Source organism: Andrena cerasifolii, chromosome 13 (assembly GCF_050908995.1).
Source record: "Andrena cerasifolii isolate SP2316 chromosome 13, iyAndCera1_principal, whole genome shotgun sequence".
NCBI classification, from domain to species: domain Eukaryota; kingdom Metazoa; phylum Arthropoda; class Insecta; order Hymenoptera; family Andrenidae; genus Andrena; species Andrena cerasifolii.
The window spans coordinates 4,672,416-4,793,321 of record NC_135130.1 but is presented as its reverse complement, the minus strand read 5'-3'; the positions used below and the strand labels follow the sequence as shown (position 1 = coordinate 4,793,321).

The window sequence follows — 120,906 nt, the reverse complement described above, 5'->3', positions numbered from 1 at the left end:
GCTCTTCAGGGTGAAAACAGCAGTGCAAAAGTTGTGATAAGATGCAACAAATTTAGCACGCGATAGGGGACAATAAAACTAACATTTTTCCTCGAATAAATTTTTCTGATAGGACCTTGTATAACGAAGTTATAGCGCTTTGAATTTTCGCGCCTGGCAGTAGGCAATTTTGTGACAGGCGCTCGCCGCTGAAAGTTCAAAGGCCTGTAACTTTCTTACGCGACGTCGCACGAGAAAATGTTATTAAGAGAAAGTGTTTGCCTTTTTGTCCTCTACAACATACTAAATTTGTGGCGAGCTAGAGCAACTTTTGCAATATATCGACACAGCGCTACCAAACTTCAGTCTTTAGAGAACAACGTGGAAAACGGTTTTCCTTATGCCATATAACAATACTTCTATTGAGTTCCTCTACAATCCTGCAAAGTTTGACAAATTTCGGGACTTCCAAGTTCCCTTGTAAGTACCACGCGAGAGATTCGTCCTTAGTATTTTTGCCCTTTTTTTTTACGTCAGTAGGTAAAGCTGGAGAACCTGCGCCGATATGAGATTACAAAATCCAAGCACAATAATTTATGGAAGCTCGTATAACAGAGGCAAGGTAACTGGTCTAGCTTTACAATATGCAAGCAAGGCCGCGCTTATCCCGTCCGTAAATGGATCTTTTCTTTTTAGGATCACGGTGTTTAAATAACGCCGTTACTCTTTTCTCGGTGCCTCGATAAGGGCCGTTTATGTATCGAGGTGTTCCAGAAATTTATGGAAAGTCGCCTGGCAAACTTTATTCCTCGCGCTGCAAATCGAGTACACAGAGGCAGCGTAATACTCGCCTTCGGGAGATGAAAGTCTCGCGTGATTTCTCTGCCTCTCCAGCGAATCGAACGTCCTCCGAGTAATAAGGGAACGCGTCCCGAATTCATCGTAAGTCGAAGCTCTTTAGAGGAAAAGTGGAAGTAGAAGCACGAGTGGAAGATTTGAGAACGATACGAGGATTTTTAGAATATATGCGAAATGGGAGCAAATCCTTTTCTCGTATTTATGTGAAACAAGTGGAGACGAAATGGGGCAGTTTGTTGAAGAATACAGATTCGAGTAACGCCAGAAGGATGGATGCAATTTTGTGTACATAAATTGAAGCGTAAATAAAATGAGAATTGTACTTCATATTTTCACAAAGTCTAGGCTCGTTTGTGTTTTAAAAATAATTCACTCTGCTAGTGTTTTAAAAGAAATTCAGTGTCACTGGAAATTGTGTCACTGTTTCACCGATCATGTTAAGAAAGGAAACACGCGTACGTACTCACTGTTATGGTTTGATTGGAAAACATGGCATGTATTTGTATTATTCTTTATTATTTATTTATTTATTATTTATTTTCCGTGGCTCCTGAACATGTAGGAATTAAGAAACCCTAATTCCTACAGTAATGTAATATTATTTCATAATTAATATTTCCTCTAGAGGTATTTTTCAAAGGTCTTTAAAGAGTAATTAAAATCCCTTCAGCTTCACAATCCAGGGCATGTATTTGCCCTTATTTCTGTAATTTTTTTGTCACAAAAAATCGCTTTTATCCATAAATATTTTTTTCCAACACAAATTTCAACATATCAAAATTTACATTTCTAGAAAAAGACTATTAGATCATGATTGTGCAGTATTACGAATGCGCAATTATCACACGAAAGTTAAAAGATTAAAAATACGAAAATGTTAACTCAAAAATGACGCTGAGGGGTGAACCCAACCCCATGTGGCCAATTTGTGATTATAAGAAAGTGTGACCATGTCTTAACCCCTTCGCTGAGTATTTAAATTTTCGGTCGATTCTAGAAAAGTGTAAATTTTACATGAATAAAAATAGTCGAACACCGCAGCGAAAGGGTTAACAGAAACTTGAGAAATTTCTCGAAATCTGCTATGGATACGAAGTGTGTTACAAAATAATTATTTCTACCTGACAATTTTCAATTTTCTATATATAATAATAATAATAATTTTCATTAATGTTGCTAACTAAATTTTGGCTTTTAATTACATTAAAATTTAAGCTTAAAAATAAATAAAATTCACGCTACTGTTCAGATACTGGGACATGGCCGGGCGCTGGTATATACATTTATCTTACTCTCCTACTACCCATAGTCCCTTTAACATTGCGCCTCTATACATATACACCATCACTCACGAGTAAACTAGAAAGAATTACCGAAAGTTGTGCAGAGAAACAGTAACTACTCACATTAGGAATGGATTATAGCGTAGTGCATAAAGAACTTTCCCTTTCGAGCCGACAAGCGATGACCATAAGTACAAATACACCGGAAAGTAGTGGTTCGAGCATACCCCCAAACAGTTCCCAACATTCCCAAAGCAGCTCCCATAAATAACTCACCGCACGGCCGAAACCAATAAAAATCCATCGCAAGGGCGAACCCTCGTCCATAAAAAGCTGTCCACGAGTAATCCAGCGTGGCAAGTAGCAACCCCAAATAGGCGTCTAATGTCAGAGTCACCTGAAAAGGACTTTCCCTTCTACCTAAAATCGATATCGAGCTCTACCCACGATCTTCCAAACGACTTAACCGACAGGAATCGAGTGTACTCCCAGCTGCTCCTCAGAGGTGTCTGGAGGTTAATGTTGTGCCATTCCTCGCAGTCCTTTTACCAGAAGACACTGTAGCCTTCTCTACTTCGTGGCCAATACCTTTAGAATTAATACTCCCATTCTTAAAGCAACACGATCTTAACTGTCTGTCGCATTTAAAACCATGTTCACCGAGCTGTTGATTAGAGCTGTAAATATTCGAATATTTGAATATTCGAATAATTAAGAGTATTCGAATAATTATGAGTATTCGAATATTTGAATATTCGAATAATTAGGAGTATTCGAATATTTGAATATTCGAATAATTAGGAGCATTCGAATATTTGGATATTCGAATAATTAGGAGCATTCGAATATTTGGATATTCGGATGATTAGGGGCATTCGAATATTTGAGTATTCGAATAATTATGAGTATTCGAATATTTGAATATTCGAATAATTAGGAGCATTCGAATATTTGGATATTTGGATGATTAGGGGTATTCGAATATTTGAATATTCGAATGATTAGGAGTATTCGAATATTTGAATATTCGAATAATTAGGAGTATTCGAATATTTGAATATTCGAATAATTAGAAGTATTCGAATTTTCTGATATTCGAATACTTAGATTATTAGAATTTTCTGATATTCGAATACTTAGATTATTCGAATTTTCTGATATTCGAATACTTAGATTATTCGAATTTTCTGATATTCGAATACTTAGATTATTCGAATTTTCTGATATTCGAATACTTAGATTATTCGAATATTCGTTATACCCCTACCTTTGATCCTAGCACGCTTCCCCGAGGACCTCTTGCGACCCAAGTCCCTACCACGGAACCACTCTCAATCTAACCAGCGTTTAACAGAGTTGAGAAGCGAATTGAATAGAATAACATTTTACCAAAAAAATTAATAACAGGTGCACTGTTTAATGTTTAATTTTTTTTATTTCTTTTTTTTACGGTTATATGTCTTGTTTTTCTTGTACGTACACTACTGTACTCTTTATTGTATAAATTGGGCTTGCCCCGTAACAAATAATAATAATAATAGCAATAATAACAGAAAAGTATTATTTTATCCTGTATTACTTAAACAACTCGATCATCCGAAAATCTGATCACGTGGGCGGACTCCTCATAAAAAGACACAGAACTTAGCCATTCAAACTGTTTTCCGCCGTACAGGTCGAAAAGGCCGCTGCTCAACAGTGTCCCAGGCATCTCGAAACGGGACACCGGCAGGATCGATCGCATAATCTCCGAGGAGGCTCGTCGAACGGTCGAAAAACAGGCGGAAGAAGCCGCATCGCGTGGGAACAAAATCGGCCGTGAGCCCCAGCACCAACGTCTTCTGGGGGTGGGCGGCCGGGGGCGGCGTGCGCGCAGGGGACGCGAAGGTGCAGACGCCCCAAGTGCTGCCGTTAGGGTGGCGGTGGGTGGCGGAAAGCGGGAAAGCAGCCAGTGTCCACAGTTCGCTGCGGTCTCGCAAGCCGTCAAAACGGCGGATCGTCGCGTCGCGTCCACTCGACCCACCATCGGGATGTAAACAAGAAAACCGTTAAGCCATCACCGAACACCACCTCGCAACCGTCTCTAGCGCGCAACCCTTCTAACGCTCCAGCAATTAGGCCCCGAACCGATCGCAACGTCGCACGACTCCTAGTCGCTGGCGACACGTGTTACGTGGCCCCCGTGATAGGCAACCCATGAGCAACCGTGAAATCACTGGTTGCCGGTCCGCCGACTAGACAGAGGCTCGTTCAACAGATTGGGTGGGGGGCCGAGATCCGTTCTGATTGTTCAAAGACGACCTAGCCTTGGTTTCCTGACAGTGTTTCGTCTGTTAGCTCTGGATACCCTGACGAGGGTGGTGGTTGGGGTGCGAGAGAGTTTGAGCACCGTTGGACACTCCGCGGCGTGATGGACCTTAATTGCTGTCGCTGCGCCGCCACGTTGCGGATGCTGTAGTGGTGCACGCTGAGTCCTGAGCTACGTTTGGTGCTGTGCATGTGAGGGTCTCCGGGTAGAGACACTAACGCCTCCCGATACCGGGAGGCGGAGGCAGTGTGGGTGTCGTCGGGTATTCTGCGGTGTGATACGCTCTAACTGCGGCCCCAGTGTCGAACGAAGATGGGAAGCAGATTGAATGAACGTTAGCAGGTGTCGGATATCAGGCGGTGAATTTTTATAGCCCACAGAGTTCAGTGTCTAGCACCCGCATAGACTCTGTCGGATGATGGCTTTGCTTGCACTTAGTCAATTGCAGCACTGCTGCCAGCGACTGTCAAGTGCACTTTCGCGAGACTTCAAGCAACGTTAAGTGCTCCGCCACCCATTCTTACCAGCGATGGACTTGAATCCCAGTCCCGAAAGGAATGGGAAATGATATGCACTGTGGCGAAGCTCTGAATGCTATCTCGACAGCTCCCTGAATTAATCTCGCGGAACTAAAGGCGTAGGGTTTTTCCTGGCATCATTCTCAACAAGCGCGCTAAGTGAGATTCGATGTTTTTTTGGCGACGAAGGAACAAGGGAGCAGGACGAAAGCGCGGAGGAATGACTGCGGATGAATGAGACGGGATCGTACAGTTTAACGAGCCCCGGCTTTATCAGCTCCCAGGGGCTGGGACGATTAATTGCTCAGGAGGAAAGCTGAGCGGTTTGAAGCAGCTCCGTGGGAAAATGTCGTCGAAGGGCTACGTGGCCCGGCTGCCAGTTGCAATGAATTATTTCGTCGTGTCGTCGATGCGGCCGAGGATTGGGCCGGGACAAAGTGTCGCTTCCGCGGGGAGGTTCGTCTGAAATTTGTTATCCGTTTGTTCAGGGGAAGCTAGTGCAAGCCAAGCGATATCTTGGGACAATGAGGCGAATCGACGGAATCGCGGTGTGGGAATTCGATTGTAAACAGTGCTGGGCCGCGAGAGTTTCGTGCGGTATACGATAATGCGGCGGTGCAACCAATGCGCGCCGGGAACCGTCGCACCTGTGGAACCTTGAGGTAAATTCTTCAACCCCGTACGCTTCAAACGTCACTCCACTCGCGTTGGTTACTGCATCCCCGTTAAACGTAGTTAACTGGTGTACTCGCACGCGGTACTTCCTTGTATGGGACACTTTGCACGAGGCTCGCGAAGGGAGCGTCTCCTTGTCGTCACTGAAGCTTCATTCCTCATGCGACTCGTGGAGACCATCTGTTCTCTTGTTCGCGACACGGCGAGTGCTGTAGCAGGACGTTTATAGCCCTTGAGAAATTCTGATCGTGACTTGTTAAGGATGTGTTTCGGTGATTATTAGAGTGGTGTAAGTCAAAACTTTAAACAATTGAGATTTCTCTTTTTTTATGGTATACTTGTAAAATATCACCGCGCTTCGCTTCGGGCCTAAGAGGTATTAAGGACTCCGTGAAAACACGTTTCACTCATTTTCACCAACCCCTTAGGGGTTGATTAGGGCAAAATCTTGAAATTGGTTTTTAGACATTTATGGGGGTAACCTTTCGAGATAAAAACCAAGTTGATATCTAATCGGGCCTAAGAGGTTTTGAGCAATGCGTGGAAATACATTTCACCCCTTTTCACTGTCTTAGGGTTGGTTAGGGAAAAATCATGAATTTGGTTTGTAGGCATTTGTTTGGGTAATCTTTGTGAGTAAGAACCAAGTTGGTATCTAATCGGGCCTAAGAGATGTTAGGGAGTCCGGGGAAATACATTTCACCCCTTTTCACTGTCGTAGGGTTGGTTAGGGAAAAATCCTGAATTTAGTTTTTAGGCATTTGTTTGGGTAATCTTTGTGAGTAAGAACCAACTTGGTATCTAATCGGGCCTAAGAGATGTTAGGGAGTCCGGAGAAATACATTTCACCCCTTTTCACTGTCTTAGGGTTGTTTAGGGAAAAATCATGAATTTGGTTTTTAGGCATTTGTTTGGGTAACCTTTCGAGATAAAAACCAAGTTGATATCTAATCGGGCCTAAGAGATGTTAGGGAGTCCGGGGAAATACATTTCACCCCTTTTCACTGTCTTAGGGTTGGTTAGGGAAAAATCCTGAATTTGGTTTTTAAGCATTTGTTTGGGTAATCTTTGTGAGTAAGAAACAAGTTGGTATCTAATCGGGCCTAAGAGATGTTAGGGAGTCCGGGAAAATATATTTCACCCCTTTTCACTGTCTTAGGGTTGGTTAGGGAAAAATCCTGAATTTGGTTTTTAGGCATTTGTTTGGGTGATATTTGTGATTAAGAAACAAGTTGGTATCTAATCGGGCCTAAGAGATGTTTGGGAGTCCGGGGAAATACATTTCACTCCTTTTCACCCCCCTTGGGGATGGAATTTCCAAAAATCGTTCCTTAGTGAGTGCCTAAGTCATTCCTAGGTTAAACGGTTTGAGCTGGGCGTTAATGAGTCAGTCAGTCAGTCAGGACTTCTTCTTTTATATATATATAGGTTAATTTATATTTCAATATTATGAAAGAATTGTTGCAAAATAGCGGGGAAGTAAGCAATGACATGATAGTGTCACTTTCATAATGAGCTGCGACAGTTTCACGTTCATTTCGATAGTTGTGTAAGTCATTTGTTCTCTATAAGTAATTTGTGAGAAAAGAAACAATTACATATTTTTGTATTACGAAGAAAAAAAGAAAGAAAACGCGAAACATACTTAATTATGCTGAAAATATAAGAAAAATTAGGAGAAGTAGTGGTAAAGTTTACGTTATCAAAAATGGTAAACTTAACACTGGCAAATATTTGTAAACAAAAATTGCTTCTGTTCGAAAAATGTTTGGATTTATGTATTAAATTGTGAAGACCGATCTTTTGAAATTTCAGAGACATTTAATGGTTTAAAAAAACAAATTTTGGTAGAAGTTACTCCTAAAATTTTACAATGATATATAAGTTTCACATTAGATGACAAAATATGTTGTGAAACATTTTGGAAAAATATTAATTAATTCGCCCAAACGCTGCGGTCTAAATATCTCGAAACAAAAAACACGAAACCTAAATCCTCAAGCTCCTCGAGTTCCAGTCGCTTCCACGAGCCATATTTGCAAGTGACTTCGTGAAGGTACAAGTTGCAAGTACTTTTATTGCTTATATTTAATACCGCACCACTTTTACTTTAACCGCTGCCACGCTGATTTGTTTTTCGGGATTTCCCCTCGTTTCCGCACGAAATTTCTGCCCATTCTTCTTCACGACGAAATCCACGTCGCAAAGAGAGTCTCAAGGACCGAACAAAGGCGGGGAATTGTAGCTCCGAGGAGAAGAATCGAGGATATGCTCGAAGTATGAGGCCCAGCTGCGCCCGGATCTCGTGGAAATAGTATGAGTTCTTGCTCGAATGCCATTCGTTGTTGACAAATTGCGGGAGGAAGCGAACACGTACGGGGGCAGACGAATGCCCTGGCATCGATATTTTTAGTCGGCGAGTCTCAATTTACGGCAGGTGCGAGAGGAAAGGTCCTAGTGAACTCTGCCAGTAGTATAGCTCGGCGATATATCAGCCAGTGCGATTTTCCAAGTATGTTACACAGGCGTATTTCTCGCAGCGCAAATTCTCAGTAGATAGGAATAAATTATAGAACGCAAGTTTCGGAAGAAAATTGCCCTGGGACATTGTGCAAAATTCTTGATAAATATGTTTTTATCCAAAAGAACATACACATCTATTTTAAGGAGTTTATAGCGTCCTCCTTTTCCTTTCGATTTACCTAGCTAATTGTTTGAAAGATTCTACACTATTTTTCCTACATAAATGTGTCTATGAATCCACAATTTTATATAATAATTTAAAGTATTATTAAATTATTAAAAGTATTAAAAAATTTCCTCCAAAGAATCTGTATTAAAATTGTTTTTTTGTCGACTCACTATCAGGTGTTTTCAAACGGTTCAATTTCTCCTTTATTTTTTAACTAAGCCACCAACTTGTTGATCGTCAATTTTGCTAATAACTTCCCCCGGCGCGCAGGAGCTCAATGGCGATTTTCAGTCACTGCCCCTCCACTTCGCTAATTTCTTTCATACATTTTAAGTAACACAAAGCTCCCCGAGGCCATTATCGTCCTCCCGTATCCTCTCGTAATCCGCTACATAAAACAACATGCACTCTGGGTCCAGGAAAACCTGCCGGTCCCTCTACGCGAATTCTCTAATTACTGCACCAGGTGCGGCTGCATCTGCGCCCCTTCCAACGCACCCCCGTGGAAAATGAATGGGGGAGGGGGAGGTTCTTAGTGAAAATTTACTTTGTCGCAGAGCTTGCGCGCAACATTCTTCCCTTTCACAAGCTCGCGGGTATACCCAACGGCATGCAATGGTTTAATTGTCCGTGGACCCCCGTGCCCCCTTCTGAGATAATACTTTTTTTCAACGAACCTGAATTCATCCCCGTCGACGTTAATTCGCTGGAAAAAAAATCTAAATTCTATCTCGTTGACGAGTGATTGAGTCCAGGTACAGGGTCCTTGGGCTCCCTCCTTCCCCAGAAGGTCCTTCAGCTTCTCGCGAACCGATCCGTGCTAATTAAGGCACGAACCTCTGTTATCGAATTATCGTCGACGTTCCTTGATTGTCCTCCACGGTTCTTGGCAAACGTGTCACGTTTGTCCCTTGAATTTCTTGCTTGGAATGGTTTCGAGGGTTGGAATAGGGGGGTTGCTTTTCAGGGTTTCATACACTTTCTGGATGATGTTCAGGGTTTAGTGGAGTTGATTTTTAGGAGATAGAAGGGTTAGTTGGGAATTACTGATTGTAGAATTAAGGGTTGTTAAGGGGACATTCTGGTCTAACAAGTCGATTTTTTTTATTTCATTTTTCGAATGTTCAACCTTTTAGGAATATGTGTTTAAAAGGATTTTTTTTTAAATTCGTAAAATTCCCGAAGTTATAGGCATTTGAGTAGCGGCAAATGCATGGGTCACTTGGCACTCACGTTAAACTTTAAACGCGTTTTTCTCGAAACAGTGTTCTCAAAACGGTGGGACCTGTATTTTCAAAAGTTATTATCCGATTCGACTAAAACTTTTTTTATTTTGAAGAATATACTTCTGGCTAGGGCAGATACCAGAAAAAATACAAAAATTTGAAAATTTATAATTTTCTAGGGTGTTGGAAGGATGGAAACTATAGGGAAAAAGTGATTTCAAACTTCAAGTGTCGTTATTTTCTAAAAAAAATATAATTTTTGTATTTTTTTCTGGTTTCTCCCCTAGTCAGAAGTATATTCTTCAAAATAAAAAAAGTTTCAGTCGAATCGAATAATAACTTTTGGAGATACAAGTCCCACCGAGTTGAATCAATTTTTTGACGCCTTGACTTTAACGACTCCCCAGTGCCGTCTGCAATTATTAATTATAAAACAAAAAATATATTTCTGTAGCGTAAGATATCGGTAATACAATACAAGAAGTCTCATTAAATTATATGTTGTAGTTTTCCTTTAATTAATTCCTAAATATCACCTATTTTTTTGGGCTCTAGACCGGAAGGTCCCCTTAATTTTGATTGAGGAGTATTATATTTGGGTTACTGTCCCTCATTTTCTCCTTGCTTGGATAGTGCTTAGACGTTTAGTTCTGAGCCTCTGTTTAGTTTTGTTTAATACTCACGTGTAACAGTGATGGAGCTTCCCCTGTGAATTATTAAATCCAATTCGGGCATTAAATATTAGTAGGATAGAATATTCGATCTTTAAATCTTCCTAAGCAGTCGCAACTTCAAATAAATACATTCTAATAAACTCGTAATTACTCATGGAAAACAGGGTTCGAACGAAGCTGTCGACTTTTACAAATAAAAGTTGCTTACTGAACTATTAACTCTTAAATTATTTATTTTCTGTTTTAAGTTAACTTTGTACGTGAACACTTTAACTCTATTGTAAGAGTTCAGTTTTAACAGTTACTTTTTATTCGATTAACAAAACTTCATATATTTTTAAGGTAAAATATCGAGGTTAGAATTATTTTTTTAATTAGCATTATTTAAGGAATTCAGAATAAATATAGAAGGGAAAGCAAGTTGTGATTTTTACATCATTTTATTTTACAAAACGGGAAACATCTTTCCCACAACTTTAACTATTTCAAAGCAGAATAAATGTCTCCGTTTAACTGAAGTTTATTTCAACTTCCAAGAAACTAAAAGTTCCCTTTATTCAATATTGTATGAAATAAAAGTTTCATCGTATAACTGTTCTCTTGTAACAAAAAAGATGATTCCAAAAGAATACTGTTTTTTCATTACTAATTAAAAGTTTAAACAGTTTCATTTGATCTTTGAAAAAAAAAACAACAGAAAATGGCAACCTTTTCCTCCCCCCAGAATTTCAACACTACCCTCCAACAAAACATACTTTATTCAACTGACAGGTAAATTCGCTTCTTTCAAAATTCTAACAAACCCGTCCCTCCCAATCGCAAATTTCGAGCCTTGTTAGCTGAAGTGCGAAACGTCACATCTTCTAACGTCCTCGAAATTCCGCAGAATTTTCGCGCAGAGGCAGAGCACCGTCAAAGCGATTATTACTGCCGCGTGTCTTTTGGAAATAGAATGTGATTTGACAGGAAACGTTTTCACGCGCAACGTCGTCTAAACGAGACGGCATTTCCATTTCACGCTGCTCGTCCTCGCGGAAAATGAAAACGTCGCCCGAAACACACCGGAAACCCGCGGTACGCGGCAAGTTCCTCGCTCATCCTACACTGATTAACGGCGGCGATTTAATTTTCCCGCGGTAATTGGCCCGGTTAATGAGATCCCCGGCTGAAATAGAATTTACGAATAAATTCTCCACCCCGATTATCCTGCCGTTCCGGGATAATAGTGTCGCAAATGGCTGACAGATTGATGTCAAAGCATTCATTAGGTGATTCACTCCTAAGCTCGCATTATTCTAGGAAGTGTTAAATAAAAATCAATTACCCCGTTGAGTCGTGAATTCCAAGCGAAGTTCCACCTCGCTTCACGAAATTCCCTTCGCCATCATTGACTCATAATGAATTTTTCTTCATTTGTTTCTTACAACGAGACAAGGATCGATATGAATAATCTTTTTAGGGAATTAGGGTTTTTGTAAGGCGTTGAAAATATTTTTATTGCAAATTCAATGCGGTGAATATAAAAATTTATTTAAAGAATAAAATCCAGTTTTATTTTCTTTTTACAAAGCTGTTGAATTACTTCAGTCGTGATTACATTAATCTCCTTTTTCCTTTTCCTTTGGGGGGTGGCATTTTTCAAAAGAGGAAATAATTGTAAGTGACTGCTGGTACCTTTTGCAAAGGTGTGCGCTTGTATAGAGTTCACAGAAGAATTTCGATCTGTCACAAAGAAATTGTGATTCCTGTTTGTAACCAATTTAATTAACAACGCTTGGATCAACGATACTCACTTATATCTCGTGGAAATATGGTCCCCGTTAATTAACTTGCGACCCCATTTCATTCGGAATGTAATTTTCACCGCGGCCGAGGTAGAATTTTCACTGTACGATGGAAAAGTGACACACCCGTATAAACAGCGAAAAATCGAATCAGCCTGCCGCGCTCCTTTATTTTTAAAATTGTACCCGTGTTTGTCAACAAAAAAGAGTAGATAGTATTTCGCAAATTTTTTTCCAATATAATTCGCACTGAATTCCTAAATCCACAAACGCATGATTTACCCTTCAAAATTAATTTGTAAACCTCAATCTTCTGTCTTCCCCAATTTCAGACCCACATAGTGTTCAACTATTCTTCAAGATTCGATAAAAATAGCTGTCGATGTCACTGTAAAAGTTCGAGGATAGGTGAATCTTAGAATTCTAAAATTCGTATAAACGTCAGAATTCACCAATCAGCCTTGCAAAAGCCCGAAGTTAAAATATGTTATAAAACACTAGCATCCACGTCTCGGCTTCGCCCGAAACATTAGCGTGACTGATTCATAGTCTGTAATCTGCAATCTGTAAACTCAAGAGCCCTCGGCTACTTATTCCCGCCGCGGTGCTGTTTTACAAGCGAGAAACGCTCGCCCGGTCGCCGCCTGGCGGTGGCGTCCCGAACTACTATTATTTAAAAATCAGTATTTAAAAAAAATAAAAACGTTAGAACCTTCCTCTCGCCAAGACAAACAAAGTGATGTAACACACTTGTGCGTACACTTCATATTTACTGAGAAACAACATTTCAAAGTATGCAAATTCAATTTTATATAATAGTATAGACTTCGGGCTTTCAGCGCCCCACAACGGTAAATACTAGCATAAATTGAATCCAAGATTCACCGGTCCTCGAACTTAAACAGTAGCACCGCTAAAAGTATCAAAACTGCAGAACCCATCTCGAATTTCCCCGACAACTGTTCCAACAATCCCCGAAGCGTATCTCACCGATCTGAAATCTCTGTTGTTCCGCAATTCCAGGCTGCCACGATGTTCAGCACGCAAAGGACCTCGCGCGGCTCGTTTGCCCATCACCGTGCACACAATCCAAATCGACCTGGACGGCAAGGATAGTCCTCGAGAGTCTCGCCTCATCCCCCGACTTTCCATCCATCAACGTCCGCAGTCGTGTTGCCGGATTCTCCTATGAATCCTGCCAGGTATCCTCCACTCGTGCCCTCCAACCAAAGTCTCCGTGCTGCTTTGTCAGTCAACAAAGCGTCCGTCGACACCTAGGCCACGTATCCCTCAAGACTCTCCCTCCTGGAACCACCTCGCCGTTCCACATCCGTTCTTCGATGGCCTGTCAGGATATTCCCATGAAGCGTGTCGGCGACGATGACGAGGAGGACGCGGAAGGCAACGACGGAGGCCACTGTGGATCGCGGTAACGAAACAAAGCAGGGAACGTGGTCGAGCCTAGCAGGAACGGGCCCCCGGCGCCTGGTGTCCGCAAAATGGCGTTGAACGGGACGATGGACTGGGACCTGGCCAATGGAACGGACCCGACCGACCTGTCCAACGTCCTCTCCGACACTGGCCAAGGGAACTTTAGCGACGGCGTGTACAGCCGCGAGGACAGCCACGAGCTGGAGCACGTGCTCCTGCTGACGATGAAGGCGACCGTCATGGGCTTCATCATCCTCAGCGCCCTGTTCGGCAACCTCCTGGTGATCGTGTCCGTGATGAGGCACCGGAAGCTGCGCGTCATCACCAATTACTTCGTGGTCTCCCTGGCCCTCGCCGACATGCTGGTGGCGATCTTCGCGATGACGTTCAACGCCTCGGTCGAGCTGTCTGGCAGATGGCTGTTCGGCTACTTCATGTGCGACGTGTGGAACTCGCTGGACGTGTTCTTCAGCACCGTCTCTATCCTCCATCTGTGCTGCATCAGCGTGGACCGTTACTACGCCATAGTGCAGCCGCTCGACTATCCCCTGATAATGACCAATCTGCGGCTGAGCACGATGCTGAGCGTGGTGTGGTTCTCGCCCACGGTCATGAGCTTCCTGCCGATATTCGCCGGATGGTACACCACCGAGGAGCACCTGGAGTTCCGCAGGAACTACCCGAGCGTGTGTGTGTTCCAAGTGAACAAACTGTACGCGGTGGTCAGCTCTAGTGTCAGTTTCTGGGTGCCGGGTATCATCATGATCGCGATGTACTACAAGATCTATCAGGAGGCGGATCGACAGGAGCGCATGCTGTACAGGTGAGTGGATGGATTATTTTCTTTGGCGCGGCGATCGCTAGGAGGAGATTAGCGGGTGTAATGGTGGCTGGAAGAAAGCTTCGTGTATGAGGAGCCAGGAATTTGTCGTATGTTAGCTATTGAGAAGATGTTTCGAAAATTGAACATCTTTGTGCATCAGGATCTATATTCTTGTGTTTATTTGGACTGATAACAGATTTGGGTAAAGTTTATTTGAAATACGGAATGAAGGGCTTTGGAAGGAGAGAAAAGGAGGGTTGCGTTTCGTCCTGCGCCTGCTAGTGGACTCATCGGTAAGGGTTACCTAGCAGGCTCTGTTCTTTTTTTTTAACAAACGTTTATTGTGCCAAAAGAAGAAAGGGTAATAAATAATAACAGGAGTACAATAAACATAACGAATTAAAAGTTTCTAGAGGCGCAGTCTTCGGGGGTTAGACTAAAGGCTCCAGCACTGGAGCACGCATAGTCTTATCGTTAGTCTGCTATTTAGGTTGCACTTAATGCTGTATTATCATACTTAGACTAAACTTATGGTACTTAAAAGTTAGATAGTTTGGTTTGGAACTGTTACAACAATCTTTAGTGTTTATTAGTTCAGAAGTAAAGCTGATAGTAGAAAGAGGGGAAGAATTAGGAGGAGGAAAATTATGTCTAGTCAGTTAATATCCTATAACTTAAGATTATATACATTTGTTTCTCTTAATGATAACTAATTACAGTATAATTATGATATGGTGTAATAATAAGGGAACATTGAGTAAGTCCTAAGGTTTAGGTATTTCCTAGTATACTAGATTATTTGCGGGGAGGCACGTTAATTTAGAATAACTTTGCTCTTATGTTAAATTTTTAATGGAGCCGCCAGTATTTCTCAGTGTTGTTCCGGTATTTGTCTTTGTGGTCGTAAATTGTTAACTTGTATTTGAAACGCATCGCGGGATCATTTGAATCAATGTCAGCATAATATGGTATAGTTTTGTATAAATTGTTTTTATTTTGTATGAGTCTAAATAGATGAAGGATTCTGGTGGCGTGTATCCGGTTTATTTAGATTTATCGTAGTATTGAGGGTTTGGGTAGATGGAACTGTAAATTAAACTGTTTGTTTGGAAGTTATGAATTCCTAGCAGGCTCTGTTTTAGATGCGGGGATGTTAGAAGGTAGGATGAAACTGGTATATATGGGAATCGGTAGTTGAGGGAGAACTAGCGAGAGAGCGGAACGGTCGAGTGGCCATCTGGTGGCAGAGTCGGGAGGTATCGCTGCAAGGCAATATTTGAAATACTGAAATGAAAGATAATATTTGAAATAATGAATTGTTTTGTGTCAAAAGCGAATCGATCGTCTCAAAATGATTTTTTCTTTCAGATAACTGTTTTAAACTATTCTGGTTTCAAACAGTCGCGAGATTATTTCAGGAGTCAGTTATTCGAAGCGAAAAGAGAATTATTTGGCTAGTAACCAAATAACGAAATAATTCAGTGTAACCTTGCTGGAGTGACTCACGAGTATTTTAAAGTCGCTTCGCGTTTTTTTCGACAGTATGATTTCGAAAATATTTTATTCGGGTGCTAGCCAAGCGTGACTGATAAATATTTATGGCGCGAGTTTCTATTGAAATGCGTATGAGATCCTCGAATGAAGTCTCTCAGATTTGTCTTGGACCGAAGTTGCATTCCATTTGCAGTCGACGACGGGCAGTGATATATGGATTCCCGTCTCCTTCAGCCTTCAGTTTCTCCAATTTAAATCTACACGCTCTCGTATATACGCTGTGATTCAGATCGAGGCAAATACAAAATACGGTGAGGGGAAGTCATTCGAATCTGTCGTGGGAAAGGACATTATTTATCGTGGCATTGCGATTTTGGATCTCCCTTCGATTCCTCGTCTATAAACCAATGTATTTCTGATACTGTGCGGGGCGTCGGGAAAAATGAGAGTTGAGTTTTTAAGAATATTAAATTCAGGTTGATTAACTATGTTGGAGTTAGAACCGATTTCATATTTGCGGGATCATAGTACTTTGCTTTCTTTTGTACAGGGTGTATAAAAAGTAATGGCCACTGCTTTGAGGGGTGAATCTACACCTCATTGTGTAGTGATATATATAAGTGGAAGAAATGCACTTGACGAGGTGAAGTAATCTATATATATATGCATTTCTTCCACTTTCACAAATTATCCACACACTTCTGCCAAAGGATTCTGCAGTATTTTAGAAGCTTCTATTGGATCTTGTCAGCTATTTTGAATTTATCTAAGCAAAACAGTAATGCTCCCCATAATACTGCAAAATTATAACACAATAGGGATTATCTACAATCTACCCTGTAAGTCCACTCTGTTGGATATAAACCTTAAAATGAAGGGTAAGGGGAAAAACAGGGAATGTCCATTTTTAGTGATTCTGCGATACGTAACATATTTTATTGGTGGAAACTTGGACCCCAGAACTGTCGAATCACAAAGTGTCATAAAGTAGAAATTCCCACATACATAAGGCAACGTTAAAAATTTGGTGTACTGGTAAAAACAGGGAATGTCCACCCTCCACTGAAACAAAGCAAGGAATGTCCCCAGCCTTCCTACTTGCACTATGTAGCAAATTTCTGATTAGTGTAAGCTTGGACTACGTCAAGAGTCCTAGGACACCACTGTATACACATCCTGGTTTCGTTAATAATAGAAGTGGTCATTTATTTTGATACAGTATTCTGCAGTGTTCCATTTGAAAGATATTAAAACAATTATCTTTTTATTCAGTCCTTTACTCATGCCTAATTAGAGTATAAATTGTTCATGCCATGAACGATACTGTTATGTTCATTGAACCTTGTTTCTTTACTGATGGACGAAATTATTAAAACTTGATTTTATCAATGAAGCTGTTTTGTGACATTCCTTGTTTTTCCCCTTATCCTTCAAATACAAATTCTTTCCTAAGGAACTATCTTATTTCTGCCACCATTCACATCTTAAATTTCCTTCCCACCACTACAATACGTGCCACTATTATTATATATAGTATATTTACTGTACTAATATTCGCACAGTTTGAATGAAATCACCCAAATCTCGTCAGTTCACCTAACTCCACATGCTCTAACCTCCTGAATCCTATTTCCCAGCAGCCTATGCGCACCAAATTTTCTATCCAAGGAAACTGCTTCAACCATGCCACCGAATTCGCCCCGTTACATTTCACCAATTACCCACTAATTACTCTGTATTCCCACCCTACCGTCGTCGTCGCATTAATTATTTAGCTGCGTGATTACACGCGACGGTTCGCCGCGTATCGGGATTCCGAGGGATTTCGAGTATCTCTCAACGATCGTTTCGAGTTTTGCACGAAGTTCCCACGCCCCCCCCCCCTGTCGCCCTTTCCTTGGTCCGTCCTGAGACGTCGATGGCGAAATAGAATTCTTTCCCGCGCGGTGGACGGGGGTTGATTTTCCGCGGGGCGCTCGACCGAGACGATCGTTTCCTCGGCGCTTTGGCTGGCGACATCGGAAACGTCGGAATGCAGATCCCTTTTCTGGTCGAACGGGGGTCAACGGAAATTGAAGACGCCGCGGACGCACGGAAATCGTCGACAGCTCGTCGAACGCCCCCTGCTCGCTTTTGACGATCATGCTTCCTTCAATTACCACGTACAGTAATGTCCAAAAGTATTTCGTCACTTGTTACTGTTGGACGTTTCGTAACAGAGAAAATTGAATAAAATATCATTGTTGCTTTTAATGTGATTGAACTAGTCAGATTCTAATAAATTATATTCAATTTTTCCCTCCGAAATTGTTTAATGATATATATATACATATAATATAATATATATTATATTATATTCTATTCTATTCTATTCTATTCTATTCTATTCTATTCTATTATATTATATTATATTATATTATATTATATTATATTATATTATATTATATTATATTATATTATATTATATTATATTATATTATATTATATTATATTATATTATATTATATTATATTATATTATATTATATTATATTATATTATATTATATTATATTATATTATATTATATTATATTATATTATATTATATTATATTAATATTAATATTAATATTATATTATATATTACATATATATATATCAATATCATTAAACAATTTCGGAGGGAAAAATTGAATATAATTTATTAGAATCTGACTAGTTCAATCACATTAAAAGCAACAATGATATTTTATTCCATTTTCTCTGTTACGGAACGTCCAACAGTAACAAGTTTTGAAATACTTTTGGACATTAATATAATGAGATTTCGAAGAAATTTTCAGCATGTATACAACTCACTTAAATTTACAAAAGAGATTTTCAAATTTTCATTACAGGCTGAGATAAAAAAGTTGAAAAAGCGACCTTCACTATTTTCTTCGCTATTCCGACCAATTGCACTTTACAAACTAATTCTTCTGGCTTCACAAAAAAAAATCAAGTCGTTTGGACCAATTTGAAAAAAGTTAGTCTGTTTTAAAGGGTGTCCTAATACTTTTGTCCGGCACTGTATGGGAAAAGACTGAGGAATCTACTTATGCGTTTTATGCAAAAAGGGCCTGAGTGTCTTGAGGCCGTTTTTGCATCCAACTGTACAATTATTATAAACTGCCTCTTACTTGCGGAAAGTATCCCAGGTGTTCGCCTCCGATTGCTTTGAATTTTAGATATGTTTTAGAGGATCGAAAAATAAGAAAAGGTGTCTTTTTATTTTCGCATGTTTGCATGTTCAGGGGGTGAAACCACCCCTCAAATTTCATAAGAATAGATGGTGCCCGCCTCCGATTGCTGTGGTTTTTGGCCAAAACAATCAGAGACGAACAGCTGAAAAATCTTACAATTCTGAGGGGTGGTTTCACCCTCCAAACATGCAAAACAGGCAAAAATAAAAAAACACGTAAATCTAATTTTTCGGTTCTCTGAAACATATCCAAAAATCAAGGCAATCGGAAGCGGACACTTGGGATACCCTCCTTGTTAGTTATATGCTTCGTTGTAACTAAAGGGTACTCCCGTTAAATAAATAAACAAACAAATAATCTACCCAAATAAACGGTTGCGTCTTATTGTTAAAAACTAAAACAATCGAATCGCATTTCGAAAACCCATTTCAAGGTAACGAAAAAGAATGAAAGGGTTGTTATGGGCTAAGAAATATCCACATTGCACCACAGACTTCTAGAAAATCGTTCATTTTCTTTTATCAAACGCACCTAGGTATAACAACTGATAAAATATTTTAATACAGACCAATAAATGCTTCAATGCTCCCTGAAATTGATTATAACTATTCCACCACCTTCGGTAAATCCAATTAAATAGAGAACCAGGAACAATTTTACTCTGAAACATCCAAGTCACTCGTGATTCCTAACTAACACTGACTTCAATTTCGCAGAAGCACGGGACTCTAAGCCCAATATAAAAAATCCCAAAAACCCTCCCCACCCTAACAACTACATAGAACAATCACTTCGCCAATCTCTTAACTGCACTCAGCTGGCATCACGTCGGCCATTTCGTGCTTCCATTTAACCGACCTCCGTGGCGCAAAAACGAAAGGAAATCATATATATCCTCGAGTTTCCCCGATCCACATCCCACCATTTCTCGGTATAATTAAAATCGATTCTCGCAGGATTCCTCGCAAACACTTTCCCGGGAAATCGTTAAACCACTTCCTTCGCTGGAAATTGAACACGCGCATCGATCAAACGGAAGCGGAGGAAGATTGGCTCGACAAATTGCCAGTTAATCGGTGATTTGTCAACATCCCTGATAACGTGGCTTTTAGAGCAGCATTCAGAGTTTTAAAGGAACACCCTCGACAGCTGTCACGACGAGAAAGTGAAAGATTTCCTCGAGATCGGTGGCTCGTATCCTTTTCGCTGGTTGCTACGTTCAATGGAGCAATAACCATCGCGAGTATGGACCACAGAAAGAGAATTTGTCGACATAGAATTCGGGGTTTATTTGAGAAGACCGCCCTTATCTTCTCGGCCACTTCCTTTTGGCTTGAAATTGTCAAGTTCGACCGCAAATGTTCTCTATTACTCCCATATCGTGGATACTACGTTTATCAGTCTCGTTTCTTCCCCTTTGGGAATACCCACAGGATATATATTCCTGCGCGAGACCGAGCAGTCCCCATCAGCTCCCTCTTGGATCGATTCATGATCACGAGCCACCCATTCACCCCTTCCCAGAAGGCATCCCTGCCTCTCCATTTGCTATCCCAAACTTCATCGTCTCATCTTGCCTAGGGAGGGTGGGGGTGCGTTCCTACCCTCTCGGCGATTACCTCGAGGGGCAGCGCATAACTCTGGGAAATGATTCCTGCAGAAAATCTCCAAGATCGAAGTCTTACTGCACTGCAATTATGCGCTGTTGCCGTTATTCGTGTAGTTTCTTTTTAACATTTATCGGTGGTCAAATGCAGCCCAAGGGTGGATGGATTCCCCATAGAAAAGCAAGTAAAAGTTTTCGAGATAATTTATCAATTAGATTTCCAGATAATTTATCAATTAGTTTTCCAGATAATTTATCAATTAGTTTTCCAGATAATTTATCAATTAGTTTTCCAGATAATTTATCAATTAGTTTTCGAGATAATTGGTAAATTATCTCGAAAACTTTTACTTGCTTTCTATATATATCAAATAGGGCTTTCAGCGTGATCTTCCCTGGCTGACCAATTTGCGAGTTTTCTACTTAATTTCTAGATCCCTATTCCTAAATTCACCGAGTTTACCTTAATGTCTATTTTCTTTGCTCTATTACAACTTATAATTACTTAAGGTAGTTCCTAACCAACTATGTCAGTCAAATTAGAGTTGGGAAATAAATGATAAATATAAAGTAGGATGATATACTATAGAAAATTATTTCACTACGCTGACCAATTTAATATTCTATTTTCGTATTACAATTACTTATATTAACATTGAACTTTTCAAAATATGTATAAATGATGTAAAAAATTATTATTTAATAATAAAAATTATTATTTAATAATAATTTTATTTATTAATTATAAATTATTATTTAATAATAATAATTTTTTACAAAGTTCAATGTTAATATAAGTAATTGTAATACGAAAATAGAATATTAAATTGGTCAGCGTAGTGAATTGCAGCAGCAGATCTGACAACGTCTCATTCATTGGGAGCGTTTTTTATAACCAAAATGTCAGAAAGGTTTCGTTACAAAGGTAAATTTATTAAAAAAATAATATTGGAAAAAAAAATTCGACAAACTTGAGAAAATTGTTTAACAACAATAAATAAATTTAATAATTATGTTAATTAATATTTTATCTACAAATTTCGGATAACTAATATGACTTACAATATAATTAGCCTTCATATGAATTTGAATCGTCGTTCGCTATTTAAATATCTAAGCATATCGATAGTGCGACGTTGCCACGTTGACTACTGTGCGCAGTTTCTGAAAAATTTGCACGTAGACCTATTTTTTATGGGCATTTACGAAGAAACTAGTCAGTTTTGCAGAAATTAATAAATTCATTTCCTGACATTTCGATGCACGTTGCTGCCAATTTTGGTACACTTTTTGAATATAGTTCTCCTGTTTCAGAAAAAAAAACTGAAACTATAACCCACTTTTTTCGACTCTGCCACATGCCACAGTGTTAAAATGCATTAATTTTAATTAACAATTTCTCGATAACTATGTGGTAAATCGATTTTAAATTTTGTACAAGGGTTTCTTGCATTCCAAATTAGTTTTGCTTTTTGTTCTTGAATTCAGTAGATTATTCAGGAGCTACCTTAAATATTGGAGGACCGTCGCTGGGTCAGTTTAGACCCCAACGCACCCTTCTTTCTCTCCCTATCACTTAACATCATGATTCATTTGTGACAGCAACTAGTACTTCAATTTCTAAACATCGTTTCCCGTACGTAAATTACAAATATCGAGAACATGGGTCGAAATAGGCCCAGGCACGGCTGTTCGAGGGTTAAATAGAGGAAGGAAGAGACTCGTTGAAAATTCAGGGAAGCATTTTACCCTCGGCTCTTCGAAATTGATGGGGGATCGCGTGTTTTGTAGTGTTTTGCGGTTCGACGAGTCAAGTATTCTAATTTAAAGCGAGAGGGGGTAGGTAAAGTGAACGCGGAACGTAGCGAATGAGAGCGCTTTATTGAACTAATTTTGCAGAATTAAGAGGATCGTCCCTACTTCGGCAAACTTGGCGTTACGTAACTTGGTAGCGCATCGACGAGCGAAGTTTTTTTTTTATCTCTCTTCATCTTTTTTTAAGGTGACGCTGCGGTTTCGTAAAGTTCATCACCGGAGGGTTTCAGGGAACGAAATCTTCCTGTGGCTTCGGTCGGAATTAGGCTTTTAATTGAAAGTATCCGTGGCTCGAGGGAATTTTAACCCTCAAATGGTAATAATGGTAAAATGGTTTATTTCGACGTACGAAAACAACTGATTCTATATCCACATTCTTTACAAAGAATATTCCATTTGTCCCACTTGTATTAATATACGTAAAACTCGAAAGTTTTACGCAAAAAAAAAAATGAAAGTTCATTGTGCAAATGGGAATAATAATTGGCGTGGGTCAGAGTCTACCTCACCATTTAGGTAACAAAGTCTCCACGTCGTTCCACCTCGTAGTCGTTCCTGCCTAAAATGAAGCATTTCTGTTTCAATTAATTGCAAAGAAACAAATTGAAACTGAGACTTGTTCTTTGGCTTGAAGTTTATTAACATCATAAGCTTTAAAAAACATGTTTGTTTAGTTAAAAATATGACTTTTTAAAAATATTCTTTTGTTTTGCAGTGATAACGCAAAAACGGAGGTTCCAATCGATTCAAATCAAATTCGAACATGTTCACAAAATATGTAGTTTCGGACCGGACCTAAATTGAAGTTAATGAAAATTCTTATTCTTTATGAAAATAATCTAAAACCCCATTAATGAGGGCTTACTCTCCCCCAAGCCTCAAAAGATAAGGTCTTAGTTTCTGTTCATAAAAAATAAGAATATTCATTAACTTCTATTTTAGGTCCGGTCCGCAACTACGCATTTTTTTTAACATGCTCCAATTTGATTTGAATCGATTGGAACCTCCGTTTTTGAGTTATCACAGCAAAACAAAAGAAACTTTTTTTAAAAAGCCTCTTTAATGATCCATCTGTAGCGTCATGTATAATGCATATTTTTGACTAAACAAACATGTTTTTTAAAGCATATGATGTTAATAAACTTCATGCCAAAGAACAAGTCTCAGTTTCAATATGCTACTTTGCAATTAATTAAGGGGTTATACCTAGTCAGGAGGCTGCAAAGAGGCGAATGTTTGTGAATTTTTTTTGAAAAAGTGGAAGCATATATTTTTACAGAACATTTTGCACTTAAAAGAGCAACATGTAAAGAACATTTGGTAATTTTTTTTGTAGAAAAATATTTACGTTTATAATAAAAATACAACGACATCCAAGAAGCCTTTTTAAAAACGATGAAGAAGATATCTCAAAAACTACTGCACCAATCTTTCTGAAATTTTGTGGGCTTATTTTTTATATAAAAAGCTACTGAATGACGGGGGGATTTTTTTTTCCATTGTACAGTTTCGATTTTATCAAACCAAAACGGCCATTATTGATAATTATGAAGCCATTTTTCGTTGATATAATCGAAACTATACAATAGAAAAAAAAATCCCCCCGTCATTCAGTAGCTTTTTATATAAAAAATAAGCCCACAAAATTTCAGAAAGATTGCTGCAGTAGTTTTTGAGATATCTTCTTCACCGTTTTTAAAAAGGCTTCTTGGATGTCGTTCTATTTTTATTATATACGTAAATATTTTTCTACAAAAAAAATTACCAAATGTTCTTTAAATGTTGCTCTTTTAGTTGCAAAAATTTCTGTAAAAATATAAGCTTCCGCTTTTTCAAAAAAAATTCGCCTCTTTTCGGTCTCCTGACTAGATATAACCCCTTAAGGGTTGATCGCAGTGGCGCATCCAGAGGGCGGGCCAAGTGGCTATAACACCCCCAAAGAAGAGGGTTTGTAAGAAGAAAAGGAACCTGAATTTTATTCTTTAAATAACTTTTTATAATCACCTAATGAATTTTATTAAATTTGCATTAAAAATAATTTTACCCGTTTCAACTCGGCTCCCCCCAATATTGAATCCTGAGTGCGCCACTGGGTCAACTTGATAGGGTTTGTTCCGTGCCACAGGGTGTCCCAAAATTATAGTAACCAAAAGAAATCTAAAACCCACTTACCGTTTGGCAATCTGAAGCTTCAATTTGGAAACTTCGAGGCCCGGCGCGCGCTATTTAAATGCTAACTAGTAGCAGTTATTTCGAATATTTCTCAACATCCCACATGAAATTTAATAAAGCACCCTTTGTTAACGGATAATAATGAAACGATCCTTAAAGCACTATCACCTCGCTCAACAATTACGCGTCGCGAGAAGCGTGCTTCGAGTGTTCCTTCCGTTGTCACGGCCCGAATAATACTGATTGCTCGAAGCTTACTCGCCAGGGGTGTCCTTGTTTACGCCCGAATTCGGAATACACGAAAACTGTCTACCAGGTAGTTACGAAAGGTGGGAGAGCGGTGGTGGAGTCACAGATCCAAGGATTCATGATGGGGGTGGAGGCAAAAAAAATGTCACACCGGTTCGCTTCATTAGCAAACCTGCCTGGTACTCACTTTTTAATGGACACTGTCCATTACACAGTTCAGTCACGACAGTGACATAAAAAAAAATGAACACGCAAAAGTTTCTCCTACCCCCCACATTTTTTAATTAACTCACTCCACATTTTCCCTGCATTTTGGATTTCGAGGCAACATTTAAATTGTGCTAGCTGTGCGTAGGATTCTAAAGTTTCAATCGTACGAATTTCAAAAACGAAGTCTCTCTAATTTTCCAACAACCATCTGACATGCCAAAAATCATATTTTTCACATTTTTTTTTGATAAGCTGGATGGTCTTTCATAGTGTGGAAATTACTCTCGAGCCAGTCGCCGGAGATCGAAGTGCTCGAGAGTGAATCGAGGAAAGTCCGCCCGCGAAGGAAAAGCCTGGAAATTCGCTTTATTTTCTATTTCATTTTTCCTGCCGTATGCGAGTGGTTGTCTGTATTTCAAGATCCTCTGAGCGTTTTCCCGCGTTCCGGCATACTCTCAAGGAGAAGATTACTCGAGGGCATTCGAGATCTGACTCCTAGTAGATCCTGTTGTATATTTCCGCAAAAATGCGCTACTTATTGTCCTTACGCTACCTCTGAGGCACCGTGTCTACCCTTCGGTGTATCGCGCATAGCTTTTTCAACGTTACAATGTGCGTTCTATGCCTGTATATACGGGGCAAATATTTGCAAACGGAAATAAATGTGGGATCCACGGATAAGGAGATACACCTTGCTGAAAAATTCACATCTTCTTGGTTTCGCCTGTGAGAACACTGTCAGTGCGTTCTTCCGCATTCCCCGAGTATTTCTCTGCCACGACTTCATTGTTTCTTTCGTCCACGATATGCGACATGATTTAAAATTGCAAGGAGCGAATGTAAAGCACTGGAAGCTTCTTCATACCCCTGCGTGATTTCTGTCAATATACCCTTCGTTCTTGTTGCTCTTGTTACTTTCTGGGTCTGTTATTTTGCTACCCTGATCCCCGAAACGCTAAACTGAAGCGGTATTGGGATTTCCTTACGATCTCTATGGAAGATTTGTTTCGTATGGCAATATTATTTTAGAACGCAGTGCCTCTGACTTGGCAGCAATATGAAGCACGTGCTTTAAGGGGTTATACCTAGTCAGGCGAAAGGAGGCGAATATTTGTGAATTTTTTTTGAAGAAGCGGAAGTGTGTATTTTCACAAAACTTTTTGCGCTTAAAAGAGCAACATTTAAAGAACATTTGGTAATTTTTTCGTGGAAAAATATTTAAGTTTACAGTTAAATAACAAGCGACATCCAAGAAGCATTTTTAAAAATTTGGTTCAGCGGTGAGCACTGCCGTTCGGAACCAGATTATTTAAAATAAAAAATCAAAAGAAATTTCGTTAGTATATTAATGTATCCTCGGGTTGACGGAAAGAATTTTGCGAGATATTAATTTAAAAGGAAATGACGGCTATTTAAATTTGAAATTCGTTTTGGGAGAAACGGGGAATGTTGACGGAGAGAATTTTCCAAAATATTAATTTAAAACAGAATGGCCGCTATTTAAAGTTGAAATCCTGATTTTTTCGCGTGATTTTTGCACGAAAAAAAATCAGGATTTCAAATTTAAATAGCCCCCATTCTGTTTTAAATTAATATTTTGGAAAATTCTCTCCGTCAACGTTCTCCGTTTTTCCCAAAACACAAAATATTTTCCTTTTTTGATTCCTCATTTCACGAACTCAATCTGTCCCTCGGTGTCAAATTGACACAGCGGTAAAAGATCGATGAAATGACAAGGTAAACAGTTATTCTTCAATATTTTTTTATTCAAATTGGTCCAAACGCACCTTTATGTGGACATTTTTACTTTATAACTCTTTGTGATTCGACAGTTTTGTAGTCCCAGTTTCCACCAACAAACTGCGTTAAAAAATGGACACTCCCTATTTCATCCCCTTGGCCTGAATTGAAATTTAAACCCACGAATTACAAGACCCTCGACGTCCACAAAGTTTCATGGGGTACCCCCAAACCATCGTGTACTACTACTTTAAATTTCCGTCACCCTAGGGTCCGAAGGGTTAAATTACTTCCCCGAAGCTTTTGACGACTCGGAAGCCGAGAATTTGTCCCGTTTTCACGGCGAACGGGGACCAAGCAAACGGAGCAGGGCTAGGCACGTGTGTTGGGTCGAGCTCGGTGATGCAAAATAGAGGGTAGAGTCGGCTGGAAGGTCGCTTTGGAAGCGTGAAACCGGGATTCATCGAAAAATCTCTGCGTTAAATATAGCCCTATTCCCCGTGTAGGTTAACGCCAGCTTCAACGAATCGACTGCTGTAAGAGCTAAGTGGCCAAAGGGACATTACACGTCCACCTGATCACGATTCCTGCAGCGTGTCGGTTAAATTCGACGCTGGCTTCTCGAGTTACATATCGATCGCAAAACGCTTGCCTCCTTCCCTTACCAAAACCCTGGACACGGTGAACTGCTCTCAAAATCGAGTACCGTAAAGGTACGTAATATGGAGCAGCGTAAAGTTTCGATAAAGAAATGACGAACTCTACAGAGAATCGTGTGTATTAGTTCTCTAGAAACAATAGACGATCGTACTGACAATTGAACATCAGTCGGGCATCCAATCGATATGGCAATGACACCAATGGATTCCTTATGTTTTTCCCATGAAAACCATACCAAGTGTCATGTAAATCGGAATATTTGAAACGAAGGTAGCTTTACATTAAGGCAAATCAGTTTTTGGTTGGGGCCATTTTCATCGGGAAGACACGAGGAATCGATTGGCGCCACTTTCGCAAAAATCTGACGAGTACTGCAGAACCTGAGATTCGTCACTTCTTACAGGGAGAGTTCTTAGGTGTCCGCCTCCAATTGCTTTGGTTTTTGGCTATGTTTTGGAGGATCGGAAAATAAGAAATACGTGTCTTTTTATTTTGGTCGGTTTGCATGATTAGGGGGTGAAACCACCCCTTAAATTTCATAATAAGAGGTGGTGCCTGCCTCCGATTACTTTGGTTTTTTTATATGTTTTAGAGTACCGAAAAATAAGAAATACGTGTCTTTTTATTTGAGCCGGTTTGCATGTTTAGGGGGTGAAATCACCCCTCAAATTTCATAAGAATAGGTGGTGCCTGCCTCGGATTGCTTTGGTTTTCGGACGTTTTGGAGGATCAAAAAATAAGAAATACGTGTCTTTTTATTTTGGCTCGTTTGTACGTTTAGAGGGTGAAACCACCCCTTAAATTTCATAAGAATAGATGGTGCCTACCTCCGATTGCTTTGATTTTTGAATATGTTTTAGAGCACCAAAAAATAAGAAATAAGTGTCTTTTTATTGTAGCCGGTTTGCATATTTAGGGGTTGAAACCACCCCTCAAAGTTCATAAGGGGCACAAAATTGTGTTTAATAAAACTTTATATAAATTTAATTTGCGTCATAACTTGTATGGATGATGTTCTTTTCGTGAGTTACCGTTATCGGGGGTAAACTACCCGTAATCGTTTAACTGCGCATTTGAGAGCTATGAAACGTGTAAAAAAATCATAAAATTCGTAAAAAAAACCCTAGACATAATTTATTTTAGGATGACACATCAGTGCTTTTATGACCTCCAATCGCTACTGGCAATGAGAAGTGAACCACCCCTTGGGTAGTTTACCCCCTAATAACGGTGACTGGCGACAAGATCATCATCCATACAGCAAATTATGACGCAAATGAAATTTATATCAGGTTTTATTCAACACAACTTTGTACCCCTTATGAACTATGTTTCACCCCCTCCCCCCAACGTGTAAATGGGCCAAAATAGGAAGACAGGCACTTCTTATTTTTGGTCCTCTAAAACATATCCAAAAACCGAAGCAATCGGGGACGGCCACCTGAAAATCATATAACTTCGAGGAGTGGTTTAACCCCCTAAATATGAAAACGGGCCAAAATAGGAAGACAGGCACTTCTTATTTTTGGTCCTCTAAAACATATCCAAAAACCGAAGCAATCGGGGACGGCCACCTGAAACTCTTATAACTTCGAGGGGTGGTTTAACCCCCTAAATATGAAAACGGGCCAAAATAAAAAGACACGTTATTCTTATTTTTCGGTCCTCTAAAACATATTCAAAAACCGAAGCAATCGGGGACGCCCACCTGAAAATCATATAACTTCGAGGGGTGGTTTAACCCCCTAAATATGAAAACCGGCCAAAATAGGAAGACAGGCACTTCTTATTTTTGGTCCTCTAAAACATATCCAAAAACCGAAGCAATCGGGGACGGCCACCTGAAAATCATATAACTTCGAGGGGTGGTTTAACCCCCCAAATATGAAAACGGGCCAAAATAAAAAGACACGTTATTCTTATTTTTCGGTCCTCTAAAACATATTCAAAAACCGAAGCAATCGGGGACGCCCACCTGAAAATCATATAACTTCGAGGGGTGGTTTAACCCCCTAAATATGAAAACCGGCCAAAATAGGAAGACAGGCACTTCTTATTTTTGGTCCTCTAAAACATATCCAAAAACCGAAGCAATCGGGGACGGCCACCTGAAAATCATATAACTTCGAGGGGTGGTTTAACCCCCCAAATATGAAAACGGGCCAAAATAAAAAGACACGTTATTCTTATTTTTCGGTGCTCTAAAACATATCCAAAAACTAAAGCAATCGGAGGCGGACACCTGGGAACCCCTCCTTGTTAGTGCGCAACATGCTTGTTAGGGCCCCATCTGGTCTCGAAGGCCCCGAAACTCAGCGAGGCGCGTTACTGCCGGCGGCACCGCCTTTGAGAACTCTACCGAAAGGATCGGCCTGTACCTACTAATTCACAAGACATCGGAATCCTCGTTCGCAGAATTTCTGCAAAAATATTTCTGAAAAGAATTACACCCCCGTTGCCGGTGGAAGTTGGTACGTGGAACACGGGTTTCGCATTAACAATATCGTAGCCCAGGGGGACAGAAATCTCCCCGATTTCTAAGTTCAGTTTTTAAGAAGTTCCAGCAGCCTCGGTCCCAGGGGTAGCGAAAGAAACAGTCAGAAGCGGCGGAACAGAGGCGAGCGCTTTGAAAACCAGTCGACGCCACTGCCGCACGGCAGACTCACCATTCGTCTTCCGTTTGCCGCGGCTACAGCCAGAAATCCTTGGATCCCCTTTCCAGAGAGCAGGTACGAGCTCCTAAGGATAGGAGAGATCGTTCTTTCCACGCGTCTTCTCTTCATTTCCCTCCGTTCCTCGATTTATCGCTCCTCGTCTGCCCTTATCTCCCCGCCCATCTCCTCCGCCGACGATTTCTCTCAATTTTCCTCTGGCCCTGCCATGGAAACGACACCAAAGGGCACCTCTCGTCCCACGGGGCTCCCATAGACAGGCTCCTATGGCTCGTGGTTACGGTTAATAGCGCACCGCGCCACATTTCTGTTTACCCTTGCGCCCTTCCGCCTCGCTCCGGCGTGGGCGCTTCGTTTCATTTATTTATCCTCGGCCACGAAGCTCCGAGACACGGTGCAATTGCTCGTCGATGCCCAGGAGAAGCGGGGATCTTAATAGATTTGAATAATTGCGGGGGCTATCGGATCGAACGTGATTAATCAAGCTGTATGACGACACTGGTGTTCTTGTTTATGTGCTTCTCATGCTTGTGAACAAGCCGATGGTTTAATTATCGGCAAAGGGATCTTGAGCTCGAATTCCAACTCGGATGAATAAAGTGTCTCGGGATCTTCGAGCTCTGCCCTTTGGGAGTAGGGAATTAGCAGCGGGAGCTTGCGAACTTTGTGATTTAGGAATCGACGGGTTCAACTTGCGGAGCGAGGACTGTAGCACTTCGAAAGTAGGGGGCCCAAATTTGTGGAGGCAAGGAAATTGCTTTTTTTTGGGATCAGAAGATCTGTGACTTTAGAAAAGTGGAAAGGTTACTTGGCAAAACTTGTCGCAAAGTCCAGCTATATTTAAAATACTGTTTTAATTTAAGGGGGTAGTGGACTATTTCAGCTTCGCAAAATTGATTTATTTTTAACTGATTCTGAATGTCTTGTCCTTTATGAACATTTTAAACAAAAATTCGCGAAGAAATTCAAATAATTGTAGAAGTTCTAGCACCGAACGTAATTAGGGGACTTAACTCCGTTTTTCTCGAAACATCATTTTCAGACACGGTGTACGTCATAACTCTTGAAGCAATGAATATTTTCTCTTGCAATTTTTACTGGACGTGTAGAATGCCTTCCTCTACAGAGTGGAACTCTCGCATCAACATTGGATGCTTGTTAAACATTTTATAACTGATTAAAGGCGATTTTTTTTCGTAAAATAAGGGGGGAAATTGGTTCGTGTGTAACTTCCACAATTTTTGTCCGAATTCATCCGCGAAGTTCCACTCTGTAGATTTTGGTGTGTCGAGTACTCATGCCAAAGCATTTTGCTCTTAGATGATTGGCTCACCTGAATCGATGTACACCACCTGCAGCAGCGCGCCGCACAGGGCTAGGTTCAACAAATAATAACTTCCACAATTTTATACATTCCGACGATTTTTTGTTTGATAATTACTCGCAAACGTTCCCGCAATAGATTGTGAAAAGCACGACTATAACGATTATTTGGTATCGAAGTAATTTAGCGTCAAAGTCACTAACGATTTCACGTATCCAATAGTCCATTGCCCCCCTAAGGGTGATTTAGAATTGTCGAAGATAGAAGGATTTTATTTAATGTTCGAATATTTTACAAGTATTCGAATGCTACGAATGAACTTCGAATATTTGAGTATTCGAATACTGATGTATTCGAATGCTACGAATGAACTTCGAATATTTGAGTATTCGAATACTGATGTATTCGAATATTTGAATATTCGAATATTTGAGTATTCGAATATTTGAGTATTCGAATATTTGAGTATTCGAATACTGATGTATTCGAATATTTGAGTATTCGAATATTTGAGTATTCGAATACTGATGTATTCGAATGTTTGAGTATTCGAATATTTGAGTATTCGAATACTGATGTATTCGAATATTTGAGTATTCGAATACTGATGTATTCGAATAGTATGGTGTGAAGTGGGTCAAAATTAGCTTGCAAGATTTTTCAAATTCAATTACTGTTTAATAATTCAAGTAATCAAAATATTTTTAATAAACCACTAAATCACAATTTCAATATTCAACTACTATACTACCACTATAGTATAGTCCACTATCTTTGATTGGTATTCATGAGAATAAGCAACGTAACAACAATGCAGAGTCACAATGGGAGAAACCTCGTTTTTTACACGCGTCATTGAACGATTCTCTGAAACTTTTTATCGTAGCCTTTCAATTTAAAATATAATATAACTGTTTTGCTTAAAAAGTTTTTAAATTATTGTTTTTATTTATCTTATCGAGCACAGGGAAGTGCCTGTGTCTACGTATGCCCCATATTAGGAGTTTTCATTTTTATTCCTGAATACGGTGAAAATATTCGTTCCTAGTTACGCTGCAAAGGCCTTTGTATTCGTTATCACCCGTGGAATACTAGGCACACTCCGTCAAAGCAACGCTTCTTCTCCACCCCTCTGAGATATGTAGAATTATTGATATTCACCGGGAGGAATATCATAAAAATACAAAGAAGCATTAGGATGTACTGCAATATTTAGATTTTCTGGTACTTTGATAAATACATTAATAGAATTCAAGGGCAACTTTTGCTGGTTTTTGCAGATCATTGAGGAATTGAGTTTTTTCTATTTATTTTTGTGTAAGTAAAAATACAGGAACCAGTAAAATTTGTCCTTAAATTCTATTAATATTTGTCAAAGTACCAGAAAAACTAAATATTGCAGCACTGCCTAATGCCTCCCACTATATTCATTCCACATACATTAGATTATGCAGTTTTTTATTTTTTTTTCTGAAATACTAATCTGTTTCTTTGTAAATTTTCCATTAAACTAATTGCTAATAACCTGGAAATATTAACTTTTATCAAGAGCACCTGAATTTTTCCTTACACGCACAATATAAAAAATAATCACAAATAACTATAATAAAATAATTATTAAAAATAATAAAACAGTAAATACTATTCAAGTATATATACAGGTACAAATACGTACCCTTATAAACACTACTACTTATCGTCTGAAAATATATATATTTCCAATTAGTGTTCTCTTTTTATTGTTAACTTAAATCAATAATATTATAAACAATTTCTTCTAACTCACTCGAAGTTGTTAAAGCTGGAGTTCTCCTCCTGCGAGGTCCTCGATTGGTAGCTTTCACTATTGTTCCAGGGTATATCGAGTCACTCCCCTTGAAACACCTAGCCAGGCAAGTGGAGCAGACCAATATTAGGTCGGACATGTCAAGCAACTGGGACAGACAGAACGCGTTGCCTATTAAGAATGTATACCCCTTACGTTTCGATATCCCCGCAACACGGAGCCCCTCATTTTAAAGGATTTTAGTCAGACAACCGCAATGGAACCAGTGCTCGATTGAGCAAGTAGAATAATCCAGTGCCTGGCCGGGCAGCTGGAACGAGGCAACGCTTGCACAGTCATATCGGATCAGCCCAAGAGAGCCGAGCGGGGACTGTGTTGGCAGAAGTTTGAAGCCTCGTTTTTCGTTCCAATATCCCCCCTGCAGTACACGGAACCGTCGCATTGATAGTACCTAGCCAGGCAAGTGGAACAGAATAACGCTTGGCTGGCTACGTAGAATGGGATGGTGCTCCACCATGCAAGTGAAATGGGATGAAGTGCCCCTGGTCGGCAGAAATTCTAAGCAGAACATCCATCGTTCACTCCAGAATCGATTCAATTACGATAGCACGCCTTGACGAGCCCCCCCAATCGTTCCGCCGTGTTCGCAGCTGAGACTCGTTTCTTCCTTTGACCCCCTCCGACTCCAGCAATCGCGGGCTCCTCCGCCAGCCGACCCAGGCCAATTTGAATAAGTCAGTTGCCTGTTCTGGGCGCCGGTCACGTAGAAATAGCGGAGGCCACGTCACGCCCGGAATTCCCACGCAACGGAGCATCCCACTTGCATTGTGCGCGATTATAGCGCGCACAGTTAAACAGTTTTAAACACGAGCAGGCGGACCATGGTGCCGGAGCCCACCGGTCGCCATCAAAAGCTCCATTAGCTGCCTCTGGTCAGTTTGATTACCGACCTTAACGCCGCGCTCCCCCGCTGCGAAGCGTGAATCGCCTCCCCCCTCCCCGTCCCTCGCTTCCGTCGTAGCTCCCCCTTCGATAAAACATCCCCTCCGTGATTGTTTCTGCGTGCAGCCGCGGGGGATGTGCCGCGAGAGGTCGTAGCATTGATCCAAGGGCTGGTGAAAGTTCGTGGAGGAAACGATTATCACGAACCCTTTGCAGCGGCGTACCCCGAGGAGGAATCTTTTTCCAACCCCTATGATTTATCCGCTCCCCGGCCAGGAGTTATTCAAGGTCCTCGTGGTAAGTGGAGCGCCGCGTACATCCTGACCTCTCGAAATTTAATTTCCAGCGAAACTTCGGGGTCCGTGTTTCCGAGAGGGCAGCACGCATTAACATTCGTGAAAAAAAAAGTTGGCGCGCTCCGGGTCGGGGGAAGTTTCGATGGGCACTCCACGTGTCCCCGTTGGATAATGTTATTGTTCGGGTTTTGGATTCTAGCTGGGAAAGTGAAATTGGAGTCTGCGCAGGGGCAGCGAGAAAGTGGAAGATGAGGTTAAGTGGTATAAGGGAGTAGGGGAATAGGTCGGTGTATGGTCAGACGCAGTTTTGAAGCTTGGGAACCTTTTACGTGTGGGGTGTGTACGAAATATTTTCTTGTGGAAGTTGCTCGAATGGGTGAGAAGTTTCAGATGGGCACAGATTTAGTGGCTATTTTATTCGAAATTTTCAGGTTCTGACTCGATGCTTCACAACACGAATTTTAATAAAAAAGTATCGCTTCGCATAGAAATACTATAGAATTTAACCCCCCCCCCCCTACAATCATTAATGCTACTTTCTATTAAATCCTTCCAGAGGGGGAATTAAAATAGAGTAATTAATCTTTTGAAGTGTGAATGATTGAAATCAATTTTCACGCGACGTGGACAAGCAAGAGGCAATAAAATCGTATGGATACAGATTTCAAAGCTTCGCGAAATGCTATACTATTTGTTTGAGATGCATGGAAGAATTTTCTGCTAGTAAACATAGGTACTTTGATCACAAAAATGCATAGAATACATATATATATAGGTACCTAGTGTGTTGTTTTTTTTTTATTTCAATGGAAGAAACACAGTGTTTCGAAATTCCAGACCGTATGTGGCCCTCAGTGGCACTCCACGCTGGCTTCCGTGGAACTTTTCATATGAGAAAACAGGGAAGCGGTGCAAGACAGGGCAGACAATAGCCCCTGCGGCGCTGCGAATGGTGCGCTTGCTTTTGAACACACTAGCGCCGGGATCGAATGGCATTGTAGTGCCCAGTGTGATATCCCGTGGAATATCATACATTTCCAGCGGAGGACATTTACAAAATAATCCGTCGGGGACCACCAATAGATTCAGTACGAATTTTTGGAAACAGCTACACTCGGTGGAGAATTAAACAAGCGCGCGTAAGCACGAAACAAAATAGAAGAACGAGAGGAAACTCTTCTAAAAAATAAGTGAAAATTGTGGGAAAAAATAACAGAAGAGTTGTAGAATAAAACAAGTGGAATTTGTCATAAAATTTGGGGTGAAATTCTTGGACAGAATAAGTGGGGGCAGAGTTGAGCATTAATCGAATAAAGATTTATTCGAATTAATTTTATTCGCATGATCTCGAATAAGATTTGAAAATAAAACGAAGTTATTCGAGAATAACGAATCATTTTTTATTTAAATAAATTTCGAAGCAGCGAATAAGGGTTTCGCATGACGCGTACCAGGAAAAAATTCCTTATCAAATAACAATTTTATTTCGAATAAAAAATTATTCGTTACTTTCGAATAATTTCGTCTTGTTTGCAATACTTATTCGAAGATTATTCGAATAAAAATTTATTGAAAATTATTCGAAGATTATTCGAATAAAAATTTATTAAAAATTATTCGAAAATTATTCGAATAAAAATTTATTGAAACTTATTCGAATAAAAATTTATTGAAAATTATTCGAAAATTATTCGAATAAAAATTTATTGAAAATTATTCGAAAATTATTCAAATAAAAATTTATTGAAAATTATTCGAAGAATATTGGAATAAAAATTTATTGAAAATTATTCGAAGATTATTCGAATAAAAATTTATTGAAAATTATTCGAAGATTATTCGAATAAAAATTTATTGAAAATTATTCGGAGATTATTCGAATAAAAATTTATTGAAAATTATTCGAAGATTATTCGAATAAAAATTTATTGAAAATTATGCGAATAAAAATTTATTCGAAATTATTCGAATAATTATTATTATTATTATTATTATTATTATTATTATCATTATTATTATTATAAACGGGAAAACCCTTTAGAATACAAATATAATAATAATGCCCAACTCTGAGTGGGAGTTCCTTGAAAAAGTCAGAGAAGACAATGAGAAATATTTTTGGCAATGTAAGCCAGTATTTAAAGTATAAAAGAAACGTCACGGTGATAGTTTCTCTGTGATAATCCCCAGTTGTAATAGAGGAGTATACTGTTAAAAATAGGCGAAAGTACAAAGAATAATCGAATGAATGGCTGTAGAAAGATCCCCAGAGGAAGTAAGGGGAATTGACAAAGATTTCGACGGCAGATGCCGCCACTGTGCCTGACAAAATGGTTCTTGGATGCGAATTCCGCCGCGCTGCCAAGCGTAACCGTTTTCGGCGGGTTCTGCATTCGTAATTCATGGGTGAATGCTTAATTCACCGACTAAAGGAGTATTCAATTTCCTCCAGGACCGATGCCATTTCCCGTCATAACGCTGCAAATAATAGCGGCGATACTGCTTGCCCATCTGGCATTCAATTCGCAGGGAATAAAATTGCGGGAAACGGGGGGGGGGGGGGGTTGGAGAATTTTGCAAATTATGTAAAACTTTAGCATCGACCTCGGGAGGGATGGCTGCGAAGTGGGTAATCAGTTCACGAGGAAAGTCCTTGGAGATCTATTAAAAAAGAGGGGTGCCAGCACCACTGGAGCGAAATCGAATTCCTCTATAGTCATCTGGCCTGTTCCAGCGCATGACACATAGAAAACGTTTGAAATGGAAATTGGAAGGAAGTTCGCCCCGGGCGACTTCTCAGAGCGTAGAATCTATCGTCGTGCCTGCCGCGCAATAAACTTTTCTACTTTGCACAGTTTCCGGGACTCCGAAGTCTGCGAACAATGCAAAGTCAAAATCAAAATACTGACACTAGTTCCGAAGGGTGCTTTCTAATTTATCCATGGCTCCCCATAATACCTTTTATCCATTTCAATGAACAATTAAGGAGTTAAGCCACCTTGGAAGCCCGAAAATCATATGTAAATTTCAAAATTTTTTGGGGCGAAATTAGAAAATAAATGAAGAAACTTTTTCAAAGCATTTATTCTACATACCCTATGATTTATAAAAAAATTGTAACTATTTTTTTAAACAAAGTTTTGGGAGAGGAACTCTCCACGGCTAGCAGTGGCAGAAAAGTTTTGATTTTTGAAGTAATATTGATTTTTATGAATAGTGGATATTTGAAGAGAATATCAGTTCTGGGCGAAAAAATTGTCTAAAAATGCCTGTAAAATACTGTTAAAATTTCAAGCGAATCGAATAGAAATTTTTCAAGTTATGCTGCTAACCAATTTCAGAAAACTGATTCCGAGGAGCTTCGTGGGAAAACCCCTTCCCATTTTTAACATTTCTGTACAATATTTATACAATACATTCATTAACACATGCCCCAAGCATAAAAAGTATACTTAGAAATTATTTTCAACCTCACAGTACCATAAAAAAAATCGTTTAATTCGGTGATGTTTTGAGCGTCCCAGGGTGGCGCAACCCCTTAAGCAAACTTTGCGCACGTAATTTATAAATCACACAAGAATATGGAATTATCTTCGCACACCTATTTATTCATATTTCACTTGACTGCTCGAAAATTCTGAAAGGGGTGTAAAAAATTACTGTAGAAAGTATGAAACAGAGGAATCAGAATAATGCAATTAATGCGCAGAGCTGGGATTCAGTTTCTTCCGGACTCGCCTGAAACCGATCGATTCGCGGGAGCAAGGCAAACTTCCTTTCCGACTTCAAAGGGAAATTCGAGGCGCGCCAGCTATGGGAATGGGGCTGGAAAATTGCTGTTTCCTCGACAGTGAGCGAAAACGCGCTTCGAGTTAACGCCTCCCCATTGTTTTCCCACCAATTTTCCGAGCATTCCCGGCGAACGCACGGAAGAAAATATTCGAAAGAGAAACACTAGTGATGGCGGAAAAATCGAGTCGACGCGCGGAAAATTGCTGTCATATATTTGGGGATTCTTAAAACGATGGATCCCATAACCGCTGGGTCACGTGACGTCGCACAGTGGTTCGAGCATACTACATGCTAGCTGGACAAAATTATTTTTTCGCGGTATTGGGTTTATATGGGGTTGAAATTGTTAGAAACAAACCTGATTCGTACCACAGTTTATTATTTCGCTAAAAATATCAATAAAATAAAAATACGACTAATTCAATAAAGGAACAAGAACAAAACGACAGTATTGTACTTTAACTATAATTATCAATTGCAACATTATGTTTATTCCTGTAATTTCTGAGTTTTCTGTGGAGTTTTAAAAAAATTTCGAGCCACAGTTGACTCACCTAATATAAAATGGCTATTAAAACAGTGTTTTACTATATGTTCCACGTTGTTCCACGCAACAAGGGTTGAATGTACGGAAAGTATAGACTTTCTATTTTTTTTTAATCACACGATCGATCTGCAAAAATTTGCAGAACTATATTTTGTGAATTTTTTTCGAGTGCGACGCTCGGCAGAAGAGATAGCACTGTTGTTATATTTCAGACTCTGTAATGTAATGTAATTAACAAGAAATTAATAGTTATAAGGCACACTTATGGTTATAGTTAATCTATAATACGTATAGAGTCTGAAATATAACAACTGTGCTATCCCTCCTGCCGAGCGTCGTACTCGAAAACAATTCACAAAATATAGTTTTGCAAATTTCTGCAGATCGATCGTGTGATTAAAAAAAACTAGAAAGTCTCTACTTTCCGTACAATCAACCCTTGTAGCGTGGAACGACGTGGAATATATAGTAAAATACTGTTTTAATAGCCATTTTATTTTAAGTGAGTCAACTGTGGCTCGAAATTTTTTTTAAAATTCCATAGAAAACTTAGAAATTACAGGAATAATCATAATGTTATAACTAATAACATTAGTTAAAGCACAATATCCACTGTCGTTTTGTTCTTTTTCCTTTATTGATTTAGTCATATTTTTATTTTATTGATATTTTTGGTGAAATAATAAACTGTGGTACAATTTGAACCCCATATAAACCCAATACCGCGAGAAAATAATTTTGTCCAGCTAGTCACAGCTCGAACCACTGTGCGTCGTAGCAAACATGTCCACGAAGTGTTGGAGAATTTTTATTTTATGTCAGGGAGGCCAAAATCGAATGATCTCCCTGTACAGCTGCACGCGTTCCTGGACGAGCACGCGACAATTACTTACTACAATTTTATTCCACGTTTAGATATTCCTTCTGGAGCGCATCGCACAAACGTTTCAGAATTCCAAGGGGGTGGTCAGAATCGGGTCGTTCATCCATATGAAACCAACGAAGCTGGGGTTGGTACGCTCTATACCGCGGGCCAGAAGCGAGAGGATCCTCTCCGGGAGGATTTCCTTTCCGTCCACCAAAGAAGAACTGTAAATATACACGATGCAACGGCGCTCGTATTCAACGAAGCGCTTTAGCTTCCACGAGCTTACCAGCGACTCATTCTGGCGTTTCTGCGAGGATTTACGGGGATTTAGATGCTCGCCAGTCGCGCAGCTTCCGGTTGACGTCGCAGGGATATCTACGCCGCGGTTTCGCGAACCCTCTGCGAGAGACTCGCCGCGACGTTTCTGTGTCCAAGGGCACTTTGGCCCTTTCTACGTAACCAGCTGCTCGTAAGTTACACAGTTCGAGAAAATTTCACACTTCTTCGGACCTGTAACATTCGACAGCCGTTTCTGATAGGTTATCGTGCGCTGAAAACGAATCCGCGAACCGTTTGTTGCCATCGCCCTCAGTTTTTGAGAAATTCGATTTTGAAAAAAAAAAACTAATTAAATTTTCAACTTTGAACATCTTTTGTGTTGAAACAGTAATAGTTAGTGGATGTATAAGTTATTGGTGCATTATGAACATGTAAATATGTTTAAATAATGATCAAAGGGAAAAGAACACCCGAAATGCAGCCATTTTTACAGATATTTTTCTATTTATTTCCGAAACTAAGCGTCCAGGAGAAAATCTGACTACTCCACGCGATGCAGCGGACAATTTTCCTTCGGAAAGCATCAACAGAAGTGGTAAATCGCGTTTGGTTTTCAATACAGAAGCGAAATAGTTTGGCAAAACGTGCGGCGCCGACAGTGGTAGTCACGCGCGTTACGCGATTCTGTGGCACTGAGCGGCAGTGGATCGCGCGCCGCCGTTGACTACCACTGTCGGCGCCGCACGTTTTGCTAGACTGTTTCGCTTCTGTATTGAAAACAAAATGTGACTTACCACTTCTGTTGATGCTTTCCGAAGGGAAAATGTCTGCTGCATCGCGTGGAGTAGTCGGATTATCTCCTAGACCCTTAGTTTTGGAAATAAAATTAAAAATGTCTGTAAAAATTTAAAAATTCTGTTTAATTTTTTGCTGTATAGCTTAATAAAGTGTACAGCTTTTGTTTAGCTTAATAAATTCCAAAAATATTTTTCCATTATATGATGTATTTATTCAGAATTTTTTATAAAAATAACTTAATTTTTCGACCGATCAGAGTAGAATGACCCCTTAAAACAATGTCGTGATCGTCAGCTACACTGCCCGAAATTACCATAAAGATTTTATAAAGTCATTTTGTTGTCAATGCCGAACCGCATTTTTTATGTTATTCGAAGAAATGGCAATTACACTAATTATTAATATAGAAAAAAAGAAAAAACCATTGTTAATTTTGATATTATTTATTTAAAAAGCAAGTGGCTTTATAGAAATTTCGCACTTTGTTCCTTGTTAAATTCTATTCTTACATTTTTTTTAAAATAAATGTTACTTCTATTATTACAACCGATCTATATGCTGTTTTTAACTCTCCCAAAATGGAATGATACACAAAGTTATCAATAGTATGGAATAAGTGTAAGATTTTATCAATAAACATGGTGGCTTTATGGTAATTTCGGGCAGTGTATCTGGTATATAAACTAGCGTAAATACAGTAGACCTGAAGTGTTCGACGAAGTCGTTTCACGGGTCACTGTTGAACAAAAGCGAATAGTAACTACTGAAGAATTAGCCCAGAAATTGAATTCGGCTCATTCTACGATCCATAGTCACCTAAAACCTATTAGAAAGCTTTGCAACTGCGGGAAATGTGGCGAAAAAGACCGCTTTACTTATGGGACGACATAGCATTTACTAGTACCACTTGCGGAGATAAAGTGGGGTTCATAAGGAGCTCGAGATGTAGCGCGTAAGCTAGGATTCGCCATTGTGAAGCTAAAATTTGCTCCTAACCCAGACTTATAAAGGATAATGTGTGTGTAATCTGGTTTTGGTAGCGTCGATGTGAGTGGTCTCGTAATCGAAGGGGTGGATGAATGGGGTTGAAATGGAATGTTGATTATAGAAAAACAGAATATAGCGTCAAAAGTTTACACAGAACGTATATAATATAGGACGATAGCATTCAAGACTGATGTAACAATGTGACGTCACTAAAACGGAATACTACTAGTTTGGCGCAGTAGAACAGGACAGTAATAGGTCAGACATAGCTAAAACTCAGCCAGCAGAGTGGAGTAAGATCAACATCGATAAATGACAGCAGAGTGACTGATTTATAGTAGTAATTGGAACCGTCCCAGTTGGCGTAGACTTACTGTTAGCCAGGAGAAGTAGAATAGATCAACGTTTGGTCAGACAACTAGGAGAACTAAAGAATTAGCTTCACAGGTCGAATAAGATGAACAGTGACGAATGAAAAACGTATAAGTAGCACTTGGCAAGTACAACCAAAAGGGATGTCGGGGTTAAATATACAGGGTGAGCTGTAAATACTGATGCAATCGTGATTGGGTGGAGGTGATTACTTATGATGAAATAAATGGAAGACGTAGGATGGAGCTACATTCGATTAAGCATCTCGGTGGACCCAGCAGCGAATATTTCAACCGAAGAGAAATCGAAGTTCTTGAAACCCTTCGCTCTTCACGGACTATTAACGCGTTTCGAGAACAGCAACGCTGACAGGGGACGAGATCCACCTCCCACGCGCGCAAAAGCCTGGAAAATAGATGCTGCGACGAGGGAACGCGAGCACTGCTCCCTGGTTAAGGTATAAATCCAGCGTGCTTAGCCGAAGCCCGCTCCACGGTATCCAAGAGCATTCTGTTGCAGGGAACGCCAGGGAAAATGTGTCCTTAAATATGGATAAGATCCCGCTACCCAGCAGCCAGACAGTTTGAGGAATGAAAAGAGACTGCTGGTATCGGTTCGTGGTTTCACTCACGATAAGTGCTTTTCCATTGTGTTCCATCGATCCCTCAACCGAGATGTACATAACTTCCTTCTTTCGCGGGACCACCTGCGACCCCTTTCGACTTACCGTGGTCATCGTTGCTCGATGCATCCGGCACGTCTTTTTATTCTTCATCGTGATCCCTCTTAACCCTTTACTGCCTCCATAACGAACCCGTCCGGTGCTCCGTTCAATTTTTTAGGAGACAATTTCGCGATGCTTCCTTGGGTAAATATATTTCAAGTAATAGGAGCAGGTGACTTGCGGCCAAAAATAGAGATAAATATCTTCTGAAGCAGAGTGCACTGAAACACAGTGGATGAAATATTTCTTGCTCTTCTGCCCTACTTGCAGAGACACGTTAAAATCGATGAGTTACGCTTCAAGCGGTCCCTTCATAAGTCACTCACAGGTGTGTACACATAAGTGCCGTGGAGTGATTCATTGTGAAAACGGCTACAGTGCTTCTATTTGTTTACAATTAGCTTAGGGGTTGCGTAGGTTTAGCTGTGGCGAAAACGAATGATTTTAGGAATTTTTTGGGGGGTTTTATTCAAACAAAATACTTATTACACTTGGTTTATTAGTCCACACAGTGTACGAAGAAATTTATTTACATTAATTTTTGTATTACATTATTTATGATTTTTTTAGATTTTTTAGACCACTGCAGAGAAATGGTCAGAATGATGTCTCCTTTAAACATTGATGCATCTGAAAAATGAAATAATATTCTTGTAAAATACTGTTGCCATTATATGAGCTGACGAGCCATTTTTTTATATTTTGTTTAATTAATTTTTATGCACAATTACAGAGCAAAATTTTGCATGAAAAATTATTATTTTTTTAAATTAAAAACATTGGCCCCTCGGCCCATAATAGCAACATTATTTTACAAGAATATCACTTTATTTTTCAGATCCGTCGATGTTTAAAGGAGATATTACGCTGGCCATTTCTTCTGCAGTGGTCTGAGTCTAAAGAACCTCGCAAAATTTTTGTAAATAATTTTTTTCGGGCACTTTATGGACTAATAAATCATGTGTAATAAGTATTTTGTTTTACTTTTTATTAATAAAACCCCAGACAAAATTCTAAACTTATGCAACCCCTTAAAAGAGAATTCTCGTGTAACAGCCCCCGAAATTTATAATTTTTTTTTAAAAAGCTATTGTTAATATCGCATTAAACTCTTTTGTGATATAAGGCGACATCTTTAAACATGCAGGAAATATTTTTTTTATGTCGCTCCTTCTTATTGTTTATTAATTATTGTGGAATCTTTTCGACGATGTTGGCGTCTCGGATAACTCAAAAACTAATCGACTGATCAATTTCAAGTAAAGCCCATTTTATTCGTTACACATTTCTCCAGGTACTGGACCAAAAATTTAATTATAGTTTTTATTTATAATACTTTCTTCGGCGATATAAATAATAAAAATGAAAAATTTGTCTCAGGAAAAAGTTACTTTTTCTTTCAAACGCTATAACTTTTCCATTTTTCATTTTTTTTCTTTAAAATGGACCAATACCAGCGTAAACTATCTAGCTCTAAGAAACTTCTATTTTTGTTGCAATCAGATGACTGTGATAGGTGCTACACATCCCGCCAACAGAAGTTACATCATCGAAGGGGTGGAAAAGATTCCACAGTAATTAATAAAATAATAAGAAGCACAGACATAAAAAAAAAATATTTTCTGTAAGTTTAAAGATGCCTCCTTATATCCCAAAAAGTTTAATTCAATACGAGCCACAGTTTTTTCAAAAAAAATTCTTAAATATCAGTTACTTTTGGGGCTGTTAAACGCGACTCCCCCATTAAGCGTTTTTAAAACACAATTGTAGTCCAGTTCCTGCAATATCGATACGAAAAGCTTCCCTAACCATCCGTCGTCCAGTTTTTGCAAAATTGCACTGCCAAGAACACAGTTACCCACATGATCTAAACTCCAGGATGCAACAGCTCCTCGTGAGCAGATCTGATCCCCTGTACACGCTACAGTATTCTCGGGATCACATCGCCGTGTACTATCGAACGTGACACGACCTAGCAGGTGGTAAAGGGGGCGCTTAATCGAATCAGCCAGGACGTCGGAGTCAGGTACCCCTTCCTGTTAGGGATCCGACTTTTCTGACAATGCCATGTTGAATAACGAATTCACGAGCAGCAGTCCTGCTCGCGTTTATTATTCAACGGTTGCCATGCTCGATTAATTTCCCGTTGACCTAAAATTGGCCGGGGCCAGCTCGCTCGAATGGAATTTAAAATGGCACCCTGGAATGGCGCTGAGTCTCGCTACTCCGCTCCGAACTCGTCCATCAATGATGATCGATGCTGCTCGACCTAAGGTCACCGATGAAGCACAACGTTAAACGAATACAGAGTGCCATCAGACGAAGGCGCGCATACTTGGAGCCTTAGAGAAAATCCAGGTTTCGGTTGAAATATTTAATCCAGTGCTTCGAATCTCCAATTTTGTGGTCGGTGATTATTCTCGAGCTTCCTTCATCTTTGCACGGCCACAGAGCCTTGGTTGTGTGTAAAGATTTCATGCAATAGAAGGCTATTTTATTTATTTATTTTCTCATGAACAGGTGAGGCCCATTTTATGACAGAAGAAGGTGAAAAAGAAGCAGAGTAGAAAAACAGAGTTACCACAAAACAAAAGTAAAATTTTAAAGATCTATAAGCATTATTAAAACTTTCAACAATTTTATTACTCCGTCTAGTGCTTTAAAATACGACATTTGTTAAAGATGTACAGCTGAACTTATAACGAATTTTTATCAATGTTTCTTCTTTTTCAGTTGCACACATTTGTATTCACATTTTTTTTTTTTAAAGAAATTTAGCTTAATTGCTTACATTGTTGGTGATAGGTGACAAGTTGGGTACTATTGATCGTTAAAGGGAAGTAGTCACTTTGATCCCGTGTCTGGTTAGGCGATTTCGGAATGACATTTTCGTTTTCAAGAGTTCCCAGAGGAACGCTGACCTCGTTGGCGCTTCCTCCGGAGGAAAGGAGGTGTTTGGGAAACAAGTGTAGCCAACAGTTCCTGTTATTAGGACGCAGAACTTCCAGGGCTCCATAAACCGGCTGTTCCGTCTTTCGAAAATTTCATCCCGCGCTGGTGCCGCGGTCACATGGAACCGGTGACATAAAAGAGCACTTCGGTTCAATTTCTCGGTCGCTTGGACCAGGGGTTCGAGGCCTGGCGGGAACTGCTGAGCCGTGAATTTTAAAGCGCCCTCAGAGACTCAAAAACCTACGGACAAACGCCTGACACGTTCGAAACTTGTCTAAGGAAAAAATTTTCTGAATGGTGGCAGCTCGCCTTTCGCGTATTACGTTCATACTGTTTTAAGACTAGTTTCAAGACTTGACTTGCTAGTTCCCGTAAGAAATCGCTGAAAAGTTCAATTTCTTATTGCGTTCTGATGCTTTCCAATTTTTTAACAGCTTTTGAAAGGAGTTTATATAAATTAAAGCTGCAATAATAAAAGTTGGTTCCTGCGATTTAAGATGTACGGTTGGAGAAGGTTTCTGGAGATACTTTGGACGTAATTGTGGGATTAAAGACTGTCACGTGTGGTGTGTGGAATGAATGCAGGATCATTAAATTCGTCTGAATGGTTGCGAAAGATCAAAGGGGATCTCTGTACGCGCGTAAAGGGTGGAGAAACCTTGGGGCAGATTACGCGATGGCGATCAAAGCGTAGGCTTTTATTTTTCCATTAGTCTGGCGGCAATGGTATTATGTGCTCTAAAGTTTCCCTTCTTCTCCGCGTGTACATCTAAACGACACGATCTAACGGGCCCCTGCTTTCAAGCCTAATTCCTTTATTAAAAGCCCGATGCAACTTGCTGCAGCCGTTCAATAATATCCCGTGACACCGAACGCCATCGCTCTTTGGTGTTGTCACGAGAGAAATTCGGGTTCCTTTGAAATTGACGTGAGGCCTGTCACTAGGAGTGGATGGGGTTAAAAAGGCTCACCGATAATTATGGTACTGCTTCTCAGAGTAGCAGGTAATACAGCAATTACGGGGCCAAACAAAAGTGTACAGAATGGGTTTCGAATTCCAAGCACACGAATTTTAAGCACCCGTATTCCAAATCCTCGAATTCCAAGCCTTAGAATTCCAAGCACTTGAATTTCAAGCTCCCGAATTCCAAGCACACGAATTTTAAGCACCAGAATTCCAAATCCTCGAAATCCAAGCCTTAGAATTCTATGCCCTCGAATTCTAAGCTCTTGAATTCGAAGCTCTCGAATTCCAAGCACCCGAATTCCAAACTTCCGAATTTTAAACATCTGAATTCCAAATCTTCGAAATTCAAGCCTTAGAATTCTATGCCCTCGAATTCCAAGCACTAGAATTCTATGCCCTCGAATTCCAAGCACTCGAAATCTAAGTATCTGAATTCCAAACACCAGAATTCTAAGCTTCCGAATTTTAAGCACCCGAATTCCAAATCCTCGAAATCCAAGCCTTAGAATCCTATGCCCTCGAATTCTAAGCTCTTGAATTCCAAGCTCCCGAATTCCAAGCACACGAGTTCCAAGCACCCGAATTCCAAACTTGCGAATTTTAAGCATCCGAATTTCAAATCCTCGAAATCCAAGCCTTAGAATTCTATGCCCTCGAATTCCAAGCACTCGAACTCTATGCCCTCGAATTCCAAGCACTCGAATTCTATGCCCTCGAATTCCAAGCACTCGAATTCTATGCCCTCGAATTCCAAGCACTCGAATTCTATGCCCTCGAATTCCAAGCACTCGAATTCTATGCCCTCGAATTCCAAGCACTCGAATTCTAAGTATCTGAATTCCAATCACCCGAATTTTAAGCACCCGAATTTCAAATCCTCGAAATCTAAGCCGTAGAATTCTATGCCCTCGAATTCTAACCTCTTGAATTCCAAGCTCCCGAATTCCAAGCACACTAGTTCCAAGCACCCGGATTCCAAGCTTCCAAATTCCAAACTTCAGAATTTTAAGCATCCGAATTCCAAATCCTCGAAATCCAAGCTTTAGAATTCTATGCCCTCGAATTCCAAGCACTCGAATTCCAAGCTCCCGAATTCCCAGCACTTGAATCCCCAGCTCTCGAATTTCAAACTCCCGAATTCCAGGCCCTAATGTTTCAAGTATTCCGAATACTTGTACCTACAATACTTTAGCCCTATTTATTTATATTCATTTAAAATCTTAGTATAATACTTAATCCACTAGTACTCAAAACCCATTAAAACGTGTTACCTACTATCGAATACGAAGAAACGTGTATATCACTATAACTAAAGTTCAAAATCAAGGCGATCCCTTTACATCCCAAAGATCGTATTTCAATGAAAACAGTAATATTTGGAAACCAGAATCGAAATTCCACGATAAATAAACAACCGTCTAAGAGAATGACCACTGCATCGGTCGGCCCGAAGCGGATTTCCATGTCAATGGTAACGTGAGTCTCAGTCACGTTCGGTATAAAAATAACTCAGACTCATACCCCGCGGAAGCCTGACAACAGACGAAATACATGACATCGTGCCAGTAGAAAAACGCTTAACGAGGTTTACCATCCGCCGAGATTATAACGAAACCTTAGGAAAACTTTCACTCGATCCCGCGTCGAGGGTGCCAACCCCTTTGTTTTTATCACATACCGCACAACAAGCAATGTGCACACGCTAATCCCTTCATTAATGTGCAACCTGAAACTGAAATCACGAATTAAAAATATAAATATCAGATTGAAGTTGCAATCTTACCCTGCAACCCTTCAAGTTGACATCAATATAAAAAGCTGTTACATAAAATTCTAGCATCCTCTAATACTCTAATGCCCATATTATCAGTATTCCATGAATCCATCCACATCAAAACATGCTACTGAATATATATTCGAAATTGGGAAGGGCTCGTCTGACATATCACTTACTTCTACCATTTCCTCAATAAAGAACAGACTCCCATGCCCCTAAAACGAAATTACTTCCGTTTTCCTTTATCGAAAAATATCTCGACGTAAAGTAGAGGGTACTAAACCACCACCACTGACCATGACTTTCAAATTATTTCTGTGCCATCGATTTTTTTGCTCGTCCGAAGTTTGAGGAGGAAGAAAGGTCGTAGTATGTTCCAGCATACTAAGCTCTGGTTTCGACGCGATGTTCACGATATCGTTTCGTGGAACAGCGCAACAGTTTGCCACCGATTTGCATAATGGCGAACGAATCCTTGCTGGCCCTTTGCCAAAAATTCAAACGACATTAGCGAGCAACCCACCGTGCACAGTGGGATTCATTGCAAGGGCTGCTGGATCATCTCTGCAGAACGAATTCTGCACTAAACCGTTCGGTAAACATTTGTTTCAGCGGTTGAACATTTACTTTCCAGAAGAAATGCCTGGGACTGTTAATTTCATATGAATTGCACGATTACAACCTTCCGCAGAAAGTTTGTAATCGAATGTAGCGCTGTTGTACATTGTCGAGAATGTTTCAGCGTGAGTGCAGAAATTACCTCGATTTTCTTTCTATCGAGCATTAAAAGTTAAATTAACAAGCTGAGAGAACACCTCCGTGTATTTCTCCGGCTAACAAACAGGGGCCATTTCGCGTGTTTTGTGGAAGGACATTGTTTAAAGTGATTAAAGAAATTTCGATAAAGAAAGTTTAGAATACTGAACCAGTGGCTACGGGAACTTGTCCTTTTACAGTGGTCTGCACTTTTATTTGCGTCTTTAGAGAAACTGCTAACACCTTGGAACTCCAAGCTGTAGAATCCCAGGCTCCTGAATTCAAAGCACCCGAATTTCAAGCTCCCGAATTACAAGCACCCGAATTCAAAGTAACCCAATCCCAAGCCCTCGAATTTCAAATCCTTGAAATCCAAGCCTTAGAATTCCATGCTCTCGAATTCCAAGCTCCCGAATTCCAAGCACTCGAATTCCAAGCTCCCGAATTCCAAGCACTCGAATTTCAAGCTCCCGAATTACAAGCACCCGAATTCAAAGTCATTCAATCCCAAGCCCTTGAGTTTCAAATCCTCGAAATCCAAGCCTTAGAATTCTATGCACTCGAATTCCAAGCTCTTGAATTCCAATCTCCCGAATTACAAGCACCCGAATTCAAAGTAACCCAATCCCAAGCCCTCGAATTTCAAATCCTCGAAATCCAAGCCTTAGAATTCCATGCTCTCGAATTCCAAGCTCCCGAATTCCAAGCACTCGAATTTCAAGCTCCCGAATTCAAAGCACCCGAATTTCAAGCTCCCGAATTACAAGCACCCGAATTTTAAGCAACAGAATTCCAAATCCTCGAATTTCAAATCCTTGAAATCCAAGCCTTAGAATTCCATGCTCTCGAATTCCAAGCTCCCGAATTCCAAGCACTCGAATTCCATGCTCCCGAATTCCAAGCACTCGAATTTCAAGCTCCCGAATTACAAGCACCCGAATTCAAAGTCATTCAATCCCAAGCCCTTGAGTTTCAAATCCTCGAAATCCAAGCCTTAGAATTCCATGCACTCGAATTCCAAGCACTTCAATTCCAAGCTCTCGAATTCCAATCTCCCGAATTACAAGCACCCGAATTCAAAGTAACCCAATTACAAGCCCTCGAATTTCAAATCCTCGAAATCTAAGCCTTAGAATTCCAAACTCTGGAAATCCAAACCTTAGAATTCTAGGTCCTCGAATTCCGAGCACTCGAATTCCAAACTCCCGAATTCCAAGCACCTGAATTCTAAATACTCGAAATCCAAACCTTCGAATTTTAGTTGCGCCTTTAGAAAAAGCGCAGCCTTCTTCTTACACATTTTTCAGGAAAAACAATTTGGATGGTTATGATAAATTATACGCGCAACAAAAATTTGCTCAACGAAGACGGATCTCTTGTTTGAGCTATATGTAATCTTTAAAAATTGATCGTGAGAACTGTAGTGGTTGGTCTCTCATAATTTTTTATTTTTCCAAGTCAAACTGCGTGTTAATCGGATATGTGTGTTGCACAAATAGAATCCATCAAATGAAATAAAACAGATTGCCTTTCATTTTTATCAGCGACGCGGTAAATAGGGAAACATGTTTCCCCAGCGTGCACGTTTTACAAAACGCTGCTTCGAAGGCTGGGGAAATATTCGAATGCAACATCCAGGAACAAAGCGTCAGCTTGTTAAAAATTATGAAATGGAAAGATTCGTTTTACAGCGTTACAGAGGCAACAGTATTCGAAACTTCTCCTAGCAAAGAGTGAAATAAAATTTCAAGCTGCGTTGCCCGCTGCTACTTTACGACGACCCGCGAAATTTCATATAAAAATTCTTCACGTTATCAAATTTAAAGCATCACAAAACTCTGGGGACAATTTACTTCGAATCACTACAGACATCTCTGGGCCTGTAAGTATGTAAGTGAGCTCTGCATGCAAGAACTCATCGAGCATGTAATAATGATATCCTTATTAAAATTCTACGAGCTCTGCACTTGCCAACTAGTATTTCTCAGCACACAGGAAACTCCACACGCCTTTACACGTCGAAAATGATACGAGGCTATATTAAGAATTCTAAAAGTTCCTGCAGCATTTCCAGGCTCGTCGAAAGTTTACATCACCATCAACTTCTGCTCCAAACAATTTCCAAAATGATCCATCTCTGCCAAGTTACAGAGAAACACGCACAGACCTGTCTGACCATATACAGGCCACCTCTACTTGCCACCCTACACCTCGCTCCTCAGCCAAGCCCAAACAGCACAGAACAACCCTACCACCTTATATTACCCTGCACACGTCGTCCAACACTTGTGCTACACCAAAAACTCGAGATGAATCCGCCCTGCGGGGCTCGAATTAAATTAAACCGGCTTCAGAACCTCGCGTCGTCAAATCCGATTTACGCGGCGTCGCAATGAAATTTTATCGCGCGTTTAAAACGCCGGCGATAGGGTGTCATGGTCGCAGCCGTCTCCATTTATAAAATTAATTGCGCCGACGTTCGCGATAGCCCACAAATGTTCCGCAACAATTCATGCAGACCCTCGGCCCCCCCTAGATTAATCTGTCATACGCTGCCAGGTGAAAGGCAGCTGTTTATCTGGCTTACCTGGCCCCTGCCGCCACTTCCACCTTCCCATATTTGTTTATTGATTAAAGCTTAACGCGACGTTATAGCACAGCCTCCATTAGCCCTACTTTCCTGTCATGTGATTGCACGTAATGGCGCGTTTACATGGCACGGTCGAGCAGTTATCGTCCTGCTGGATCTCCGTGCTCCCGAGCCTCACGCTCAATTCCACCAATTAAGTGAAAATTTACGCCCCTCCCCGCCCGCTCAGAAAGTGGACCGAGTTCCGCCCGGTAAAAGGCGAGATTGAGGAACGACGGGGAGACCGCCATTTTCTTCGCAGGGGCGGTTTGCCCGCGAGGGAACGTGTCCTTGGGAAAGTTCCCTCGCGTTACTGTTCCTTTTTCGCTACCCCATTGTTTCAACGATACTTCTACCGCGCATATTTTCGCTGCGGTTTAGGAGGAACTGGATCGCTTTTCATCCACGATAACCTGAGACGGAGAAGCGCTGAAATAAACACATACGCAAGAATTTTGACAGCTTGACAGCCTCCTATTTTTGCACGTTCCTTCTAAATATCCTTTTTTAACCCTTCGTGGGTAGGGGAGACCGGGGCTAAAAGTTCCGGGGGTAAGTTGTTCCGACGGCTCTATCTTTGAAATAAAAAGAGCGTTGTACATTAAATTATTTTTTCCGTGTGAGCTGATCACGCCACTCTGTCCCCCACTTTAATAGCGTCCGCGACAGCGAATTGTGTGGTTGTAAGCAAGGGCCTATTAGTCGCGTACCAGATAAGTAAAAATTTTTCTATCATTACTTTTTGGTCTATTTCAATTATTTAACGTAGATATTATAGATTGAATCGTTCTTATGGATCAAATGACATTTAAGAACATGGTGTAATAGTGTTTATCGTTTGAATACATGTATAAGCAGAATAATCTTTGAAATTGCTACATGTGTCGGTAGGGGCTAGTTGTTACCGTGACTTGGGGCACGTTGGTACCGTAAAAACTTGCCCCGCCGCATATAGGTCTGTGAAGATAGCACCCCCAAATTCGATTTTTTAAAAAAACTCAACGGCATTCGTTTGTTCATCGTATGCCCATGTTTGCCCATAAAAAAATTTCGTTTGCCCACCCTTCAAAAGAAAATTATGGCAAAAATAAATTTTCATCAGCACCCCCATGAAAACATTTTAATGATTTGTCGGTGGGAAATGATTGTCCTTCGTTTGCCCACGTTTGTCCATAAAAAATTTTTTTTTGCCCACCCTCCAAAAAAAGTTATGAACAAAATAAAAAATTTGTCTTCATCACCCACGATGAATGCATTTCAATTTTTTAAAAGAAGGATACGAATATACCCGACCTGGCCACGTTTGCCCACTCTCAGATTTCATTTGCCCACCCTCCAGAATTTAAATAAAAAATAAAAACCTCGAAAAGAAGGGTACAGGTGAAGCGATCGCGTTAGAGTTCGATTTTTCTAGAAAATATTATCAAAATCGTTCTTTCAACGATGCAGTCCGTTAGTTTAGATGTAGAAGAGATTTGCCCATGCATTAATTTCGTATGCCCACCCTCCAGAATCGAATTATTAATAAAGATAGCCAAGAAGTGCGTCGTTGGAAAGAATTCGAGAGTGTCGCAGACATCTGTTTACGTTTCGGCAGTGGCACTCGGCGCTGCGCCCCTTTAGTTAGGGTAGCAGCGCTGCGTGTCGTCATCGAACGTGCCGAAACGTAAACAGATGTCTGCGACACTCTCGAATTGTTTCCAACGACGCACGAAAGTCAGTCGGTCTACAGAGTTCGGGCGCAACTCTTGCGAGTTCGTGCGTTCATTTACGGTTTGTGAAGTAACTGTGACATTATATTATTTTCCGTTGTGCGATATCATTGCGGTAATTAGTGAAAAATGACTAGAAAACCACTCTGGTGTTATTCTGCACATGCTGCAGATGTGTGAAAAGTGTGAAGTATTCGATGAACGATACAAATTGAAGTGGATAACATGTCACCAAACACCTTTAACCTTTACGGTAAGAACAATCCATTTTGATAATTCATTCGGAAAAAAAACGAACGGAAATGTATTCGGTTTAACGGGTACCGCACTTCTTGGCTATCTTTATTAATAATTCGATTCTGGAGGGTGGGCATACGAAATTAATGCATGGGCAAATCTCTTCTACATCTAAACTAACGGACTGCATCGTTGAAAGAACGATTTCGATAATATTTTCCAGAAAAATCGAACTTTAACGCGATCGCTTTAACGGGTCCCGCACTTCTTGGCTATCTTCATTAATAATTCGATTCTGAAGGGTGGGCATACGAAATTAATGGATGGGCAAATCTCTTCTACATCTAAACTAACGAACTGGACCGTTGAAAGAACGATTTTGATAATATTTTCGAGAATAATCGAACTTTAACGCGATCGCTTCATCTATACCCATTTTTTCGCGGTTTTTATTTTTTATTTAAATTCTGGAGGGTGGGCAAATGAAATCTGAGAGTGAGCAAACGTGGTCAGGTCGGGTACATTCGTATCCTTCTATTAAAAAATTGAAATGCATTCATGATGGGTGATGAAGACAATTTTTTTATTTTGTTCATAACTCTTTTTTGGAGGGTGGTCAAACGAAAATTTTTGATGGGCAAACGTGGGCAAACAGACCTGCCGCAAATGTATAAATTGTTTCCGCTGTGCTTTAAGATGCGAACATATGAATGAAAGGCGGAAAGGGACACGACTTCGGTCGAAGATATGCGTAAAGATAAATAAAAACTGTCGCTTTTGGTTTTCTTTTAAAGATAATACATTTTTGTTGGTCCGAACCTTCATAAATAACCATTATTAATAAAATTCTGCTTCATTTCATTAGAAAATGAAATATTTCATTAAAAGGCAACTCTTATATCATAGTAACAACTTACCCCAATGCGATAACAACTTGCCCCATATAGGGGTAAGAAGTTCCGCTTCGATCAGCCACAAATAAATTACTTTCTATGGGAAACCTATTACAATATATTAAACACAAGCTTAAAATCGGAAGATATAATAAATTTAACAAGAAATTAGTCAATAGTGAAGAGAATAACTACATTATTTTCCAGTCATTTTTTATGTTTTATCGAAATCGGAACTTTTAGCCCCGGCCTCCCCTACACGGGGTGTATCGCATCCGCAGGAGGTTTTTTGTCTTTGCCAATATTTCTGTACATTTTTAGACCTTAGTATTGACATTTACAAATTTGGTGAACTTTGACAAAAAAATCGCTTTTTGTCCGCAACTATTTTTTCAACTACAAATTTCATCATATCAAAATTTATATTTCTAGAAAAAGACTGTTACAGCACAAAAATTTAAAGATTCAAAAATACGAAAATGTAACTGAAAAATGTACGATGGGGTGCAGTGAACCCCCTGTGACTAATTTGTGATTATTAGATAGTCTGACCACGAAGGGTTAAATGTCACTCTTATCCTTCTTTGAAACTAAATTTCTTCTACGTCTATTATTCTATGATTGTACTTCTGTAATTTACTTTTCCTTCATCCCCCATTTTCTTTCCATACCCTTTCTCCCAGAATCGTTCCCTTGAAATTTTAACGATCCTGCAGATTATTCTGATCATCCTTTCGAATTATAGAATCAGCTCTACATCTCCTTCCCTTTGGTGGTTGACTTAAAAAATCTGAAAATCGACTTGGATGATTAAGAATGCGAAAAGAATGCGATAATTGGAATTTTTTAAGAGAAACCCTCAAATTATATTAATTCAAATTGGTATGCCTATATTTCTACATATTTAGACAGCTTTAAAAAAAATACAATTAAAAAACACTACCTAAAACTGTAAACGCAATTTTCTCAAAACCATGTTTTTCGAATTGGTTAGCATGATTTATATCTCAAAAAGCAATCACCCGATTTACTTCAAACTTGGCATATATCTTCAGCAGATGTCCCATTCTCGCCGGTACTAAAACTAAGTCGGTTTTGCAAAATTAGACTCCTGCGACTTAAAAAAACAGCGAATTTTTTTTTCAGAAATCAATGTCTGTTTTAGACGCTGCCAGTGTTTTTTAATTTTCAGTATTTCTCATTTAATCTAGTTCAGGCGATAGCCACACTTATACAGATTACACAAATTTTTTAATTTTCTATTTCAAACAACTACAACGCCTGATTTTATGCTAACAATGCGCATATGATTTTTGTAAGGCGCTCTATTTGAAGCACTATAACTCCGGATATAACCACTATTTTTGCATACAATTTTTTTCTTTATATTCTCTAAAGATTGACAAATGAAGCCACAGAGTTGGAAGTAAACATACTTAATGGTTTTGTTTTAAAAAATTAATTTTTTGTCTGGCAAGGTAGGGAGATCCCTGAAGGGGTCCCCCACCCAGAAACCACTAAAAAGTTTGAGGATTTTTCTGGTCGTATAAATAAAAATATTGAGCCTGGATTTTTTACATAGTTTTAAAGCAATCTTTATTTTGCTAGAACAAAAATTTTTTTTATGGAAAATTGTACAAAATGGCGGTGAAAAAAATGTCTTCCCGGAGCGCTGCAAAAGAAACCCCCAGGAATGACTGGATCATCTGAGAAGGAAATACAAAAGTGATATATAAACTGGAATATATTCTCTCTAATGTAGCGTAGGATTTTATTGATATTTAAATTATTCAACTTTTTACAAGCATTTCAGTGCAAATTTTTACGTAAAGAATTAAAGTAAATTTTTCAAACTGCTACAATTTCCAAAATAATTCGAATTTTGAGAAAATCCTACGCTACATGGAAGATAATATATTCCAATTTATATACCTCTACTGTATTTCCTTCTCAGATGATCCAGTCATTCCCGGGAGTGTGGGTCAGTTTCTTTTGCAGTGCTCCGGGAAGATATTTTTTTCACCGCCATTTTGTGCAATTTACCACAAAAAAAAAATTTCCTAGCAAAATAAAGACTGCTTTAAAACTGTGTAAAAAATCCAGACTCAATATTTTTATTTATACTACCAGAAAAATCCCAAACTTTTTAGTGGTTTCTGGGTGGGGACCCCCCTTAAGGAGGGCGAAGAGGGTTTCAAGCTCCGGCGATTGTAGGTTTGCAACATTCATTTCTGGTGCCCAAGGGAACGTCGAGGTCCTTTATGTCCTTGCTTTCTAATCGCGTCGTGGTTGGACGTGTCAACGCTCTGATCGACTGGCTTCGATGCCTCTGACCTTTGTAGAAGGCTTGCGCCCCGTAAACAATGGGATTGGCGATGTTGAGCGAGCACTCATTACCTGCGACACAGGTTCCAGAGCAGCGATGTGTGGCGAACAGAATGTCCGCCGGCATTGCGTGAAAGTGGACACACTGTAGCACTACAGAGCAACATGAGATCCTTTGAAAGCACGCACGTCGCATGTCTGACTAAAAGGCGAGCTTACTACTGCAGAACGACGTACGCTGGTCCGTAGGTCATTAGGTCATACGTTTGTAGAATTGTTAACATATAAAAAAAAAACTAGTCGCGAGACAGAAAAGCTGTCTTCTTTTATTGGTTTAAAAATGCAATGGTACATAAAATTCAGGGACGTGCAATGCATTAAAAATATCGTTTTTGATAACTTTAAGAAGTGATTATAAATGGGATTTTTATTCAGCATAAAAACACAGTCAAGAACTATTTCTTGCATGGAAAAACTCAAATTTTGCCATAAGTGGACATGCAATATTTGTGCACTAAGCCATCGATATGAGGTTCGTGGAACAAGCAAAATGGAGCTTCGGTTTTTAATGAAATTTATACAGGGAGGCTGGTTGTTTGTGATTTGGGAGGGAGGAGAGGGAAGTTTATGTGATTGACGGGTTTTGAGATAAAATATTATATTAGTACAGTGTGTATTCTTGAGAATGGGTGGATATGAGAAAGCTGGATGTCCTGTAATTTTTAAACAAATTCGAAACCAGCGAAGTGATGACTTAAATCCGCCCTAATTTCACGTGGGCTACTTAATATTTAAATTTCGTCAAAATCCCTGGTATAAAGGGAACACGCAGAATGAACATCAATTAGAAAATTTCTCGTAACTGAACTATTATTTGCGAAGCTAATATTGTGAACTTAGAAGTGCCCTAGTTACACTTGAATTTAACAGGGGAAAAAAGTGCAATAATTTCCATGCGAAGCAGAAAGCTTCGGAGAACGATAATTCTGATTCATTATGCTTCATGAAGGATTCGTTAAGCCGCAAAAATAACGGAATGAAGTAACTCGGGATTTCAAGGGAACAGGTAAGCTCAGTAAACCAGAGAATAATGGACTGCTGACTTCTGCGAGGCAAAGTAGAACGCTGTGGCAGCTGACCAGTGAGTTAGTTTCTATTTGAGTCGGATTTTAAGCTGTTCCTGAACGTTCAGCAACCGCAACGTTTGCTGCTCTTAGACTAATAACGGCGATGTCGCTGCTGCATGGAGGATTGCGATACGTTTGTGGGAGGGAAGAGGAAGAGCAACGTGAAGTGGTAATGACCTGGCTGTGGTCAGACACGCTATAATTGCTACGTTTCGACCTAAAGCATTGTCATAATTATTGTAACGGCACAAAATACAACAAAAAAATGCAAGGGTCATAATTCCTAAGTAGGAAACATGTTTGTAAACCTCGCCCATTTTAATTTTACAAAATTTTGAAGTTAAGCAAGTATTAATGATATTCTCTTTAATACAAATTTGAAGTGAAGAAAGTAAAAGAATTATCACTTTAATGTTACTAAACAGTATGAAAAGATTACACCTCTGATAAAGATCGATTTCTAACTCCACTTTTCACTCCACTTCTACCTTCAAGTGACTTTAATAGTAACTCTTTCTTGCAGTCACAGCTGATTTTGACGCTCTGCACCTTCTGTATGCAAAATAAATAGTTTTTTCCAAAGCCGACGTACAAACTATTTTTCTCTCTCAAAGTACTATATCCCAACAACAACTCTGTAGATTTTTAGCTTCTAATATTGAAATCTGTAAAAGTTACAATTTTTTAAAGATTTTCTTCGTTTTGTCTCCATGTGGTAACCTAAATTTTTTTTTACAAAAACTGCGATAAAATTTCAATAAAAAAACTATTGGAATACATTCTAGAGACGTTGAAATTGATCCATGATTTTTGCCATAATAATTGGATTCTTTAGATGAGAATGGCAGTCGTTCAAAAATTTCTCTAGGTGTGAGCCACCCAAGTATGTCAAAATTGATCGAAAAGGGAGGTGTGTCCACGAAGGGTTAAGAATCTTCGAGTCACCTTCGACTAAACTTCCCCATCGTTTCGTACAGAAGTCATTTAAATTAATACCTCTTCGTGCAGCATAACTTGCAAATGTTAAACCAGAGTGCAAGTCCACTATTTTTCTTGAATATTTTCTCCACTCGACTATCAGACAATAAGTCTGCAGTACGACCCCAGTCAATGGCGGATAATTGCTAGCGACGAGCCAGTTAGTCATCGAATAGACACTGATTAACTTTATAATTCTAGCCGGGGTCGCTGGTGACACCATTTCCAGCGCATGTTTTCGGGGTAGACTGTTTTACCAGGAGTTTCCCATTTCTGCTCGCGCAAATGTAATTACACGAGGCGGAAGATGCACGGCGAGAAGCGCTGATGGGCTCGCAATGTCGGCCGTAGCATTTCCGTCGGCGGTTATTGCTGTTTAACGCACGGAATTCCCATTTCGCAGCATGCAGTTCAGCGAAAAAGAATATTTCCCACAAAATGCACCGTATTTACGGAACACCTACAGTCGCAAAGTTTTGTATCTCATGATCGCGTGCCCGCACGATCGAGTCCTGTCATGGTTGGCACGTCTGACTTGTCACTATAGAAATCTACTCGCCCAATCGACGTCCTGATTTAGGGGGATGTCGAGGCGCCGTTGTAATCTACTTGTGCGTCAAGTGATGCTCTCCCATCTGCATGCCTGCGTATCTTGTCAGCCATTTGTCTGACCAAGCGCTGGCCTGATCTACTAAGCTGAGGCACTTAAGGGTACTAGGCAGTCCTTTTTTGTCGGAAATGAAGCATTTCTTTTTCAATTAATTAGAAAGAAATAAATTGGGACTTGTTCTATGACACAATGTTTATTAGCATCACAAGTTTAATAAAAATATGTTCGTCTTGCTTAAAGAGGCTTTTTAAAAAAATTGATAAATTGATAATATTTTTTTAAGACGTTGGCATTTCTTTGTTTCTTAATATTTTCTCATTATGCTGGTTCAGATTAACAATTTTTTTGAATTTTGTGTTTAAGGTAACTGAAATTGCTGATATTACAATAAATGGATATTTTTAATTATAATTTTTTTTTAGTCTTAAAAGGTGATAGAATAAAGCTACAAACGTGCAACACTTGTTTCTTTATTTAATTCTCGAAAAATTAAGTTCTTTTCAGCCGTCACACTATAGTGCTCGACACTATTTTTCGCAGATCCGTCGCGCAAAAAGTTAAAAGAAATTCATGTAAAGTAAATACCGAGTGTATCATCTGATACATAGATAGCATTGTTGTAAATTATCAGTTACTAATTAAAAGAAGATGGAGTATTGATTCAAATTTAAGAATGAGTAAACAAGTGAATATTCAAAGCGACATATTTTTTTGCCGATATTTCCCTATTCTACAGCCACCTGGACTTGTAACATTCAAAAGCCGTTTCTTATAGATTTTTGTGCGCTGCATACGAAGCCGCAAACCGTTTTTCGCCATCGCTCTCAGTTTTCGAGAAATTCGATTTTGAGAAAAATTGAAAATTTTCAACTTTGAACATTTTTTTATTTCAAACAGTAATAGTTATTCAATTGGTTGTTCCGCAGGAATATTCTATGAACACTCCCGAATACAACGATATAAGTTGTTATGGCATTATGAACATTTAAATATGTTTAAATAATGATCAAAGGGAAAAGAACATCCGAAATGCACCCATTTTTGCAGATATCTTTCAATTTATTTCCGAAACTAAGGGTGTAGGAGAAAATCTGACTACTCCACGCGATGCAGCAGACAATTTTCTATCGGAAAACATAAACAGCAATCGTAGATCACGTTTTGTTTTCAATACAGAAACGAAATAGGCAGTGGTACTCAGCGGCGGCAGGCGTAGTCATTGCCGCGCAGCTTAACACATGGCACCGCCCGTTTTGCCAAACTGTTTCGTTTCTGTATTGAAAACAAAACGTGACATATGATTGTTGTTGATGTTTTCCGGGGGGAAAATGTCTGCTGCATCGCATGGAGTAGTCAGATTTTCTCCTACACCCTTAGTTTTGGAAATAAATTGAAAGATATCTGAAAAATTAGCGAAATTCGGGTCCATTTCCCTTTGATCGTTGTTTAAACATATTTAAATAATCACAATGCATTAATAACTTATATCGTTGCATTCGAGAGGGTTCATAGAATAGTTTTCCGGAGCAACAAATTGAATAACTATTACTGTTTGAACTAAAAAAATATTCAAAGTTGAAAATGTGCATTTTTTAAAAATCGAAATTCTCGAAAACTAAGGGTGATGGCGAAAAACGGTTTGCGGATTCGTATGCAGCGCACAAAAATCTATAAGAAACGGGTTTTGAATGTCACAAGATGGCTGTTGAACAGGGAACTATCGGCAAAAATATATCTCGCTTTGAATAGTCACGTGTTTACTCATCCTTAAGCTGGGTTCACACTTGACTAGTGACTCGTCAGGTCTGCTACTCGGCCGAGTGAAAATCTTCCCCGCCGGATTACTCGGCCGAGTACTAGAATATGCGTTCAGACTGGGCGAGTGCTCGGCCGAGTGAGCCCACTGTGCCGAGCACTCGTCAGGTGTAAACTAAGCAATAAATTTGAATAAATACGTCATCTTCTTCTAACTAATACCTGATAATTTACAACAATGCTATCTATGTATCAGATGATACACTATTTACTTCCCATGAATTTCTTCTAACTTGTCGCGTGACGGATCGACAGAGAATAGTCTCGGGCACTATAGGAAGACCCCTTAAAACACGTGGAAGGGAAATGGAGACAGTGTGGATATTTCCTGCGCCCTTATCTGCGTCACGTCAGGTCTCCATACTGCTGCGCAGTTTCTGCACTTTCCACGAGAATAATAAAATTACCCACATGATCTGCGCGAAGGGGATGTAACAGCCCTTCCGCTGAGAAGTTTACGAGACGCTGTATGTTCGATCGCGATCGATGGTCCCCGTTACCAGGGAGCAGGGAAAGTCGCGTCTGCTCTCGGGATGCGATCCATAATGAACTTATTACGCATTCTCGCGCCTGACAAGCCTCCATTAATCGTTGAACTCCGCGGCCGCAGATTTCAGGCGCAGACACTAGCTCAACCATCTTTCACGGTGATTCATGAGCCCCGCAAATGGAAATTCGAATCCGTCGGCTCCTCAACTCCATAAATGAGTCCCTACCACAGAACCTAATTACCACCCGTCCCCGAAACTGCACCCCCTTTCACCCTTTCGAGAAATCTTCCTCGACTTGCTTCTGAATTTTCCTCCCATAATTTTAATTTTGATTTAAGAATTTTTATCCTAAACTCTCGATGAGAATAAAGTTGATTATTTTCAGGTGGATATAGTCGGGGTATGAAAATTATTTTTATTGTTGTTTGGGGGTAGGTTAATTCGTTTAGAGTTCGGGATTTTTGGAATTTCAAATAGCGTTGTTTTACGCGTATGCTATGAATTCTGTAAATTTTTCTCTGTCGACTAAATTGCAGGAATTTTTGAAATTGCTTTCTGTCGATTTTGAGTAGCTCGATTGGGGTGGAGTTTAAAATTGTTTTTCATTTTTCTGTGTATCCTCTGTATTGTGGCCATTCTTCTTCCTTGATTAGATGCCAGAGATTGAAGTGCACCGTTCACTTTTTTTTTTATAAAACATCGATCCTTTTCCATACTGCCCTTTTGACCATAATTTTGCTAACGTCCGGATCGCCCGACACGCGCATCAGTTTTGGGTTTTGCGGTTTGATGACGTCTAGTGTTGGCGAGATGAGAGCTATGATGTATGGAACTATGGTTTTGATGGCTCATTCAGCATGGTCAATCCGGTTGAATTCTTTCTCATTAATCAAGGCTTGACAGGCAAAGACGAAACGAATCAACGTAACCACGAATAACAAAAGTTAGGCAGAATTCATGTATTTTTAATATTACAATTAAAACACTGATTACCCGCTAAAGACTTGTTTCACAGTGTCGAGTTGTATTTCAAACAGGCATTAAAGGGGTAGGTAATATAGCGGAGCGGAAAATTTAAATTTGAATTTTCAGTTGACCTGGGTGCGGGATAGTTGTCTCTTTATTAACCTAACATAATTGTAAGAAAAATTGGAAAAATATTCATTAATAATCATTTTTAGGAGAAAAAGGAACCTGCAGACATGAATGTTTTTCTAAAATTTGTTTACAGTTGTGTTTGGTTAATCAAAAGACAACTATTCTGCACCCAGGCCAATTGAAAACTCAAATTTAAATTTTGGCCTATATAGTATCGCTCCGCCCTAGTAGGTAACCCTCAACAGCCCAAAATCAGGCTCTTTTTCAAACGCATATTCTGAAGTAACAAATGAATATAGAGTAAATTTTTATTTTAATTTTTAATCGTTATTTTGTTCACTTTAATGCACAAAAAGAAAATTTTAAATATATTTACAGGAAAAAATGTTATAAATATAAATGTGAGAGCGTGCGCGCGATGCACCGCCTGATGGTGAACACAATTCCGGACAGGTGAATTACTTAAGGGGTTATGCCTAGTCAGGCGGTCGAAGAGAGGCGAATATTTGTGAATTTTTTTTGAAGAAGCGGAAGCGTATATTTTTACAGAACTTTTTGCGCTTAAAAGAGCAACATTTAAAGAATATTTGGTAATTTTTTCGTAGAAAAATATTTACGTTTATAATAAAATAACAAGCGACATCCTAGATGCATTTTTAAAAATTTGGTTTTGCGGTGAGCACTGCCATTCGGAACCAGATTATCTAAACTCAAAAACCAAAAAAGATTTCGTTAGTATATTAATATATCTTCCGATTGACGGAGAGAATTTTCCGAAATATTAATTTAGAACAAAATAGCGGCTATTTAAAGTTGAAATCCTGATTTTTCCGTGCAAATATCCCGCGAAAAAATCAAGATTTCAACTTTAAATAGTCGCCATTTTGTTTTAACTTAATATTTCGGAAAATTATCTCTGTCAACCTGAGGATACATTAATATACTAACGAAATCTTTTTTGTTTTTTGATTTTAGATGATCTGGTTCCGAATGGCAGTGCTCACCGCGAAAGCAAATTTTTAAAAATGCTTCTTGGATGTCGCTTGTTATTTTATTATAAACTTAAATATTTTTCTACGAAAAAATTACCAAATGTTCTTTAAATGTTGCTCTTTTAAATGCAAAAAGTTTTGTAAAATTATACGCTTCCGCTTCTTCAAAAAAAAAAATCACAAATATTCGCCACTTTTCGACCGCCTGACTAGGCATAACTCCTTAAAACACAAAGTAAAGGCATTTTTATAATCTGTAAGACAGTCCCCATCTTGTGTCGGAAGCAAAATTTTGATAAACAAATTGATACAATTGTTTATATAGATCTACATGATTTTATCCTTCTTTTGTGGAAGAAATATTTTTTATCTTTTTTTAAAGAATATATATTGAAAATGTGCTGCGGACATATTGTGGGGCATAGTTTTCTGCACCTCCCTGTAAATTTTCATTGAAATCGTTGCAGCGGTTTTCGAGATTTTATGTTCACCGTTTTGGAAAACGTAGTTTCTGGGAAATCACGTTTAAAGTTGGACATGCAGTTTTGCCGTTATGCGATCTCATGTGCAGGCTCGTACATTTTTCGCTGTAATTCCTTCAATCTCTGGAACTTCCGGGCCCGGTTGCATTTAAAATACGTAGAAAAGATGTTGCTAACGAAATATGCAAAAATCCCAAAATCGAATTTTTAAAAATTTAAAGGGTTACTTACTCCCTTAACCCCTACGCCACTGCGTCGAAAAAGTCTGTTCCTTTCCGTATAGATGGTCATCCTTACTTAGTGGTAATTTATCCTGTCTGGATTGCTGTCATTTAATTCTGCGAAAATATATATTTTTTTATAATTTTATTTTTTTAATTATTATTTTGTTTACTTGAAAACTGTTTTATTTCTCGCCCCAATTATCTACCATTAAAAATAGAAAATTATTCAATCAAAAGTCAAAGAAGAACCCTCTTGCCACCATTTAAAATTAGAAAAAAATGGCGTAACCTAATTATTCATGGCCCGTGTGCTACACTGCGTTCCATATAAGAGCGTACCAACGCCCCTACCGATTTGCGGCCGATCTGCGCAGCTGCCACGGATCCGACACGCGCGATTGGTCGCAGCACTTTCGCGATTGGTCGTAGCACTGTCCCTGCCGGTTTACTACCAATCAACACTGCGTCGCTGCGCGAAACGAGTACGCTCTAACGTGGAACGCAGTGTAGACGGTTAACGATTCACGAAAAATAGAATGGCGCCGCCACGCGAACCTGTGCACCGACATGCTGTTTCTGGATACACGAGCCTCTGTTCCACGGAGATTATCGTCCTCGAGTTTCAGCCGCGTAACAGCTCGAGTTTCAGTAACGCAAACTTGTTCGTTATTGCATGAACAACAAACTGCTGGGGAAGATTAACTTCACCCTTCAAGGACTTATCACTTTCCCCCCCGCACCAATGCAGAAGGGCTCTGTAATCGATTCGGGTCCTCGGAGCGCCAAAGTGTCTTCAAAAGGAGGCTGTCTTGTTACAAAGTTTCGGCAGTTCCTTTAAAATAAAGCTGGGGGGAATTTCGGAGATACCACCGAGACGTGATTTGTGTTCGGGATAAGATCGTTTCGGTGGATTATTTCTTGGTCTTGGATAAACCGATTTTCGCGCGTTATGAAGACGAAGGCCGCTTGAATTTTAGAGAACTTCTCCGAGCTTACTGTACCTACTTGCCGAGTTTCCTAAAATTCCGGCAGACTGTTCTAATATTTTATGACGCGGTGTAAGAAAAGCACACGCCGCGGATACTTATTCGACTGTCCGAGCGTTCGTCCTCGCCTTAAAGGTCGTCCGCAGGCGTTCCAAAGAATCGGGAGGATCGCGGGGGCGGAGTGAATGAAGCGTTTAAAAATACCCCCGCGGCGGGTAAAAATAGCGGGCAGCCTATTGCGTCAATCCGGTGTCCTTGTTATCAGCGGCGTTACACGCGAGTAATTGCGTTCTGCGATAGGTCCTAACGATTCTGCCTGTGTAATCGATGGAACCGTCGACCTGTGACATCGTCGCGACGCGTACAATACTCGCGGAACCCGGGTTCCCTCTATTTTTAACAGCAATTTACCTGCTACCTGTCACTGAATCGATGGAACAGTGGTCAGGCTTGGTATAAATGCTCAAAGCACGCTCGGACCACTGAGATTCGTGTTGCAAATCAGGGGCAGCACTAGCTCTGCGAGGAGAAACTTCTAAATACTAGAAATTCGTTTTGAGTATTGAAATTTATATTGAAGGAATATTAGAATCCTCTAAAAAGTAGAGACATTCTTACAGTCACGAAAACCGAGAGAAATATCACTGAACTACTAAAATTTATTTCCAAAATCAAGACCAACAATGGAATTCAAAGGGTTTTCAAAGGGGTGGATTTTTTAAAGATTTTTTCTCAGTAAATAGGTACAACATATATTGAAATAAATATTTTTGGTGTTTATTAAGCTACTCTTATCTTATTAAAAATAATAATAATAATAAAAGGAATTTTTTTAGTTTGTTTTAAATGTTTTTTTATAGCGTTAATGTGGGGCCTCAAAAAGGGGGATTTTCGTGGCGGAGGTGATTTCCCCAGTCAGGCTTATCTGAAACAAAAAGTTCGAAAAGATTCTTAAGCTATATGAGTGTCGCAATTTTTTTTAAAAATAACAAAATGGCGCCGGTTTGATAAAAAGTTTGACAAAACACACTTTTTCGCGGTTATTTTTCGGGAAAAACTGTTAATTGAGGTACGGGTGATAGCGACACTCACAGAGGTTAAGAATCTTTTTGAATTTATTGTTTCGGATAAGCCTGAGTGGGGAAATCAACTACGCCACAAACATACCTGCCACCCTGAGGCGCTCGAAACCGCACGAAGTTCCAAAACGATTAGACAAAATAAGAAATTTAAAAAATAGCTTCATTTTTCGGCCAACCAAAGTAGAATGGTCCCTTAAGAGTACCTGTCTGTAATAGAATAAAAGACTCTACTTTCTGTTAAATACACTGCTAGCATTCGTTCGGTTCGAGTACGCAATCAGAGAGTATAACGCCCACTACACTGTTTGCACCGTACCTACTGCGTGTAATTCAAATTTTCAAGAGCGGAACATCATTGACAGGCCCTCGGTTTGCACTATCTGATTCAGAATCGCAGCGGGAATAAAAGAGAGAAAGCCAAGCTTTTCCCAGGCACGAGGATAATGAGCGACTGAAGTTCACATAATGCCGCGCGTCGATATGTAGGTTAATTAGGCTCTGCCATTGCGAGGCCTGATTCGGTAAACAGAGGTCGTCAACGACAAAGGGGATGCCAGCGAAATACTTGCAAGTAGCAGCATTAATTCCTCTCGACTCTAATATTCGCTTTATCGTCGCTCCTATCACTGTTGCGTCGCTGCGAGTCAACACTTCGCCCTGGAATTTAGGAGGAGGCCAAGTCACTAGCATAGGTACTCGATGACCGACGACCGAATAGGTACTTTCGGAACCACACGATTAATCAGAGCCGCACGATTAATTCCCTCTTCCAAGTTCAAACAAATGAACTAGGTTCATCTTACTCTTAAGAACCCCTTGCGAGCGACTAAAAAACTCGTTAATTATCAGCGAAATGAAAAAATACCACCCCTGCTACGAGAAAATGGACTCAGAATTGTCAGGATCGACGTAATACTTTCTTAAGGGGTTATACCTAGTCAGGCGGTCGAAAAGAGGCGAATATTTGTGAATTTTTTTGAAGAAGCGGATGCGTATATTTTTACAGAACTTTTTGCGTTTAAAAGAGCAACATTTAAAGAACATTTGGTAATTTTTTTTGTAGAAAAATATTTACATTTATAATAAAATAAAATGCGACATCCAAGAAGCATTTTTAAAAATTTGGTTTCGCGGTGAGCATTGCCATTCGGAACCAGATTATCTAAAATCAAAAAACAAAAAAGATTTCGTTAGTATATTAATGTATCCTCAGGCTGGCGGAGAGAATTTTCCGAAATATTAAGTTAAAACAACATGGTAGCTATTTAAAGTTGAAATCCTGATTTTCTCGCGTGATTTTTGCAGGAAAAATCAGGATTTCAACTTTAAATAGCCGCCATTTTGTTTTAACTTAATATTTCGGAAAATTCTCTCCGCCAGCCTGAGGATACATTAATATACTAACGAAATCTTTTTTGTTTTTTGATTTTAGATAATCTGGTTCCGAATGGCAATGCTCACCGCGAAACCAAATTTTTAAAAATGCTTCTTGGATGTCGCATTTTATTTTATTATAAACGTAAATATTTTTCTACGAAAAAATTACCAAATGTTCTTTAAATGTTGCCCTTTTAAACGCAAAAAGTTCTGTAAAAATATACGCTTCTGCTTCTTCAAAAAAAATTCACAAATATTCGCCTCTTTTCGACCGCCTGACTAGGCATAACCCCTTAATTCCGTTCAGCTAACTCTAAGCTTCGAAGAACGCCAAGTTTTTTTTTACGCAAATGCGGTGTTTGCACCAGACTCATCTCCCCCCTCTCACGATTTATCGCGGCGCGATACAAGCGTAACGACGCCGAGCGGAAGATTATCCGCAATAAAAACGCTGCTCGCGGGGGTGTTGCAATCCTCCCTTCAATAACTGCGCCACCATGATAACCAACCGTGTGTGAAACAGTACGTGCTTCGATCGCAGCTTCCATCACGGCATTCCTGGCGAGGCCGTGGCGATTGACAATTATTCGTAAAATGATGTCCATGATCCCTAGCGTGAAACAGGGAAACGCTTTCAGCTGTAACAACCTCGGGGAGGGGGGTGAGATTTAATTCCGTCGTCGCGTGCCTCGCGACGTTTACCCCTTTGCGCGATCTCTCTCACTCGTGTACTTAATCGTGGGGGCCTATAGAGGGTGGCTCGTAAGAAATTGCGCGAGTGTAAGGGTGGTGGTACTGTGCGTGAAAAGCAGGGTTGAAAAATTATAGCGATATTTATTCGTAACTTGCTTTAACAAGAAACTGAGTTTGAATTTGGCGCCCGAGGTGTATATTGAGGTTAGGGGGACACCGACCGAGGACGAATTCCACTAACGCCCAAATCGCCCGTGACTTTCATTAAGGTAGGTTTTCATGTATGCGACGTCAAGAACTTCAAAGTCGATTTTCTCGAAAATGAAGCGCAATATAAAAAAATTGTATTCCTTTTTCTCGATTTATTAAATTGTTATAAGTCGAAAAGAAATAGTAACTTTTTTTGATATCGCGCTTCATTTTCTAGAAAATCGGGTTTGAAATTCTTGACGTTGCGTCCAGTCACGTATGGGAAAACCTACCTTAATGAAAATTACGCGCGTTGCGGGCGTAAGTGGAATTCGCCCTGAGTGACTAATTAATGCTGAGTTTACATCTGACGAATGTTTGGCCGTGTGAGCCCGTTGGTCCGTGCACTCGCCTAGTCTGAACGCATATTCTAGTACTCGGTAGAGTAATACGGCGGGCAAGTCACTCGGCCGAGTCACTCGTCATGTGTAAACCCAGCTTAATGGAGCGTGTGGAAACAAAGAAATTGCACCCGATAGCCCGCGCTGGAATTTCTCGTTTTTTTTAATAAAATAAATATCATAAATTATATGTTCCTGTTTTCGAGTCGTAATTTATATTTTAAAACCTGTATTTTCCGATGATGGCTCTTCCAAAGATTTCTCTTCCATATTTCAAGAGATTTTCATAAATTTGGAAACGAAAGCCACAGGCGTTGCGGGCGGTTTGGGCGTAAGTGGAGTTCGCCCTATATAGAATTCTAACACATTCCGTGTCCGACCAAAAATGTTTGGGGGTCCCAGGTGGCGGAAATAGATTTTTGTATTAAATGTACCCATTTATACTACTTTCGACATTTTATAATATTTTAACCAAAAATAATTTCGTAACCCTCCATACGATAGGGGTTTAGTTTGGCAAAACCATATTTTATTTTGATTTCGGCTCGCCTTTTTACATGTGGTTATAAATTATGATGTTGATAAAGGTTTCGGCAAGTAGAATTCAAAAATTTTTATTGAAGTTAATATTTTACTAAATATTGTACATATTTAAAATTCCATTTCACTCTTTTTCACAATGTTTCCACCTCAAAATTGTATATTCCACAATATTTAATGAAGAAATTGAAAAAAATATTAATAAGAAGTAGAATAGGGCTTCAAAAATGCAGCTAACCTTACTAAATAAAAAAACAGCTGTCGAATGACGAAAAATGTTTAAAATTCGTAACTGCAAACGCTGATAAAACCGTTCTTACTGAATGCATATGCAAGAAGAAAACACAATACCAGGAAAGCCCCTCTTCCTCTTCGTCATTTCTTGGAAGAGGGCCCATGACGCGAACGTGCACGTCACCCGTCGTAGGTTAGGAATTCTCCATGACGCGTCGGTAACGTCACCCGCACGGAACGTATTAACCTGTTTTTATTCGGACCTGATGTTAAGACAGTACATACAAGTTGTACATTAATGGAAGACCTCCGCACTCCTTTCCAGTTTCCTTATCTCTTTCTCAAGCAATAGGAACACCCTACTTCGTTCTAAATTATGATTGGATGAAGAAATGGAGAATTTCGCTCGGTGTATGCATAATGCACATTACATTATGCATCGCAGGACGACGAGCAACCACGTTGAATAACTCAACTCTATCGACAGAAGTGTCACAGGCCCAGCAGAATTATTGTTCGGGTCCTCGTGCACCGGACAACCTTGCAGAGGTATTCGTTTTCTTTCGTCCACGTACAGGAAATTTCAGACGGCACTTCGACTCTGTGATTCCCCCCAGCATAACTCTAGAAACCAGACCGTGCTATCTTCGAGTGATACATTTCTGAGTCTGCTAGATTCTGAGGTGCTAGACTTTTGAACAACATTCGCCTAGGTATGCGCCGTATAAAACGGGTCAACGTTTCAAAAATGTGATAATAGTACTCTTAATAGAGCGGAAAATACTGGGTGGTTCAAAATTAATGGTCAACATTTTTTGTCTAATAAACATATACCTGATTACACACTTTATGGTTTAGTTATAAGCCTCTAAAAACGCAGGTCTCCACCTGGGTACAAGCGTACGTTAATTCACGTGCACCTGTGTACCTGTTCTCCTCTCTTGAAATTCTCGGTTGGGAAAATTCGAGGAACGATTTCTCTGTCACCAGGTCCGATAGCTGGTTGGCATCGCCCCGACTCGGTACCGTAAACGTCCCTTCGAAGAATATCTACTTCTCATTAACAGAACGCTTATAAAATCAAATTTTTAAAATGCTTTGAAAATTAATAATTTTCAAGTTCTTATTCTCCTGAGAAGCTAGAAAGTGAAATTAAAGATTGATTAAAAAAAAAAAAAAAACGCCGCACTGGGATTTGAACCCTCGACCTCCTGGTTTGGACTCGTACGCTTGGATTTCGGCAATGTGGATTGTTGGGTAAGCATTTGTCGCACGTCCCACAATTCGGGCATCACTGCCTACCATCCCAACGTCTCTTCACTTCCTTCATACCTCGCAAATATCTCTCTGTAATCCACGAAGGAGTTTACCCGACGTGACACATTCGTTTCTTGTCGATCTCGGGTGAAAATCTTCGTGGTAATCCTCGCAGACACGATCTTCCACGCAATTAACCCCGTGGGGGGTGAGGTGTTCATAAATTCTATTCCTCGAGCCTCCTTCGTGAAATCTTCGAGCCACCTCTTCGCCACTGCAGCGCCTCTTTTACCGGCTGAGATTGAACTCGTGTTATCCAGCTCTGGCCTTAATCTGACGGATTATTACCCACTTCGCCGCCCCCTAGCCCACAGACACCCTCGACCACACCAGCTAGCTCTCATTACTCTGCCTCTTCCTCGCTTCATCTGCGAAAGAAGCGGGGAAGTGGCGTGCTCGTAGGAAATTCGACTGCTGGATATGAGCAGGTAGGCTGGTAATTATATTATTGATGGTCGTCTCTGGTTTCTTTTTTGAGATGGGTGGCTCAAGTTCCTTCCTCTGCTTCGTGAATGCTGCTTGATCCCCTAGTTCATCTCCACCAACGTGTCACGATATTCTCATTGCTACTCAAGACGTAAAGCGGAAAATGCGAAGGGTTTTGAGGTTAGGATCGAGTCACCGATTTGGTTTAAATTCTGCGTATACTTAGTGCGTGACCTGTACGACTACATATGAAGCACAGGGAGAGTATTACTCACAAGTTTTTCAGATAATTGAGTTCGAAGTTCTGTCTTTTTCGGGTAATTTTTTCTGGTAAATTGTAGTTCGCATTTTTACTCATTCTTGAGTAGTTATTTAAATGCGTAACTTTGAACTTAATCCCTTCAGAAAATTATGAGGACAATTTTAGTCAAGTCAGGGACACGAACCTCACCCATTTCCTTCTCAAGATTGTTGGTGGATGCAACCTATTTGATGGTAGCCCTCTGGTGGCAAAATTCTATAACATATTTCCACGAAATATCCACAAAGTCCCGTAATTCTTTATATTTTAAGGGGGTATACCCGTTTGAACCCTCGGAAAATGTATACATTTTGTGGATTTTTTTACAAGTCAACGGTTTGATGCAGATTTCCCGTTTTTTAACTATGTTTACATAATATTATGAACTACTTATAAAAAAAGTTTCAGTTAAAAAACTATTGTTTTTCGGAAGTTACGGATACATGTCCGAAAGTCTCTCGATTTTAGACGGCTAAACGGTGGCCCTAAAAACTCGCGCTACATTCAACCAATTTACTTCAAATTTTGCATGCAGAATCATAATAAGATTCCGCATCGTCCAACGAAGGCTTTTTTTATTTCGATTCCCCGTTTATTATTTATAAAGGAAAAAGGTGGATTTTTCTCTTAGAAAAATTTAACTTTACCTTTGATCTCTCACCATTTCTTTATTTTTCAAAATTTTCAAAATCGCCTTCGTTGGACGATGTGGAATCTTATTATGATTCTGCATGCAAAATTTGAAGTAAATTGGTTGAACGTAGCGCGAGTTTTTAGGGCCACCGTTTAGCCATCTAAAATCGAGAGACTTTCAGACATGTATCCGTAACTTCCGAAAAACAATAGTTTTTTAACTGAAACTTTTTTTATAAGTAGTTCATAATACTATGTAAACATAGTTAAAAAACGGGAAATCTGCATCAAACCGTTGACTTGTAAAAAAATCCACAAAATGTATACATTTTCCGAGGGTTCAAACGGGTATACCCCCTTAAGTGTTCGTCGAGTCCCAAGTCGTCCAATCAAAGACGTACTGATCCAGATAGCACTATAAATATGCATCTTCTGACTGAATAGTTAATTCGACTTACGTTAAAACCTCAGGTGACCCACTTTAAATGGAACTTCGGTGCTCCTCCTTCAGCACCGTCTCTTACGAGTTCGGAGATCGTATTCCAAGTGCTAATTGACTCCGAGCCCCAGACTTTTCGGGGATACTCCACGAGTCAGCTGAGTTTCTTTTAAAGAGCACCCACATCCACTCCGTCTGCTAACCAATTCGATTCTCGAAGGTACTCGTAACGCCGATTCAATCGGCCTGAAAAGTTTACAGCCACGTACCTGAGGCGTCGAGAGTTTAGAAAGTTTAGAGCTCCCTACTGAAGAGCAAAGCTTACGAAATTCACTAGATAACTTATTCGGCTTTGAAGATTCGATGGTCCACACTCGCCCACAATTACTCTGAAAGTTTTACTATAAACGATAATAAACAACTGAATATCGATTTTAATGTCCGGGTTCATCTAATTACAAGAAACCTTTGAGCAATCTTTTGAAGACACTTTTTTAGTCTCAGAGTTTTCAAATTATGTATATGTTTTAATTTCTCTTCCCTTTGAAGTGTACTTTGTAATTATCCTTCCAACTTTTCGAAATTTCATTCTATTTCAGCAAACTATTTACAGTGACTTCTCAAACATCCTGTAACAGTTGGAGATATTGGAATATTTCACTGCTTTGTTATTTTAAACAAATGCAGTAGACGATTTTTAATTGCAAAACAGTGAAAATTCAACTTCATTTATTACCTACAATCCATGTAACTTATTTTCCTCCACCTGTATTTGCAATTAGAAACTTCAATTTACTTGCTCAGAAAAATGTGAAGCAAAATTCAGGCACACCCTTTTGCACCGAGGCACGTGGCTCTCGCTTTCCAAATGTGGACGTTAAAAATGCACGTGGGTTGCATTTTAACGCCTGCTTGGCACAAAAAGAATTTTCACCGACGTCAGGAAAATTCAGAAGTTGAGAGAAACCTCTCTTCAAGGTCCCCCTTTATTGGCTAGCTTCTGGCTTGCGTTCGAGAGGAGAAATACCTTCAGTCAGTCGTGAAAAATTTAGCATCTTTCTGCCTTCACTGTTCTGGATCGAATCGAAATGTTCCGCAAGAAATCAATTCCTCCAGAGGGGCAGAATGAAAGAAGTCCATTAAAGATCGATCGATTAGGGATACGTAGGCAGCAAGTAGTAGAGCCCGTCCACGGTCAGACAGAATTACGTCGATGAATGATTGAGGCTGCATCGATTTATGCACAGTGGTATTGCCGGGATTATTGTTCTTAATTCCACGGGGCTCGAGTTTCAGCGGGGAGCGTTCAATAATTCTTAGAACGACGAAAGGAATATCAATTGCCCAGGGGTATTATATGTAGAGTTTTCCCATTATCGTGAGGAGCGATTGGCTAAACGTACACATTTAAATTCTGCCCCCGTTGGACGCCTTTTTATTCAAACAATAGCGCAGTATTTTGTAATCGGGGTTGCTTCGATATTCTCCAATCGTTTAAACAGAATTTGTACAGCCATGCTGAATCATAACTCTTTTTAATTGAAGATAGATCTCTTGCTTTATAAGAGCAATATTCTGTGAAATTATTCTACTATTCTGAATTGATTGCGTCTTTCTATTAAATAGCAGGGGGAAATATTCAAATGGCTTGTGTTAATTTGTTGTAAGCAAGTTGCGTTCAAGTTGAGCCATGGAAGAATATTCCAAATTGAATTCTACAATTGAGATTCTACATCTTTACTAACTTCGAGTAAATTAGAAAAAAAACTGTTTGTAAATTTATTGGTTTGATTTAACATTAAACAGAAAACGCTAATTGCAATATATATATATATATATATATATATATATATATATATATATATTTCGACACAATGAGTAGTAGTAACTGAGTTGATAAGTTTTTATTTCTATTTTTGGCGAAAAATATTCAATAATAAATATATTAATATTAATATTTTTATTGTAGAATATTTTATGAAGTATTAATATTTTTATTATACAATATTTTTTCGCCCAAAATGGAAATAAAAACTTATCAAGTCAATAACTACTATAACTGCAATAAGTTGTGTGAAAATATATATTTTGCAATTTGTGTTCTCATTTTAATGTTAAGTCAAAGCAATAATATTAATATTAATATTTCTATTTTTATTTATTTGCAATAATTCGCTCATTTATTATCGGATTTGCATCACCTGTGAACTAAATAATGAAGATTTTTTTGCGTATATTACACGTTATAACTCAAAAACTGTAAAAAATGGAGTTGCAACCCTCTTGCTGCAAGGTCCTCAATAATTATGGTGGCAACTGATTCGCTTCCAAACGCTTTCAGAAAGGTTTCTACAATTTTTTGCGAGAAATTCGTTTATAATCCCACTTGCAAATACTCTACCAGCTGGAAGCACGACGATGTTCCTTTTTACATAATTTCGACGCTCGAACACGGCGGTTAGAAGAAATGCAATTTTTCGAAACTCAATCTCGCCGGCACACTCTGCGGTTTCAACGCGGAAATTCGGTTACCTTCCATTTTGAAGGAAAAAAAATGTATGTCAAAGTTAAATAATACCATTCTCCTTTATATTAAATTAATCGCAGTGAGTTTAGAAATAAAAACGGAGAGGATCGCCACCAAAGGATTTTTTCCGCTAAAATGGTATGAAACTTTTTTTTGTAATATTTCGGAATGCGGAATTTGCAGAAGTGCAACTGAACAATCCTGACTGAAATTCCTACTAAATGCTTCCACAGCCCCTCAAATACCTCGCCAAATGGGATAACTTTTAGTCGAAACAATTTTTCAAACACATTCCCGCGCAGAAAGTTATGAGAAAATGCAACTCCAGCAGCGCGTCTGACCACGAACGATCTATTCCCCTTACTCTTCTCCGTTCCAACGTATTAACCATTTGCACCCCATCCACCATTTAATACGTGCATTACTTTAACTAACAATTCGAAGTACGTCCCTTTAATACACCCTACCTTAATTTAATTCCAATTCAATGCCCCTGCATTCTTAAGCCGAGCGATTTTAGCTCCGCCGAACCAAACCAGCGTCCATAACGAAAATCACTAATATTGGTGCCATTCGATTTCCCTTCATTCAAGACAATTTAATCCAGTTCATTTCCATTCAACCACGACCGTCACCCCAGAGTACTGTTTTACCACCACTCGTCCCCACCTCCGCGTGAACTTCGGCCCCTGAAATTTTACTCAACTGCTCTCGTACCAATTACAGTAAAACCACCAATTCGTGTTCACAGCATATGCACAGCTCACAACGAGCCAAGCCAATATTAACAAGACACAGTGTTCAATTGATGTTATAATCGCACAGATTTATTTATATAGATCGAAAGTATATATCACAAGGATCACGTAAATGTAAATTAAAGGTGCTAACAAAAGCTGGTCTGACCTTGAGAGATCAACAAAGGTGGAAGAGAGGGAAGAAGAAAAGTGAGGGAAAGAGAATAACAAAACCGTCTGTTCAAAGTTAATTATCTTTATTATGTAGAAATGCATTTTAATAAATGAATGCTAATAAATTAATGATAGATATTAATCAGAAAAGATTAATGATAATAAATGATAATACTAATGAAATCACAACAGTGGGTGTTATGATGTCATTAGTATTACCATTTATTATTATTAATTTTTTTTATTACTATCTATTATGAATTTATTAACCCTTCGTTGACACACCTACTTTTTCGATCAACTTTGACACACTGGGTGGCTCACACCCATAACCTGCTACCTACGACCCCAGGACAAAAATTGACACTTGCCACGTTTGGGTAATAGCCCTAAAGTGTAGAAACCTTACCAATCTAACACTAAATGCTGCCACTAATCCGATATTCTACGTTTTGGAAAAGGTATAGAGCGTCAAAATCAGCTTATGGGTGGCTCACACCCAGAGTGTCAACGCAGGGTTAATAAAGGTAATTAATTGTGAACTCACTTTTCTTCTTTCTTCTCTTCCGCCTTTATTGACCTCTCAAGGTCAGACCAGCTTTTGGTAGCGCCTTGAATTTACATTTTTGTGACCTTTGTGACATATACTTTCGATTTACATAAAAAAATCTGTGCGATTCCATCACCAATTGAACAGTGTTCCTTGCCACAGCAAGCCTTATCTAAGCGTCAACCACCGCAAGCCCCAAACACAAACAATCGATTATCTTATAGTACCATGCCACGGTGAAAGTCTCTTTGCTCCTTTGCATTAGCAAAGAAGAACGTGGACCAGCTCCTGGAGATGTTGATCAGTCGAACCAGCCCCCCCCTCGAAATGCGATCAGCAAATATGTCATCGACTGCCCTGGGGCCTGGAACATCAGACACAAAGGGCTCTTCAGAGATTCTGATCCCGATTTAAAGGCGCCTTGAGCCGTTGAAACGAGACCCATCTTCGGTATACACATCCTTATCTCCGTCGTCTTCAAAGGGAAAATTAAATCTGCGCGGCAGCTTCTCCACTTTCGATCCCACTTCAAAGAGCTACCCGTTCCCCTGCGGCCTGGCGGGTACCTCTGGCGAGTGGTAACTGGTAGTCCCGCTTCTGATCACTTTTATTGCGAAAAAGAGGTGACCGTTTCATTGCGTCCACGTGATCCGATCCCTCGAGCGCTCGTTGATTGGGGGATGCTCGAGATCCAGGGAGGATGAAAGCTTTCGTTTCTGTCGTTCCTTCTTGGGACACTTGTCGTTGCAACAGAATGGGGAAGTACGGGGCATGCAATTACACACAAAGTTATTTAAACAATTGTGAATTGAGGACCTTACAACGTAAGGCGGGTGCAGCTCCATTTTGTATACTTTTTGAGTTATGATGTGTAATATACGCAAAAATATTGCAAATAAATAAAAATAGAAATATTGATATTAATATTAATATTAATATTAAATATTCTATAATAAAAATATGAATATTAATATTAATATTAATATCAATATTTATATTTTTATTTATTTGCAATAAGTCGCTCATTTGTTATAGGATTTGCATCAAACGAATATTCTATAATACAAATGTTGTGATGTTAATATTATATAATTATGTAATATTAATATGTTAATATTACTATTAATATTATTATTTTTATTATAGAATATTTAATATTAATATATATTAATATTTTTGTTATAGAACATCTAATATTAATATTAATATTTTTATTATAGAATATTTAATATTAATATTAAATTTATCAAATTTATTAATATTTAATATTGATATTTATCAGCATCGAGTAAATTGGGAAAAACTGTTTATAAAAGTATTGCTTTGACTTATTAAGGAGAGAATATTATTTGAAAAATATACCTTTTCACACAATAAGTAGCAAGTAGTTATTGAATTGATAAGTTTTTATTTCTTTTTTTGGCGAACAAATATTCTAAAATAAAAATGTTGTGATGTTAATATTATATAATTAAATAATATTGATATGTTAATATTACTGTTAATATTATTATTTTTATTATACATAGAATATCCAATATTAAGGGGTTATGCCTTGTCAGGCGGTCGAAAAGAGGCGAATATTTGTGAATTTTTTTTGAAGAAGCGAAAGCGTATACTTTTACAGAACTTTTTGCGCTTAAACGAGCAACATTTAAAGAACATTTGGTAATTTTTTCGTAGAAAAATATTTACGTTTATAATAAAATAAAAGGCGACATCCAAGAAGCATTTTTAAGAATTTGCTTTTGCGGTGAGCATTGCTATTCGGAACCAGATTAACTAAAATCAAAAAAACAAAAAAGATTTCGTTAGTATATTAATGTATCCTCAGATTGGCGGAGAGAATTTTCCGAAATATTAATTTAAAACAAAATGGCAGCTATTTAAATTTGAAATCCTGATTTTCTCGCGTGATTTTTGCAGGAAAAAATCAGGATTTCAACTTTGAATAGCCGCCATTTTGTTTTAACATAATATTTAGGAAAATTCTCTCCGTCAACCTGAGGATACATTAATATACTAACGAAATCTTTTTTGTTTTTTGATTTTAGATAATCTGGTTCCGAATGGCAATGCTCACCGCAAAACCAAATTTTTAAAAGTGCTTCTTGGATGTCGCTTTTTATTTTATTATAAACGTAAATATTTTTCTACGAAAAAATTACCAAATGTTGTTTAAATGTTGCTCTTTTAAGCGCAAAAAGTTCTGTAAAAATATACGCTTTGGCTTCTTCAAAAAAAATTCACAAATATTCGCCTCTTTTCGACCGCCTGACTAGACATAACCCCTTAATATTAAAAAGAGAATATCAATTGAAAAATATACTTTTTCACACAATAAGTAGTAAGTAATATTATTATTAAATATTCTATAATAAAAATAATAATACATTTGATTATAGAATATTTGTTCGTTATTAATATATTACTAATATTTAATTATATAATATTAACACCACAACATTTGTATCATAGAATATTTGTTCGCCAAAAACAGAAATAAAAACTTATCAACTCTATAACTACTTACTACTTATTATGTTCAAAAGTATAGTTTTCAATTAATGTTCTCTTCTTAATAAGTCAAAGCAATACTTTTATAAACAGTTTTTCCCAATTTACTCGATGCTGATAAATATGTAGCTGCACCCTCTTCCTGCAAGTTCCTCAATCGAAGGGAGATAGCGATTTTCTATAACATTATCGACGTCGGATATAAGCGCTGGTGAATGAAGTGAAGGGTAGAGAAATGTGAATTGATATACAGGAAGATGTTCCGCGAGAGGAATAAATTGGATAGGAACGGAGTCACGGCCCTCTCCAACGGTTTTGATTACTTATTTTCTGTGCGAGGGCGCATCGGCCTCTTCGGTATTTGCGCGATTGTTCCTGATGCAACCATTTGCCGAACTGGGTCGCGCAGCTCCAAGGGAAACTCGTCGTTAAGAGATCCCAGATACTGAGAAATGTATACGGGGCTTACAGCGGCGGCTCATTAAAAACATGCGTTCACTTTTATATTTTTTAACTTGTTCATAAAACAGTGAACCCGCCCCATTCCATTTCACGATATTATAAATTCATCCCCGCGAAGCAAGTGAATTAATGGCGCTCCAGATTTTATTCGAACAGCATGGAAAGTATTTGCCAACATTAATGCAATCACTTGTATACTTTTAGGCCGGCTGTGGAAACGTAAACCCCAGCCCCTCGTTTTACGATGTTATCAAATTTGTCTGGGAGAAGCAAGTGGCGTAGTGGCGTTGCAGATATTATTTAAACAAATAGAAAAACATTTACACTCCACTCAATAATAACACGAGAGACAGGAAGCTTGATAAAGGGCATTTCTTGTACATTAAACAAGGATAAAAAATGGAAAACCAGCAACCCAATAGACGAATATCAGGGGCGTTAAATTCACAGTCGATTACCGGTGAAATCGATTCGAAAGCTGAGACGTAGCTGGCGCGTGTCATAAGCGCATCCAGGTTGAAACTTTTTCTGCGGCTTTTCTTCCCCGTTCTCTTTTTCCATCCACGTCGATCGATTGATCAGAAATTGAAGGTTAATTCGATAGCCTGCCGCCATGAGAAGCTCTTATCGGGGGTGCTAGGGAAGCGTCAGGCTTCGCTATCGGCGGGGGGAAAAAAAAGGAAACAAGCTCCCATCGGAGGGGGAATTCAGATTAAACTCGAAAGTTCGCGGGCAGGATGTGAAAGTAATTTTCCAGGGAGCTAATAAAAGTTGCCGCGATGCCCTTCGTGGCGATCACTCGTATTTCTTCGAGGGAAGGTGACACGCTGCCAACAGATCCATCCCCCTCCTTCCCTTTGTCTAATTGTAAGTGAAAAAGTCGGACACTGATCAAAGCAGCGGGCGTGGGTTTTGAATTATCCACCCTCGAAAGACTTCTCGCAGACTTCGAAATAAGAAATCTGCAAGATGAAACGGGAGCAAGTCCACGGAAGTTATAATGGTATCAACGTGATTCTGAAACCACGAAAACCTGGCTTTTCATTTTGTAGAAAGTGTGGAGTGAGATTAATGGGGGTGTAGAATCTGTAATACTGCGACTTTAATTGTATTTTGTCTGCTGAACGAATACTTCTGTATATTAATATACTAAAATGTGTTTCTAAAATTATAATTGCTTTGTGGAATTTTGCTTAACTGAATTTAATAATAACTCAATGTGGAGAGAGTCTGACGTGCAATATGGACAGTTATATTTTGTAGTTTCACAAAAGTTGGTGCTATTATTAAAGGAACTTTGCGTTAGTTGAATGCTGTGTTAATTGGAAATTTAGCTTCCATTGTTGCATAAAAAGATGCAATGGAAAATTAAGTATCTTGTAGACAGATGTGGAGAGCAATATCTGCCTCTTTCAATGACCACAGCTTTCCTATTTCAATGCTGTGCCACAGTAACTCTGAATGTCTGACTAATGATTGAGCTTTCTACTGGAATCCTTTAATTCTAACAGCTGTTCTATTAAGAACTGTATATTCAGTCGAAATAAAAAAATATTTCTATAGTGATGTTGCGTTCCATGATAATAAATATTCTGTAAGAGGAATTGTTAATAACAAACTATTTTATCCTATCGAAGTAAAATCTGAACATTTTGCGTGACTTACACAATTATATTACTGGAGTGATTCATTAAATCACAGAAATTCTCCACAATTTTAATCAAGTGCTGTTGAAATCTCATAAAATTACAATTACAGCAGGCTAGGTGCCATAATTTTTACTGCCAGCACCTCTCACAATTATCTCTCGCGATTCTCTGTAACCTTAACTGAGTCCCACCTTTCGTCGCGGAAAACTTATTTTTCGTAATGAAGTTACTCGATGTTGCATCGCCATGTTGCTCCCTTCGTCGCTCATTATGTCAGCTAGCGATTTCAATGTGAATTAAATAACGCCTAGAGCTGCCCGCGCGTTTAATTAAAGCAGAGTTTCCAAGCCGAAAACGTAGCGCCCCCGTTTCTTTACGGGACTCCAATTTCCGATCCCCCCGTCTGGGCGTTTAATCATAAGTATGCAAATGTAAATACTATCGCGGCCACCTTCGTGCACCCGACTCGCATAAAAATTGTAATCCCTTTCTATCGCTTCAGGTGCATCTGCTTGCGGATAATTCCGTGCCCCACATAATATTCTAATTCAAACATAATTCTAGCGTCGAAATTAGAGCAACTAAAATTTCGTGTAAAAATTAATTCCTGGTTGATGTAAGAGGAGATTCTCGTGTAACAGCTCCAAAAGTAACTGATATTTACGATTTTTTTTTTTTAAATTATTGCTAATATTGCATTAAAATTTTTTAGGGTATAAAGAGGCATCTTTAAACTTGCAGAAAATATTTTTTTTATGCTGATGCTTCTTATAATTTGTTAATTATTTACTGCGGATTGTTGCCAACATCTTTGACGATATAACTCCTGTTGGCGGTACATGTAGCACCTGTCACATCTGGTTGCAAAAAAAATTAAGTTTCTTTAAGTTAGATAGGGTGCGCTGGGATTGAGCCTAATTTAAAGAAAATGAATAAGAAATTGAAATTATTATAACGTTGGAAAAAATGACTTTTTATCTTCGATGAATTTACTTTATATCGATGAAAAAAGTATTATGAATAAAAACTAAAATTAAAATTTGATGTTCAGTCCCAGCGTAAATTATGTAACTGTAAGAAATTTTCTTCTTTTTGCAATCAGGTGGCTGTGACAGGTGTTGCACTGCACGCCAGCATCGTTGAAGAGGTTAACAAGATTCCACAATAATTAATAAATAATAAGAAGGATCGACATGAAAAAAAATGTTCTGCAAGTTTAAAGATACCTTTTTTATCCCAAAAGAGTTTGATCTAATATTAACAATTTTTTTTTTTTAAAAATCATAAATATCAGTTAATTTTGGGGGCTGTTACATGAGAACCCCTCTTTTAGAAAACAAAAAAATATGTCACGAGACCTTCCTAATTGAAGCTGAAAAAATCAGAGAAATTCTCATTTTTCTGTAATTAGTTACCACAATCCATTACCAATAATAAGAAGGATCGACATGAAAAAAAAGTTCTGCAAGTTTAAAGATACTTTTTTTATCCCAAAAGAGTTTGATCTAATATTATCAATAGTTTTTTTTTTTTAAAAATCATAAATATCGGTTAATTTTGGGGGCTGTTACATGAGAACCCCTCTTTTAGAAAACAAAAAAATATGTCACGAGACCTTCCTAATTGAAGCTGAAAAAATCAGAGAAATTCTCATTTTTCTGTAATTAGCTACCACAATCCATTAGCAATAATAAGAAGGATCGACATGAAAAAAAAGTTCTGCAAGTTTAAAGATACCTTTTTTATCCCAAAAAAGTTTGATCTAATATTAACAATATTTTTTTTTCAAAAATCATAAATATCAGTTAATTTTGGGGGCTGTTACATGAGAATCCCTCTTTAAGAAAACAAAAAAATATGTCACGAGCCCTTCCTAATTGAAGCTGAAAAAATCAGAGAACTTCTCATTTTTCTGTAATTAGCTACCACAATCCATTACCAGTAATCCCACCAATGTACAATGCACCAGAAATCCCCTGGAGATTAAAACAGCTGCATATTTCTTGTTACTCTCGTAATAGCAGCTTGAATCGAATGTTTCCTTTTCGTAATTAAAGGGGTGTTATTTGGTGTTTAGCCCCTTTGCTCTTTCCACTGTACGATTAAGAATCCCCTTATACCGTTGACGGAAGCGACGGTATAGTCTTCTATTGAAAGTACCCAGCGAATGTGAACAGAAATACAGGATATGGGACGGTTTGTTGCAGGAGCAAAGTGGCGGCTGCGCTTTTGAACAAACATCTGCAGATCAACGGCATTTCCGCTGGCCTGACGTCGCTCCCGACTGTGGATCAATCGTCGCCGGATCCACAGTCAGAGGATCCACCGATCACGAGCAGCAGCAAGATGAGGAGGGAACGAAAGGCGGCCAGGACACTCGGAATCATCATGTCAGCATTCCTAGCATGCTGGCTTCCCTTCTTTCTCTGGTAAATTCCGTTCCACGCGCCTCGCTCTCAGTAACGAATTCCCAAAGTCTTTTTGGAAATCGTGCGATTCGATATAATCGCACTGACATCTTCCCTGTTTGAGAATACTCGACCGTGTTCGTATAAATCGCCGAGTACAATACGAAGCGTGTTGTTTCATACGAAAATTCTAACCTCAAAATTGAAAGGGGAAGTTGGACTCTCATGGAATCGAATTTTAGCTGTGGTAGCTTTTTGTAACTCTCGTGTGGTGATTTGTGGTGTAATGCAGGAAGGAGTTGATTCGAGGAGAAGAAACACGCGAGAAATGTGAAATAAGGTTATGTCACGAAGGATTTCTAGGGAGAAAATGGCGTCCGCTAAAGTATAGTAGGAACAATATCAACTGGCTACTTGTGGAGACAATTATGTTGAGCAGACAGATCGTTTTGGTATGGGGTTACTAGATCCAAAAATGAAAAAGGGGAACAATCAGGTCTGAAATCAAATTTTAGATATCAACTTTTATTTTGTAAGAAAATATTAATGTTTGCATTAGAATGATCTTGTAGCTACATATTTAGGCCCTAAATAGGTAGTAGTAGGGTTTGTCGGTTTTTAAAAACCGGGTTTAAAACCCGTTTTTTGTTTAAATTTGTAAAATTCGAAAACCGGTTTTTAAATTTTAAAAACGGTTTTATGTACTAGAATTAATATGTAAAAATGAATTAATTATTTAATTAAAAACCTTAACATTTTGACTTGAAATCACTTTGGACACAAGTATATTGTAGTAGAAGATTAATTAATATATTATAATTTATGTATGTTTTCCTATTTTATTTTTTTGTATAGTCTCTTAAGACACCGTACTAAAAGTAGGTAATACAAATTTTCTATGAAAACTGTAAATTATTCCTGAAAAAAATTCTTAAAAATGGCTTAATTTTCCGGCCGCCACAGTGGTGTTTCCCCTTAAGGCAGGAGCTTCGAGCTTCACATAGAAAAATTCCATTGCACGTTTTAACATCTTATCACTGATTATATTATGAGAATTAGGTCCCAGTTAAAGCATCGGCATCGTTGAAAAACTTCTCAAACAGAGCGGGCGAGAAATAACTCGCGATTGGATGGAACGTAAGAAGATTGCCCTTGATCAGATCTGAACGCGAGTGCCTCCAGAATAAAGGGAACGATTTTGCTTTCCTCGGGCGTCGGGAAACCGTTCAGCCGCATTTCGACTGTTTTTCGAGTATCTGGAAATCTAATTTCCCCGTCTCCGCGACTTCTTATTATTTCTGATCGAGTTCAGTTTACTTTAACGAGATCTACAGAAACACAATCCAAGTTTAGCCGACTTCCAGGCGATTAAGGGAACTCGTTTGAATATATTAAACGAAGGAAATGAGCGTCCAACGTTCGCTTGGCCTAAAAACGGTCCGGAACTAGTTCCATCAAATTAATTGGAATGCGATCGCGCAGGTATATCGCTGAAGACCAGCGGATGACATCATCCGCCCCCAATCCCTCAGTGTTTCTTCGAATCGGGAAAATGCTTCACGAAAATCGATGGGAGGCAAACGTTGAAAACTTGCATCTAATTAAATTTTCTCATCAGGCCAATTACCTTCGTGCGCACTCGTTCCCGAGTGTAAATATAATTAAACTAGATATGGAATTTAATAAAAGAACATAAGCTTGCCTCCCTTTTGTAACACTAACTGCACGATTCTCTATTTACAGAGTCCCAATGACTAACGCTATATAAATGAACCAAAACCATCTTTCACTAAGCGTAACACGCATTCACGAATCTTCTGTAACCTCATTAACCAGAGCATTTCGCAGCCCATTCTCGCGCTAAACATTCTACAATGTTCCCACTAGCAGTGCTGTTACTCAGAAGCTTGCAAATTTAAGGCGGATGTCACTGTGACGGTCAAAAATAAAGGCTACTTTCAAGGTATTCTTTTATATTGACATCTAACTGTCTACGAAAAATCTTTATTACCATCTGAAATTACATATATTTAACTAATATTTTGTGCTCCTAGATTGTAAAAATGTACAGAGTATACGATGGAGTTAGGCTCTGCAAAAAATGGTACAAAACGGGTGGTCGTGTAATTTTCCAACGTGTGATCTGAATTTAAAAATTCGAACGTTTTCTTAAAGGGGTATACGGGTATTTCCGGGTCAAAAAATTTTTTCTTGGTTATTTATGTTAGCCACAAGTCTTAGAAGTATTTTAAAAAAGATTTCATTGGAAAATTCCAAAAATTGCGAGAGTTATAACGTACAAAGTAAATGCCGGTAAACGCGCCGCGACGGGCTTTAAGGGGTTATGCCTAGTCAGGCGGTCGAAAAGAGGCGAATATTTGTGAATTTTTTTTGAAGAAGTGAAAGCGTATACTTTTACAGAACTTTTTGCGTTTAAAAGAGCAACATTTAAGGAACATTTGGTAATTTTTTCGTAGAAAAATATTTACGTTTATAATAAAATAAAAAGCGACATCCAAGAAGCATTTTTAAAAATTTGGTTTTGCAGTGAGCACTGCCATTCGGAACCAGATTATCTAAAATCAAAAAACAAAAAAGATTTCGTTAGTATATTAATGTATCCTCAGGTTGACGGAAAGAATTTTCCGAAATATTAAGTTAAAACAAAATGGCGGCTATTTAAAGTTGAAATCCTGATTTTTTCCTGCAAAAATTACGCGAAAAAATCAGGATTTCAACTTTAAATAGCCACCATTTTGTTTTAACTTAATATTTCGGAAAATTCTTTCCGTCAACCTGAGGATACATTAATATACTAACGAAATCATTTTTGTTTTTTGATTTTAGATAATCTGGTTCCGAATGGCAGTGCTCACCGCAAAACCAAATTTTTAAAAATGCTTTTTGGATGTCGCATGTTATTTTATTATAAACGTAAATATTTTTCTATGAAAAAATTACCAAATGTTCCTTAAATGTTGCTCTTTTAAACGCAAAAAGTTCTGTAAAAGTATACGCTTTCGCTTCTTCAAAAAAAATTCACAAATATTCGCCTCTTTTCGACGGAACCGTTCATTTTAGCCGTCTACTGCCCGCGTACCCCCTTAAAGTATATTACAATAGCTTCGGCTAAGCGTGTAGATTTAAAGAAATATTAATTTTTGAAGAAATTGCGGACTTTGGGGGTAAAGGTATTAAAAATCAACGTTTCTTCGATATTACGATCAGATGAATTATTCAATCAAAACACCTGTACGCTTAACTGGAGATATTTTTATTACGAATATTCCCTGAAAATTTCAAGTGAAGCCGATAAAAATTGCATGAGTTATTAATCCGCCCAGTTTGAAAAATACCGTTTCGAGATGATCGTGCATAAAGTTTCAACAGAAGTGATTTTCCGCAAGTCAAAGATATCACGTGTATACGATCTCGCCGTTGCCAGTGTCCTCTACCTAGTTCTAAAAAATATACAAGCTAATAATCCCTCTTAACAGATACATTTATTTTCTTGGACATAAACTTTCCGGGCAACCGAGGACAAAACCTTCCGTAGCTCCCAGATTTTTCCAGACCCACTTTGAAACTGTGCGGGTATATTTTTGAGACCCCACACATTACGAAAATGTACCAAAAAAAAGTGGAAAAAAGAATTTTCACAGTGGCTCCCTCGGCAAAGAAAATTACAGTTTCAAAAGTTAAAATCACAACTCCCCCTGAACAACCAACAATTTATTCAAACAAACAATAGAACAATCACGAAGAAGAAGCTACGCAATTATTCAAACTCTCGCCGTTTTCCCGCCAAAAAGAAAATTAAACTCCCCCTTTCCCCAATCTACTCCACCCTTTCATCACCCCTCCCCCACTCGCTGCGACGTTCCTCGCGCTGTAAATGACCCTCCTCCATAAAAAAAAAAAAAACAAAAAACAAAGAGACAAAAAAAATCGAAAGCCTTCGTTAGGAAGTAGGTCCTTCGCGTTTGAATGGAATTTCGATGGGCTTCGAGTACCTCGGCTACTTTCGATATTGCGATGCATCCCGAAATTCCTAAGGGTTCGGTAGCACGGTAGACGGTGGAGGGCGGAGGGGGGCGTCGGGTTCGAGGGTTGTGCAGAGCCCGATCGATACCGCCTCGTGGAAAAAGAAGCAGCCACCCTGCTGCCGACGATCTCAAGTGGTTTGCACAGGACTCGACGTACGGATATACACTTGTGCACGACGTTCGATGCTTCTTTTGAAACGCTGCGGCTGGACGCCGCGGCACCATTTTCTCTCCCACGATTCGCGGCCGTGGCGTCGCGGAACTTCGCGCCGAGTCCCTCGCGGACAAGGATTTCTTGCGGTACTTTTCTCGAAGCTTGATCGTCCGACCTCAAACGCAAACTTGTGCATCGTACTGTACGAAATTTCGATCGGTTGACGGATCGATCTGCGGTCTGTCGCTATCCGATTATCTGGAATGGAGGGAGGCTTTGGGGTGTTTTGTGAAAAAATTCGATTCTTTGATTTCTTGAAAAATAAAGGGGGAATTATTTAGAGACACTTGTTGTATTCGGTACGTTTTATGACTGCTGATTTATTTTGGGGAAGATGGCAATCCAGACTCAACTTCACAACCCCCTAATTCTAATTCCGCGAACTCCGTGAGAACGAGACACGTCGGGCACGAAACTAATCCCCATTTTCATTAAAATAACTTATCTGCGTTGCAAATACAGTTCGGTAGTCTCCAAAGTCTGAGCGTAATATACACGGCAGAATTACCAAAAGTTTACGACACTGCATAAACCAAATTTCCCAAATTCCTCTGCCTGTTTCTCCCGCGTATATATCGGCTTGTATCAACGGAGAAATTACCAACCGAATGAATTGGCACCACCTTAAATTAAGCTGCTATATTCGCTAACAAGTAACAGGTCTACTAGGGTGAACGTTATTTATATGTGCCGATTTTTTTTTCCGTATTTCTTTGCTCTCGCCCACTAATATGGTTCCATTTCATAAAAAAATAGTCTCCAAAAAAGATTACTCCAATCGGACAAGAGGAAAGGGTGCTGATCAGGTCTTAAAGTTTAGAATAAATTCATCAATAGTTTGAATTTGAAGAATTTCTCAAAAATGGTAAGCCCTATCGAAATTTTGTTCAAATAATATTGAAAGAGCATTCAATTTTCTACAAATATTGTATATATATTTTTTTCGTACTTCCTACCATTTTTTAGATAATAGCTTTTGAATATAGAGAGGTCCGCGCCTTGGGCGTACCACCTGCACAACGTAACTGTCTATTCCCGCGCAGTGCCGATCTCGCTATATTCAAACGCAATTATCTAAAAAATGGTTGGAAGCACGAAAAAATTGTATATACAATAATTGTAGAAAATTGAATGCTCTTTCAATATTATTTGAACAAAATTTCAATAGGGCTTACCATTTTTGAGAAATTCTGTACCATCCAAACCATTGATGTATTCTAAACTTTAAGGCCTGGTCGGCTCCCTTTCCTGATGTCCGATTGCATTAATCTTTTTTAGGGACAATTTTTTTATGAAATGGAACCATATTTGGGGGTGAGAGCAAAAAGTCGCATGTTGAAAATCAGGGCCACCCTAAGGTCCACTTCCCTTCCGCTCATTACTGACTGTGGGGTAATACCACTCTGGCGCCTGGAAAGCAGCCTGATTTTGAGAATTTTTTATGCGAGTTCCTTTCATGGAATTCAAAATCTGTTCAAGGCCTTTATTGCACATACTTTGAGGTATGATCGCATTTTTTTAAAAATTGTTTTTAGTGCAAAACAACGGCGCCACTGCTCAACAAAGGAAGCTCCTTTATTTCGGCGGCGGGGAAAGATTTCTCCCCGAATTTTTTACTTGGAACAAGAAGCTAAAATTTTTGAGTTCTACATAAGAGTCACGAAAATTTCCAAACACATTTCAGAGCTCGTCGCCGCGAGTCACGAATAATTTCTGTCGCACGCGCATCGTCGACGTTAAAGCGCAAATTAGCGCTGCTGGTATGCTGGCGATCCACCGGAAATGTCCTACCAATCCTGACAAATGTATTCTGTAGCATACCAGCTGCGGTGATCCCTTTGTCTATGGAATTTTCACCTGAAAGCACCACTGTCAGCCCTTCTCCAGCTTTCGAGCGCTCGAGCCCCGCCATTTTTGGCAAGTGTCCTGCGGTTTGCAACTGTACAGGCTCAAAATGCCTCTATTGCTTTCGGGGATGCTGCAAAGTGTCCTAGATACTAACTCTGTGAATGCAAGGGACCAATATGGTAGTTGACCTTGTTTTCAGTACGCCATTTGCTTTAAGCTACCCTTTCTCAAGATTTTGAAGCGATGGGTACTATTCTTAACGCGGCTACGTACTTTGTCATTATAGGGTGTGAAATGGATAATTGAAGAGTCCTTATAAAAAAGCACTAAGTGCCAAAAATAAAATTTGTTTCTTTTAATTTTGACACTTAAGGGATCAGACCACCTTGGCCAGGTCAAGAAATATCGCATCTTTGGGAATTTATTTTTAAGTGACAACGACACTTTTATCGTTAAAAATTTTTCAATGAAGATACAGACACCTTTGAATAATATATACAATTTTTTTTCGAATATCAAAACATTCCGAAAACTCTAAATGCGTTTTTCTCAAAACCACGCTTCCCGAAACGGTGCACGCTGTAATTTGAGTAGAATTCTATGGATTTTTATACAATTTTGCACAGATGTTCTTAAATGTATTCTCTATCGTCCGACCGTCAATTTTTTCGATATTTTAATTTTCACCTGACTTGTGCGTAAATAAAGTCCATTTGCTAACACACGAAAATGAGCTTTTTGCTTCAAAGTGTAACTATTTTGTTATTTTTCAACCAATCAAAAAAAAAGTTTTTACCACTTTAATACTTAAAGAACAGTTAAAGTTTTAGGAATGTTTTGATATTGGAACAAAAATTTTATATATTATTCAAAGATGTCTCTATATCCATTGAAAAATTTTTATGGATAAAATTATTTTTGTCACTTACAAGGGATGATCCCGAACCCGAAAATTCAAAAAATTCTGAAACTTCGTGAATACCTAGGGAAAATCCCCCTTATTACAACACAATTTTTGTTTGCTGCCCAAATTCACTTTAAGGGGGTGTAATCAACCCCTGAAAATCCGGTTATTTTCCGATTTTCTGTTATAACTCGTGAAGTGTAAAATAATTTTTTTACCATATGCTAGATCTAATTAAAAGAAGTAACTTTTGTCTTGAAACTTTTTTTCCATCTCTTACATTTCGCGAGTTATAACAAAAAATCGAAAAATAGCTGAATTTTCGGGGGTTAATTTCACCCCCTTCGAGTGAATTTGAGCAGCAAACAAAAATTGCGTTGCAGTCAGGAAGAAATCCCCTACATATTCACCAAGTTTCAGAATTTATCGAATTTTCGGGTTCGGGTTCATCCCTTGTTAGAAATAAATTCCCAAATATGCGATATTTCTTGATCTGGCCAAGGTGGTCTAACCCCTTAAGGTAAATGTCCCAATTAGCGACCCTGTAAGATCTACGTGCACGTTCTAACATATTAACATACTAAAAGTATTTATATTTTCCATTATGAAAATGGCCCCTTTTTGTGACGAAATTGTTCGAATATAATTATTAAAAATTAATATATTACTTAGTGTTTTCTCCAAGGACTCTTCAATTATCAGTCTTTTATCGACTGACTTTGACGGGGATACTTGGAAATTAATGGTGAAAAATAGTTTTGGGGTAATTTTCTCTCAGATCCAGACAGTATGTAGATTCATTTAGTCAAAGTGTTGGTTAGATCTTCAAAAGCAATGGAGATGTTGATAGTGCGATTTTTATGTGTCACATCCTGCGTGGTTCGTAAAATAAAACAGGGAACTTTGTTTCATCAGAAGACCGTAACAGACGCGAACGACTCGTTATTTAGCTGCAGGGGCCATTTAAAGTTTGATTCATTATTATGCTCGGTCGTTGAGTGGCCATTGCCGTTTCGAACGAACCCGTCGTCCTTTTACGACCGATTCAACTATTTTGTTCTTAATCCTCGACAGAAATTATAGCTCGTTTGCTCTTTTTAACACCCCTAGCGAACTGTACTCGCTTTTCACTGTTATAAACCGATCAATTTCCATTGCAACAGACTCAATCAGCTATTCTTGACACTTAAAAGGAATTACCGAGCATTTTCTTCCCCCGAATAATTAGTCATCTTAAATTTCCAATGTTAATCGCAGACATCCTCAAATTTATTTAAATATGAATCGCTTCTAATTTCCGATCGAATTTACACCTACAGTGTTTCTTCTTTTACACGTGCCAACGATTAGATAATTTATATCGCTTCTTTTGGACGCGCTGACTGCTTCGAGGGAGCTTGTCGTACATAGTTCCGAGTATCGATTCTGATTGACTTAAGCCTTGTGCAACGCGGGCATTGGTGGATTTGTAATAGGTCATCTTGGTATCCAGAAGCTGACTCGGTAACGGGGTTAATCCTATCGATAACTGACATCGAGGTAACCAACCGTGTAACTGGCACGAACTTTACCTTCGTGACATCGGGGCAGACCGATGACCTCGCGTCCATATCTCTTTTTCGATAGCATGCCAATGTTTGGACGAGCAACAATTTTCCCAGCCAGACTAGAGCGAAGAAATAACAAACAGAAATGCAGAATTTATTCCCTCCATTTTGTAGCTCTCGGCTTATTCATAGGCTTTGGTACGTTTTAAATATTCCATTTCAATAAAATATACTACAGTGGTCAGAAGTAATGCACGCTGCAGAATGTAGAAGAAGCAGTTCAGAATTTATAAGTCAGGTAGGGCTCACTTAAGGGGGAACACCACTGTGGCGGCCGGGAAAGTAAGCCATTTTTAAGAATTTTTTCTCGGGAATAATTTACAGTTTTCATAAAAAAAATGATAACCCAGAGCTACCTTTAGTACGCTGCCTTAAGGGGAGATTCCGGTCTCGAGCCCCCCAAAATAGGTGATCTTTAGGAATTAATTCAAGGAAAACTACTATATATAATTTAATGGGACTTTTTGCATTGTATTAAGGAGGTCTTGAGTTATAGAAATATATTTTTTGTTTTATAATTAATCATTGCAGACGGCACTGGGGATTCGTTAAAGTCAAGGCGTCAAAAAATTCATCCAATTCGGTGGGACCTGTATCTCCAAAAGTTATTATCCGATTCGACTGAAACTTTTTTTATTTTGAAGAATATACTTCTGGCTAGGGGGAAACCAGAAAAAAATGCAAAATGACAATTTTTAAGAAAATAACGACACTTGAAGTTTGAAATCCATTTTCCCCTGTATTTTTCGCCCTTTCAACGCTTTTGAAAATTATAAATTTTCAATTTTTGTATTTTTTTCTGGTTTCCCTCCTAGCCAGAAGTATATTCTTCAAAGTAAAAAAAGTTTCAGTCGAATCGGATAATAACTTTTGGAAATACAGGGCCCACCGTTTTGAGAACACTGTTTCGAGAAACACGCGTTTAAAGTTTTACGTGAGTGCCGAGTGGCCGGGTGTTACCCATGCATTTGCTGCTACTCAAATGCGTATAACTTCGGGAATTTTACGAATTTCAACAAGTCCTTTTAAACAAGTATTCCTAAAAGGTTGAACATTCGAAAAATGAAATAAAAAAAAATCGACTTTTAGACCGGAACCTTCCCTTAAGAGACTATACAAAAAAAAATAGAAAAACATCCATAAATTTTAATATATTAATTAATCTTTTAGACCCCCCACGCGAGCTGGTCGAATCTGTAACTATGGAACAGCAGGTCCGAAATCAATTTTCATTTTTTTTTATAAACTAAGGTGAATGTCACAATTTCTGCTCATGTCCCCATTTCTGATCATTCAGAATCGCTGATTTCGGGAATTTTCGCGATTCTCGACCTTATTCTGCGATCTTTAAACGTTTGTAGCTCGGAGCAACGTTAACCGATTTCGATGAAATTTTAGGCACGTATACAACTTACTGCAATCTACAAACGATTTTTTTTTTTTTGAATTTTCATTACAAGCTCACAAAAAAAAGTTAAAAAATCGACCTTTACTATTCTTTTCGCTATTCCAACCAAATACATTTTTTTTCAAAACGACAAAACGTGTCAGTTAGCAAACTAATCCTTCTAGCTTCTCAAAAAAACTCAAGTTGTTTGGACCAATTCTAAAAAAGTTATGCGATTTTAAAAAGTGTCCGAATATTAATGCGAGCCACTGTATGCTGCTTCTCACAGTCTGCAGTCGGGAACATACTACGTGGCAAACCGCTCAAGCATGCTAGTTTTCGCAACGAAAACCGAAACGTGCTAGTTTTCGTAAGAACGAAGGCAGACGTGCTGTTTTTCTTAAGAAAATTGAAACGTGCTACTTTTCGTAAGGCACGTCGCTATGTAACAGTTATTAATCGACTCGATCGAAAATGTCACACGCGCCACCAACCCACCAGGAGGGGACCTCCCAGTTCCTCAGCCCGTGAATTATATTGTGCACATGAGTCGTAACTTCGCTGGCAAACATTCATTTCCCCGGTGTTTTCAGACGTCACGTCGAATCGATGGAAGCCATCGTCGTTGGCTCCCCGTTTATTTCCCTCCAGCTTCCCTTTTCGATCCGAACTCCTGCCTCCCGGTGGGCGCTTTTTCCCGAGTAACCTTTTCCCGTGCTTCAATAGCACGTAGCCTAAGCTTTCGTCTCGAGGAAACAGGTGGGAACGGGGGCAAACAGGAGGAAACGTCGAGTGATGCGGCTTCCACTAGCAAGCGGGTCTTCTGGACAAAGTCGCAATTTTGTAGCTACTTGGGAAACAAGCGAATATGGGCTTCGATCTTTCGAAGATAGAGTGCATTGCAGAGTTCCTCCTTGGAAGCTCTTGGTTTTTGATAGAAAAGGAGATTGGAGGCTTGCGAGGCAGCATGATGTCGATTTTTTTTTTATTTCGACTGAACATAAGAATATTTCTAAAATCACAGGTATAGTGGACAAGATTAGAAGAAGATTCGTACCAAAACTCACGGGATACATAAAACCATTTGCTAACTTTTTGGTCAGATTTTTCACGCACAATTTGATTTGACGATTTGCATTGTGACGGCCGGAAAAGTAAGCTATTTTTAAGAATTTTTTACAGGAATAATTTACAGTTTTCATATAAAAATTTTATTACCTACCTTTAGTACACTGTCTTAAGATACTATTTAAAAAAATCAGTAGAAAAACATGCATAAATTTTAATGTATAAAAATCGGTACGTGCAACGGAAACTATAGAAGTCATTTAAGAAGGAACCCGTTTCGCGCATGTAGAATGAGCTGATTGGCTCCGAAAGAGCGTTGGTGGGGGTACAGCCAATAGTGGCTTCTCCCGGCACCAATGAGCGTCAACCTGCGCAGAACCGGTCTAAACTCGTCCGTCGGCAGGTTCCTTCTTAAATGACAGGGAGTATACACTCACATAGTTTATAAGAAAATAATGAAATTTCATTTCGAACCTGCTGTTCCATAGTTACACATCCTATTTATCAGCGCGCGTGAGTGGTCTAGAAGATTAATTAATATATTAAAATTTATACATATTTCTCTACTCATTTTTTTATAGTCTCTTAAGACACTGTACTAAAGGTAGGTAATAAAAATTTTATATGAAAACAGTAAATTATTCCTGAAAAAAATTCTTGAAAATTACTTTTGGTGTCGTAAATTCTTAAAAATTACTTGCTTACTTTTCCGGCCGTTACAGTGGTGCTCCCCCTTAACAGTGGTTAAACTACACTGCGTTCCATATAAGAGCGTACCAACGCCCCTACCGGTTTGCGACCGATCTGCGCAGCTCCCACGGATCTGACACACGCGATTGATCCTAGCACTTTCGCGATTGGTCGCAGCGCTTTCCCTGCCGGATTACTACCAATCAACAGTGTATCCCTGCGCGGAACGAGTACGCTCTAATGTGGAACGCAGTGTACAGCCTCGTCTTTTACTCTAATTTCTACTATATCACTGAATTTGCATATATTTTCCTATAATGAGCACTAAAAACCGATAATAATAATAATAAAATGCATATTCTCTAAATGATGAACAATTCTTCTATGCTACCTTTGGATCACAACGTAAATCGTTTCATATTATAAAACCAAGAGTACTTCACCTTCATAAAACTTTAAATTCAATTTCACATTCATCATCGACAAAACTGCCTCACTGAACAATCTTCTTTGGCATTTGCAACGAAACTACTCCCCACAGAAATTCCAAAGAAACCTACGATGACCCTAAGTTCCCTGCAGAAGCTGCACCAGGCAAAGTGTTAGAATCAGCCAAAGGGTCATCGCCGATGTGAGCGCCATTGGTGGAAATGTTCACAGGCGAACAAACGGACGAGCGTTCCACTCGAGAAATTCGTCCGTCTTTCCAAGCTTTGGGAACAAAAGCACCGGACAGAATTATTTCTGCGAGCGCCGAGGGTGTGGTGGCGAAGGAGGGCGGGCGTGGAGGAAGGACAAAAAGCTCGAAGAATGCGCCGCGCGGAACAGGGTCGACAGGAGAATGCGGCGATTTTCGTACTCGCCGAGGTGTTGGATCGTGTACGTTTCGCTTTATTAACTCGTCTGTCCTTCACTGCCCCGGCTCTCCTGGCACTTCCAACGAATCAACGGATGAGGTCGGGTATCTGAAGACGGAATCGCCGTTTTTCAGCTCTGGATCGATTCGGGCCTGGATGGTCCTCCCCCGTGGCGGATGAAATCGACAGGTTCCCCTGGCAAGTGGTTTCCACGTATCTCTGCTAACAATTTCGCCCACGCCGGGGCAGTTTCATAGAGTGAAATCTATTTGATCTGCGAGGTCGATCAAGCATTCTGCAGAGTGACTGGGAAATGGTTGCCGTTCGATCGAAGAGGCTGCCATCGGATTCGAAAACTCGATATTTATAAGATTTCATTACGCAGGCTACCTAAGCTGTGGGCTTCACTAAGGATGCTAGAGGATTCGTGAATCGGATGCTTCCTTCAATGTTTTTCAACGCTGGGAAGTGATCGTTTGCTCTGCGTGACAAAGCACTTGAGTGATTCTGGAGGCTTTGGTGAAACAGTGCAATTTCAGGGCAAAATCTGCAAATGCAGCTACCTTGGAAATAGACTGACATCTATAGCAGTATAGGTAACAAAATACCTTAAAATAATTGGAGGGAATTAATTTTATAGCTGTGCTTTTAAGGAGGGAACCTGGTTTAGGACGATGCAAACACGGTGATTTTTAAGAATTATTTTCTCAACGAATATAAAGCGAATCTTTCCAAAATTTTAAGGGTGCTTTACTGTGTGTTCAGACAATAAGAAACCTTTTTTTATTCAAGAATATTTCATTTAACCCTTCGTTCACACTGGGTGGGAGCCACCCATCAGCTGATTTTGACGTTCTGTAGTTTTTATATGCAAAGTAAATACCGTTTCTTCAAAGCCGATTTATAAACAATTTTTTCTCAAAATATTATATCTGAACAACAAAGCCTGTAAATTTTTAGCTTCTAATATTGCAATTTGTAAAAGTTACAATTTTTTAAAGATTTTCTTCGTTTTTTCTCGACATATGGTAATCTAGAATTTTTCCACAAAAACTGTGATACAATTTCAATAAAAAAAACTATTGGAATACATTCTAGAGACCTTGAAAATTACTCATTATTTTTTTCATGACGATTGGATTCTTTAGATGAGAATGGCAGTCGTTCAAAAATTGCTCTGGGTGTGAGCCACCCAGGTATGTCAGAGTTGATAAAAAAAAGAGATGTGTCAACGAAGGGCTAATATTGTTTTATTGGTAAGTATATCTTCGTAGCGCCGCGCCGCCGGAGTTGTTAAATTCTGTGCATCCTAGGGGATCCAATTTTTGCCCGAAATAAAAAAACCGAAGTTTTTTCTTAATTGACATGAATTTATGTCGTCGATGTACTAAAAAAAAAAAAAGTCTACGATGGACAAAGTTATGGGACTGTAACGAGAAAGTTACGATTTTTATGGAAAAATTTCGACGTTTTTATGCAAAAAAAATGGTTTAATTTAATTTCTGCATAAATGTTTTTCATTCATAGACGATAGTTGATCAGTATGTAACTAAAAAGCCCCGGGTGAAGTCAGTCGGTGAAATAAATTTTTCTTTATCGTGTACACAAGTTTAGAAAACGTGGTTTCGAGAAAAACGCGTTTAAAGTTTTCAACCCGTACCTATATCTGCGCGGCACGTATCTGTTCCGTCGGCTGTATCTATGAAGCTGCTTCGAATTTCTGTCTGCAACTTTGGGAATACATTCTCCATGAGTAATACTATCGATTAAAAAAAAACAAAAAAATCGATTTTTCATCATCCTAAACCAGGTTCCGCCCTTAAGTAATTTCTGTAAAGTAACCTCTGTATAACGAACATGTATATGTTGGTTTACACCTACCATTGAAAAATTAAAACGTCCCAATTCAATGTACACTTAGTATGAAATGTTACAAAAAGATCTGTTACCAGATCCAGATTTGATTTTTTAAGGGTTGGTTCGGGAAAAATTTAGATATTAGTTTTTAGGCATTTGTGTTGTTACTTGTTAGGCTAAAATCAAGTATCGATATCGAATTGGGCCTAAGAGATGTTGAGAAATCCGTGAAAACACATTTCACCCCTTTTCACTCCTCCCCTCCTTGGGGTTTGATTAGGGCAAAATCCTCAAATTGGTTTTTAGGCATTTGTGTGAGTAACCTTTGTAAGAAAAAACGAAGTTGATATCTACTCGGGTCTAAGAGATTTTGAGGAATCTGAGAAGATACATTTTACCTCTTTTCACCCCCTTGGGGATGGAATTTCCAAAAGTCCTTCCTTAGTGGATGCCTATGTGATGAAAACACTGTTCCTTCCAAATTTGACGATCCTAAGGGTTAAACGGTTTCAGCTAGGCGTTGATGAGTCAGTCAGTCAGGACTTCTTCTTTTATCTTAGAACCTTCTTGAGAAGTGGGTCAAATTTTGTTCATTATTTTTTTTAATACTAGCCCGTGGGTCACTAAGTCAGTGGCGCCACTTGGAAAAGAGGGGGGGGGGGTGATAAACAGAGTACCAATAATTTGGAAACACCGAAAATTTGTTAACAGAAAAACTTTACAGTTAACCCTTTTTTGGGGTTCCCACTTTAAAAATCCTCTAAAAAGGTTCCTATTTGTTTTACAACTTTTACTTTCGCAAGTGAAGAGCAAAAAATAAAGGTCGACGTCAGAAAAATTATATCAATGGGATGATACCATGAATTACAGCACCAGGTGACACCATGCCCAGTGGCGCCTCTGCACTAAATTCGACATTAGATATTTATACTTTTAATTTTTTACTATTTTCGATTATTTGTTCTCTATTGTATAATATAAAAATAAGTTTATAAAAATCAGCGCGTGGGTCATTTAAAAAGCCTTCGTGGGTCAGCGTCTGACCCGAGAGTCATAGGTTGGCCACCACTGGTATAGATTGCACCTGTATTCTCCTCATTTAATAATGCAACAACAAAGAAATTTCTGAAATCGCAACGCCACCAATTTCATCAAGATTCGACAAAGCTCGCTTCAAGCGCGCAATAAAGTCGTCATAATAACAACAATAATAATTGTCCAGATGCCCTTAAAATTTCCCCAAACGGAGCAGGTAAACTTTGTTTCCAACTCTAGCATTAAACGTTCCTGCTAGAATTTTAATTAATCAGGCAGGCGCCGACGGCGAAAGTTTCAGCCACGAACAAATTCCCCGGAACACACTTGCGCCACAATTTCTTCTGGATAATTCTCCGGCAGTTATCCTTCCTCACTTTCGATAAGATTGGAGCCAATAAGCTCCTTGGAAATCCGCCACCCTTGTTTGCAACGGGAACCTCTATTGCGGGGGATCGATAGACAGAGGATGGAGGTCTTGCAATTGAGAGAGGTTGGAAAAGTTCTTGAAAGCGCACTCTTGGAGGCTGGTCTGGTGTCACGAGGCAGAGACCTTTAATGAGCAAACCTTCTTTCTCGCGGTCGAATAGGGCCCCACGAGCGAAATGGCGGTCGTCCAAGGCGCATTGAATTCGCGGCGGGAGCCTCGCCTTAGAAGCCCAGTAACGAACGGTATCGTTCACCCTCGAGAATCACTCGTTCTTCGTCTCTATACCCTATTCTCGCGACACTGAAAACGAGCGGACAAATAAATAGAAGATCTACCGAAATGGTGCAACCCCTCGTTTCCATTTCCCATTCCTTGTTGTCTTTGCATTCGTCCGCGCGTGATCGATATATTAATCGAGTGCACGACCTTAGCTATAGTTCCGTGCTAAAATTGGAACAGGAAGGGTGAAGGTCCACCTCCGTTCCGAGCAAGTGATCAAACTTGTCCCATAGGGGGATGATCGAGCGGGGTTCGATTCGTCTGTGCATGCTAATGCTCCACTCGTCTGCAAGCTTTTCCTTTCTGCGATCTTCCGTGCCGTTGTTCTCATAAACTACCCCCTCTGTGACGTAACGTGTGACATAACAGCCTGAGGCAGAAGACTATTTCAAGACCTCGTACTTATGTATGCATTTATTACGTGGCTGATCCTTCCGTTTCGATTTTCACATTAACCTTCCTCCCTGAATTTAACCCAAGTTGGACATCAGTTCGTAGAAAATAATTCGTTCGTTATTTATTTATTCAACTCGGGATGTAAGACGAGGCAGGCACACAACACCTGACTTAACCGATAACATTGCAAGGGTAGGGTTTTGTAATTCCTTTGTGATCGGGAGCCACGGAAAAAATGAACCTCGGGCGACGGGACTCGAACCCGGGATCTTCGGATCCTCCGCGTACTGGTCAGGCGCCTAACCAACTCCGCCAAAGTCGACACGAGGTCTCTTATTCCGGGTTCCCTTTTATAGCGGTTCTTGATCCCACACAAGGCAATTAATTTTCCGACCGAACCATTAATTACGGAGAAACACTAAATAAAACTCTGCCACCCCTTCCTTTAACATTTACTATTCGCAAAAAGAATTTATATTGTAATTATTATTATCTTCTATTTTTTTTGTGATATTATTTTCTTCTATTTTTTTTTATTTAATTGATAATACTCTTTTCCATCCTCGACTTTTTCATGTACTTGGCGTAATTTTTGTATTGTTTTAAAGTTTTTTATGGGTACAAAAAGAACAAAGTCGACCTGACCACTTTCAAATTTTCATTTTCAAAGTCACCAATTCCCTCATTCTAAGATTCGTTTCACCCACAAATAGTAGCCCCCAAAGAAGAGGCTTTGTAAAAAGAAAATAAAGCTGGCTTTTATTCTTTAAATAGATTGTTACAATCACCTAATGAATTTTATTGAATTTGCATTAAAAATATTTTTATCCGTTCAACTCAGCTCCCCCAGGATTAAGTCCTCAGTGCGCAACTGCCCACAAATCCCTCAATGACTCCACAATGTCCGCCACCACGCAAGAAGCATTTCACCGAATATTCTGAGAACCCGTCACGCGACATGGCTCGCCATGTTGCGGCTTCAATATTGCTCGCAGCGCGCTGGATCCCGTCCCAACCTATCGACCGGCCCGCTCGAACTCCAACTTCCGCGGGCCGTCGAACAACAGCCAGACTTCGGCTGAGTTCTCGGCGAAACGTTCTCAAAGATAAGCGACAACGACGAGCGCATCGATAAGCCAGAAAGTTTCCGCGAGCCGGCGCGGAGTCGCTTATCCCAGGCATGCTTCGATCCGTGGTGGAGCTAGGGCTGGCGCTGTGCAGGAAGCTGAGACAATAAAACGAAGTGGCAGGCGCAAGGAGTGCGGGTTTTAAATTGTGCTCGCCAAAGAGGGCTCGTTTCGCATTGTCTGGCGAGCCCTTTTGCTCGAGCCCGTGGCGAAAGGGGGCGAGAGGAGAAGCCTCGCGTTCTTCGTCGCTGGCGCCGCGAAAGGGGGGAAAAATCTCGACAATGAGAAGCGTGGCTCGATGGCCGATCGAAGCCAGCCAATAAATCCGCCCCGGCTGGCGACAATGGAAACAATTTTCGATGCCGATTCGGGCCAAGCAGATTGTCTCGCTTTCAACCCTGGGGCATCCGTCGAATGGAGATTAATAGGGGAGACGGGGGAACCGTTCCAAACTGTTTCTAGGGCCGCTCAGTATTTTGGCAGCCGGCTGCCAGCAGTTACATCGATTTTAAATCGAGTCAATAGGGTCGCGCGGTTCAGAGGTTGCTGGTATTCAGAGCGTACCGTTAGAAATTCAGCGGCTCTGGCCTCGATCCTCCAGGCTCCTCTGCTTCGTGGAGAACAGAGGGGGTGGAGGATTGAGAGGGTTGTGCTCGGTATTCTTAAATTCTTCGCTGGAATCTCGTGCTTCGCGCTGCTAAAAAGATCACGAGGCTGCGAATGCCGGGGAAACGAGGCTCGAATCTACTGGGCGAGAAACGCTGTGCCTTGACCTTTGCTTGGCGAATGCGGAGTTAGGCTGACCCTTATTTTCAACATGCGATTTTTTTGCTCCCACCCCCAAATACGGTTCCATTTCATAAAAAAATTGAATTTGAAGAATTTCTCAAAAACGGTAAGTCGTATCGAAATTTTGTTCAAATAATACTAAAAGAGCATTCAATTTTCTACAATTATTGTATATACAATTTTTTCGTGGTTCCAACCGTTTTTTAGATAATAGCGTTTGAATATAGCGAGATCGGCACTGCGCGGGAATAGACAGTTACGTTGTGCAGGTGGTACGCCCAAGGCGCGGACCTCTCTATATTCAAAAGCTATTATCTAAAAAATGGTAGGAAGTACGAAAAAAATATATATACCATATTTGTAGAAAATTGAATGCTCTTTCAATATTATTTGAACAAAATTTCGATAGGGCTTACCATTTTTGAAAAATTCTTTAAATTCAAACTATTGATAAAGTCTAAACATTAAGACCTGGTCGACACACTTTCTTGTTGTCCGATTGCATCAATCTTTTTCAGGGACTATTTTTTTGTGAAAGGGAACCATATTAGGGGGTGAGAACAAATAATAAATAAGGGCCACCCTAATGCGGGGTCTCTTTAGACTCCTTTTGGTTGTGCTACTTATTATTGTTTGGTTTCGATCCTTTAAGAAGCTGTGAATTTTTGGGTCATTATAACAAAGAAATTATGGTTGAAATTAAAATGGATCTTGTTGTTCCAAATCATATTTTGTTTTAAATAATTCACGAGTTATAACACAAAATCGGAAAATAACCGCATTTTCGGGGGTCAATTATTACACCCCCTAGTGGATTTGGGCAGCAAACAAAAATTGCGTTGTAATCAGGAGGAAATCCCCTACATAGCCACAAAGTTTCAAAATTTTTTGAATTTCCGGGTTCGGGATCTTCCCTTGTTAAACCTACTTAATTTCCCGTGGACTACATTATATTCGAAGTTCATGAAAATCCCAGCATCAAATATAAAATTCCCGTCCATTCTTACATCTCCCCAAAATATGCAAAAATGGCGAACTTCGACGTCCCATATTTTCCAAGCCACTCCGAATCCAGCAAGATGATGACTTAAACCCCCCCTAATTCCGCGTGGCCTCCATCATACTCCAATTGCATCGAAATCCCTGGCACCAGGTCGGAATACTGATGCCACGGAGTGATCCAGTTCTCCTCCAGTCCCCTCCCCTGAAATTCATCTTCTCAGCGACCCCCGGCATCGCGATCCTCCAGAAACTTTTCTCACGCCTGTCCCTTCGCTTTCTTCCGACAGGTACATCATCACGTCGCTCTGTGACACCTGCGAGAGCAGCGACGCGGTCGTCGCCATGGTGTTCTGGGTGGGCTACTTCAACAGCGCGCTAAACCCGTTGATCTACGCCTACTTCAACCGAGACTTCCGTGCTGCCTTCAAGAAGACCCTGGAGACCTGTTGCGTGGCAATCGGCCCCGTAAGGGACCTGCACCAGGTGCACAGGAAGCAGGACCTGGTGCACAGCAACGCCTCCTCCGAGCTGCACGTCAACAACCAGCTGAGGGCCAGCGAGCTGACCAACGTGCACATCGAGGCCTGCATCTGAGCAGCGTGGACGCTGGCGTCCCCGCTTGCCAAACACAACAGAGACAATCGGCCGCTTCGGCCCTGTTAACCTTCGACACTGTGTACAGTAGTTTCTCGGCGGAGCTGGGCCCCGGTGATTGCCAATTAATAGCTGACGCGCGTGACTCAGCGAGGACCGTGTCGCTCGCCAATTAGTAGCCAAAACGCGCGACTCCGGAAAGAATTGTTTCGCTTGCCAATCAGCATGCATCCACCGATGGCCGAGTACTTTGATCGCCAATTAGAGTCTACCATGCTGACTCGTGTATCGTTCATCCCACGGAGCGGATCTGGGGGACGTTTTTCCTTTCTTTCTCCGTCGTTGATCCTCCAATTCCAGGCCAAACGAAATACCTTCGGCACGGGCTGCCGATTGGTTCACATCGCGGCCGCTCGATAAAGGGGATCCCAGTTGCAGTCCTTCCGGACATGTTCTGCTTCGCGGACCCCATTCAACCTGACCCTGCCCTTTGTTCTTGAAAGGAATTCAGTGTAACGTGGACTTGAATGAAGCCCTGCATCGCCATATCACTCTAGGATTTAACACGGTATACATATCACTTGTAACAATCTCTACCAAAAGGGAAATCCCTTGGGCCCTATACCACTGAATCGCGGCGCGATTCATTTAGGCGTGACTCAGTTACCTCGTTACATTCAATCCTTTCGCCCCTTTCACCGCCGACAAGTTAATTAAGCCGCGGCGCTCGTCTTGAGCTGCACCTGGACGCTGGGCGTGCTCGACACACGTGTAGCTAGGGTGTAAGTCTCGCTCGGAGAGGCTGGCTACACGTGTACGCCTCATCCACGTCGGTTGGCCGGGCCATACGTTATTAAAAGGAAGGTTTAATGCCCGAAGAAGCGTCCTGAAAGGAGATTTCCAGCGAGGTCGACCTATTTTAAAGGGGCGAAGACTGGCTGCCGCGGCCATCTCGTCTATTTCCGTCACGAAGCTTTATTAAGTTCGTAAATAAGGCTGCTGGCCCCTCGGCACGGATTGACGATCTGATTTGAATAATACTTTTAGATTGGCTTGATAACGTCGCCTCCGGATCCGCTGGCGCCTCTTTCCCGGATCGCCGCTTATTAAGTCCCTTCCTCGCCCTTAACAACATTCTCTTGCGTTCTGGGTACTCGGGGGAGCGCGAAGTGGGGCGTTCTATGGAGCAGGGTGATTCAAATCGCATCCACTGAAGATATCCCGCTTCTTCTTTTTTTGTAGCAACGTGTGCGCTGGATGCTAGAGAGTATTGGGATCAAATAAATTGTTTGAGGGGGAAATCTTGGAAGGGGCTTCGATTAACCGCCCAATTCCATTAAGGGGTTACACCACTTTGGAGCCTAAAAAAGCAGCTATTTTTAAGAATTTTTTTTTAGAAAATGATAATGAAAATTAAAAATCTATGACAAAGCATTTGTTGTACAACTATTGAAGTGCACGAAAAAAATTTTTGTTTCTTTCTTTCGAACAAAATGGCAAAATAACTGCAAAGCAGTTGGACCTAGAGCACAAAACTCGACATTTTCATTTTGTATGTGATATTTACTAATGAAATATGCAGGGATGTTCTGTAGTATGGTTTTTTGTGAAAATCATAAAGATTTTAAGAAAATATGTTATTGTTTACATAATAATTGAGTATAAAAGTTTCCGTAACGAGGTCAGTTTGTTATATATCGCAAAACCGCTATATGTATATTTCTTATTGTCGCTACATATTATCTCATTTTTCATTTTCCTTATCATTTGCTCAAAAAAAATCTTAATGATAGCTGCTTTTTAGGCTTCAATGTAACCCCTTCGTGATATTACGTTTCTTGCGAACAGTTTCATATTTCCACCTCCGTAATATTACATTCGATAGAATAAAAAGTAAACGCATTTTTTCGAAAAACAGTGTTTCATTCCAGTTTATACAGATTTATGTAGTAAAACAGAAACATAAAGAAAGGTTGTAATTTTTTAACGTTTTCCTAAAACTTAGTGTGTCGTCAACGGTTTAATCTGTGAAAATACTTCCTTCTTAAATCACACCTCGTACTTATATCAATTCCTGTTTCTTACTTTCTCATTCTCACAAGGGAACATATCGAACCAGCACGAGTCGATTTTGACGAGACTCTGCAGATTTGCACAATAGTGAAAAAATATTTGACACGTATTTTTTTATATCGGCACTCATCCACGTTAACGGGGTGAAAACAGCCCCTATAGTTGGAGGTCAAAAACATATTTTCTGTAATATCTCGAGAACTACTGGGCATAGAACAAATTTTTTGTGACTCGTGTCTTTTAAAAACGAATCCAACCCCCTGCTCAATTTTTAGAAAATTTCAGAAAATATTTTATCAACCCCCAATTATCGGGGCTCTTTTCACCCCTTCAACATGGATGATTGCCGATACCAAAAAATACGTGTAAAATATTTTTCTCTTGTTAGCTTCCGCAATTAACTCAACACCCCCATCATTTCTTCTCTGCAATCTCCCCCCTAAATGGAGAATATTTTGAAAAACCTCTCACTTAATTAAAGACACCAAAAAAAAAAAACGAACGACAGTCAGTGTATTCAATTAAAAAGTGGGATAAGCAGAAGGACTGATATCCCACAAAGAAACGAATTACAGCGGGAACTAACGAATCTTCGCTGTCTCGTGTAGAGTTTATCAAAGCCAGACAGAAGGGAATTGAACCCCGACGGAAAAGTCTGTAAAACCTGTAGAGAGACGATTGCGACTGGAGCGCCTCGTTGGGGCATGAAATTTACTCGGAATACGAAAGTTCCCTGGGGCTTCGGGTCGGTGTTGACACGGGGAATTAAACGATGAACGCGAAAGGAACGTGGATTACGAGACAAAGAGGACACCTGTGTACGCAGAGGAACTTTGGAACAGTAAACACGTAATATCTCGCAGTAAAAAAGCGACAGCTGTACATACACGCGTATGGTGAAGACGCTCGGCAAGGCTGGGCGCCATTTTGTTATCGCTAGCTGCGGCAGGGCACTCAAGATGGCGCCCGAACCGCAGTTTACTTAGTGATCCTCCAGGGAGCACGGTGTAATAGACAGGTGTTCCGACTCTGTACCTTTTACCCCAGCGATTTTGTGTGCCGATTTCTGTTTAGTTCCCCTGGCCGCCGCGAGAGGCGTTGTGACTTAGAAGGCATATACATTTGTGTTAATGAGATTGTGGTAGTAGAGATTTTAATGGTATTACTGGGCTTGCCAGAAAAATCCTTCGCGTAATGGAGGGGGAACATGCCACGCATGCGCGTGATGACGCTGTCATTTGATTGAACCTTGGCGTCGATTGGTTTGACGTCACAGGGTCATCACGCGCATGCGTGGCGTGTTCCCCTTCCACTACGAGTAGGAATTCCATACCAGGCCTGTATATATATGTAAATGCCTTTACAACAGCCACGACATCTGCCGGCCGCCAGAAGGACTAGGATGAAAAAGTCACACATTCTGAACAGGAGTTGAAACACCTGTCTATTACACCATGTCCAGGGAGTGACCGGTATAACCGCAGCCATTTGTGGCAAAACCGGAAATATTATCTCTGGCGCAAAAGTTTGAATAACATAAAATATAAATTTTAAAATTGATTTTTTTCTTATGTTATATATAAAATTAAAACTACCAAAACTCAGTATATATGCAGTATTTAAAATATTAGTCACCGAAGATTCTATATGAAATATTAGAAAAGCCATCTCATAAATTTAATGGGTCATTAAAACGTATAAAATGTCATACTTTCAGAAGAACATTATTTTAAGAACATGTACAAAAAATATTATGAACATTTCGAGGAAATGCTAACTGCTACAATTTTTATGACGTGAACTCTAAAGTTTTTATAAAAAAATGAGTTTGGAATCGTAAGAAAAAAGTTCTGGAGATAATCTACACATTTAAAAACCTTTCTTTGCTGAATTTGTGCAATGATCTACACAGCAACCTCCCATTTTATCAGAAAATAACGATAACAACCTCCATAACTTACGGAATAGGTTATGTTACTCTAAGATACTAACAAAATTAAACACAGCTACAATAATCACTTATTATTGAAAAGCTCCCATGAAAAACATAAACAAGCTGCTTGTTTATCTCTTTCTACCCGAATTTCTGTCTCTTTCATTTTTAGTTCCTCTCTCTGTCTACTTCTGCTTTTGCCACAAATGGTGGCAACCAATCAGCGACCATACAGATTGTTCCGATCAGTCCCTAGAGGATCACTAAGTTTATTCATTGAGGACCTTGCAGCAAAAGTGGTGCAGCTTCATTTATTACAGTTTTTGAATTATGAGTTTAATGCAAATTTATTGCAAATTTTGAACATGCACCTCTTACTGTTTTGTGCCATATTTTGTTTTGGGCATTTTCGCTATGGGCCAAAACTAGAAATAAAAAACTATCAACTCAATAACTACTACTTATCGTGTGAAGATATATATTCTTCAATTAGTGTTCTCTTTACTTACGTCGTTCCAATTTACTCGAAGTTGGTAAAGATGGAGCAGCCCCCGTCTTGCTGCAAGCTCCTCAATTATTCGAGGACACCGACAATTCTAACTTGGAAATCGAAACTGGTTTGCGTCTGTCGCGGTGCGGATCCTATTAAGTGACTTATACAAAATTAACGACGTTCCCAAATTTAATAAAGTGCCATTTTGCCAGTGATTCGATAAAGTAAATGCCATTAACATTACAAATCGAATTAGTTGCTCCATGTTTGATTCAGACACGGGATTCTCGAGTAACGGCTCGCAAATACGGGACTGAATATTTAAAGCTCGGAACCGGGGAAAGAAAGCCTTAACTAGTGAAAGGAACAGATGGGAATAATTTCAGGGATGTGTGTCTCGGAATTTGCAAACAAATACGCGATCGTCGTTGCAGTAAACCGCCTGAAAAGAGAATAGACGGCGCACCCCCAGGGCGAAAGACACTCGGCAATGCCGTGAGAAATGTGAAAAAAATATCTTCTCTGGTGGCGGGACGCCGCGCTGCTTTTCAATACGTCGACAAGCCAGGGAAGCTGCGCGCTCTGAATGAAAATTCGAACGGGGAACATTCTGTATCTCGCGGGGAAAATGGGGAAACGATATTTTTTTATGAAAAGGGAGGGCTCGTTACTGGACGAAGATTTATACTGGGCGGTGGAAGACGAACGCCTCCATAAATTTTTCACGGGCCATGTACACACAGCACGGTTGCCTTCGGTGAGGCTAGCTAAGGATGTGGACACCGTGGTCGAGAAAGTCGTGCGCAAAAGTTGCATGCAATTTTTCAAAGGAGTTTTTTTAAAAAAAAAAAAATAGTATAGGAACACGGGGGTGAGGAAGAAAAATTGCAGAAGCTGTAAGCCTGGGGATGAAAATATTATTAGATGATCTATGGACGCGGTTCGTGTAATACTGTTCTGCAAGTTGCTCGCTTTTTAGCCTTTTTAGCGGAGGATGTTTCAATTATGGTCCGCACGTTCCAGGATTGAAGGAGAGAGATTTTAAGTTTCAGTTTCCGAGATATACAAGATGAAGAATGTGTTTGTAATAATATTTCCATGTACCACGCGATGTTTACAGCTTGGAAAACAATTTGACAATTGTGCGAACATAAACAAGGAAATGGCCAAGAAGAAAATACTTCTTTTGAAGAGAATTAATCGATTTTGAAGCTCAAAGAACTCGAGGTAAAGACGAACGAGGTTATTAAAGAATGTAATGTTTTGTAAGAAATAGTCGTAATTCATATTAAAATGTAAATATTCGGACCTCCCAAATTTAATGCGATATTCTTTACTGGCATCTGATGTTCTTATTCCAGACAGAATTCATTAAATGTCTCTGATTTGATACCACAGATTACCTTAAAATATTAATTTTCTTACGTACCCCCAATGCACTTTGATACCTCTGCATTCCATTTCAGAGTGTTAATGGAATGATCCATTAAACATATTGTTGCTTCGTAATGTGGAGCATTTTCTGTTGCATCGTTTATGAGGAAGTTATCGCAGGATTGCCCTTCAGTGGGGACCTCGAAATATCTTGTTAATCTTGCGGAGTCAAATGCATTAAGAAAATTGCTGTTGGTCTCAGTGGAATCACTGGCAAACGGGCACCATTCGACGAAACCTTGCCTTTCAAATGATACTGATACTCTAAGCCACCAAAGACTAAGGAATTGAGAGGATAAATTGATGAAAGACTGTGTACCTACTGTGTCTGCAGCAACTCTGCAGTTCGTGGCGACTGTAATCGAGCGTGGACTAAAATAAAATCAACGAGAGCTAAATGGAGTGGGAAGACCAAAAGAACTCTAACATTACAAATCGTTTTCGTGAAGGACACGAAAAATGAAAATAAGAAAATAATTCATTAAATTCACCAATAATAATCTTTTTGTTCTTTTTTTCAATTTAGTTTCCCTTACAAGGGGAGGACACCATGAGGTAGACACCGATTTTGAGGAACCTTAGCACGGTGGATCTATGTCGAAAATAAGTAAATAGGTAGCGTTTCTGCTAATGGGCCTTAATAATAAAGATATATACAGTAAATTATTAAAAATTTCATAGTGGCCGTGGGGTTTTAATGGGTAAAAATTCCACACTACCCTCGCGCCCCCGGGGGATTCCCCTCTGAAGGAGTCGGGGTGCCTTTTGAAGATTTCCCCAAGTTAAAAAAAAAATTATAAAAAAAATAATTTATAACAAAAAAATTCATAAAGTTTTTTTTTAACGTGGAGACATCTTCAAAAGGCACCCCGAAGGCTCCAGAAGGGAATCTCCCGAGGATGATAGGGTAGTGTGGGATTTTTACCCACTAAAACCCCACGGCCACTATGAAATTTTTAATAATTTACATGTAAATATCTCTATTATTAAAACCCATTGGCAGAAACGCTCGGACACCTATTTACTTATTTTCGACATAGATCCAGCGTGCCGAAATTCATAAAAATCGGTGTCTACCACGATGGTGTCCTCCCCTTGTTAGTTACGACCCTTTATCTTAAAATTCAATATGTGGTAAATGGTACCGCCAATACTGTTGCTGTTATTATTATACGATTTAATTCCGTATCCTTGCAGACGTGCTGTTATCTCTCGTACCAAATCAACCACTGCAACCCTCCATTATCCTAACCTCCATTGTATGAATGCTTACTATCCACAGGTACTACCCCTCGAATGCTGTATCCCAACAGAGCATATCTCTATACAAAATCCTGTTTTTAATTGAATTACTTGATTTTATAGAGCGGAGTACTCCACGTCCTTTTTCTGAAATTTATTTCCCTTCCTCAACGAGTTCTCTTGTTCTGAAAAGTAGAACAATCGAAGTTAGAAAATGGGAGGTGTATTCCCAAAAATGTCCTAAGCTTTGCCATCGAATCCTTTTGTCCTGAAAGCCAGAGTAGGGGAGACCGGGGCTAGTTGATACGTTTTTCAGTTTTCAATCATTTTCATTTCTGTTTGAATTAATTACTTGATAACAAATATGCTAAAATATACTTTGGCCCTTCCTCTTTAATGTATTGTAAATGAAACGTTGAGAAAATACATACAAAATGAATGAAAAAATGTTATTTGGACGATCAACTTGGATGTATCAAAACTACAGTATTTCCTCGTTTAGCGCTCGGTTTGGTGTACACGATAGGGACTTTTCGCTATCCCCACCACTTCTGTCTCACTCTTGTCCGGCGAAGACGAGAGCGAGATGGAACGAGAGCGAGCGAGAGGCACTGAAAGCGAGCGAGAGGCACTGAAAGCGAGCGAGAGGCACTGAAAGCGAGCGAGGACGGTACGACACAGACGACGCGTTGATGTTTTGTCTCGCTCCGTCTTTCGGACGCCTGACACTCTGTCCTGTGCGTGCGCGACCATCGCGCATGCTCGCCGCGCACGCAGTGTTCCATCTCGCTCCCCCCCTTCGGCCAGAAAGAAGCGAGAAACGAGCACTCGGAATTAGGGCTCTGTTCACGCTATGGGCTCAACGCCGGTCCCGCCCAGCGAGCCGCTAACGACGAAATACTGTATTTACTTTTTCTTTATATAAACGAAAACAAAATAATTTGAATTTCGACCGCATAAATCGTTCCAAATAAAAGAGTATTGTTTCGAGGCACTGGTTCGGTCCTTCGAACATTTAAACAAAAACTAATTTCAATTTTGAAACATTTTTTTAACAGTCTCCAACGTTTCGGTCAATAATTCTGACCATTTTCAAGGAAAGTTAAAATTTATTTTTTAAAAAGTGGAAATAAAAATTGATATTAAACGAACTTTTGAATTTAAAAGATTGTGTAAACGAAAACAGTTGAGAAACGATTGTTAACGTCAATGTACACACACGTACGCTGGATCGTAGGAAAGAATTGAACAATAATTTTCACGTATCTCGCTGAAATGGAGTTACATATATACGGTGTCGAGATAATTCCACTGCATCAACTTGCCCCCTGTATCAACTAGCCCCGGTCTCCCCTAATCCACGTTCCTTTCCTCATCGAATTCTTTCACTCCGAAAAGCACAACACTCAACGCCAGAAAAATAATTGATCTACTCCCCTGAAAATGTCCTCGTCCACTCACGCACCCCCCGTAACATCGCGCAACGAATCTCCTGCCACATCCAAATCCCGAGTAACCCTTCTAACAATCGTCGCACGCGTAGAATCCACGTTAGACCGGAATGCTCGAGTCAGGTGAAATTCGCGGGGGAAAATCAGGTTCCGGCAGCTATAAAGAGTGACGGCCATCGCTCCGGAGTAAACAGCCCTTGGAGATTCCCCGGAATTCTCTGATTTAGGGGCGAGAAATTGGTCGAGCGAGGGATGGACCTGGGAGCTGGACGATTCATCACAATCAACGGCATTATGCTCGTGCGCGACCCCCTCCTCATTAGCTGATAGAGTTTCCAAACTGGCTCCGTTCGAGTTTCGCGTGGCCCCGCGTTCTCCAGGAACGACGAATCATTCCGTGAATTTCGCCAACCGGGATAAATAATGAACCTTCTTCCCCTGGAGCAGCGCTGGCTGATCCTTCCGCGACGACTTTCCCTTAATTAATTAATTGGATTGCCGAGCTACACACGCGTTGCCTCCTGGGCACCGTAGTCGGCGCGAATTATTCCCGGACAGGTGATTTGTCCAGGTTCGGTGGAAATGGTGTCCCACGGCTGTCGAAATTGCGCTTCTTATTTTGATCGATAAGACATGTAGTTTTGGAAAATTACTGTTGGTAATTGTGGTATTTGATGGGAAAATGGCACATACGCCAAAATGCCATTTCAAGAAAATCGATTTCGAAGTTTTCATTATAGTATAACTTAATAAAAAGTAATGCAATTAAATGTTTTTTTTAAGGATGTAGTACCGTGTCCTTCAAACGTTCTGAAAACAGAAGTCATGATTTGAAAATGATATGTGCCTCTATTTATAAGTTTCAAGCAAGTGGTTTATGCGCCCCTTTTTCGTAAATGTGGTAAATTCGTGAAAAATTGCTGCTTTGCTTATTTATTTAAATATAATTTTGTTTACTTACTTAGGTACACATTTTTTAGACGTTGCTTAAATGAAAAATACAAAATGAAGCACGAAAGTGAAGAAAAAAATGTCATGTTTTAAGTAGTCGGTTTAGACTATTTTTATAGAAGACAGACAAACACACAAACACTTTCTGCTTTATACATTATTAAGATTTTGTGGGTGGTAACTGGGACTAAAGAACTGTCGAACCACAAAGGGTTGTAAAGTCCAAATGCCCCGTAAGATAACGTTAAAGATTTCGTATTTTGGTTAAAAACGGGAAATGTCCACTCTGCACTGGAACGAAATACGAAATGTCCCCACTCTTTGTCTAGCAAGGGGAGGACACCATGTGGTAGACACCGATTTTGATGAGCTTTAGCACGGTGGATCTATGTCGAAAATAAGTAAATAGGTGTCCAAGCATTTCACCCAATAGGCCTTAATAATAGACATATTTACATGGAAATTATTAAAAATTTTATAGTGGCCGTGGGGTTTTAGTGGGTAAAAATCCCACACTACCCTTTCATCCGCGGGAGATTCCCTTCTGGAGCCTTCGGGGTGCCTTTTGAAGATGTCTCCACGTAAAAAAAAACTTCATAAATTTTTTTTTATAAATTTTTTTTTTATAAATTATTTTTTTACAATTTTTTTTTAACTTGGGGAAATCTTCAAAAGGCACCCCGACTGCTTCAGTGGGGAATCCCCGGGGGCGCCAAGGTAGTGTGGGATTTGTACCCATTAAAATCCCACGGCCACTATGAAATTTTAAATAATTTCCATGTAAATATCTCTATTATTAAGGCCCATTATCAGAAACGCTACCTATTTACTTATTTTCGACATAGATCCATCGATTCAAGGCTCATAAAAACCGGTGTCTACCACATGATGTCCTCCCCTTGTAATCACAAGCTTCTGTCGTCAAGGTAGAACTCTCGTTCTTTCCTAATTTCTTAATTATTTAGAAGAAAATTATGCAACAAAATTAAATTCATCGAACCTTGTTCCTTTACTGATAGACTAAATAATTAAAACTGACTTTTCTCGATAAAGCTGTTTCGTGAGATTCCCAGTTCTCCCCCCTGACCCTTCAATTACTAAATTTTATTTAATTAAAGCAACGCTACTAAATACTCAACATCATTTTCCCAATGCTCTCTAATAATTTACCGCTGTCAAAGAAAACTGCACGCATTTCCTGCACCAGCCATCATGAAAGGAAAATTCATCCTGTCCACGAAAGCGCTGACTTCCACCACTTAAAACTCTTCGCGCCCACGTTCCAACCGATTTCAATCCAATCGATTAACGACCCCTGTTCGCCGAATAGAAAATATCCTACGCTGACACCTGGTGGATCGATTTTAGCGTAAGTTAAAACGATTCGAATGCGCACATTATTGTACATCGTCGAATTCTGATGGCGGAGATGACGCGGGACCGAAGGAATCAGTAGGCTCGGCAATTGTTCGAGTGCAAAGCAATCATTAACATGTAAGCCTCGACCACGACTTCGTCGTTGCTCCTCGAGACAGCCTGAAACTGTTTGCGCAGAGCTCCATCTGCAATTGCAGAGGGTGGAGGAACGTACGAGTCAGAGTACGTGATCCTTTAACCTTGAAGAACAAACGAATCCCAGCTTCGCGATAAATGTTTCTTCAACAAACGTTGCATCCCTGCTAGAGGTGTAGGGGATTGTGGATTTTGCCAACCGTTATTTACCCACCCCTGTTGAATTTCAACCACTCTAGCTCAGCTCTGCACCGCTGTGATTAATAAGTCAGCACGCACGATTAACGAGAAAGAAATTTAAGGTGAATCTCCCAATTTCTGCTCGTGTCCCCATTTCTGCTCAGTTCGTAATTTTCTTATTATTATAAGCGTTGCGTCTCCACTAGTTTCGCAACAAAATAATTCCAAATTATTTGAACATTTACGCGAGTGTTGCACGAGCTTGGGGCTAATCGAAGTGTAGCATAAACTCTTGAAAATTTTTTAAAATGAGAGACTCATGATTTTTCGACCGTGTTCTAGCTGGTTGGGCAGAAAACAGTTTCTGCAGTAAAAATTCTTATTTAATAACAAAAAGAGATATCGTATTCTGATGTGGATGTAGGTTTTTGTACTATTTTTAATTCTCTCAAGTAGAAAACAGGTGATTACGTTTAGGGGCAAGTGAATCACCGCCATGGCCGCATTTCTACTCACCAAAATTTTAGCAACATAACCTCACAATTTAATATACGCTGTAACCTCTATTTCTATTCGAAGGCATTTTATTTTTTGGTTATCATTATTTTATGCTTTACTGTTGTGTTATGAAACGTCTCCATAAAAGATGCAACTGTATTCTGATCTGGATGTAGATTTTTGTACTATTTTTAAGTCTCTCAAGTAGAAAACAGGTGATTAGGTTTAGGGTCAAGGGAATCACCGCCATGTCCGCATTTCTACTCACCAAAATTTTAGCAACATAACCTCACAATTCAAAATATGCTGTAACCTCTATTTCTTTTCGAAGGCATTCTATTTTTTGTTTATCATTATTTTATGCTTTACTGTTGTGTTATGAAACATCTCCATAAAAGATGCAACTTATTTTAACCTAAAAAGGCAACATATTATGTGAGCAGAAATTGGCACAAATGGTGAGTAGAAATACGTACACCCCTATTTTTCGTGAGCAGAAATACGGACACTTAGAGCATTACATTTATTTACAAATTACTAATAGTTAAACATCTTGAAATATATTTCTTAAATAGTTTTTGAGTTGGTTGATTTATTATTAAAGAATTAATCAATTACTCTGCAAATTTTGATCACAAATAAATTTTTTACACCTTCTTTCTGACGAGTAACCTCTTAAAATCGATTTTTTTTATTTCATTCCTTTTCAATCCTTTTAATCACGTATTCCTAACAGATTGAACATTCGAAAAATGAAATAAAAAAAAATCGCTTTTTAGACCGGAAGGTCCCCTTAAATTACCAGAAATTGGGACATTCACCTTCTACAGTTTGTTACCGAATGCAGTCGAGAATTTATCGTAAAAATGCCCCTTTATTGAGATTCAATTTTCATCTGTTTTTTAACCGTTTTATATTCACTGTTCGATTTTACAGAGTTTGCAGGACGACGTGCTGCATATATCAAACGGTACGTTAATCGATTTACTTCGCCGGAACGTTCCCAAATATCTGTAGTACAATCGTTTACTAAACGCAACCAAAACTGGAGGAAATTGTGCAATCGAGTGCGAGTAATTTATAAGTGAATAATATATTAACACGCTTGGAGCAATCAGCTCCCTCTTTGTCTGTGTAAATTTTTGGCTATCAAGGGCTAGGAAAATCTACAAAAACAATACTGTTTAAAGGGTTACGCCACCCCGAGACGCTCAAAATGGCACCAAATTAAACGATTTTTTTTTATGATACTATGAGGTTGAAAATTATTTCTATAGGCACATTTTCTGTTTAGGACACGTATGAATATATTGTATAAATATTGTACAGAAATATAAACAAATGGCCGAGTTACGTGTAATTCTCTCACGAGGCTCCTTGGAATCACTTTTTCCAAATTGGCTAGCAACACAACTCGAACAATTTTTATTCGATTCGCTTGAAATTTTAATAGCATCTTCCATAACAGATTATCTACAGAAGTACATACAAATTTTACGATTCATTAAAAACTTTTTTCTTACAGGCAATTTTAACCAAATTTTTTTTACCAAAACTGATATTCTCTCCAAATGTCCAGCATTTTCATAAAAATCAATATTTTGAAAAATGGCTAAGTACTTCTGTAGTAAATGTCATACAAATAATGAAATTTTTCGGTTCTTATCCTACGTCAAACTACGCGGGACTTCTCCTGCTAGCCGTGGAGAGTGTCTTTCCAAAAACTGCAAGAATAGAAGAGCACCCAGCAACGCTATTTTGTTTAGAAAAAATAGTTACAATTTTTCTTTATATACCACAAGGTATGTAGAGCAAGTCCCATAAAAAAGAAATGAAGAGGATTTGAAATTCCAATTGCGTTCCGCAGACCTACTGTCGAATTCAAGTCGTAGTTTTCTAATTTCACTGTTCTTCGCAGCGAGTGGCAGGATTAAAGGATTAAGGTACTCCGAAGCGTTTGAATCGAGACTGGCGACTTCGTCCCACCGTATCGCGCGTCTATCGTTAGGGATTTAAGAGACTAGTGACCTAAATTAATGTGTAACGATAAGTACTGATGTTATCAGCGTGCCCCAGCGATCGGTCGATCGCCAATTAAACGGTAATCAAGGCTGAGGGAGGAGGGGGAGGGGTGAGGAGGGGGGAGGGGGGGTAGAGGCCCGATTTTATCGTCGTTATCATCGTCACCCGAATGGCGGACGCTAAGGTGTATAATATTCAAACGACAATAGCGGTCAGAAGAGCAATTATTTTATTAGTTGACGCGACGTCGTGGCGACAGGCGATTCGACTAACTGTTAGATCACCGTCATTAATCGTTATTGGCAATCGTACGCGTTAAAAGAGGGTAGAATGGTAATGCCACTTTGTGAACGCGCGAAAGGGAGAGTGAACGAGAGAGAATGAATCCTGTTTTCCTGTAGCGACAGATGATGTTATACATATACGTATATATTATATATACACAAAGGAAACTATGTATACAGATATGTAAAAATATGAATATATCAATTGGTCGTTTGAAGATGTGGCGAGCTACGCGTGTAGGGTATTAATAATAAAATTTACAAAACAGAATTTCGGATGTGTTGCTTCAGTACCTTCGGATTTCCTAAAATTTTCCCAGATTCCCTTAGATTATTTGGAATTTTTGTTAGGTCCCCCAGATACCTTCAGATACATATCTTCAGATTTCCTCAAATTTCCTCGCATTCCTTCGTACCGTTCCCTTTTTATTTAAAGAAGTTTTCCTGATTTTTAGGCTTTCTCTGACTCAAGTCAGGGCGCTTCATCTTCTTCAAAAGGCTGTCATTTTAACATTTTTTTACTTTTTTTAATGCATCTACTACCACCCATAGTCACATTCGTATAGTTTAAAAATCTCTTTTCCTATTTGTGTTTCGGGTAATCCATACAGGACTTTTCGTCAACGCCAGGGCCACCCGATTATTTTTCAGCGCTCTCTCTATATCTGCCATGTTTCTTTTTTCACTGTCACACAAAAATTCAGAACAATAGTTCAAGATACAGTAGAACAGCCTGCCAAACTTCAAATTAGTTTGTTGAACCGTTTTTGTGCAAAAAATTCACAAAGAATTATCTATTTTTCGGTCCAACAAGGCGCAGCCCCACCTTAAGGGGTTATTCTACTTTAAAGATTTTTTTTCAATAAATACATCGTATAACGAAATAAATCTTTTTGGAATTTATTAAGCTACTCTTATATTCTGCAAAAAAAAATTAAAAAGATTGTTTTTAATTTGTTCCATATGTTTTTTACAGCGTCAATGTGACACCTACAAAAAAGAGGCATGCTCGTGGCGCAGGTGATTTCCCGGCTCAGACTTATCTGAAATACAAAATTCGAAAAGATTCTTAATCTGTATAAGTCTGGCTATCGCTCGTAACTCTATCAACAATTTTTGTTGAGAAACAACAAAATGGCAACGGTTTGAAAGAAAATGTTCCCAAAAAGAATGTTTTTTCGAATGTTCCCTGAGAAAAATCTCGGTTATTTTTCGACAAAAATTGTTAATTGAGCTAGGGGCTATGGCGACACTCATGCAGATTAATAATCTTTCGGAATTTCGGGAACATGCTTCTTTTTTTAGATGCCATATTGACACTGTAAAAAAAAATGAAATCAAATAGCAATTTTTTAAAATTTTTTTTTTGTATAATATAAAAGTAGCTTAATAAATATCAAACAGATTTATTTCATTAGATGTTGCATTTACTCAGAAAAATATCTTTAAAAATATCTTAATTTTCGGCAGTTCAGAGTAGAATGACCCTTTAAACTCCCTAAAATTTCCTCATATTCTCTCAAACTCCCTCAAACTCCCTCAAACTCCTTCAAACTCCCACAAATATCCTCAAACACCCTTAAACTCCCTCAAATTCCCCCAATGTCCTTCACACTCCCTCAAACACCCCCAATTTCCTCCAAATTCCCCCCAAATCCCTCTAAACTCCCTCAAACCCTCTCAGATTTCTTCAAATTTGTCCAGATTTCCCAAACTTCCACCAAGTCCCCTCAAACTTCCCTCAAAACTTACAAATCACTTTCAAACACCTTCCAACCTCCCACCACTTGTCCCAGCTTAACACTCCCAAATCCTTCAACACACTTGCCACCTTCGCCATTTCACAGTCAACATACCAAACACGTTCTACCCCGACAAACACCAGCCAACCACTTCCAACTGCCCTAAAATCCTGAGCGTTCCCAAACCTCTATAAGCTCCTCAGACGTTTCAATTCGCTTGAGTATCCCCACGATTTCCACCCGTCCAACGTCCACGAGACCCTTCAGCGACCCAAGCGAAACTGTCGTCGAGTGTTTGGAATGACCCAAAGGATCCCGTCCATGCCGCTAGCAGGGATTCTGTGGCAGCATATCCAATTTCCGCGGAATATACACCCGTTTCAATTCCACGACCATTCGCGACACGTTCGACCCAAATGTCACGCCAGCCTCTGTGCCGTGGACTTTCTT

General features: G+C 39.4%; 1 protein-coding gene across 1 annotated transcript; it reads left to right on the top strand.

Moving 5' to 3' along the window:
• The first annotated feature begins 5,181 nt into the window (after positions 1 to 5,181).
• Positions 5,182 to 105,303, top strand: LOC143375739 (octopamine receptor beta-1R). The gene is made up of 4 exons (XM_076825146.1): positions 5,182 to 5,608; positions 13,021 to 14,251; positions 84,311 to 84,532; positions 104,335 to 105,303. The coding sequence occupies exons 2-4, from the start codon at positions 13,497 to 13,499 to the stop codon at positions 104,639 to 104,641; spliced, it is 1,284 nt and encodes a 427-aa protein (XP_076681261.1). The 5' UTR covers positions 5,182 to 5,608; positions 13,021 to 13,496; the 3' UTR covers positions 104,642 to 105,303.
• The last annotated feature ends 15,603 nt before the right edge of the window (positions 105,304 to 120,906 follow it).

Excerpts from the sequence above, each read along its gene's own strand:
- LOC143375739 (XM_076825146.1), top strand. The coding sequence starts at position 13,497 with ATGGCGTTGAACGGGACGATGGACTGGGACCTGGCCAATGGAACGGAC. Across the intron at positions 14,252-84,310 it reads CAGGAGCGCATGCTGTACAG|GAGCAAAGTGGCGGCTGCGC; the intron begins GTGAGTGGATGG and ends GGTTTGTTGCAG. Across the intron at positions 84,533-104,334 it reads TGGCTTCCCTTCTTTCTCTG|GTACATCATCACGTCGCTCT; the intron begins GTAAATTCCGTT and ends TTCTTCCGACAG.